The 121,896-nt window shown below is 32.8% G+C and overlaps 14 protein-coding genes and 1 long non-coding RNA gene across 23 annotated transcripts; 10 read left to right on the top strand and 5 right to left on the bottom strand.

Moving 5' to 3' along the window:
* Positions 1-4,406: 4,406 nt before the first annotated feature.
* On the bottom strand, positions 4,407-5,305 carry LOC123904517 (G-type lectin S-receptor-like serine/threonine-protein kinase At1g11300). Its single transcript, XM_045954174.1, has 4 exons — positions 5,272-5,305; positions 5,042-5,155; positions 4,905-4,996; positions 4,407-4,640 (listed from the first exon to the last, which is right to left on the bottom strand). The coding sequence occupies exons 1-4, from the start codon at positions 5,303-5,305 to the stop codon at positions 4,407-4,409; spliced, it is 474 nt and encodes a 157-aa protein (XP_045810130.1).
* A 448-nt stretch (positions 5,306-5,753) lies between these two features.
* Positions 5,754-10,520, top strand: LOC123907973 (receptor-like serine/threonine-protein kinase SD1-8). Its single transcript, XM_045958457.1, has 7 exons — positions 5,754-7,065; positions 7,442-7,555; positions 8,220-8,431; positions 8,774-8,984; positions 9,300-9,537; positions 9,660-9,810; positions 9,937-10,520. Exons 1-7 carry the CDS (start codon positions 5,754-5,756, stop codon positions 10,219-10,221), a joined length of 2,523 nt encoding a protein of 840 aa, XP_045814413.1. The 3' UTR covers positions 10,222-10,520.
* A 10,777-nt stretch (positions 10,521-21,297) lies between these two features.
* LOC123907969 (receptor-like serine/threonine-protein kinase SD1-8) lies at positions 21,298-31,781 on the top strand. The gene is made up of 7 exons (XM_045958451.1): positions 21,298-22,857; positions 29,176-29,319; positions 29,426-29,589; positions 29,672-29,882; positions 30,237-30,474; positions 30,596-30,746; positions 30,913-31,781. Exons 1-7 carry the CDS (start codon positions 21,567-21,569, stop codon positions 31,195-31,197), a joined length of 2,484 nt encoding a protein of 827 aa, XP_045814407.1. The 5' UTR covers positions 21,298-21,566; the 3' UTR covers positions 31,198-31,781.
* A 6,382-nt stretch (positions 31,782-38,163) lies between these two features.
* Positions 38,164-43,003, top strand: LOC123907971 (G-type lectin S-receptor-like serine/threonine-protein kinase At1g11330). The gene is given in 9 exon segments (XM_045958452.1): positions 38,164-38,685; positions 38,839-39,668; positions 39,670-39,712; positions 39,802-39,915; positions 41,349-41,512; positions 41,592-41,802; positions 41,906-42,143; positions 42,263-42,413; positions 42,558-43,003. Coding segments are annotated over 9 exon segments (2,469 nt in total). The 5' UTR covers positions 38,164-38,279; the 3' UTR covers positions 42,870-43,003.
* A 996-nt stretch (positions 43,004-43,999) lies between these two features.
* Positions 44,000-47,623, top strand: LOC123907972 (receptor-like serine/threonine-protein kinase SD1-8). 3 transcript variants are annotated; one of them, XM_045958453.1, is made up of 7 exons: positions 44,007-45,370; positions 45,522-45,653; positions 45,760-45,923; positions 46,046-46,256; positions 46,354-46,591; positions 46,702-46,852; positions 46,952-47,623. In XM_045958453.1, exons 1-7 carry the CDS (start codon positions 44,122-44,124, stop codon positions 47,258-47,260), a joined length of 2,454 nt encoding a protein of 817 aa, XP_045814409.1. In that variant the 5' UTR covers positions 44,007-44,121; the 3' UTR covers positions 47,261-47,623. The 3 variants fall into 3 exon arrangements, with proteins under 3 accessions (XP_045814411.1, XP_045814409.1, XP_045814410.1); XM_045958454.1 differs by having other exon boundaries at positions 45,525-45,653; XM_045958455.1 differs by lacking the exon at positions 46,952-47,623 and having other exon boundaries at positions 44,000-45,370; positions 46,719-46,799.
* A 3,519-nt stretch (positions 47,624-51,142) lies between these two features.
* On the top strand, positions 51,143-54,968 carry LOC123907966 (G-type lectin S-receptor-like serine/threonine-protein kinase B120). Its single transcript, XM_045958446.1, has 7 exons — positions 51,143-52,589; positions 52,862-52,978; positions 53,074-53,315; positions 53,410-53,620; positions 53,705-53,942; positions 54,036-54,183; positions 54,412-54,968. Exons 1-7 carry the CDS (start codon positions 51,269-51,271, stop codon positions 54,709-54,711), a joined length of 2,577 nt encoding a protein of 858 aa, XP_045814402.1. The 5' UTR covers positions 51,143-51,268; the 3' UTR covers positions 54,712-54,968.
* A 10,042-nt stretch (positions 54,969-65,010) lies between these two features.
* LOC123907974 (receptor-like serine/threonine-protein kinase SD1-8) lies at positions 65,011-69,375 on the top strand. 2 transcript variants are annotated; one of them, XM_045958459.1, is made up of 6 exons: positions 65,011-65,139; positions 67,298-67,456; positions 67,883-68,076; positions 68,174-68,384; positions 68,489-68,726; positions 68,816-69,009. In XM_045958459.1, exons 1-6 carry the CDS (start codon positions 65,055-65,057, stop codon positions 69,000-69,002), a joined length of 1,074 nt encoding a protein of 357 aa, XP_045814415.1. In that variant the 5' UTR covers positions 65,011-65,054; the 3' UTR covers positions 69,003-69,009. The 2 variants fall into 2 exon arrangements, with proteins under 2 accessions (XP_045814415.1, XP_045814414.1); XM_045958458.1 differs by lacking the exon at positions 65,011-65,139 and adding an exon at positions 69,055-69,375 and having other exon boundaries at positions 65,151-68,076; positions 68,816-68,966.
* On the bottom strand, positions 68,853-70,735 carry LOC123907976. The gene is made up of 3 exons (XR_006809527.1): positions 70,594-70,735; positions 70,343-70,484; positions 68,853-70,253 (listed from the first exon to the last, which is right to left on the bottom strand). It is a non-coding gene; the product is annotated as an uncharacterized LOC123907976 (long non-coding RNA).
* A 1,379-nt stretch (positions 70,736-72,114) lies between these two features.
* LOC123907967 (receptor-like serine/threonine-protein kinase SD1-8) lies at positions 72,115-85,849 on the top strand. 2 transcript variants are annotated; one of them, XM_045958448.1, is made up of 8 exons: positions 72,134-73,597; positions 76,085-76,222; positions 76,314-76,507; positions 76,597-76,807; positions 76,913-77,150; positions 77,246-77,396; positions 77,497-77,665; positions 85,696-85,849. In XM_045958448.1, the coding sequence occupies exons 1-8, from the start codon at positions 72,301-72,303 to the stop codon at positions 85,845-85,847; spliced, it is 2,550 nt and encodes an 849-aa protein (XP_045814404.1). In that variant the 5' UTR covers positions 72,134-72,300; the 3' UTR covers positions 85,848-85,849. The 2 variants fall into 2 exon arrangements, with proteins under 2 accessions (XP_045814403.1, XP_045814404.1); XM_045958447.1 differs by lacking the exon at positions 85,696-85,849 and having other exon boundaries at positions 72,115-73,597; positions 77,497-78,036.
* LOC123907975 (probable ubiquitin-like-specific protease 2A) lies at positions 79,680-83,880 on the bottom strand. Its single transcript, XM_045958460.1, has 8 exons — positions 83,739-83,880; positions 82,627-82,743; positions 80,976-81,222; positions 80,716-80,883; positions 80,491-80,622; positions 80,315-80,396; positions 80,124-80,234; positions 79,680-80,039 (listed from the first exon to the last, which is right to left on the bottom strand). Coding segments are annotated over exons 1-8 (921 nt in total). The 5' UTR covers positions 83,740-83,880; the 3' UTR covers positions 79,680-79,976.
* Positions 85,850-86,177: 328 nt separating the features above from the next.
* Positions 86,178-100,166, bottom strand: LOC123908265 (G-type lectin S-receptor-like serine/threonine-protein kinase At4g27290). Of its 4 annotated transcripts, XM_045958852.1 has the most exons (10): positions 100,038-100,156; positions 98,508-98,546; positions 96,343-96,455; positions 88,230-89,357; positions 88,001-88,141; positions 87,706-87,833; positions 87,407-87,617; positions 87,065-87,302; positions 86,831-86,981; positions 86,409-86,714 (listed from the first exon to the last, which is right to left on the bottom strand). In XM_045958852.1, the coding sequence occupies exons 4-10, from the start codon at positions 89,104-89,106 to the stop codon at positions 86,412-86,414; spliced, it is 2,049 nt and encodes a 682-aa protein (XP_045814808.1). In that variant the 5' UTR covers positions 89,107-89,357; positions 96,343-96,455; positions 98,508-98,546; positions 100,038-100,156; the 3' UTR covers positions 86,409-86,411. The 4 variants fall into 4 exon arrangements, with proteins under 4 accessions (XP_045814807.1, XP_045814806.1, XP_045814808.1 ...); XM_045958853.1 differs by lacking the exon at positions 98,508-98,546 and having other exon boundaries at positions 100,038-100,166; XM_045958851.1 differs by lacking the exons at positions 96,343-96,455; positions 98,508-98,546; positions 100,038-100,156 and having other exon boundaries at positions 86,178-86,714; positions 87,706-87,830; positions 88,230-89,649.
* Positions 94,159-98,273, top strand: LOC123908264 (G-type lectin S-receptor-like serine/threonine-protein kinase At4g27290). Of its 2 annotated transcripts, none has more exons than XM_045958848.1 (7): positions 94,159-95,557; positions 95,665-95,787; positions 95,895-96,043; positions 96,393-96,603; positions 96,697-96,934; positions 97,025-97,175; positions 97,439-98,273. In XM_045958848.1, the coding sequence occupies exons 1-7, from the start codon at positions 94,258-94,260 to the stop codon at positions 97,754-97,756; spliced, it is 2,490 nt and encodes an 829-aa protein (XP_045814804.1). In that variant the 5' UTR covers positions 94,159-94,257; the 3' UTR covers positions 97,757-98,273. The 2 variants fall into 2 exon arrangements, with proteins under 2 accessions (XP_045814804.1, XP_045814805.1); XM_045958849.1 differs by having other exon boundaries at positions 94,159-95,542; positions 97,439-98,272.
* On the top strand, positions 98,974-100,822 carry LOC123908266 (probable NAD(P)H dehydrogenase (quinone) FQR1-like 1). Its single transcript, XM_045958854.1, has 4 exons — positions 98,974-99,154; positions 99,429-99,522; positions 100,034-100,296; positions 100,413-100,822. The coding sequence occupies exons 1-4, from the start codon at positions 99,132-99,134 to the stop codon at positions 100,642-100,644; spliced, it is 612 nt and encodes a 203-aa protein (XP_045814810.1). The 5' UTR covers positions 98,974-99,131; the 3' UTR covers positions 100,645-100,822.
* Positions 100,823-103,143: 2,321 nt separating this feature from the next.
* Positions 103,144-105,526, top strand: LOC123908504 (NAD(P)H dehydrogenase (quinone) FQR1-like). Its single transcript, XM_045959160.1, has 4 exons — positions 103,144-103,282; positions 103,708-103,801; positions 104,123-104,385; positions 105,112-105,526. The coding sequence occupies exons 1-4, from the start codon at positions 103,257-103,259 to the stop codon at positions 105,341-105,343; spliced, it is 615 nt and encodes a 204-aa protein (XP_045815116.1). The 5' UTR covers positions 103,144-103,256; the 3' UTR covers positions 105,344-105,526.
* Positions 105,527-110,892: 5,366 nt separating this feature from the next.
* On the bottom strand, positions 110,893-114,314 carry LOC123909790 (transcription factor bHLH112-like). Its single transcript, XM_045960692.1, has 7 exons — positions 113,728-114,314; positions 112,995-113,481; positions 112,522-112,617; positions 112,263-112,328; positions 112,057-112,122; positions 111,851-111,901; positions 110,893-111,592 (listed from the first exon to the last, which is right to left on the bottom strand). Exons 1-7 carry the CDS (start codon positions 114,096-114,098, stop codon positions 111,437-111,439), a joined length of 1,293 nt encoding a protein of 430 aa, XP_045816648.1. The 5' UTR covers positions 114,099-114,314; the 3' UTR covers positions 110,893-111,436.
* Between the last annotated feature and the right edge of the window lie 7,582 nt (positions 114,315-121,896).

Here is a 121,896-nt window from a genome sequence, read left to right on the forward strand (position 1 = left end):
TGGAATTAATGAATATGGTGCGATTAATGAATTGATTATTTCATTTGGTAAGTTTCATTTCCAATTAATAAGAATCCTATTTCTTAGCCATATTTTGTTGATCTGCTATAGTTTTAATTTAGTGTAGTTAGCTAAATGATGACCGGTTCATGTTTATCACTATCATCATCCATCCATGTTTATCACTATCTTCTCCTTTCCTGAACATTTTTTAATTATTGTTTGTGTGCATCTGATTTGTTGTTAAGTGAAGAGTGGAAAGAATAAGAAAGGATTAGAATCAAAATAATGGATGCTTTATGCTCTGTTTTCATTACTTCACTATAGACATGGCAATAAAACCCATACCTGCGGGTACCCGCCCAAATCATACCCGCTTTGACGGGGAAAACCCGAGTTGACTGGGTTTGGGTTCGGGTTTGGATTTTCCCCGATTTCAAAAGATGGGTTTGGGGCGGGTAATGGGTACATTGATACCCACCCCGAACCCGTCTCGCTTATACTAAAAATTAGATTTCATCTTTTTAAATTAGAAACGTTTAAACAATCTCTTAAATTACATTCATATATTTAATTTTTATTTTTAATTTGAGTATTAAACAAACCATTTTCTCTATTTTTTTTCTTATTTAAAAAAATATTGTTGAGAGAAAATAATTTTGGACGTTTAACTTTTTTTTTAATAAAAAAATACTAAAATACAATCTAAATTCATGTGGAAAGAGGCGTAATGGGGATACCCGAAACCCGATTGGGATACCCGATCCCCGTTGGGTATGGGTTTGGGGTTATCATTTTTATCCCCGCTAGAATTTGGGACGGGTTTGGGAAAAACCGAACTTTATGGGTTTAGGTTTGGGGAGGGCAAAACCCGTCCCCGCCCCGCCCGATTGCCATGCCTACTTCACGATTCATAGTGGATGACTTATGCACATAGTGGTTGTGATTGTAGGCATTCTATGATTTCTATCTAATTAATGACATTTGAAGTCTAATGACTCAAGGACCAACCATGGATATAGTCACTACTTGGAGTTGGAGGTAGGCGTCTCCGGGTTTTAGGAGACCCTGCGCAAAATATAAAAGTGGTCCCTTAATATAAAAAATTTATTTTTTTTATAAAAAAAATTGTCGATTTAAATTGCGTATAATATAAAAAAATCATTTTTATTCTTGTAAACATATAGATTATCAATATTAAACCAATTGCATCAAATCAAATGGGATAAGAAATACAAAATAATTATCTTTGTATATAACGTCAAAAAGAAACCTTGAGATGATCTACGTCGATTCCAATAGATGCTAAAATCCGTACCAAAATCCGACTGATTACATAACTGACTGTGGTCATTAGAATGGCCATCATCATTTCTAGGGAAGGATTCCTGTAAATTAGGAATGTTCGACCGTCCGGCAACTTTATGTATTCATAGAAAGGGCCGGTCGAGTAAATCCAACCACCTACACCTTGCCATAGTTAATGTAATACTCCCTCCGGTCCTTTTTATAAGGAATACTTTGAAAAAATCACACAGACCAACAAAGCACATTTAACATAGTTATTTTCATTTAATACTCTTATAAATTTAAATTTATTCCATGTATATCCTTATTTAATTACTCTTTATTCAACTAACTTACTTATTTTTAAATTCTCTCTCATAATAAATAAGGGTATAAGTGAAATTGAACATTTAAAACATTTGAAAATTGGTCAAAGTTTCTTATAAAAAGGACCAAATTTTTTGTCCTAAGTGTTCCTTATAAAAAGGACAGGAGGGAGTAGTAAAATTACATTTTACTTCACTATCGAGACATTAATAAAAGAAAACCAGTGCAATCAGTCGATAGAAAATGATAAGATGGTAAAATTAGTAGGAGCGGGTTAGAATTGATTTCACATTTAACACACAACGTGGAAAGCAGCTAGGATTTCCAGCTTTGAATATGAATCACTTTCGAGGGCAGAATCCATTTGAGGTAAACAGTGACGGAGCCAGAAACTTTGAGAAGTAGGGGCAATATTTAAGTAAGTAAAAATATGATATTAAAAATATAACATATCATTTTCAATGTATATATACTGATATGTATCATAAATATTTTTTTGTAGTTTTATTATTCCAAACATTGCCAAAATCAAAAATATATTAACAAGAATTTTTTTAAAATTAATCTTCTAATTTTTTTAAAATTAATCTTCTAATTCACGGGAGAAGGAGTCATGGTAATATAGTGTTCGATTGTGATGTAACTAAAATCTGATCAATAATTGCTGTGCCAGAATTTGTTTTTGTTATTATTTAAAGGCAAATGATAATAAGTGCCATAAATATATTTATTAAGAAGCTAAATATAAATATATAAAAATCATTTAAGAAATTGTGTATTCTAAACACCTTAAAAGTAAAAAAATTGTTCTTTTCAAGAGAAAAATAAAAATCTCTTCTATTTTCTTTTTTAGTTTCTTAATAAGAGACACTTGTTAGCAAGACGATTATTTAAAATATAAAAAAAAAAAAAAAAAAACAATGCGCCAAACTATCAACTTAGATACTATTAAATTGTACACAAATACATTTGTTCTTGTGGTAATATATAGTTAATTAAATCTATCAATCGTTAGTTGGTTCAGTGGTGATTGACGTTGAACTTGGTAGGGAGGGTCGCGGTTCAATCCCCCGCAACTGCGATCGAAAGACGCTGAAACTACTTAATATCATAACTGAATCCCGAACCAAATTAAACTGGTAGTGAAAACAAAAAAAATTAAAAATTTATGCATTATAAGTGACATGCACATATACATATTACATAGTAGTACTAGTAGTAGCAAATTATAATTAAAGTGGGGGCACCAGCCCACACAGCCATATACATGGCTCCGTCCCTGGAGGTAAATGATAGTTACATTGCACCAAATAATTCACCTTTATTATGTTTGGTTACTTATATGAGATGTTAAAGAAGTTTCACATCGGTTTTAAGATGACCTGAATATGTACATAAAGTAGAGATAATTTTTACCTTACAAGTTGATTTTGTAGGGTTTAGTTAAGTCCAACTCTCAATTTCAAGATGGTATCTGAGCCTCCTCCATGATCCATTGGGTCGCCTGTTATCAGGTTTTTAATCGGTCCATCCATAATTTATATCCGCGCACCAAGTCCATAGTGATAGGCGCGAAGGGCAATTCTCACCTTACAAACTGATTTTGTAGGATTGAGTTAGACTAAGTCTCGATTCTAAAATCTTCACCGTATAAGTGATAAAAGTAAATTCGACAAAAATAAAATATAAAAATGAAAAAAAAAAAAAAAAGCCTAATCAGTGTTGTATTTAATCCAAGTGGCCTGCATACTTTCAATTCAATAATAAAACAACAATTTATATCAAAATCTCAATCCCTCTCCTTCCTCACTCTCATCACAAAATGGCACATCCACATGACCAAATATATGCTTTGGAGAAGATGTTGATTTTTAACTGCATCTTAACATTGATAACATTCGACTCTTCTACCAGCTTGTTGCTAAGAGCAACTTTATGCAACAATATCTGTATTGTGATGGTTTCATTAATGTGTTTCTTCTCCTCCGCCGTTCTCTCCTATGCCCTTATTCTATTACTCGACCACTTCCACCACAAGATCAACCGTCTCTTCGTCCGCATTGCAATGATTATCTGTGTCATCGGACATGTCTGGGGCGTTCGCTGTTTCATCATCCTTTTCTACTACCATTCCTTCGCTATCTGGAAACCCACCTCTTGTGCTCTCATGCTTATTCTGGATTTGATTTTTCTCTACAAGCACTTCATACCATACTTGTGAGTGATAGACTATGATAATGATCCATTAATTGGTGTTTAGTGTAAATGTAACTAGCATCTTCTATTAGTATTACTAGCTAGTTTGATTTTAGTTTCTTCTTAGTTCTGCTGCTAGCATCTTCTATTAGTATTATTAGTATTAATTAGTTGCCATTTTAATCAAATCCACCACTTCCATAACTGAGGCTTGCTTGTTTATAAAAATTGCATGGTTCCACACCCTTATCAATTTTTGGTCAGATTTTATTTACTTCGCAGACGAACTCCAGATTATCAGGATCTCCTTTCCCTAAGAACTAAATGATTAATACAACAATAAAAGTGAGGTAGGAGTATATTTTTTTTCGGTTAGGGGTGTAACTGAAGAGGTAGGAGTATTTTAAGTATTTTTTTCGGTCAGACTTAACATTATAACCAAACTCATATTCAAACATATAGTAGCTTAAACTCTTGAGGGTCAATAATTTCTTGGTGTGAGCTATAGGTAGTTATTTCAACCATGGCATCTTCATGACTGTTATCTGCCTTGCAAGTTTGTGATAGTGACACCATTCCTCGAATTCGAGTCATGACTATGTTGAGAGTTGAGACTGAGATGACTCTCCTTTATGCTCAGTCTGCCTTTGAATGAATGCATTGTTAAGCATTGAAACAACTGTTGCCATAGTAGGTCTCTCATTCGCAATTTCTTGCACACAAAGAAGTCCAATATGTATGCATCTCAAAATGTCATCTACATAATCTGGATTACATATTTCTGGATCAATCAAAGATATAATCTCCTCTTCATTCCACAGTTTCCATGCCTTAAAAAAACCAAACAAAGAAGAATAAATATCCAGTATATATGGACGTAAATTTGAAATATAGTACTATAATGTAGCAAACATAAAATAGAGCCTTAATATGAATCAACATGAAGATTAATTAATTTGGAATGACTGACATATCTTAGTTAATTTGGACCAAGCAGGATCACCATAACCTGAATAATTAACAAAATTTAGTTCAGAATTTGGTTTTTAATTGGACTAAAAGTTGAACAGGTATTATTCTTCAACACAGTAAACCTTGTCATACTTCTTGGATGTTCTATTAACTGAGATGCAATCTATGACTACTTGTGTAATAGAAATTTGAATGCATATATGTTTGGTTAGTTCTGAGATATAAGTTAAAATAATAAATGTTGTAGAAATACAAATACCTGAACGTTTAGACCAAAAGAAATAGGCACAAGAAACAACAATAATTGTTGCCACGATCACTATAGCTATAACTATTGCTGTAGTAACATTTCTTTTCCCATCTGTATCTATAGCTGTTTACATAATTTAGTTCAGAATCTAGTTATTGGACTAAAATTTGAAGATAAATTTTATACACATTATATTTATCATAGAAAAAATAAACAAAATTATAGCTATGCACACTCACCAAATTCTGAATAATCTAGGTATGTAAAGATCATAGTCACACGGTTCGCAATTCACTTCGGTACGCGGTACGAATTCGGGTACGCGGGGGTATACAGAGTCGGTACGCCATTTGGGTTCATGGTACGTTCAAATATAATATATTCCAAAAATAAACCCACAAAGTATCAGGCATACATTTAGTTATACATTTAGTTCAGAATAATTAACAAAAAAGGCTATGAATATTTAAGTAAAACGGAAAAAGTATAACCAAATGTTTGGGAGGACGACGCTCCGCAACTGCGATCGGGAGGGTGCTGAACCACTTGATGCGCGACTCCCAAATTAAACTGGTGGTAAAAAAAATAATAAAAAAAAAAAGTGAATAAGTAAAGTCTTTGGAATTCAAACTCTGATGTGTGTGGTGGTGTAAATGTCGACTCCATATATACATACATTTGATTCATCGCAAACAATTTACTCACGTTTCCTCTTTCAAACATGCAAGGTTTATTCTTCTTCTTGTTCATGAATTCACTATCTTTTCTCACCACAATCTCAACCTCTACGGATACCCTAACCTCGTCACAAATTCTGAGAACATCTCAGACCCTCGAATCGTCCAACGAAACTTTCGTTCTTGGTTTCATCCCCGGAATAAATCTCAACAACTTTTATTTAGCCATATGGTACAAAAACAGCCAAGACACAGTTGTTTGGGTTGCAAACAGAGACAACCCTCTTCAAAATAATTCAACCAATGATGGCTTTCTCAAAATTGGTGACAATGGAAACATAGTACTTCTCAATTCATCATCAAACAACAACCTCGTATGGTCTTCGAATCAAACAACAGTTACTAAAAACCAACTTGTTCTTCAGCTTTTGGATAATGGAAATTTAGTTCTAAGAGAAACAAACGTGAACGACCCAACAAAATATCTATGGCAAAGCTTTGATTTTCCCACAGATACTTTGTTACCATCCATGAACTTGGGTTGGAACTTCGAGAAAAACACCGAAAAACACTTAACTTCATGGAAGATCACAGGTCAAAACCCTTCAACAGGAGATTATTCATACAAAATTGATTTTCATGGCTTACCAGAAACTTTCCTGGTTGGTAGTGATAGATCATTAATGTATCGTGGTGGACCTTGGAATGGTGAAACATTCAGCGGTCTACCAGAAGCTAAGATGCAAGAAGATACAGATTCAATAGTTTTTAATTTTTCATGGAACGAACACGGTGTTTACTACTCATTTTCGACCATAAATGGGTCAATTTATTCGAGACTTGTTCTGAATTCGTACGGTCAACTTCAACATTTTACTTGGAATCAAAGCACAAAAACTTGGACTACGAAGTATTTGTATGTATTTTTATCAGATGATTGTGATCAGTACAGAAAATGTGGCCCTTATAGTATATGTGGCGCGCATGCTTCCCCTGTTTGTAAATGTATGAAAGGTTTTGTTCCTAAGAATGAACGAACATGGAATGTGAACGATTTTGAGTCTGATGGTTGTGTGAGGAAAACGAATTTGGATTGTAAGAGTGATGAGTTTTATCAAATGGTGAATGTGAAGTTGCCTGAGACAACCAAAACCCCTGTTTTTGTGAATACAACAATGGGGATTAAGGAATGTGGTGATTTGTGTCGTAGGAATTGTTCTTGTACTGGTTATGCTAACATTTTTGTGACGAATGGAGGAAGTGGTTGTGTTATGTGGTTTGGTGAACTTGTTGATATCATAAACTATACTAAAGGTGGACAAGATCTCTACATACGTCAAGCTTATTCAAAACTTGGTGAGTATGCACACCTCATAGTTATAATTTGTTTTTTTGTTTGTTTGGTTTTCACCCTCTGATTCCTAAGGGAAGAGACCCCTAGTAGTCCAGAGTTCGGTGCAAGTTCTGGGATCAAGTGATTTCAGTCTCCTCCCAATGCAGTTGCAGGGGATCGAACTGTGGTCCTCCCTACCAAGTTAAACGCCAATCACCACTGAATTTCAATCCAACAGTGAATTTCGTAAAATTAATATTCGATAGATCATTTGTTCACGGTGGACCACTTGTGAAGTGGTCCACCGTAGCATTAGTTTATGTTTTTGTAAAAAATTCTTCTTCTACTTTTAGTCCAATAACTAGATATCTCTATAAACTAATTAAATTTTGTTAACAGATATAGATACAGATGAGAAAACAAATGGAACAGCAATTACCATATCTATAGTGATAGTGGCAACGATTATTGTTGCTACTTGTACCTATTTCTTATGGTCATGGGCTTCTAAACGTTCAGGTAATTTCTATTTCTACAACTTATTGTTCATTAAATGCTTATGTTTGGCGCGACTTTTTTTTGGCTTTTCTTATTTGTTTAGGTAGCTTAATGGCTAGAAAATTTAGCTTGAAAGGTGAATAATTGGAGTGTTGGAGTTCGAACCCGGACTCCTACACATATAGTGTGATATCTCTACTAACTAGACTAAGCTCATACGGACTCTTTATTTTAAAGGAGAAATAGGGTAAAATAAACTCTACATAAAATTAAGTGACTTATTTTTATAAAAGAAAATAGCATAATAAGAAGATTTTTAAAAAGTTAAAAATATTAACTTAGTGTTACATGGAGCTTTTGGCCAGTTCGGTCTTCTAATCCCTGGGCCAACCTCTACCCCTTCATAGTTTAAGGGTATTTATCCTATCAACCGATGAAAACAAACCACATGAGTAAATTTGCATGTGAAATAAAAGTTTGTTACTAAATATTTTTGCCCCGTTCATGACAAGCTGCCAAGCATATGTCCACACCTTCGAAGGGACATGAAAGTTTCATCACTTGTAGTAAATGATACATTTTTCAACCACTTTGATTGAAAAACGCATCATTTACTAGTTATAATTGGTTGAGACTTCGATAATTAGTCACAAGCATTCATAATTAGGATAAGACATAGACTCAGAATTATCTAGCTTCCACTTTCAATTATTTGTGTTGACCACAGGGAAATCCCCTCAAGAAAATCAAACTGCAAGTCTAATTGGAGATGTGAAACAAGTTAAAATAGAGGACCTTCCTTTATTTGAGTTCAAAAACATATCAACAGCAACAAATAACTTTAGTTCAGCTAATAAGATTGGACAAGGTGGTTTTGGTTCAGTGTACAAGGTAAACTAAATCTTTGTAAAAAAATTATCTTTCAATTATAATGTTGTGTAACACTTTCTCCATCTTTATGTAGAACTTTTTTTTATAAAAATAAAAGTTTGTCCCTAAATGTAAGATCCGCTATAAATTTTTTGATGCATTTATTACTCTTTTTCAAATGTATTTATTAATATCTCAAATTTGCATTGGAATATGAAAAATCAACATTTAATACAAATGGTGATTTAGTACTATAGTCACAAATTTATTACTCGAACAATTTTTCTTAATATCCGTTATTTTTGGCAAAAGTTCCTAAGGGTCAGATAATATGTTTTCATTTTCTTGAAAAAAAAAATCTAGGGAGAATTGCCGGATGGATTAGAAATAGCAGTGAAAAGACTTTCAAGAGATTCAGGACAGGGGCTAGAAGAATTTATGAATGAAGTGATTGTGATTTCAAAGCTTCAACATCGCAATCTTGTAAGACTTTTAGGCTGCTGCATCGAAGAAGAAGAAAAGATGTTGGTTTATGAGTACATGCCTAATAACAGTTTAGATTTTTACCTATTTGGTTAGTGTACATCTAAACTTGTTCTTTTTATCAATTTCAATCATCATTAGAAAAGCATTAAATATAATGTGCTGCTACAATTGATCTTTTAATATTGTTCACCGTTGTTAAGAAATGTGGTTCATTTCTTATCCTTCATAGAAGAAGTTCATGACATTGTTTCTACTTTTAAGTTCAGTGCATGAAATGAAAAACAAGTCAGAAAATGTTCTAGCCTTTCATTTGAATACCTCAAAATCTTGTTAATAATGTGACCAAAAGTTGCATTTTGCAGCATCTTGCTCTGCTATACCTTACTTTCCATTGTTTCTGCAGACCCAATAAAAAAGAAGGTTTTAGATTGGCAAAAACGTTTATACGTAATCGAAGGAATCTCTCGAGGTCTACTTTATCTTCATAGAGATTCGAGGTTAAGAATAATACACAGAGACCTAAAACCAAGTAATATCTTGTTGGATGGAGAATTGAATCCAAAAATATCTGACTTTGGCATGGCCAGAATCTTTGGAGGTACCGAAAACGAGTGCAATACAAGAAGAATTGTGGGAACATAGTAAGCATGTTTTTTCTTTATAAATGTCCCCAAAATATGCAATTGCAGAACCTTAATGTTATTGTATTAGCATGCCAAGAGCTATAATATATAGTTGATTTGATAGTGAAATTAAAATGCAGTGGATACATGTCTCCAGAGTATGCAATGGAAGGACTATTTTCAGACAAATCAGATGTTTTTAGCTTTGGAGTTTTGCTCCTCGAGATAATAAGCGGTAGGAAAAACACAAGTTTATATAATCACGAGCAAACACTCAACCTCTTAGGATATGTAAGTCTTTTCAAATTCATTAATTATGCTTGTACATTCATAATACATCTCAATTTTCTGTTGTAATAATTTCAAGTTTATTTACATATACACTGGTCTTTATTATAATTTTTTTGGTTTTTTAAGGCATGGAAACTATGGAATGAAGATGAGGTTGTATCTTTGATAGATCCTCAAATATGTAATCCAGAATATTTGGATGACATTTTGAGATGCATACATATTGGACTTCTTTGTGTTCAAGAAATTGCGAAGGAGAGGCCTACTATGGCAACAGTTGTATCAATGCTTAATAGTGAGATTGTTAAATTTCCTCGTCCATTTCAACCTGGATTCATTCAAAGACAGATTGAGCGTAGAGGCGAGCCATCGCTAAACCGTGTCACTGTCACAAGCTTGCAAGGCAGATGATTAGCAGACATAACGATGCCCGTGCTGGATCCTCAAGACTTTAAACTAATAATCTCTGCATCTCATTTACAAATAGATCTCTTATGTTATATAAATTGTTTTTTCCAATAGTGATGATATCCAACAACTTTCCAAATTCCCAGATTACTTTAAATGTTCAATATTATTATTAGCATCATCAACTTAGCATCACAAGTATACACTCTCCACATTTTCAATGAAGGGTTGAAGATGATACCAAATCAAATATAATGACTAACATCATTACTTACCATATATTTCCCTTGCAGGCCACTCTCGTACCAATACCTCAGCCAGGGTTCCCTAAACAATACAGAAAACAAATCGTCATTCGTCAATGCAATGACATGTATACCAGCACAAAGCAACAGACTAGCCAAAAAACTTATTATAAATTGCGGTTGCAGTCGCGGATGCGGTAATGGTTGCGGTTGTTGCGAATGCGGTCATTGCGGTTGCTGCAACGTGCAATGCAACTGTTGCGGCGTGATGCAACGTGTAATGCGAGTGTTGCAGCGTGAAATCATTTTGAAATTGCACAAGCTATATAAAATGAAACTACTAAGTAACTACACTATTTATCCACTATTGCATAGTCTTAATTTATTCCATAAACACTAATTTGAATTTTCTTAAAATATACGGTTGAGAGATTGTTAAAAGTAAGATTTTTCATTGGATTTAACACAAATTAGGATTTGAAGTTCATAAATTTTATTTTTTGGTGAGAAAATTTGAACAAACATCTCCGAAAACGTCTAATGCGGCTCCTGATGCGGTTACGATGCGGCCGTACACGTGAATTAAGATCACACCGCAATTGCGGCGGAGGCTACCGCCTCAGCAATACTGCAGCCGCAATTACGGATGCGGACCGCAATTTAAAACCTTGGCTGTAACTAACAAGCTTCCCAAACTCAAATTGGCAAATCTCCACGAGTTAAACTTTCTGAGGATGCATGTAGAGCTCGGTGCTTGAATAATTGTAATTGCACAGCTTATGGATATGATGATGGAAATTAATTGACATGGTGAGGTTTACAAGTGGAGGCATTGATCTATACATACGCCAAGCTTATTCAGAACTTGGCGAGTCTATCTTAATCTTAATGACATACTAATTAGCATGACCCTTTTGTTTATTTTTTCCCCTGTGATAAATGTGTACAAAATTTATTATTCAACTTTTAATTAGTCCAATTAAAAACCAAATTCTGAACTAAATTTTGTTAATTATTCAGGTTATGGTGATCCTGCTTGGTCCAAATTAACTAAGATATGTCAGTCATTCCAAATTAATTAATCTTCATGTTGATTCATATTAAGGCTCTATTTTATGTTTGCTACATTATAGTACTATATTTCAAATTTACGTCCATATATACTGGATATTTATTCTTCTTTGTTTGGTTTTTTTAAGGCATGGAAACTGTGGAATGAAGAGGAGATTATATCTTTGATTGATCCAGAAATATGTAATCCAGATTATGTAGATGACATTTTGAGATGCATACATATTGGACTTCTTTGTGTGCAAGAAATTGCGAATGAGAGACCTACTATGGCAACAGTTGTTTCAATGCTTAACAATGCATTCATTCAAAGGCAGACTGAGCATAAAGGAGAGTCATCTCAGTCTCAACTCTCAACATAGTCATGACTCGAATTCGAGGAATGGTGTCACTATCACAAACTTGCAAGGCAGATAACAGTCATGAAGATGCCATGGTTGAAATAACTACCTATAGCTCACACCAAGAAATTATTGACCCTCAAGAGTTTAAGCTACTATATGTTTGAATATGAGTTTGGTTATAATGTTAAGTCTGACCGAAAAAAATACTTAAAATACTCCTACCTCTTCAGTTACACCCCTAACCGAAAAAAAATATACTCCTACCTCACTTTTATTGTTGTATTAATCATTTAGTTCTTAGGGAAAGGAGATCCTGATAATCTGGAGTTCGTCTGCGAAGTAAATAAAATCTGACCAAAAATTGATAAGGGTGTGGAACCATGCAATTTTTATAAACAAGCAAGCCTCAGTTATGGAAGTGGTGGATTTGATTAAAATGGCAACTAATTAATACTAATAATACTAATAGAAGATGCTAGCAGCAGAACTAAGAAGAAACTAAAATCAAACTAGCTAGTAATACTAATAGAAGATGCTAGTTACATTTACACTAAACACCAATTAATGGATCATTATCATAGTCTATCACTCACAAGTATGGTATGAAGTGCTTGTAGAGAAAAATCAAATCCAGAATAAGCATGAGAGCACAAGAGGTGGGTTTCCAGATAGCGAAGGAATGGTAGTAGAAAAGGATGATGAAACAGCGAACGCCCCAGACATGTCCGATGACACAGATAATCATTGCAATGCGGACGAAGAGACGGTTGATCTTGTGGTGGAAGTGGTCGAGTAATAGAATAAGGGCATAGGAGAGAACGGCGGAGGAGAAGAAACACATTAATGAAACCATCACAATACAGATATTGTTGCATAAAGTTGCTCTTAGCAACAAGCTGGTAGAAGAGTCGAATGTTATCAATGTTAAGATGCAGTTAAAAATCAACATCTTCTCCAAAGCATATATTTGGTCATGTGGATGTGCCATTTTGTGATGAGAGTGAGGAAGGAGAGGGATTGAGATTTTGATATAAATTGTTGTTTTATTATTGAATTGAAAGTATGCAGGCCACTTGGATTAAATACAACACTGATTAGGCTTTTTTTTTTTTTTTTTCATTTTTATATTTTATTTTTGTCGAATTTACTTTTATCACTTATACGGTGAAGATTTTAGAATCGAGACTTAGTCTAACTCAATCCTACAAAATCAGTTTGTAAGGTGAGAATTGCCCTTCGCGCCTATCACTATGGACTTGGTGCGCGGATATAAATTATGGATGGACCGATTAAAAACCTGATAACAGGCGACCCAATGGATCATGGAGGAGGCTCAGATACCATCTTGAAATTGAGAGTTGGACTTAACTAAACCCTACAAAATCAACTTGTAAGGTAAAAATTATCTCTACTTTATGTACATATTCAGGTCATCTTAAAACCGATGTGAAACTTCTTTAACATCTCATATAAGTAACCAAACATAATAAAGGTGAATTATTTGGTGCAATGTAACTATCATTTACCTCTAGGGACGGAGCCATGTATATGGCTGTGTGGGCTGGTGCCCCCACTTTAATTATAATTTGCTACTACTAGTACTACTATGTAATATGTATATGTGCATGTCACTTATAATGCATAAATTTTTAATTTTTTTTGTTTTCACTACCAGTTTAATTTGGTTCGGGATTCAGTTCTGATATTAAGTAGTTTCAGCGTCTTTCGATCGCAGTTGCGGGGGATTGAACCGCGACCCTCCCTACCAAGTTCAACGTCAATCACCACTGAACCAACTAACGATTGATAGATTTAATTAACTATATATTACCACAAGAACAAATGTATTTGTGTACAATTTAATAGTATCTAAGTTGATAGTTTGGCGCATTGTTTTTTTTTTTTTTTTTTTATATTTTAAATAATCGTCTTGCTAACAAGTGTCTCTTATTAAGAAACTAAAAAAGAAAATAGAAGAGATTTTTATTTTTCTCTTGAAAAGAACAATTTTTTTACTTTTAAGGTGTTTAGAATACACAATTTCTTAAATGATTTTTATATATTTATATTTAGCTTCTTAATAAATATATTTATGGCACTTATTATCATTTGCCTTTAAATAATAACAAAAACAAATTCTGGCACAGCAATTATTGATCAGATTTTAGTTACATCACAATCGAACACTATATTACCATGACTCCTTCTCCCGTGAATTAGAAGATTAATTTTAAAAAAATTAGAAGATTAATTTTAAAAAAATTCTTGTTAATATATTTTTGATTTTGGCAATGTTTGGAATAATAAAACTACAAAAAAATATTTATGATACATATCAGTATATATACATTGAAAATGATATGTTATATTTTTAATATCATATTTTTACTTACTTAAATATTGCCCCTACTTCTCAAAGTTTCTGGCTCCGTCACTGTTTACCTCAAATGGATTCTGCCCTCGAAAGTGATTCATATTCAAAGCTGGAAATCCTAGCTGCTTTCCACGTTGTGTGTTAAATGTGAAATCAATTCTAACCCGCTCCTACTAATTTTACCATCTTATCATTTTCTATCGACTGATTGCACTGGTTTTCTTTTATTAATGTCTCGATAGTGAAGTAAAATGTAATTTTACTACTCCCTCCTGTCCTTTTTATAAGGAACACTTAGGACAAAAAATTTGGTCCTTTTTATAAGAAACTTTGACCAATTTTCAAATGTTTTAAATGTTCAATTTCACTTATACCCTTATTTATTATGAGAGAGAATTTAAAAATAAGTAAGTTAGTTGAATAAAGAGTAATTAAATAAGGATATACATGGAATAAATTTAAATTTATAAGAGTATTAAATGAAAATAACTATGTTAAATGTGCTTTGTTGGTCTGTGTGATTTTTTCAAAGTATTCCTTATAAAAAGGACCGGAGGGAGTATTACATTAACTATGGCAAGGTGTAGGTGGTTGGATTTACTCGACCGGCCCTTTCTATGAATACATAAAGTTGCCGGACGGTCGAACATTCCTAATTTACAGGAATCCTTCCCTAGAAATGATGATGGCCATTCTAATGACCACAGTCAGTTATGTAATCAGTCGGATTTTGGTACGGATTTTAGCATCTATTGGAATCGACGTAGATCATCTCAAGGTATTCATTATTCTTCTGTTTCTATATATTCTATTTATATTATTGTGGATATTATATTGTGTATATAGATAAAACAGACTGTGACAAATACTTTTCATCTTGAATTAAAATTAGCAATCTATGAAAATAATATATCATCCATATCATTATAAATGCTAGCAGCTGTAACCAATTAAGGAATTTTTTTTTAAACCACTATATTTAGTCTAGTGACAAGGAATTTGAGTAGTATACATGTTTCGCATTCAATCCTTCATGCAAGTAAAGAAGGAATCTGCATTGGATTCTTAGAGTTAATTAATTGGTGTGGGGATAAAATAAAAAGAAGCACAATGGAATATGTGTTCAAATTTGTCAAGAAAAAAAAGTAAGTTGTAGTCATGGGCTCATGGCTCTCCCCTCTACCTATGATTAGAGCTTTTTCCAAATACAAACACTATATGATTATAATATTTTTTCAAAACATTCTATTTATATGAAAGAGTTCAAATAAATGATGTTGGAAAGTCTATCAATTTGAAGGTATAATCATGGCTTCAAATTTATTTATCAACATAATCCATGACTAACAAGGTTTAAATTGTTAATTTTGTTATTGTTAATGGACACTGTTTGGAGACTACCTTTTATATAGTTTACATTTTTAGTTAAAACTATACTTAATTCTCACATTGGCATAGATAAGTATAATGTATCCTCTAAGAAACTATTGCTCTCTTTCCCTCTCTTTAGTTCTGTGCGATTTTTTTCTGTTTCTGTTTTCCGCCTTAATAATTTTGAATTTCTTTATATTTTTTTAAGTTAAAAGTCTAAAATTGTTTCAAAATAAAAATAAAAATAGCAACTGTGAATTCCTTTAATGTTTGAGTTGCTAACTTTGACAGATGGAAATAAATTACATGGAATTAATGAATATGGTGCGATTAATGAATTGATTATTTCATTTGGTAAGTTTCATTTCCAATTAATAAGAATCCTATTTCTTAGCCATATTTTGTTGATCTGCTATAGTTTTAATTTAGTGTAGTTAGCTAAATGATGACCGGTTCATGTTTATCACTATCATCATCCATCCATGTTTATCACTATCTTCTCCTTTCCTGAACATTTTTTAATTATTGTTTGTGTGCATCTGATTTGTTGTTAAGTGAAGAGTGGAAAGAATAAGAAAGGATTAGAATCAAAATAATGGATGCTTTATGCTCTGTTTTCATTACTTCACTATAGACATGGCAATAAAACCCATACCTGCGGGTACCCGCCCAAATCATACCCGCTTTGACGGGGAAAACCCGAGTTGACTGGGTTTGGGTTCGGGTTTGGATTTTCCCCGATTTCAAAAGATGGGTTTGGGGCGGGTAATGGGTACATTGATACCCACCCCGAACCCGTCTCGCTTATACTAAAAATTAGATTTCATCTTTTTAAATTAGAAACGTTTAAACAATCTCTTAAATTACATTCATATATTTAATTTTTATTTTTAATTTGAGTATTAAACAAACCATTTTCTCTATTTTTTTTCTTATTTAAAAAAATATTGTTGAGAGAAAATAATTTTGGACGTTTAACTTTTTTTTTAATAAAAAAATACTAAAATACAATCTAAATTCATGTGGAAAGAGGCGTAATGGGGATACCCGAAACCCGATTGGGATACCCGATCCCCGTTGGGTATGGGTTTGGGGTTATCATTTTTATCCCCGCTAGAATTTGGGACGGGTTTGGGAAAAACCGAACTTTATGGGTTTAGGTTTGGGGAGGGCAAAACCCGTCCCCGCCCCGCCCGATTGCCATGCCTACTTCACGATTCATAGTGGATGACTTATGCACATAGTGGTTGTGATTGTAGGCATTCTATGATTTCTATCTAATTAATGACATTTGAAGTCTAATGACTCAAGGACCAACCATGGATATAGTCACTACTTGGAGTTGGAGGTAGGCGTCTCCGGGTTTTAGAAGACCCTGCGCAAAATATAAAAGTGGTCCCTTAATATAAAAAATTTATTTTTTTTATAAAAAAAATTGTCGATTTAAATTGCGTATAATATAAAAAAATCATTTTTATTCTTGTAAACATATAGATTATCAATATTAAACCAATTGCATCAAATCAAATGGGATAAGAAATACAAAATAATTATCTTTGTATATAACGTCAAAAAGAAACCTCTTAATCTGATTTTAAATTTTATGGAAAGATTAAAATGGACTAAAACTATATTTCCGAGTATAGATAACTAATCTATTGATACTCATATGATATTATATGAACATTAACAATATATAACTATTAGTTTATGGCCTAAAAATTAATCTATTAATATACATCTGATATTTTATAGGTATAAATAATATATAAGTAATATTTTGAGGCTCTATGCCGTCGCACACCTTGCACATGTGTGCAAGCCGCCACTGCTACTATCCATTGGTATGGTAGTTGGTATCATGATATCATACATTGAAGATCCATAGTACATAGGAGGCCTCCAACCTCTCCAAATTTAGAGGGGCCCTATGCGGTGGCACACCTTGCACACCCATAGGAGCTGAAGCTAAAAATAGTAGTGAAAATTGATTTCGTGGTAAAAAGCGGTGCTGAATAATAAATATATATTACGAACATGGATATATTAAAATGACATTTATTTTGTGACAAAATAAATTAAACATTTTTTATAAGACAAATAGTATATTCAATAGCAATTTATAAAATCCTTTCAAAAAAGAAAAACAATTTATAAAATGACTCGCATTTGTGACAAAAAGACGACCATATAAGTCACTCGTATATTCATTATGAATACTACATTTACATTGTGCTTGACTATATGGCGTTTGGAAAATTTAGACATTGAATTATTGAAACAGTATTAGTATTTCACACGTCTCCACCTCCTGGCGTTTGTTTTACACTTATTTGCTGCCTAATCATCGATGTGGAAAAAGATAACAAACTCCAACATTTGTCACTGTTGACTTTTACTTTTCTGGTGTTTTTTGGATGACCTGAGTAAATATATTCATATAATGAATCCAAACATATTGGGACTTAGTGTGCAAGGAAACATGTTACATATTTTACTCACCCTCTTAACCCTTTACATGATCAAAATTGGAGATGCTACTATATACACAATTACATCCTCTCAATTTATCACAGATTCTCAAACTATAAGCTCAAACGACAGTGCGTTCAAGTTTGGATTCTTCAGTCCGATAAACACAACAAATCCTTACGTAGGAATATGGTATCTCAATGAATCCGATATTGTATGGGTGGCCAATAGAGAAAAACCACTACAAGATTCTTCTAGTGTTGTCACCATTTCTGATGACAACACAAACCTTTTAGTACTGGATGGACAAAAACATGTTATGTGGTCATCCAATATCTCAAATTTTAAATCAAATTCTGATGTTACTGCTCATCTCGAAAATACTGGAAACCTCTGTTGGAAGGAAGCTTTAATAGGTGGAAAAAGTGTTTAAGTATTTGAGAGAGAATATGAAACTTGTTGGAAGGGAATGCTACTTATATTATTGAGTGTTTGTAATTTTTGGCTTGATACAAACTCAAGTTCATTACCTCTATTTATACTAGTGGCATCCCTAAATCAATGACTAGGATTTTGCCACCACAAAGTTGATCTAATGGCTATAAACTACTCTCTAGAATTTTCCCTACTATTCTACATAAATCTTAACTTATCCTTATTTTCTAGAGAGCTCCATGGATTTCTCTAGAATAAGCTTCTAGAAATTGGACTTACTACATTACAAATTTGGGCTTAAACTTCCTAAGGCCCAAAACTAACAAACCCAAAATCAATTTACATATTCAACACCCCCCCCTTAAACTTGATTTTGCTACTCCAAGTAAATATCTTAATTTGACAAAGTGTTCACGCTTGAGAGGTTTGGTGAAGATATTAGCTACTTGGTCATATGTCTTCACGTACTCCAACTTCACATCATTGTTAGAAACACACTCTCTAATATAGTGGTAGCGTGTGTCAATGTGCTTACTTCGATCATGGAAGACTGAGTTCTTTGCCAAAGCTATTGCTGACTTGTTGTCCACGAATATCTTGGTCGGCTCCTTTTGCGGCAGACTTAACTCCTTTAACAGGTTTCTCAACCAGATTGCATGACAAACACATGAAGTGGCCGCCACGTACTCTGCCTCACATGTGGAAAGAGTGACAATCGATTGTTTCTTTGACATCCATGTGAAAGCTGTGTTTCCAATGTAGAAAACAAAGCCACTTGTGCTTTTTCGGTCATCCACGTCTCCTCCCCAATCACTATCGCTATATCCAACGCGCTTATAATCATCAGAAACAGAGTAGTACAAGCCTGAGTTTGTTGTACCTTTGATGTAGCGAAGAATCCTCTTTGCTGCCTTCAGATGAGTTGTTGTTGGATGCTCCATGTATTGACTTACAACTCCGACCGCATACAAGATGTCAGGCCTCGTACATGTTAAATATCGTAAGCTTCCAACCAAGCTCTTAAAGAGTGATGGATCCACTGTTTCACCTTCCTCGTGCTTTGATAGCTTGATTCCACATTCCATTGGCGTGCTAACTGGGTTTGCATCATCCATCTTGAACTTCTTGAGTACCTCCTTAGCATAACCTTCCTGAGTGATTAGGATTCCATGATCCTCTTGTTTCACTTCAATGCCGAGATAGTAAGACATTAATCCAATGTCGGTCATCTCGAACTCCTTTGTCATCTCTTTCTTGAACTCTTCAAACATGGTTGGATTGTTCCCCGTGAAGATCAAGTCATCTACATATAAGCACACAATCAAAATATCTCCGCCTTGCACTTTGATATAGAGTGCGTTCTCATATGGGCATTTGATGAAGTTCTTATCTTGGAAATACTTGTCAATTCGAGCATTCCAAGCTCTTGGGGCTTGTTTCAACCCGTAGAGTTCCTTATTTAGCTTCAATACTTTTTCTTCTTCTCCCTTGACTTCGTAGCCTTGTGGTTGCTCAATGTAGACTTCTTCGTCAAGGACCCCATTTAAGAAGGCTGACTTGATATCCATTTGATGTATCTTCCACTTGTTTTGAGCTGCCAATGAAATGATTAGTCTAACAGTTTTTAATCGAGCAACTGGAGCGAATACCTCGTCATAGTCAATGTCGGCTCTTTGACTGTATCCTTTTGCCACCAATCTTGCCTTGTATCTTTCAACTTCTCCTTTGGAGTTCTTCTTTGCTTTATACACCCACTTCACACTGATCGCCTTGTGCCCTTTTGGAAGTGAGACCAACTCTCATGTTTCATTCTTCTTTATCGCCTTGATCTCTTCGTCCATGGCAGTTCTCCATGTCTTCTTCTCGAATGCTTCTTGGAAGTTCATGGGCTCGCAATCCACAAAAAGACAGAAAAGAGTAAGATTGTCTTGATTTTCGGTTACCTCGTAAATCTCTTGCAAACTTCTAAAGTGAGGAGTCTTTTCACTTGAGCTTTCTCCTTCTTCAGAACTCAGGGTTGGTGAAGCCGGCGGAGTAGCAAGATCTTCTCTTGATTCCTCTGGTTCCATGTCATCTTCTTCAAATTGTGGAAAGAAGTTGTAGTCCTCATTACTCATTTTCCAATCCCACTCTCCTTCTTCTTCAAAAACGACATTTCGACTAATTATAGTCTTCTCCGTATCAGGATTATAGAGCTTATAGCCTTTGGAGTTGGCGTCGTAACCAATGAAGATGTACTTTTCACTTTTGTCATCTAGTTTGCTTCTTTTCTCGTCCGGTATATGAGCGTGAGCTATGCTTCCAAAGACTCTTAGATGGGAAATTCCAGGCTTTCTTCCACTCCATGCTTCTTGTGGTGTTTTTCCCAACACGCTTCTTGTCGGAGAACGGTTTGATAGATAAACCGCGCACGCAACAGCTTCTGCCCACAATTCCTTTGGTAGTCTCTTGCTTTTTAGCATGCTCCTTGCCATCTCAAGGATTGTCCTGTTCTTTCTCTCTGCTACTCCATTTTGTTGGGGGGATCTTGGTACCGTCAGTTGTCGTCGAATGCCATTGTCTTCACAATACTTAAGGAATTCGTTTGAAGTAAACTCTCCTCCTCGGTCGGATCTTATGGCTTTAATCACGAAACTAAGGTACAAATCGTTAGTCTATATACTCTTATTGAAGATGCTCTCAAAATTTTTATATTTTATTTTTTATTATTACATATTCGGGCTAATTAGACTCATGCACCATGGGTCGAAGTTCTAGTTACTATGAATACTACATTGTGTTTGACTATATGCCATTTGGAAAATTAAGTCGTAGAATTACTCGCTATCTATATAATGAAAATTCAATCAGACTAATTGGTTCAACCAGTTGAACCGAAAAAACAGACCTGTTTCAGTCCAATTAACTCTTAAAACTATGCAATTCCAAATAAATAAACAAAAACTATGCAATTCACCTCAACAATTAATGAACAAAAAAGAAGAAAGAAACCATACTCATATACTCACATAATTCTATTACATTTCATCTTCAAACATGCAAGGGTTCTTTTTCATGTTCTTGTTCATCACTTCACTTTCTATTCTCATCACAATCTCAACCTCTACAGATACCTTAACCTCATCACAAATTCTCACAACAAACCAGACTCTTGAATCATCCTATGAAACATTCGTTCTTGGTTTCATCCCCGGAACAAATTCAAACATTTATTTAGCCATATGGTACAAAAACATCGACCCCAGAACAGTTGTTTGGGTCGCAAACAGAGACCACCCTCTTCAAAATAATTCAACCAATGATGGCTTTCTCAAAATTGGTGACAATGGAAACATAGTACTTCTCAATTCATCATCAAACAACAACCTCGTATGGTCTTCAAATCAAACAACAGTTACTAAAAACCAACTTGTTCTTCAGCTTTTGGATCATGGAAATTTAGTTCTAAGAGAAACAAACGTGAACGACCCAACAAAATATCTATGGCAAAGCTTTGATTTTCCCACAGATACTTTGTTACCATCCATGAACATGGGTTGGAACTTCGACAAAAACACCGAAAAGCATTTAACTTCATGGAAGATCACAGGTGAAGATCCTTCAACAGGTGATTATTCATTCAAAATTGATTTTCATGGTTTGCCAGAAATTTTCCTATGGAATGATGAAAATATTATATATCGAAGTGGACCTTGGAATGGTGAAAGATTTAGTGGTGTACCGGAGATGGAACAAGATACAGATTCATTAGTTTTCGATTTTTCATCGAATGAACACGGTGTTAACTACCTGTTTATGATCGGAAATCCATCAATTTTCTCGCTACTGGTGGTGGATTCGTCTGGTGTACTTCAACGTCGAACTTGGGTTGAAAGTAGTAAAACTTGGACAACTTTTTGGTATGCACCGAAAGATCAATGTGATGATTACAAAGAGTGTGGTCCATATAGTGTTTGTGACACTAATGCTAATCCGTTTTGTGTATGTGTGAAAGGTTTTAGTCCTAAGAATGAACAAGCATGGAAATTGAGAGATGGATCAGATGGGTGTGTGAGGAATATAAATTTGGATTGTGAGAGTGATAAATTTTATCATATGGAGAATGTGAAGTTACCTGAGACAAGTTCTGTGTTTGTGAACATGACAATGGGAATTGATGAATGTGGTGACTTGTGTCATAGGAATTGTTCATGTAGTGGTTATGCTAATGTTTATATTACTAATGGTGGAAGTGGTTGTGTTATGTGGTTTGGTGAACTTGTTGATATAAGAAGTTATTCTGATGTTGGACAAGATCTTTTTGTTAGATTAGCAGCTTCTGAGATAGGTATGTTTTTCTTTCTTTCTTTTAATTATAATTTAATTGTTTTTCTTATCTTATTATGGCTTTGATTTTCTGTTTATATAGTTTATGAGATAGGTATGATTGTTAGAAATTAGGCTATTATGAGTTAGAGGGTAATATGCATTTTGGTTGATTGAAAGTTTTTGTCTACTAGTGAAACACTCAATGGATACATGTACAATTCAAATCCTTGGAAAGATTATCAAAAGCAAAATAATAATAAGAAGAAGGAGAATGTTAACATGTGCAACTAAAGACACATGTTAAGAAGATAAATGTGGTAAACATTAAATATTAAGTTTGTAAATTCAACTCTTTAAACATTAAATATTTGTATCATTAAATGCTATATTTCCTTTTTAGGTAGCTTAACATGTGCCCTCGATGCACATGTTAACATGAATATTATATCACGTTGGAATTTTATATGCTTTTTAATATTTATATTTTTAGTAAAAAAAAAAATAATTATTTTTCTCTTTCTTTTTGGTAAAATTTTTATTTTTCTATTTATAAATATTTAAAATTTTAATAGTGCTTTATTAATCTAAACTAAAAACTAAACATAACATATAAATAAAATTACAAACATAATATCAATCGTTAGTTGGTCCCGTGATGATTGACGCTAGACTTGATAGGAAGAACCACAATTCGATAGCCTGCAACTGCAATCGAAAGAAGGTTGGTCTGATGTCAAAACTGATCCTGAACTAACCGGATACTGGTGGTGGAAAAAAAAATACTAACATTGTAAAAAAAAATAGCTCTACCATCATAAATTTTTATTTTAATTATTTGGGGCTGTCCGAATATATGACCTGGCTTGTATTCAATTATGACTGCGGGTGGGGTAGTCGTGTATGTAACTCGTGTTTGATTGAGTGGACCGACCTTATGAATTTTTCAACCATACTAATTAAGTGCTTTTCACAATCATATTTGGGCGCGTTCTACCGTGGGCATGCTATTCATATAGCTCACGGGTGCAACATTTATTAATCAATCCTAACCGTTTATTGGTATGATTATAAGATACACGTAAAGCACCTTAATATTGTCCATGCTCTTCTCATGTCATATCAAAACCAGCCTTTTAAATTTTCTAATTCAATGTTTTCTCATTATTCTTTTAAGCTTTTTTAATTCAACGTTTTCTCATTATTTTTTTAGGCTTAATTATACTTTTGGTTCTTTGGATTTATTTATTTTAAGTTTTAAATTGATCTCTTATCTTTAAAAGTTTCAAGTTAGTCCCTTATTTTTTATTTAAGTTTCAAGTTAAAAATTTCAAGTTTGTCCCTTAAGTTTGTCCAATCATGTTCCATGTCATTTTCTTTTAATTAAAAAAAAAACAAAATTAAAACATAAAGACTAACTTTAAACCTAAAATTAACATAAGGGGTCAACTTAAAACATAAAATAAACATAAGCGACCAACTTGAAATCTAAAATTTGACGGAACGACTAACTATGCAACAAAAGAAAATATAAGAGACCAACATGAAACTTTTAAAACATAAGGGATGAACTTGAAACCTAAAATAAAGATAAAGGATCAAAAGTGTAATTAAGACTTTCTTTTTATAATTCAACATTTTATTTTTACAACATAAATTTAGCAATAATAAATTTGATAAAAAAAAATTAAGCTCTGTTTGGGAAGGTCAATTATTGTCTTTTCTTCTATCTTTACTCTTATTATTTAATCTAAAATTTCTTTTAATCCTTTATTATTCTTCTGTGCACTCTTTAGTCTTTACACAGATGAATGACGCCCAGGCAAAGAAGGAGGACTAAGTGGACCCCTTAAGAAAATGCATATTTTAAAACATGGATCACTATTTATTTTTTGTTTGAACGAAGTGGAACTGGAACCTTAAGAAAATGCGTATTTTTTATGTGTTCTTCTATCCATTTATCATTTATGTGTAGTTGGTATAAAAACTATTTATGTTTAACTTTTTTATAAGGTATAAAAACTGAAATAGAATTTTATAAAAAAAAAAAAGAAATAGAAATAAGTTCAAAATAAAATTTTAAAAAATAAAATTAATTTTATAATCCCTCTTTTGTCAAAAAAAAAAGAGAGAGTATAATATTTAAAATTAATAGAAACACAATAAATAAATAAATATGACTCTATTGATTAAATCACGAGAATTAATAAAGTTGGTGATAATACTAATAAATTTATTGATAATTGAGGTTATTTTTATAAATGAGTTTTTTAGTATGTGCAATTTGGCACACGTTACGGAGTATAATTTTATATTAATTGCATAAACTTTTTACTAAATAATTGTTGTTTTTTAATAAAAATGTACTACTTTTAGTTATTTTAAAATGTGTACTTTTTATCAATCGTTAGTTAATTTGGTGAAGATTAATATTGAACTTGGTAGGGAGGATTTTTGTTCGATCTTTCGCGATTGGGAGGAGACTGCAACCACTTGATGTTAGAACTGACCCCCGAACCAGATTAAACTGATGGTGAAAACAAATGCAAAATGTGCACACTTTATAAATTTATCGTGTAAGAGAGAGTATTTATTTATGTTTATTTTTTTTGGATAGACGAAATGACAAAACCATTATAAACTCACACACTCAAGTAAAGGAGACGGGATTCGAACCACGATCATGACGTCTGACTTAACAATTTAGGCATTTTAACCGGTTGAGCTTGGAGTTGTGGACAAATTTATTTAGGTTTATCAAAACATTTATCGTAAAGTATAGAAAAAAAAAAGTAGTTAAAATAATTAGGATTATGTAGATAAAAAAAAATTGATTGAAAATAAAAAAATGATCTTATATTTAAAGATAGAAGTAAGTAGTACTATCTCTGTCTCTAATTATAAAACTCTGTTTGACAAAAATGTACTATTTATTTACCTTATTTTGACCGTATTTTTTTAATGATATATAAATGTAAATATTAACATATAAGATATTGTTTTGATGAGTATTTTGAAAATATTAAATTTTTATAGCTTTTCCTAATAGACAATTAAAGATATTAATGATCAAAATTGTACATTGATGTACATGTAGAGATTAAACAAGGTTTTATAATTAGGAACGCGGGTAGTATAGTATTAAAAATTAAAAGAATTACTTTTGTCAAAAAATGAAATTAAAAGAATTACTTGAAACGGAGAAAGTTAAAAAATCAAGGTTGAAAAAGTTAGAAGAAGACAAAAGGAAAAATATTCTGATATGGAAAGCTTAAAATAAACTCTATACACCCTTTAATCTAAAGGCCCTTAACAGCTGCCCATTGGTGAGAGACATGATAAACTCTCTCACCCTAGCCCGAGCCTCATAATTTGATAGCTATACTCACCTTTTTATTTTTATTTTTTTTATTTCTAATGTATATTCTAGAAGAAAATGAGCTTTCACATTCACATTATTTATCTTGAGATAAAAGCATAGACAAATGTCATTGTACAACTTAAGTAAAAAAAAATAAAAAAATTCATTGTACAACTATAAAGTCGTTATCATTGCATGGATTGAAAAATCTATTTTAGGTGTGTTCATTAAAAAACAACAACAATAGTAGCTACATATGCACATTTTTTTCATATTTGATTTTGAATTTAGAAAACAAAATTGAATTTTGGTATGATTAGGAAAGAAGATAATTAGTCCTTAATGAAAGTAGAGAAAGTATTCATTGATGTTATCGGAGACCTTGTTGATTTGCCAATGGTTGGTGGGATTTTGGCATTTTTGAAAAAGGAAAGAATTTGGCAAATAAGCATTAAGGTGGGGCCGGGGGGACCCAAAAAAGTTTTGTTTTTATACATTTTGGGTGGGAGTAGGTGCCTTCCCACAGTTGTATTTGATGGAATTTTTCGCAAGTAAACGAAATATCACGTAGTAATAAAATATCGATTCACAGGGATTGTGTGATCAAACTAGTCTAATAATGTTCATAAACATCATGCAAGAATAACACATAAATTGGGGGTTTGTTTGAGTGATTAATTGTTAGAAAACATGCTTTGTGATAAGTGGAAAAGCGAGGTAGAATCATCGGAATCACCTAGTCTATAGCTAAATCACATGCAATCTACCGTATCATACGAATTTACTCAAGTGTTCACAACTGGATCAACAAATTAGTGAATCGCAATCTCTTGTCAAAATCCACTCTATTCGTTGTCGATATTCCCCCGATCTCTCGGGCGGAAGCTACCTACAACGAATGATATGAAAGCGCGTCGATCGTTCGCTACACTCTATGTTTCAATCTCTCGACCGGAAACACTCGAGTGCTCAATGCAATTCAGTTCAGAAATTAAACCAATATTCTCATACGTGACTTAACTCAAAATCGTTATAACACTAATGAAGGATTATAAAGCATTAAGCGAAGAATTGCATTAAGTAAACACTATGAAACAGAGTAAATTCTTACAATAGAGCAGATTACATTAGATTCATCTACATCCTAGGCTATCCTAGATCCTACATCCACAAGGAGTTTAGCTCCTCATGTTGCTTCGATCGCGTCCTAGCTTCAACTTCATGACTTGAGAATCCATGCTATTGAGGAGCTTGAAGCTATCCTATGAAGGTCTGGATCCAACTGTGAAAGCTCCAAAACCAGAAAGTAGATGAAATGTAGCAGATTTTCCAACCTCCGAAACAGAAAATGAGGAATCCTTATATAATAATCGCAACCACGCCGCGCGCCAGATCTATCACGCCGCGCGTGGTTGCAATTTCTTCAACTACGCGGCGCGTGTAACGGTATCACGCGGCGCGTGATCAAATCTGAGGTCTCTGATCTTCAACTCTGCAATCTTCACGCCGCGCGTGATAGCTCCACGCCCCCGGCGCAGTTGTCCTTCCTTCCTTCACGCCGCACGTGGTCAGTGCTACGCCGCGCGTGATCAAGTCAGAGAGCAATCCAATTCTGATCAAAGCTTCACGCCGCGCGTGGTATGCATCACGCCGCGCGTGATCATGATGAAAAACTTGGCTCCCTGTGATCTCCATCACGCAGCGCGTGATGGGCTACGCCCCAGCGTAGTGAAAATCAGCAATTTCCTGCAATTTTCCTGTTTTCTTGCAAAACAAGTAATCATGCTTATGAATAGATTTCTCTTACATTTATTGCTTAAAACCTACTAAAATGCATCTAATGTTGCCAAAATAGGCATGGATTAGAGAGTGTGACGATCCGTCATCAGTATTCAATGTCCGTTGATATGTCAAACGGAAGTGTTTGAATTGAAATTCAAAACAAGCATAATTTTGTGATTGTAATTTTTTTTAGGTTGCTTTTAGGGTGGGGGACATGTCTCATATTGATCTAAGAGGGATTTAGATCATCTTCAGTTTGTTGTTTCCTGTTTTATATTTTGTGCAATCTCGGTTTTTTAATTAATTTATGATTGAGAATTATGTCAAATCATTTTTTGTCGGTCAATCATTAGATCAAATCCAATGATCGAGAATTGCACCGGAAACAAAACTGAAGAAGAATGATAGGAAAGGATCTTGATACATCTATGAGTGATGAAAATCGTTCAAAACATTAATAATAACAACGACTATGGTCTCTCTTGTGAGTAGAAGTTCATGGTAGTGTTATAATTTATCGTTCTTGTGACTTAAATATTGCGACTCACGAAAACAAACAATATGGAAAACATATGGACTTTTATTTAAAGACGGCGACTTCTATGTCGTCAAAATTTTGAGCAATTTTTAAGTACATCGGACACTCGGATCAATCTGGACCATACATATCACATTCCCATCCTAGTCCTACCAATTGCCTATTCTATGTATTTGATTTTTTTTGGGTACAAAAGAGGGGCAAAGCCCCATGTATTTGATTTTACTAGAAGGGAGTAAATGAATATAATTAAAATTGCCTGAGACAAGTTCTGTGTTTGTGAACACGACAAAGGGGACTGATGATGAATGTGGCAATTTGTGTCATAGGAATTGTTCTTGTACTGGTTATGCTTATTTTTATGTTGCTAATGGTGGAAGTGGTTGTGTTTTGTTGTTTGGTGAACTTGTTGATATAAGAAGCTATTCTTATTTATATTACGTTAGAAGTTATTATTCTCCTGTTGGACTAGATATTTACGTACGCCATGCTGATCAAAAACTTGGTGAGTATGCATAGCTCGTAGTCGTATCTATAATTTTGTTTAATTTTTAGGTGATAATCCGCTACCAGAATTTTGATAAATGTGTAAAACAATTATTCTTCATCTTTCAATCATATAATCAGATTCTAAATAAATTATACTCCAATCATCATAGCTACTGTTACACCAGCTATAGACACAAATGGGAAGAGAAATGTTACACCAATCATCATAGCTACTGTGATAGTAGCAACAATTATTATTGCTGCTTGTACCTATTTCTTATGGTCATGGGCTTCTAAACGTTCAGCCGGTTCAGGTATTTGTGTATTCCTATATCTTTCAGTATTCTTCATAATTAGGATAAGACATGAGCTTCTTAGAATTGTCTAGCTTCCACTTCCAATTATGTGTGTTGAAAACAGGGCAAACCCCTCAAGAAAACCAAAGTGCAAGTCTAATTAGAGATGTTAAACAAGTTAAAATAGAGGACCTTCCTTTATTTGAGTTCAAAAACATATCAACTGCAACAAATAACTTCAGTTCAGCTAATAAGATTGGACAAGGTGGTTTTGGTTCAGTGTACAAGGTAAACCAAGTCTTGTGAAGTTTTTATCTTTCATTAATGTTTATAGTATTATGTTTTAATTTTACTTAAAAAATGATTCTAGGGAGAGTTACCAGATGGATTAGAAATAGCAGTGAAAAGACTTTCAAGAGCTTCAGGACAAGGTCTAGAAGAATTTATGAATGAAGTGATCGTGATTTCAAAGCTTCAACATCGCAATCTTGTAAGACTTTTAGGCTGCTGCATTGAAGGAGAAGAAAAGATGTTGGTTTATGAGTACATGCCTAATAACAGTTTAGATTTTTATCTATTTGGTTAGTGTACATCTGCTAAACCTGTTCTTTTGTGTGTCTTGGTAGATTGAATTTCACTCATCATTAGACAAAGCAGCAGCTAGACTTTATAGTATTACATGGAATGTGTTGTTACCATTGATCTTTTAATATTGTTCACTTTATTAAGAAATGTGGTTCATTTCTTATCCTTCATAGAAGAGGTTCATGACATTCTTTCTACTTTTAAGTTTGGTGTATGAAGTGAAAAACAAGTCAGAGAATGTTCTTGGAGCCTTTCATTTGAATACCTTAAAATCTTTTTAATTATGTGACCAAAAGTTGCATTTTGCAGCATCTTGCTCTGCTATACCTTACTTTCCATTGTTTCTGCAGACCCAATAAAAAAGAAGGTTTTAGATTGGCAAAAACGTTTATACATAATCGAAGGAATCTCTCGAGGTCTGCTTTATCTTCATAGAGATTCAAGATTAAGAATAATACACAGAGACCTAAAACCAGGTAATATCTTGTTGGATGGAGAATTGAATCCAAAAATATCTGACTTTGGCATGGCCAGAATCTTTGGAGGTACCGAAAACGAGTGCAATACAAGAAGAATTGTGGGAACATAGTAAGCATGTTTTGTCTTTATAAATGTCCCCAAAATATGCAATTGCAGAACCTTAATATATTGGGTTAGCATGCCAAGAGCTATAATATATAGTTGATTTGACGGTGAAATTAAAATGCAGTGGATACATGTCTCCGGAGTATGTAATGGAAGGACTGTTTTCAGAGAAATCAGATGTTTTTAGCTTTGGAGTTTTGCTCCTCGAGATAATAAGTGGCAGGAAAAACACAAGTTTCTATAATCACGAGCAAGCACTCAGCCTCTTAGGATATGTAAGTATTTCCAAATTCATTAATTTTGCCCGCCCGTACAAATTCATAATACAGTACATCTCAATTTTCTTTCGTACTACTACTACTACTACTAATAATAATAAATATAATTTCAAGTTTATATGCATACACACTGGTATTTATTATAAATTTTTGGTTTTTTAAGGCATGGAAACTATGGAATGAAGATGAGGTTGTATCTTTGATAGATCCTCAAATATGTAATCCAGAATATTTGGATGACATTTTGAGATGCATACATATTGGACTTCTTTGTGTGCAAGAGATTGCGAAGGAGAGGCCTACTATGGCCACAGTTGTTTCAATGCTTAATAGTGAGATTGTTAAATTTCCTCGTCCATTTCAACCTGGATTCATTCAAAGACAGATTGAGCGTAGAGGCGAGCCATCGCTAAACCGTGTCACTGTCACAAGCTTGCAAGGCAGATGATTAGCAGACATAACGATGCCCGTGCTGGATCCTCAAGACTTTAAACTAATAATCTCTGCATCTCATTTACAAATAGATCTCTTATGTTATATAAATTGTTTTTTCCAATAGTGATGATATCCATCAACTTTCCAAATTCCAAGATTACTAAAAATGTTCAATATTATTATTAGCATCACAAGTATACACTCTCCACATTTTCAATGAAGGGTTGAAGATGATACCAAATCAAATATAATGACTAACATCATTACTTACCATATATTTCCCTTGCAGGCCACTCTCGTACCAATACCTCAGCTAGGGTTCCCTAAACAATACAGAAAACAAATCGTCATTCGTCAATGCAATGACATGTATACCAGCACAAAGCAACAGACTAGCCAAAAAACATATTTTAAATTGTGGTTGCAGTCGCGGATGCGGTAATGGTTGCGGTTGTTGCGAATGCGGTCATTGCGGTTGCTGCAACGTGCAATGCAACTGTTGCGGCGTGATGCAACGTGTAATGCGAGTGTTTCAGCGTGAAATCATTTTGAAATTTCACAAGCTATATAAAATGAAACTACTAAGTAACTACACTATTTATCCACTATTGCATAGTCTTAATTTATTCCATAAACACTAATTTGAATTTTCTTAAAATATACGGTTGAGAGATTGTTAAAAGTAAGATTTTTCATTGGATTTAACACAAATTAGGATTTGAAGTTCATAAATTTTATTTTTTGGTGAGAAAATTTGAACAAACATCTCCGAAAATGTCTAATGCGGCTCCTGATGCGGTTACGATGCGGCCGTACACGTGAATTAAGTGTAATAATTAACAATTTAGAGATCGATATATTATATGAGATTAGAACACACTTACTTGATAATCATAATCACAAAGCAACGTTACCGGAATTGCCAATATCGGAATCACCGATATACTAGACAAGGTCTTCCTTTGCCTGATCACATGCTCCAGTCTTTGAGGTCTTTGATGGGGAAGACAACAAATGAGCTTACTTTGTTTGTACGTGACGGCAAAGGGGACCTAGCCAATCTTATATAAGATCACAACCCTAGTACCACCCATCATGGACTCTAGAGTTGGGCCTACACTTTGTTTCTACACAAATCAGAATTAGTGTTCAAGCCCATTATTACTGATCACAATTATCGGGCTTAAGCATCATCAAATGGATCACAACAACATCAACCCGTTTTTATTAAAACCAAAACTCACAATTGATTGCAGCCCACAGAATATTAGAAAATATTCTAACATTAAGATCACACCGCAATTGCGGCGGAGGCTACCGCCTCAACAATACTGCAGCCGACCGCAATTTAAAACCTTGGCTGTAACTAACAAGCTTCCCAAACTCAAATTGGCAAATCTCCACGAGTTAAACTTTCTGAGGATGCATGTAGAGCTCGGTGCTTGAATAATTGTAATTGCACAGCTTATGGATATGATGATGGAAATTAATTGACATGGTGAGGTTTACAAGTGGAGGCATTGATCTATACATACGCCAAGCTTATTCAGAACTTGGCGAGTCTATCTTAATCTTAATGACATACTAATTAGCATGACCCTTTTGTTTATTTTTTCCCCTGTGATAAATGTGTACAAAATTTATTATTCAACTTTTAGTCCAATTAAAAACCAAATTCTGAACTAAATTTTGTTAATTATTCAGGTTATGGTGATCCTGCTTGGTCCAAATTAATTAAGATATGTCAGTCATTCCAAATTAATTAATCTTCATGTTGATTCATATTAAGGCTCTATTTTATGTTTGCTACATTATAGTACTATATTTCAAATTTACGTCCATATATACTGGATATTTATTCTTCTTTGTTTGGTTTTTTTTAAGGCATGGAAACTGTGGAATGAAGAGGAGATTATATCTTTGATTGATCCAGAAATATGTAATCCAGATTATGTAGATGAAATTTTGAGATGCATACATATTGGACTTCTTTGTGTGCAAGAAATTGCGAAGGAGAGATCTACTATGGCAACAGTTGTATCAATGCTTAACAGTGAGATTGTTAAATTTCCTCGTCCATCTCAACCTGCATTCATTCAAAGGCAGACTGAGCATAAAGGAGAGTCATCTCAGTCTCAACAGAGTCATGACTCGAATTCGAGGAATGGTGTCACTACTCACTATCACAAACTTGCAAGGCAGATAACAGTCGAAATAACTACCTATAGCTCACACCAAGAAATTCTGGACCCTCAAGACTTTAAGTACTATATGTTTGAATGAGTTTGGTTATAATGTTAAGTCTGGCCAATCATTGTTTATATTAAAATTGTAAAAAAAACAATAATAGTGATGATATAGTTGCATCAATCTATAAAATTACAAGAATACTTAAAATACTCCTACCTCTTCAGTTACACCCCTAACCGAAGAAAAAAAAAACTCCTATATATCTCACTTTTATTGGTGTATTAATCATTTAGTTCTTAGGGAAAGGAGATCCTGATAATCTGGAGTTCGTCTACGAAGTAAATAAAATCTAATCAAAAATTGATAAGGATTTGATTAAAAGTCTTTCATGGCCGTGGTTATAAGTGGTGACTCCTTGTACGTTTTATGAGTAGTTCTTGAACCCGATGAATTGTATGAATTTTTTTTTTGACGGAAGTTCAAATTCAAATGATTTTCAGGATCATCTTTATCTTAGTTTTAAAATTTTAATTAACGTTAGTAAACATTAATTTGAGATAAAATTCAAATTAATTAGAACATCAATAAACAAAGAAAAGAGTTGAGAAGAATTAAAATGGAAACTAATTAATACTAATAGAAGATGCTGGCAGCAGAACTAAGAAGAAACTAAAATAAAATCAAACTAGCTAGTAATACTAATAGAAGATGCTAGTTACATTTACATTACATTAAACACCAATTAATGGATCATTATCATAGTCTATCACTCACAAGTATGGTATGAAGTGCTTGTAGAGAAAAATCAAATCCAGAATAAGCATGAGAGCACAAGAGGTGGGTTTCCAGATAGCGAAGGAATGGTAGTAGAAAAGGATGATGAAACAGCGAACGCCCCAGACATGTCCGATGACACAGATAATCATTGCAATGCGGACGAAGAGACTGTTGATCTTGTCGTGGAAGTGGTCGAGTAATAGAATAAGGGCATAGGAGAGAACGGCGGAGGAGAAGAAACACATTAATGAAACCATCACAATACAGATATTGTTGCATAAAGTTGCTCTTAGCAACAAGCTGGTAGAAGAGTCGAATGTTATCAATGTTAAGATGCAGTTAAAAATCAACATCTTCTCCAAAGCATATATTTGGTCATGTGGATGTGCCATTTTGTGATGAGAGTGAGGAAGGAGAGGGATTGAGATTTTGATATAAATTGTTGTTTTACTATTGAATTGAAAGTATGCAGGCCACTTGGATTAAATACAACACTGATTAGGCTATTTTTTTTTTTTCATTTTTATATTTTTTTTTGTCGAATTTACTTTTATCACGGTGAAGATATGGTGAAGATTTTAGAATCGAGACTTAGTCTAACTCAATCCTACAAAACCAGTTTGTAATGTGAGAATTGACCTTCGCGCCTATCACAATGGACTTGGTGCGCGGATATAAATTGTGGATGGGCCGATTAAAAACCTGATAACAGGCGGCCCAATGGATCATGTAGGAGGCTCAAATACCATTTGAAATTGAGAGTTGGACTTAACTCAACCCTACAAAATTAACTTGTAAGGTGAAAATTACCTCTACTTTATGTACACATATTCAGGTCATCTTGAAATCGATGTGAAACTTCTTTAACATCTCATATAAGTAACCAAACATAATAAAGGTAAATTATTTGGTGCAATGTAACTATCATTTACCTCAAATGGATTCTGCCCTCAAAAGTGATTCATATTCAAAGCTGGAAATCCTAGCTGGTTTCCACGTTGTGTGTTAAATGTGAAATCAATTCTAACCTGCTCCTACTATTTTTACCATCTTATCATTTTCTATCGACTGATTGCACTGGTTTTCTTTTATTTAATGTATTGATAGTGAATTAAAATGTACTATTACATTAACTATGGCAAGGTGTGGACTGTGGACAATTAGAAGAAAGGATTGTTGTGTTCCGCAACAATTAAGGAAATTATCATTAAATTTACTCTTCATCTTAAAACCGCTATGTTTTGTTTAGTAACGAGAAATTTGAGTAGTATATATGTGAAATATGTGCAAAAATGGTGCGAAAATTGAGCATGTCTTCCTTAAGACAATTTCTAACAAAAAGATTATGGAGTCTCATTCCCAAAATCATGCAAACAAAGAAGGAATCTGCATTGGATTCTTAAGAGTTAAATTGGTGTGGGGATAAAATAAAAAGAAACACAATGGAATATGTGTTCAAATTTGTCAAGAAAAAAAAGTAAGTTGTAGTCATGGGCTCGTGGCTATCCCCTCTACCTATGATTAGAGCTTTTTCCAAATACAAACACTAAATAGTAATATTTTTTTCAAAACATTCTATTTATTGTTTTTATTGTAATAGTTAAAAGTTTCTGAGGTAATTTGGATATGATATTGTCGAACTTGAAAGTTAGTCAATAAATCAATAAATAATTACTCTCAATTGTGCTAAACTATGATTTACGGGTCTCCATTTTAAAGGAAGGAGATCCCGATTATTCAGAGTTGACCCACAAAATAAGTTTAGTCTGATAAAAAATCATTCTAAATATTTAAACATTATATATGCTGATGTAATTTCTTTTCATATTCCTCTCTTCCCCTTTTTCTTCCTCTCTTCCTTTGTCTCATTCTTCCTTCCATTTTCCTCTTCCTCTCATTTCCAAATTCAAACTCATTTTCTCTTACCAATGTTTAGTGTTCCACTGTTCCCTATTTTCTGCAATTTTCTGCGTCCAACTTTTTCCAATGTGGTATGTTCACATAAAATGAGTTCACATAAATGGACGTGGACTGAGTTCACATTTATACATCACCCAATTTTTTTTTAAAAAAATATGCATACGTAAATTAAATTAACTTAGCTGTACTTCTATCTCAGGTTCACTCACATGTACACCACAAAGGTATATTAGTGAGAAAAAATAAAAGATATCACATTGATATTTTAAAATGACATTTATTTTGTGACAAAATATATATAAAATGACTCGCGATGTCACACAACAAGACCATTATGAAATATGAATAATACTATACATTGTGCTTGACTATATGCTGTTTGGAAAATTTAGACATAGAATTATATATAATAATAAATTAAAAAAGATAGTATCAGATAAATATAAGTCATGATGAAATAAAATAAAATACAAAAAACTTAACGAATTTTGGACCAATTTATTGTTTGGTGAAATTAATTAAATATTAAATTTCAATGCACCGGTACAATAGATCACTAAATTACTAGGCAAATGAATATTTTTTTCGAAAGAAATCATTTTTCTATTATTTAAAATATCATAATAACTAAATACAATTTATCAAAATTGTAAAAAAATAAAATTTCATATTTTGTTTTAATTTTTTATCACTCATAATAGTTATTATTGAATTTTTTTATGAATAAATGTAAAAAAGTTAGCATAATGCTTATAAAACATTGAACTCGTATTTATTCTTATGAAATTTTTATTTATGAAATACAATAATCGATAAATAGTATTTTAATTCATAAAATAATCGTTAATTTGATAATTATTTAATTTAATATACTTATACGTTAAAATTTGATAGATGTACCGTAGAAGCTCCCTAATATTAATTATAAAAACTTAAGGAATGAAACATCCTAATTAAATATTAGTAGTAAAAAATAAACACCTTGCAAACTAGATCTACATTTCGTCAACAAAAAAAAAATCTACATGAAATCAACCAAAATCATAACTTGAAACCCGAAAATTAACCTCTTTTTCTTTCTTTCCTTCTTGTCACCACTTCTACATGGGGTGTCTTGTTGTGATGTTATTGCTACTGCATGGGTTTTAGGGCCGTTCGTTTTCTTCTTGTTTTTAGGGGTTGTTTTCTCTACTCAATGGTGTTGTTTTTGAATTGTTGTTTTTTCTCTTCCTGTTTGTTGTGTAGCTCATATGGATCAAAACCAATGAATGAGATTTTTTTTTTTTTATAGCTTTGGTTGAAGGTTAATGATGAAAAATTAAAAAACTTTATGATTTTTTCATAAATGGGTCAGCAACAATAAACCATGATAGAGAGAGGAGAAGCAAGAGTTGAAGTTTCATAAAGAAGGTCAAATCAGATTTCTGGAATTGAAGCCCGATTTTCCCCCAAAAATAAAGAATTTCCATAACATGTTCATAGGATTGTCAAACCCAGAAACTGAAAATGAAGAACACTTAATTTTGTTAATTTGAGAATTTTGTTATTTTAATTAAAAAAATTTTTAAATAAATTATTATTTATAATTCTACGTGTCCTTACCATCTCAGCATTCTTAATACACATCAGCGTCTTTTAAATAAAAATTAGAAAAAAAGACAACTTTGTGCATGTTTCAATAGATAAAGAACCTAAACGTAAACGTGACAAAAAAATAAATAAAAGAATTAAAGTGTTACAAATAAATAAGATAAAATATGTAATTTTGCAAAAAAAATTATTCAAATATGAGTATTTGACACGTTTCCATCTCCTGGCTTTTGTTTACACTTACTTGCTGTCTAATCAACGTGGAAAAAGATAACAAACTCCAAAAATTTGTCACTGCTGACTATTACTTTTCTGGTGTTTTTCTGGATGATTTTTTTATTTTGAGTTCTTATTTTTTTGTATTAACTTTTTTATTGTCAAGGGAAGGGATTCCAGTAATCTAAAATTTAACTGTAAAGTAAATAAAATATAATCAAAAATTATTTCCACTAAAAATCGAACTCAAAAAAACAAATCGATAGTATATGGTTCCTGCTACAAAAGTCAAAGAGAAAAAAAGGACTTGTTAACTTTAGTGCCCTCCCTCTGTGCTTATAATATTAATAACACAAGGTAATACTGAATCCAAACATATTGGGACTTAGTGTGCAAGGAAACATGTTACATATTTTATTCACCCTCTCAACCCTTTACATGATCAAAATTGGAGATGCTACTATGTACACAATTACATCCTCTCAATTCATCACAGATTCTCAAACTATAAGCTCAAACGACAGCACGTTCAAGTTTGGATTCTTTAGTCCCATAAACACAACAAATCGTTACGTAGGAATATGGTATCTCAATGAATCTGATATTGTATGGGTGGCCAACAGAGGAAAACCACTACAAGATTCTTCTGGTGTTGTCACCATTTCTGATGACAACACAAACCTTTTAGTACTGGATGGACAAAAACATGTTATGTGGTCATCCAATATATCAAATTTTAAATCAAATTCTAATGTTACTGCTCATCTCGAAAATACCGGAAACCTCGTCTTACAGGATGACAATACAGGTATTAGTTAATAGTTTGTTATTAGTTAGACACCGACTTACATTTTAAAATTTCAGATAGACGTCGTACATAATGAGAACGTATGTTTATATCGGAGGATTATATCGCTTATTAATTTAATTAACTAGTAACTAATTATATCTCTAATGACAGGCGCGATAATATGGGAGAGTTTCAAACATCCATCTAATGCATTCCTTCCAAGTTTGATAATTAGCAACGATCAAATAACAGGGGAAAGAATAAATGTTACTTCATGGAAAACTCCTTCTGATCCAGCTACTGGAAACTTCTCTGGTAGCGTTGAGCGTCTCCGTGTTCCTGAAATTTTCATATGGAACGAAACAAAGCCTTATTGGCGCTCAGGTCCATGGAATGGTCAAGTATTTATTGGTTTACCAAACAATTTGTTATATATTGCATATCTAGATGGATTCAGCGTTACAAGAGAAGATAGTGGAAGTCTTGTTAAGATCACATTTGCAATGCCAAATAGTTCTTACTTTGGAACTATTGTGGTGAGTTCCGACGGAAAAATTGTGTATACTGCATGGATGAATAGGATTCAAGTTGGGAAGCATGTTGTTCAACAAAATAAATGTGATGTTTATGGTATTTGTGGTCCTAATGGAAGCTGTGATTTTAAAAATTCGCCGATATGTACATGCTTGACAGGTTTTGAGCCAAAAAATGTGGACGAATGGAATCGACAAAATTGGACAAATGGGTGTGTGAGAAAGGCTTCACTACAGTGTGAGAGGGTGAAGAATAACGAGAGTGCGTTACCTGGTGAAGAAGATGGGTTTTTAAAACTACAGACGTCGAAACCACCAGATTTTGTAGAGCAATCATATATTACTGTTGATGCATGTAGAACTCAGTGTTTGAATAATTGTTCTTGTACTGCTTATGCATTTGATGCAGGAATTCAATGCTTGACTTGGAGTGGTAATTTAATTGACATAGTTAGATTGTCGAGTGAATTAAGGCATTGATCTTTACATACGCCTAGCTTATTCAGAACTTGGTGAGTATGCATAGTTCATAGCTACAAAATTTATCTTCAAATTTTAGTCCAATCAATAACTAGATTTCTGAACTAAATTTTGTCAACAGCTATAGATTCAGATGGGGAAAGAAATGTTACTACAGCAATAGTTATAGCTATAGTGATCGTGGCAACAATTATTGTTGTTTCTTGTGCCTATTTCTTTTGGTCTAAACGTTCAGGTATTTGTATTTCTACAACTTTGATGTTTTCTTCATTACTTGCATACTTAAAAGGAGGATTAGTTCTTAACAAGTAAACATTTATTATTTTAACTTAAACTAATACTGTATTAGATTACACATAAGGACAATTTTTTTTTTACTAACCATCTGGGTCTTAGGGGAAGGGGCTCCCGTAATCTAAGGTTCGGCCGTGAGGAAAGTAAAGGTTGACAAAAAATTGTTCTCACAAGAAATCGAACTCGGGTTCTTTCAAGCAATTCGTTCTAGGGGAAGCTCGTGAACCACTTGAGCCCAATATTTTAGTTTATGTAAATTTAATTTATTAAAATCAGAAAATTAAAGTATCATTTACTAGTTACAATTGGACCTTGGTTGAGACTTTGATAAGCAGCCAGTAGCATTCAGAATTAGGATGAGACATATACTCCATAGAAGGATCTGGATTCCTTGTTAGTTACTTTACACCGTTACACGTAGGGATGGACATAAAAACCAAAAATCCAAACCAAAATTGTAAACTGAAAACCAACCATTTAAAACTGAACCAATTTTTAAAAAAACCAAAACCAAACTGTTAACTGTTAACTGAACCAATAAACCAAAATCACTTAAACTCTAAAACTAAATTTTATAAACCATAACTTATGGCTTTCTCGTTTTCGTTCTTCCAAATACTTCTTCCACCGCACTCTCCATACTATCACTGCCACACCTCACAAAACCGCACCAACTTCAAATCTCATCAATCCATCAAATTGGATTTAATCAAAAAGCAGTGAGAAATAGGAAATAGAAAAAAAAAATAATAAAAAAAATGGTGCAAGTGAATCTTTGATGAACTTCCATGACAGAATTTCTTCATTATTGATTTTGAATCTTTGATGGTTTTTGGTGTCAATGATTATTATGTTGTGATTTTATTTGAATTAAATTTTGATGGGTTGTGAAAATGATTGTTATTTTGATGCAAAGTGATTAGTTTGTGGTGTATGAAATTGCCGAACCACGTAGATTTTTTAATGTTGATTTGAATGTTGAATGGGTTCAGTTTTTTTATGCAGAACCAGTTAACTGGTTAACTGAACCATTCGGTTCAGTTCTTCTTCTACTATTGCGGTTTAGTTGGGTTTTTCCGAACTGAAAAAACAGTTCGGTTCGGTTTTCATGCAGTTTTGGTTTTAAACCAAACTTTGCCCACCCCTAGTTACACGTAGTGGACAATCTTGGCCCTAGATTATGATCGGACGGTTTAATGATATACCAACACATCATGTATGATATTTAAAAACACATTATGTGTCACGTCCAATAAATGATGTGGCAACACATCATTGGATGTATGTGTAAAGAATCTTTACACCGACAGTGCACAACAATTAAACTCTATCAAGGTGATTTCTTAGTATGTACTATATTTGTGTTGAACGCAGGGAAAACACATCAAGAAAACCAAAGTGCAAGTCTAATCGGAGATGTAAACCAAGTTAAATTAGAGGACCTTCCCTTATTTGAGTTCAAGAACATTTCAACTGCAACAAATAACTTTGATTCAACTAATAAGATTGGCCAGGGTGGTTTTGGTTCTGTGTACAAGGTAAACTGGTAAACTAAGTTTTTTGAAGGTTTTATCTTTCATTACTATATGTTTTCATTTTTCTTGAAAACATTTCTAGGGAGAGTTGCCAAATGGATTAGAAATAGCAGTGAAAAGACTTTCAAGAGCTTCAGGACAAGGTCTAGAAGAATTTATGAATGAAGTGATTGTGATATCAAAGCTTCAACATCGCAATCTTGTAAGACTTTTAGGTTGCTGCATTGAAGGGGAAGAAAAGATGTTGATCTATGAGTACATGCCTAATAACAGTTTAGATTTTTATCTATTTGGTTAGTTACATCTGCTCAACTTGTTCTTTCTTTGTTATACAGTGACAAAAAGTTGCAATTTGATAAGCTATGATTATATTACTTTTCGATGTTTCTACTACAGACCCAGTAAAAAAGAAGCTTTTAGATTGGCAAAAACGGTTATGCATAATTGAAGGAATTTCTCGAGGACTACTTTATCTTCATAGAGATTCGAGATTAAGAATAATACACAGAGACCTAAAGCCGAGTAATATCTTGTTGGATGGAGAACTAAATCCCAAAATATCTGACTTTGGCATGGCTAGAATCTTTGGAGGTACCGAAAACGAGGGCAATACAAGAAGAATTGTGGGAACATAGTAAGCATGTTTTATCTTTGTAAATATCCCCAGAATATGCAATTGAAGAGCCTTGATTGATGTATCGTATTATGATGCCTATAATATATAGTTAATTTGATAGTGAAACTAAAATGCAGCGGATACATGTCTCCAGAATATGCAATGGAAGGATTGTTTTCTGAGAAATCAGATGTTTTTAGCTTTGGAGTTTTGCTCCTCGAGATAATAAGTGGCAGGAAAAACACAAGTTTCCATAATCACGATCAAGCACTAAGCCTCTTAGGATATGTAAGTCTTTCCAAATTAATTCATCTTCATGTAGATTCATAATAAGGCTCTATTTTATGTTTGCTACATTATAGTCATATATTTCAAATTTATATCCATGTATACTGGTATTTATTAATTTTTCTGTGTTTGGGTTTTTTTAAGGCATGGAAACTATGGAATGAAGAGGAGATTATATCTTTGATTGATCCAGAAATATGTAATCCAGATTATGTAGATGACATTTTGAGATGCATACATATTGGACTTCTTTGTGTTCAAGAGATTGCAAAGGAGAGGCCTACTATGGCCACTGTTGTTTCAATGCTTAACAGCGAGATTGTTAAATTTCCTCGTCCGTGTCAACCTGCATTCATTCAAAGACAGACTGAGCATAAAGGAGAATCGTCGACTCAACAGAGTCGTGACTCGAATTCCACGAATGGTGTCACCATCACAAACTTGCAAGGAAGATAGTAGTGATGATGTTATGTTTGAATATTTCGTTATAATGTTAAGTAAAGTCTGACCGACCATTGTTTTTATTAAATTATACTTTCATATAATAAAAAAAAACAAGAATAGTGATGATATCCATCAATCTATTAAATTACAAGAGTACTTAAAAATGTTTATATACTATATAAAGAAAAACAAATAAAACACCCGTTTATCTTCTAGGATGAGAAAACATCTATAAATAGTAGTCATGAATCATGATCATGAATAGCAACTTTGCAAAATTCATTGTATGTGTGCAAGTGTGCAATCATTGACCATAACTCTAAGATGTGTAAGTTAAATTAACGTTGAAGTTTGGTTTAGTGACGAGGTGTTTGAATAGTAAGCTAAAGATTTTAGGATCGATGCTCAGCTCCATTATAAATAAAAAAATAATCGTAAGTGTACTTATACTATAAAGTTCTTGTAGCGTGTAATTCAAATAACTAATTTTATGTATATTAAGTCATATAAGGCAACTAATTTCACGTAAAATATGAAGAAAAAAAAATTCCTCATATTTTTAAACATTATGCTGATGTAATATCTTTTCATATTCCTCTCTCTTCTCTTTCTTCCTCCTCTTCCTTTGTCTCACTTCCTTTCATTTTCCTCTTACTTTGGCTCTCCTCTCATTTTCAAATTCAAACTCATTTTCTCTTCCCCATTTTTTGTGTTCCCTATTTTCCACAAGTTTTCCGCGTCCAACTTTTTCCAATGTTGTATGTTGACATAAAATGAGTTCACATAAATGGATGTGAACCGAGTTCACATATACATAAGTGAAACAATTTTTTATAAAACGGGTAGAGCATTCGTTAACAATTTATTGAATGATTCTGAATGGTACATATCACGACCACATGAATGATAACGTGGTCTTTGTAATAGAAGAGACATTAAAAAAAAAAAAAAAAAAAAATGAATGATAACGTGTCATTAGACATTATTATGAATACTACATTGTGTTTGACTATATGCCAATGCCATTTGGAAAATTAAGTCGTAGAAAATTCAACTCAGACTGAATGGTTCAACCAGTTGAACCGAAAAAACAGACCTGTTTCAGTCCAATTAACTCTTAAAACTATGCAGTTCCAAATAAATATAATTCCAAATAAATAAATAAAAACTATGCAATTCACCTCAACAATTAATGAACAAAAAAGAAGAAAGAAACCATACTCATATACTCACATAATTCTATTATTACATTTCATCTTCAAACATGCAAGGGTTCTTTTTCATGTTCTTGTTCATCACTTCACTTTCTATTCTCATCACAATCTCAACCTCTACAGATACCTTAACCTCATCACAAATTCTCACAACAAACCAGACTCTTGAATCATCCAATGAAACATTCGTTCTTGGTTTCATCCCCGGAACAAATTCAAACATTTATTTAGCCATATGGTACAAAAACATCGACCCCAGAACAGTTGTTTGGGTCGCAAACAGAGACCACCCTCTTCAAAATAATTCAACCAATGATGGCTTTCTCAAAATTGGTGACAATGGAAACATAGTACTTCTCAATTCATCATCAAACAACAACCTCGTATGGTCTTCGAATCAAACGACAGTTACTAAAAACCAACTTGTTCTTCAGCTTTTGGATAATGGAAATTTAGTTCTTAGAGAAACAAACATGAATGATCCTACAAAATATCTATGGCAAAGCTTCGATTACCCAACAGATACTTTGTTACCATCCATGAGCATCGGTTGGAACTTTGACAAAAACACGGAAAAACACTTAACTTCGTGGAAGATCACAGGTGAAGACCCTTCAACAGGAGATTATTCATACAAAATTGATTTTCATGGTTTACCAGAAATTTACCTACTGAATGGTGAAAAGATTATATATCGAAGTAGACATTGGAATGATGGCATATCTGGCAGTTTCGAGTTCTCATGGAATGAACACGGCATAAACTACCAGCTTTTAAACGAAAATCCATCAACTTTTTCCCGACTCGTTGTGAGTTCGGATGGTGTTCTTGAATATCTTATTTATAGTCAAAGTACTAAAACTTGGACAATTTATGGGGATGAACCGAACAATCAATGTGATCATTACAAAGCGTGTGGTCCATATAGTTTTTGTGACATTGATGCTTCTCCTGTTTGTCAATGTGTGGAAGGTTTCAGTCCTAAGAATGATCAAGCTAGGAAATTGAGAGATGGGTGTACGAGGAAAACGAATTTGGATTGTGAGAGTGATGAGTTTTATGAAATGGAGAATGTGAAGTTGCCTGATACAACCTCTGTGTTTGTGAACAACACAATGGAGATTAAAGAATGTGGTAATTTGTGTCTTAGGAATTGTTCTTGTACGGCTTATTCTAATGTTAATATATCTTATAAAGGAGGACGTGGTTGTGTTATGTGGTTTGGTGAACTTGTTGATATCATAAAGTATCGTGCAGACGGACAAGAACTTTACATACGCCGTGCTTATCAAAAACTTGGTGAGTATGCATAGCTCGTAGTCGGAGCTATAATTTTGTTTAATTTTTAGGTGACAATCCGCTACCCGAATTTTGAATAATGAGTAAAAAAATTATTCTTCAACTTTCAATCTAATAATCAGATTCTAAATAAATTCAATTTTGTTAACAGCAGCTGTAGACACAAATGGGAAAATAAATGTTACAGCAATCACCATACCTACAGTGATAGTGGCAACAATTATTATTGCTGCTTGTACCTATTTTTTATGGTCATTGGCTTCTAAACGTTCAGCTGGTTCAGGTATTTGTGTATTCCTATATCTTTCAGTATTCTTCATAATTAGGATAAGCCATGTGCACTTTAGAATTGTCTAGCTTCCACTTCCAATTATTTGTGCTGAAAACAGGGCATACCCCTCAAGAAAACCAAAGTGCAAGTCTAATTAGAGATATTAAACAAGTTAAAATAGAGGACCTTCCTTTATTTGAGTTCAAAAACATTTCCACTGCAACAAATAACTTTAGTTCAGCTAATAAGATTGGACAAGGTGGTTTTGGTTCGGTGTACAAGGTAAACCAAGTCTTGTGAAGTTTTTATCTTTCATTAATGTTTATAGTATATATCATATATGTTTACATTTTACTTTTTTTTTTTGAATGAATGTTTTCATTCTACTTGAAAAACGATTCTAGGGAGAGTTGCCAGATGGATTAGAAATAGCAGTGAAAAGACTTTCAAGAGCTTCAGGACAAGGTCTAGAAGAATTTATGAATGAAGTGATCGTGATATCAAAGCTTCAACATCGCAATCTTGTAAGACTTTTAGGCTGCTGCATTGAAGGAGAAGAAAAGATGTTGGTTTATGAGTACATGCCTAATAACAGTTTAGATTTTTATCTTTTTGGTTAGTGTAAATCTAAACTTCTTTTTTCTTGTTATATAGTGACAAAAGGTTGTTATTTGATAAGCTATGATTACCTTAATTTTTAATGTTTCTACAGACCCAAAAAAAAAGAAGGTTTTAGATTGGCAAAAACGGTTATGCATAATTGAAGGAATTTCTCGAGGGCTGCTTTATCTTCATAGAGATTCAAGATTAAGAATAATACACAGAGACCTAAAACCGAGTAATATCTTGTTGGATGGTGAGCTGAATCCAAAAATATCTGACTTTGGCATGGCTAAAATCTTTGGAAGTAGCGAAAATGAGGGAAATACAAGAAGGATTATGGGAACATAGTAAGTAAGCTTATTTCGCAAGAATATGCAATTCAATAACCATAATTTATTCTATTACCATGAAATGAGTCATAATATATTGTTGATTTGACAATGAAATTTTAATACAGTGGATACATGTCGCCAGAATATGCAATGGAAGGATTGTTTTCAGAGAAATCAGATGTTTTTAGCTTTGGCGTTTTGCTCCTCGAGATAATAAGCGGCAGGAAAAACACAAGTTTCCATAATCACGAGCAAGCACTCAGCCTCTTGGGATATGTAAGTCTTTCAAAATTCATCAATTATGACCGTGTATTTTCTGTTGTAATAATAATAATATATACTGGTGTTTATTATATTTTCTATTTATTTTTGAAGGCATGGAAACTATGGAATGAAGAGGAGATTGTAACTTTGATAGATCCAGAAATATGTAATCCAGATTATGTAGATGACATTTTGAGATGCATACATATTGGACTTCTTTGTGTTCAAGAGATTGCAAAGGAGAGGCCTACTATGGCCACTGTTGTTTTAATGCTTAGTAGTGAGATTGTTAAATTTCCTTGCCCATGTCAACCAGCATTCATTCAAAGACAGATTGAGCATAGAGGAGAGTTACCTGAACAGAGTGAAAACTCGAATTCCACGAACGGTGTCACTATCACAAGCTTGCAAGGCAGATAATTAGCAGACACGGCGATGCCATGGTTGAAATAACTACATTATTCACACAATGACAATCCTGAACATCCAGACCCTTAAGCTAGAGTACCCTAAACAACACAGAAAACAAATCGTCAATGAAAATTGCAATGACATGTATGCCAGAACCTGTACTAAAGCAACACTGCAACAGGACTAGCCAAAAAACTAAGAATAAGTCCCTCCTGTCATGTATCTATCTACCAAAACAGCATAATTAACACATGGCCATAGAAGTATTATTGCTGCTATTGGAGTACGGTGAATGATTGTAAACTGATAAGTTATCATTTTTGGACCAATATACTCACATGTGTCCCCAATAAATCATAATTTTTTATTTTATTTTTTAAAGAGAAAACTAGAAGAATCTACCAAAAACAATGAAAGCAACAGATTTGAAATCTCAAATAGGAACATAGCAACAATATAAAAATGAAACGTAAGAGAATCTTACCAAATCTAAGAATCGTGAAATGATGAAGAAATGTAAAAAGTTTGGAAATTGAGGGACGGTGTAGAAGCTTCCCAGTGCGCCGCAGGGTTGTTCTTGTGTGTGGGCGGGACCATTAAAGTCAATCAATCCAAGTTATCATAAATTTATTTAACTACTATTTTTGGATTTTGCCTTTTTTATTTTTATTAATTTGAAAAGTTAAAAGCAATAATAAGGGTTCAACTTCAACTCTCTCCAAATATGTCTTCAATTTTTAATTTTGTAAATAAAATATTTAGATAGGTTGGTCAGACTTTACTTACCTCGCAGTTGAATTCTGGACTACTAGGGTCCCTTTTCCCTAAGAACCAGAGGGTTATAAACAAAAAAAAAAATTAGATAGGTTAAGGACAAATATAAACAAGATTTGGATGTCTCACGTTCAATTTTAGAGTATCTTCGGTATCTACGGGAGTTTCATAGATTAATGATACGGTAACTTATTTTTTTTATCGTTGGAGTTTCATGACGCGGCACATAGGGTATCAAAATTGATGATACCGGTACCTTAAATAAGATATCGTATCATCAATTTAATATGATTATTAGCTTCCATGTATGTCAAAATATTACCGTTGACATTCAATAATCAGATCTTCTTTTTCTTTTTTTACTATAGGAAGGTTTTATTTCTTTGTTGTCTTACCTTTCATTTCATAAGTTTTCATTCAATTTTGTTTCTTCAACAACAGTGCAGAAAATATTTTTTTCTTTTTATAGTTGGATGTTAATTTGATGATATTTCATATTATTCTATATATTACACAATTTTTATTTGTTTTCTACTCAAGTCATATTTTATTTGTTTTCTATCAAATGGATCCTAATATGTCATATAAATCTATTAATTTATTTATCTACGTATTTATTAAATTAAATTATTTTTATTTTTATTTAAACAAAATAAAAAAAATATAGAATGGACCATTTGTTATTAATATATCATACTAAAAAAATGGTATTACCATTAGGGATTGTAACGGGCGCTCATGGGTGCGGGTTTGACACTTACCAAACCCACACCCGAAATCATCACTCAAACCCAAACCCAAACCCAAAACCAAAGGTTTTTCGGGTGACAAAACAACACTCACGCCCACACTCATTGGGTTCGGGTTTTTTCCACCTAAACCCGCATCACATTTGAAAATAATTTGCAAATTTAAGAAATTAAATTTCAACATAGACTTTGAATTAAATTACAACTAAAATTAAGGTCTTCCAAGAAAATTCAAACATAGACTTTCAAGAAATTACAACATAGACTTTCAAGAAATTAAATTACAACTAAAATTAAGGTCTTCCAAGGAAATTGAGGGAGACTATGAGGGGTAATTAGGTTATAAAATATTTCGGGTGTGTGTATGAGTTTCGGATGTGAGTTTGACTGATACCAAACTCACACTCATATTATCGGGTGTCACCCGAACCCAAACTCAAACTCAGTTAAATCAGATTTCGCCCGTTGACTTGGGTTTGAGTTCGGGTGGGTTTCTCGGGTTTGAGTTTTTTTGTCATCCCTAATTATCATTGGAGCAAAATATATATGAGTTGCATAAATATTACATGACATTGTAGAGACCACTTGTTAGTAGTAATGTAAGATACCAAAAAGTGGTATCATCATTTTCTTAAATTAACCGTTAAAATTGTGTTAAACTTTTTTTATTATGCAATTTGATTGTCTAAATATCTATGAAGGTTGAGATAAAAAAAATTGCGTGAAAATGAGTGTTCTTTTTCCCACGACACGGGAATTTAGATCCAAAACTATTAACTATGACTAGAATTTACAATGAAGTTATGTAGTATTTAATTATATCAATTCCATAATTTTAAACTTAAAAAGCTAAACTTATATTCATTTCTATTGAAAACAGAAATTCTAAACTTAAAAAAGCAAAAAATTTATATTGAAAACAGAAATTCTAAACTTCTAAAATGATAAATATGATTTTTTTTTTAAATTGAATGTTTAAAGAGTATCCCGCAAACACTGTTTAGCATATTGCAACATAACATTTTTGAGTTCAGATCAACTCCATTACATTATCCTCTATTTCCCTCCAGTGTTCCTCTGATGAATCACATGTGGCAATTAAAATTTTTAATGGATGAGATTAAACTTCAGTATAGGTTCAATTTTTATGGTTACTTCTCTGTACGCTTCCTCTTCTCCGTTTGCATTCAACAGTTTTGCAGTGCCACCGTCGACAGCCACCACCATGCCAAAGCTCCGCCACCACTATGTTTACTGCAGTGCCACCGTCTACACTTTGATTAAATGAAATCTGATTTTGCATTAACAAAGTAGAATTTTTTTTGCAAGCTCAACATCAACATAAATTGCAGTGTTTTGGAATCAATAATAGCATAACCAACAACAATAGCGGTGGCCTTGGGGTGGTTTGGTGGCCTTGGGGTGGTTTGTGACAGTGGGATAGAGATGGACGGCGGGAGATGAATGGCGGCGCTACGGCGACAGCGGCTAGAAGATAAAGAGATTGATGGTGAAGCAACAAAAACGGGGTGGATGTTTGTTGGTTCACGTTGTTGTCTCGGTATCTTTCGTTGTTGTTGTTGAGAAGAGGAAGGGTACAGAGAGTAACCATAAAAATTGAACCTATACTGAAGTTTAATCTCATCCATTAAAAAATTCAATTGCCACATGTCATTCATCCGGAGGAAAACTGGAGGGAAATGGAGGATAAAATAATGGAGTGGATCTAGACTCAACATTTCTACATTCATTTTCTTAATCAATGTCTTAAGGAAAATCATTAGTATCTTCCTTTAAATAAATGATAAAATTTATGTTCATTTCATTAAGTATTTTTTCTATGATTCTTAATTTAAGTACATATGATTTCCAATTTCCACAAATTTTGTTATTAAAAAAATAAATTGTATGTTTCGTGAGCTTAACTCAGTTGGTAGGGACATCGCACTATATGTACAGGAGCCTTGATTCGAATCCGGGACACTACAAGTTTTGAATCACACAAAAAATATCAAAAGAAATGCACTTATGTTTTGTCTTTATAAGAGTGAAAAACATATACATTTTCTAATAATATTTTGTAAAATTCGTCAAAAAAAATTTATTTTGTAAAAAACAAATCTACTAATACAAGTTAAATTTTAAAAATATTCTTAGAATGATCAAATTAATTTTTGAAAATATAATTAGGAGGGAAAAAACTAAAAAATAGCGATATAGTATGAATTTATGAGCAATAATTAGTTATTATTGTGGTATTTGACTAAGAAATTATTCTGCATGGAAAATGTTGTCTTATAAAGTCAACTATGTTTCACCAATCTCAAAACGTGTCTTTTAACAACCAAAAAAAAAAACATCACACTACATAAACAAACGTGTCTTCTCACAATCTTAAACTCGTCAAAGTCATCACCGCAATTACCAACTCCACTTGCTTTTCACCTTCTCTTCATTTTTTCTCATCATCAAAAAAATTCACAAAACAACATTAATGATGATGTTCAAAACATACCAACAACAACAACAATGTTTACTTTTTTTGTTTTTGTTCTGTTTCCTCTGTTTCTGTTCTGTTTCCACACGTGCTGCTTCATCTTCAAGATTCAGTATCAAACATGGTGATTTCATTAGAGACAAAGAAGGTGAAGTTTTAGTCTCAGATGGTTTCAACTTTGTAATGGGTTTTTTCGGTTTTGAAAATTCTTCTTCTCGTTACGTTGGAATTTGGTACTATAACATTCCTGATTCTCAAGCTATTTGGGTTGCAAATAGAAACAAACCCATTAATGGAAAAGGTGGTTCTTTCACTATATCAACAAATGGTAATTTAGTTATCATAGATGGAAACAAAAAACAAATCTGGTCTACAAATGTTTCTGTTACTCACAACAATAAGAATAACTCTGAAGCTGTTCTTGGAGATGATGGTAATCTTGTTCTTTCAAATGGGAATGATGTTTTGTGGCAAAGTTTTGAGAATCCAACTGATACTTATGTTCCTGGTATGAAAGTTCCTGTGAATGGTAAAAAGAAAAGTTTTTTCTTTACTTCATGGAAATCAAGTACAGATCCTTCAGAAGGTAATCATACTATGGGAGTTGATCCAGAAGGGTTACCACCACAGATAGTAGTTTGGGAAGGAGAGAGAAGAATATGGAGAAGTGGTTATTGGGATGGTAGAATTTTCAATGGTGTTGATATGACAGGTAGTTTTCTTCATGGTTTTGTGCTTAATTGGGATAGTAATGGTAGGTCTTTTGTTTATAATGATAATGAGTTTAAGATAAATGGGACTAGTACAGTTAGGTTTCAGATTGGTTGGGATGGTATTGAAAGAGAGTTTATATGGAATCAAAATGAGAAACGTTGGAGTCAGATACAACAAGGGCCTCATAATCAGTGTGAGGTTTATAACTATTGTGGCGATTTTGCAGCTTGTGAATTGTCGGTTTCTGGTTCGGCTATTTGTAATTGTTTACAAGGGTTTGAACAAAAGGATAAGAAACACTGGTCAAGTGGGTGTGAGAGGATAACCGCGTTGAAGGGTGATCAGAGAAATGGGAATGATACTCGGGCGAATAATGTTGGCGAGGACAGTTTCTTCGACAGTAGAAGTATGAAGTTACCCGATTTCGCAAGTGTGGTAGATACTGAGGATTGTAAAGGTACTTGTTTGGGGAATGCTTCTTGTACTGCTTATGCACAAGTTATTGGTATTGGTTGTATGATTTGGTATAGAGATTTGGTTGACATTCAACACTTTAAACGCGGTGGAAGTACATTGCACATTCGTCTTGCTCATTCTGATTTAGGTAAGGTAGTCTATTAGTCGGTTAGTCCCTTTAGCTTTGTTCCTATGTATATGGTTCTTTCATTTTGATTTTCATTTATCAGTACAATATTTTCATGTATGCTTCTTAACTTGAGTAACTCTTTCAATTGGCCTCGCTTTAGTTAACTAATAGACTAATATTACATATAGCTAATTAGCCGAATAGCTATCAGTTGAAGCGTAATTGTTGTTAGCCAAAGTTTAGTGATAATTGATAAATAACATGATTATAACTTCTGTCTCAAAATACAGGCGATGGAGGGAAAAACAACAGGATTATGATTGTAATAATATCAACTGTTCTAGCAGGACTAATCTGTCTAGGAATCATGGTATGCTTGGTATGGAGATACAAGAGAAAACTCAAAGGTGAAATATTCATATTGATCAAACAATTTTTTTTCCCTCTATTAGATGATTGAAACATGATACTAACTTGTGTAATTTTCTTCCTTTCTTTATAGTTTTGCCTATAGTTTCTTCAGCTTCATGTTGCAATGATAGTGACGTACTACCAGTCTTAGATGCACGTAAGAGCACAGAGATGTCGGCAGAAATATCAGGACCAGTTGAACTTGGTTTGGAAGGAAATCAACTAAGCGGAGCAGAGCTTCCATTTTACAATTTCAGCTGCATGTCAGTAGCCACCAACAATTTTTCTGAAGAAAATAAGCTCGGACAAGGCGGTTTCGGTCCTGTGTACAAGGTGAAAAGAAAATGCTTCTATAATTAAGCTTATCTTTCATGAAAATAAGTCCTAATAAAATGATCTAATAAAAATTACATTTCCTCTATATTAGGGAAAGCTTCCGTCCGGAGAAGAAATAGCTGTCAAGAGGCTTTCTAGACGCTCCGGCCAAGGTTTAGAGGAGTTTAAAAATGAAATGATGTTGATTGCAAAACTGCAACATAGAAATCTGGTTAGACTAATGGGATGTTCTATTCAAGGGGATGAAAAGTTGCTTGTATACGAATTTATGCCGAACAAAAGCTTGGATTGCTTTATATTTGGTGTGTTTCTTGCATTAACCCTGCCCATTTATTTTCCGAATTTACGCCGAACATATTTTTAACTAATTTGAGTTTTTCGCGCAGATCCTATCAGGCAAACACAATTAGATTGGGCGAGACGATATGAAATCATTGAAGGTGTTGCAAGAGGACTACTTTATCTGCATCGCGATTCAAGACTCAGAATAATTCATCGAGACCTAAAAGCAAGCAACATTTTGTTGGATGAAAACATGAACCCGAAAATATCAGACTTTGGCTTGGCCCGAATATTCGGTGGAAACCAGAGTGAGGCCAATACAGCTAGAGTTGTTGGTACATAGTAAGTATACATACTTTGCTTTTGTTTTTATGCTTATTCTGCGACTTGTTCATTCTTAATTGGAGTTGCTAATCTCGAATAACTCTACTGCAGTGGTTATATGTCTCCTGAATATGCCATGGAAGGTCTATTTTCAGTCAAATCAGATGTATATAGTTTTGGCGTATTGCTACTAGAGATTTTGAGCGGCCGCAGAAACACTAGCTTTCGTCATTCAGATGATTCAAGTCTCATAGGATATGTGAGTATCACCTCTAAAGTACATCAATTTGTTAATTTAATTCAACTTGCATAAATGTTTTTCTTCTCATAAACAATATATCAACAATAATTTATACGAGTAAATCACCAATTGAGTCTATGAAATTTTAGTCGTAAGATGTTTTGATCTCGAAATTGGCTTAGAGTGACTAATACTAAGCTAATTGAAATGCGAAAAGCTAATATTTTTATGATGGAATGGATGTAGGCGTGGAATCTTTGGAACGACCGTAGAGCAATGGAACTTGTAGATCCTTGCATTCGTGATTCGAGTCCTAAAAACAAAATATTGAGATGCATACAAATAGGGATGTTATGTGTACAAGATTCAGCAGCTCAAAGACCAAACATGGCCAACGTTGTGTTGATGCTTGAGAGTGAAGCAAAAACTCTTCCCATCCCTACGCAGCCTTTGATTACTTCGATGAGATACGAGGATAGAGTGTTTAACATGGATGGTCTTGATGTTTCAAATGATCTCACAGTAACAGTATTGGTAGGGAGATAGATAGAATCAGTGTCCTTTATGAGTCATTTTTGTTTGTAGACTCATAGTTTTTTTTTGTTTTTTTTTATTTTATTTTTTATTGAAACTATAACCTTCAAATTGAATACATTGTACATATCAATTTGATTTTTTTTTTACATTATATTAATTATTAATTTGTAATTTGAGACTTTTTTTTTTTGGATACTGTAATTTGAGACTTTAGAAAAGTGCTTTGTATACTTGACTTAATATGGGTTAGGATGCATCCTATGAAACCTCATGTTCTCCCATCATTTACTATTCTCGTGTTTCTTCTTCATTGTTGTCCATAATTTTGGCTTCAATGACATTGCAGATGAGAGAAAATTGCAAAATTGACTAACCGTTAGTTGGTTCAGTGGTTATTGACGCTGAATTTGGTAGGAATGACCATGGTTCGATCCTCGCAATTGCAATCGGGAGGGGCTGAAACCACTTGATGTCAGAACTAACCCCTGAACCAGAATAAATTTGTGGTGAAAACAAAAATAAAAAATAAAAAATTTGCAAAACTGAGTTGCACTTTATTTAATTTAATGGAAGGCAGAGGATGATTTTTTTAGTTGGCGTAAACCAATTATTCTCTATGTGTAATTTTTTTTGAGTGACATTCTTTACATGTAACTGTATAGATTAATCTTTCGAGTCTAATGAGACTCAAATGGACGGTAAATTTTCCCTAAGAATTTAACGGTGTTGTATATCTCAATCATGGATCGAATCAAGGATCTTAGTTAAATTAAAAGAAACACGTGTCATCTCATCTAAATTTTCTCGGGTGGTAGAGGACGCATTTAATTAAATAGTAAAAAGTGTGCTTAAAACTAAGCTGGTAGTATAATAATTCCATAGATAAATTATAAACTATAGCAAATGAAAGGAATATGATGACGGTGGTAGTTTTGCTAGGAGGAGGTGTCGTTTCTTTGGTGGTGATGATGAACAAACCAAGTTCCTTGATGATGGTGTGTGGTATTTGCTGTAATGCTTTTATGCTCCTCATGTTGTTGGTGATGTTTATTCTCCACCATCTCAAGGTTGGTGTTGCGTTTTCACCGGTGTTTTTTGTCACCGGTAAGGTGGTGGTTTTTGCCTAGGTGCTCGCGACGGTTCTAAGTTGGGATGGTTGTGGTTGCGCCAGATTTGAGAGGGATGGTGTTGCGGCGGCTGCGACGGTTCTAAGTTGGAGGTGTTGCGAGGGTGTGGTGTTGAGGTGTTGACGTGGAGGTGTTGGATTCGGCATCACCGGTGGGAGGTTAATGTCGTGTGTGACTGGTTTTTCTCGATATGGGATTCTCTGACTACTTACAAATCTATTGAGATTTGCATGACTGTTTTTGAGTCTCTGATGGTTTCCAAATCTGCTGAGATTTGCAGGTTTCTTTGTATCTGGTCGACCTTTTTCGCATCGGTGTTGACTGTTTGGAGCGGACTGCGAGTTGGGGACTTAGCTGCCTATGTTTTCATTCTACCGTTGCCCATTAATTTTGGCTCGCAAGGCTGCTTTTTGTATTCTGATGGGCCGATCACTTTTGATTCGAGATCGGGAGTTAGAGTCTTAGGGCATCTTTTTGAGTCTGGTTGATGGTCTGTCGACTATGGAGTGTGTACTAGGTGGTGTCTGTTTTTAGCTTTTTCATTGGTGTTCCAAATATATACGACGCCTTTATTTTATAGTTCCGTTTATCCCGCATATGTTCGTCTTGTGCAGAAACCGATTATTATTAATAATATTTTACCGTTAAAAAAAACTCAAAATTCAACAATTTATTTGTCACAAGAATCTAGAAAACCTGTTCCTAATAAGTAACAAAATTAGTTGTTGCACAACAAAATATTTTGCCTTTTTTTTCTTGCAAAGGTAAAATAAAATATATTGCCAATTAGTGTGTCATAGTATTGTTTAATGAAATGGAATTACGTAATCATAGCAATTGTTCATTAGTAAATAATAGCTTGATTTCTTGAAAGAATCAAATCAGTTTAACATTATAACTTGCCGGTCGTAACCACTTACTAGTGACTATAATAAGCTAAATATAGATATTCAACTGTTTCAATAAAATAAAAATTCTTATGCAAGATTTTCAATTAAAAAACAATTTGGCAAAAACATCTGCAACAATTTCAATTAAAAAACAAAAACCATCTACATCAATATCTGACAAATTCTTATGAAAAAACATAACATTAAAATTTATGCAAGATTTTGCACCAAAAAAATAAAAATTTATGCAAGATTTTTATAATTTATTGTTATCATTTCAACATATTCGTATCAAAATAAAAATTAAAAATATCGTTGGAGCCTTAGGCATATTATTTACAACATTTAAGAATTTTGGTATATGCATGAACCCGTTTGGATTAACTTATTTTTGAGCTTATTCAAAATAATTTATGCAAATAAATAATGTTTTATATTTATAAGTTCTCACTAACAACAACTGTATTTTTATGAGCTATTTTGTCGTAAACTATCTTCACAAAATTATAATACATAAAAAAATTATTTATTTGCATTAGTTATTTTACATAAGTTCAAAAGTTATTTTTAACATTTGCGTAAAAAAAAAAGAAGTTATTTTTAACATATATAATATTAATATACCCCTAAAAAAATTAATTTAGGGCCCTAAATTTTAAAAACCTAAAACAGTCGCCCTTTTCATCCTCTCTCACATACGACCGTGTCGAGTGCATTCAATCTAGATCCCTACTTTATGCAAGCAATTATCCTACTATCGACCTAGCAAAACCAGACCCTATTCAAACAATAAAAGAAAGACATGATGAAAGCTAACAACGATAGTTTCTCTTTTCAAGTGGAGAAAAAGCCATATATTCAAACAAAGAAACAACTTATAGACCAAACAACATTACAAAATAAAAAACAGAGTGAGGTAACAACAACAACAATAATAATTCTAATTTCTAAATATAATAAATCAAAACTATGGAATTCTCTTCCAAATGAACAAACACACAAGAGAAGAAAGAAACCATACACAAACAATTTTCTCTTCAAACATGAGAGGTTTTCTTGTTCATAACTTCATTTTCTTTACTCATCACAATCTCAACCTCTACAGATACCTTAACCTCATCACAAATTTTCAGAACAAACCAGACCCTTGAATCATCCAACGGAACATTCGTTCTTGGTTTCATCCCCGGAACAAATTCAAACATATATTTAGCCATATGGTACAAAAATATAAACCCAAGAACAATTTGTTAGAATCAAATTGATTCATAAACCCTAGAGCTTATCATGTTAATCATTAAGAAAATACTTTAGCCATAAGCGGAAGCGTACCTGAGTTTGAGTTCGCCATATGTGATGATCAAAGGTCACGGGTATGTGTGATCTTCCAACCGCAGAATTCCTTATTGGCTCCTGAAACCTCTTCTGATGGGGATGAAGAGAGAACTTTTTGACTGAGCGCCGTTTTCACGTTATTCTGCAATTGGGGACCATAACCCCTATAAATAACCTTAGGGTTATTTCCTATTTTTTCAATTTTCTAATTTGGCCCCTCATCAAATTAGATATTGACTTATGGTATCTACGCAATAAATTGTCTTTCATGATATTTATGCTTTTAGCCATAGACTTATATATTATTAATTAGACCACTGATGCTTTGGCTAATTACATAATGGCCCTAACACATGTAATATTACTATTGTGACCCAAAAATCCTAACAATCTCCCACTGGTCACATATGTAATTATACACATGTGTTAGACTTTATGAGCTCAAAATTCGCCATTATATTCCTTAAGCATATCCAAATTATCTCGTCCATTAGTCATGCCAATATATAGAACCAAGGTGATTTTCGTTACATTAATCATAACTAAACCCATCAATGATCACCAATAGTGACACAACTAAATGACATAGATCCATCATGAAATGTGTAGCATGAAAATCACATGAAATTGGTCTGTATATGTCGATTTTCAACTGGTCCTCTTTAATCCTTAGTGAGATCAAACCTTAACCAAAGTTAGAGTGTAAAAATACCAAAACTTTATTTCTGCAGAAAATATTCTTAAGCCTTATTTGAACTGAAGTGTGTCTATATTATAAAAGCATTAAAAATAACAAACTCCCACTAAAACTTAATATCACTTAATGACTTGACACCCATACGAGAAATATGCTCATAGAGCCTTTTTGGGTGAAAAACTTTAGTAAGCGGATCCGCAAATATGGAGTTTGTACCGATATGCTTTATAGACAACCGTTCACTCTGAACTTAATCTTTAATAACAAGAACTTGATCTCTATATTCTTGAATTTGTCGAGTTCCTTGTTATTGAAAATAGAACTAATAATTTATTGTCACAAATAACTTTAGTGGTGTTTCAATTCCTTATCCACTAAGTGCAGCCCCGTGACAAAGTTCTATAATCAGATGCCTCATGATATGTTATCTTTGCATCCAACAAAATCGGTGTCAGTACACCAAATGATCTCAAAAAAAAAAAAAAAATCTGACCTCCAATACATGAGCATGTAGTCTTTTGTTCTCTTTAAATACTGTATGACCCATTTGGCTGCTTCAAATGGTCTAATCTTAAATTTCTTAAATATCTGCCCAACATCCCAAAAATTGTACGCAATACCTGAACGCATACAAAACTGAATATACATTAGACTCCCTACTACTTATCATAAGGAATCTTCTGCATTTACTTTTCTTTAAAGTTATTCATAGGGCACTGTTTGAGACTAAACTTGTCTCCCTTAGCCACATGGTTCACCGTCTTGTCATTGACAAACAAAACCAAGAAAATATATTTGCTCCCACACAACTCATGATATATACAATCATCAACCAAATTCACCTCCAAACCGAATGAGATGATCACTTGATGAATTTTGAAATACCATAATTGAGATGCTTGCTTGAGTTCATATATGGATTTCTTAAATTTGCAAACCATATATTTTGAATCTTTTGAAACAAAATTTTCCGGCTGCACCATATACATTGTTTCATTAATGTTACCATTTAGAAACATTGTCTTTATATCCACCAGATGTAACTCAAGTTCTAAATGTGTCACCAATGTCATTATGGTCCTAAAAGAGTCTTTCGAAAAAACCGAAAAGAAAGACTCTTTATAATCAATGCCTTCTTTATATGTAAATCCTTTTGTGACAAGACGAGCTTTTTACCTCTCCACATCGCCTATCGAATTCCTCTTGGTCTTAAATTTTTATTTAAGACCAATGAGTTTCGCACCTTATGGCAATGAGAAAATCCCAAATGTCATTGTCATTTATGGAATTTATCACTTTATTTAGGGCACCGATCTACCTTTGAGAGTTAGAACTTTCCATTGCTTGATGAAATCTGATTAGATCATCATCCATCATTCCAATGTTAACCTTATGTCCCTGGATAAATACAATATAATCATCTATTGTATTTCTATTTTCTCTCGTGGATCTCCTGAATGACATATGTTCTTGAGGTGTAAGAGTTTGTTCATATGGAACAATTTCTTGTATGGAGAGTTAAACACCTGTGGAAATATCAATATATTCCTCCATAACCATATCTCCCCCTGCAAACTCGACATCCTCAAAGAACTCCTGATAAAAAAATGAAATTTAATTGTGGGATCATCAAACATGTACATTCTTCTCATTTGTATTATAAGGTCTTGCTTTAACCGGACATTAAGGGCATATGCTGCAGTTTTAATTGAATAAATTATTGGACGTTGTTCACCTGAATTGTTAAATCTACCATAGTATTTACCACCACGGTTAAACTTAACTCTTTTTGATTCTTTAGTCGAGTTGATTCACAACTCCAGCCTAAATAAAAATTGAATATGTCCAATGACTTTCTTGTTTCATGAATGAGACAAATGATGCCATATACAAAATCGTCTTTGAACATTATAAATATTGTTTACCATTCCAAACAGCCGGAAAGAATGACACACAAATATCAATATTTATAAGTTCAAAGACATCCAAAGTCTCATTGGCCTCATATCTCCTTTATTGGTTTATTTTCCCTTTTCTGGAAAAACTGAGTCTGAGATTTCACTTGACATAAGTCTCTTTATTCTCCATTTGGAGATGTCACCCAATATCTTGTGTCAAATGTACCTGAATTCTCATTGGTTAATTAAATGAAGCAATTGTGTTAAATTGAATAGAGATTATTGTAACCTGACAAAGAACCAAAACCAACTAATTTTAAATTTTGAAATAATTTAAGTTTTCATTCCCAAATAAACAAGAAAAACCAAATAGGTTCAAAATAAAAATAGAACTTAATTTTTGTTTGAAAGACAGTGCAAAAATAGTTTCATCAAAATCCAAATACAATTTAGTCTTTATCAATAATCTAAATTTTTTTTCAATTGCCTCAACTTGAACTGTTTTGTCGTCAACCACATATAGATGTATCTTTCACCATCACTTAGTTGCCGACAATTCATAAAACCTTACATAGGCACACTGTTGTTAGTTGTGACACCCGAATCTATCCAACATGTGTGTCTACATACCAAAGTTAAATCAACCTTAAAACAAACCAGATAAGAAATATACCTTCCCTTAACATGTCATGTTTGACAGTTAAAGTAATATTTCTTTTCCCTTTAGTTCCACAAAAAGAACCAACTATCGTTACCTGATTTAAATTATTTATGTTGTTGTTCCTTTTGAGACACTTTATCTGCAGTTTATCCTTATACTTTATTAAATTAAGGTTTCCCAAAAAAAAAAACATAGGTATATCAAACTTTTCGTTATTGAAAAACCTCTTTTCAAATTTCCTTAATGAAAACTGTTACCGTATTTATCTTTTCAGATAGTCTGCCCTAGAATGTTCCCATAGTGGCATTCCTTATGATCATCGAACATATGCAATTTGACCTCTCCCACCTTCCAATTTTCCTCTTTTGTTTAGAGGTACTCTCATCCGTACGAGGTGAGGGAGAATCAATCCTTAACGCAACGTCGAGATCCATACTTCAAGAACTATCAAAAGATTTACTTTCTAGAACTTGAAGTTTGAGCCATTTAACTAAATTGACGTTGAAAGTAAACTTCAACATGTTATTCATAACTGAAGAGAGAACAAAAAAAACAAGCAAAATATGCTCAAATAAACTTTAAAATAAAAGTAATTTTAAATTCAAATAAAGATAAATCCCATTACAAGATATCGGGAATCCATTAACATTCTATCTTTGGACAAAATATTAACTTTTCAGTGATACCTTGGCGTAGTAATCAAACACTGATAATAAAAAAAAACATGTCAAATAACAAATTTTCCTTTGGGCCAATTTATTATTCACACGTAAAACCGAATAATTATCACACGTTTATCACCACAGTTGCACTTATAATTCTGTAAAATAGTTACCTTCCTTTGGGCCGGTTAAATATTCACATAAGTTACAAGCACACAACCTTTTGTATTTCAAAATAAATTAATCTCCACAAAAGAGGTTACTTTGGCAACGTTATGTTTCAATCAACTTATTTTAAAATACATATCCTTAAACTGTCCAATATTTGAATTTAAAATACTTACCAAAATGATAACCAAATTTGCAAGTATAAGAACACAACTTGCAATTTCCATAACTGTACTTGAGTCTTGTTCCAATTTCTTTACATATTTGAAAAAGAATAGAACAAGATTTCTGTATGGCACTAGAAGAAAAATTGAAACCCATAAAAGTTATAGAAAACCGAAATCAATTCTTAATGAATAAAACCAAATGACATAATATATGGGATCAATTTGAACCAAAAGAAAATTGCAGCATAAATGAAACAAAACAAAAGATTACCTTAACCTAAACTCTATTTGTTTCATTCTGCAAAACTAAGAAAACGATGAGTGCATACCATATATATATCAATAGACCGGCAGTGCCGTACCGTACATAACCGAATCATTATTAAAAAAAAAACAAAAAAAAAAAACAAAAAAAAAAAACAAAAAAAAAACTTGAGTTCACTCATGCTTGAAACCAAAATGGCAGCCCACGACTAGACTTGAATCCTCATCATAAATAAGGAACCGAAAATCATAACAATTGAAATCAAAAGTTAAACCAAACCCAATTTGAGACCGAATGGCTGGCATACACAGAAAAGGAAAAGAAACCGAAAAACAAATTGCCAAACGACAGCATAAATCTATTAGTAATTTTAAACCGAAACATGGGTGTATAACACAACCAATATCAATATAAACCTGAGATAGGATCCCCAAGATATGGTCACAAATTTTCACCACATAAAATTATATATATATGCTTCAAAAGAACCACCGGAAACCATAATCGCATTAAAATAGGTAAGTACTTAAGTGAGCAAAAGTTATAAAAATATGCATAAGATATTACCATATTAATTGACAGAGATTTGTCTAATTCTCAATAACTTTAACCTGAGTTCATAAGGGGAGAAACTAACCGAAAATAATAAGGATGGCAACTCAATTGCTACAGAAAAAAAATAAATAAACAAACCCTTCATACGATGCACACACAGTGTATAATGAAAATTAAAACCATTGAATTCATTATACTCATATACGATTGAAATCGAAACTGAACCCGAAAAACAACATCAACATGCATCGTAATTGCCAAATAATAAAAATTGAAACTGAAACTCAAATCAACAAAATCATAATTATGTCATGAACGTTGATTGAAAAATTTAGACCAAACCCTGAATATAGATACCGAACCAAAAAAAAAGCATGCCGATAAAACCAAATAGGCATGAAAACGTTATTTTCTTAATGATCAAACATGAGTGGCTCTGATACCACTTGTTAGAATCAAATTGATTCATAAACCCTAGAGCTTATCATGTTAATCATTAAGAAAATACTTTAGCCATAAGCGGAAGCGTACCTGAGTTTGAGTTCGCCATATGTGATGATCAAAGGTCACGGGTATGTGTGATCTTCCAACCGCAGAATTCCTTATTGGCTCCTGAAACCTCTTCTGATGGGGATGAAGAGAGAACTTTTTGACTGAGCGCCGTTTTCACGTTATTCTGCAATTGGGGACCATAACCCCTATAAATAACCTTAGGGTTATTTCCTATTTTTTCAATTTTCTAATTTGGCCCCTCATCAAATTAGATATTGACTTATGGTATCTACACAATAAATTGTCTTTCATGATATTTATGCTTTTAGCCATAGACTTATATATTATTAATTAGACCACTGATGCTTTGGCTAATTACATAATGGCCCTAACACATGTAATATTACTATTGTGACCCAAAAATCCTAACACAATTGTCTGGGTTGCAAACAGAGACAACCCTCTTCAAAATAATTCAACCAATGATGGCTTTCTCAAAATCAGTGACGATGGAAACATAGTACTACTTCTCAATTCATCAACACAATCAGACAACAACAGAAACCTCGTATGGTCTTCGAATCAAACAACAGTTACTAAAAACCAAGTTGTTCTTCAGCTTTTAGATAATGGAAATTTAGTTCTAAGAGAAAAAAATGTGAATGACCCAACAAAATATCTATGGCAAAGTTTCGATTTTCCAACAGATACTTTGTTACCATCCATGAACATGGGTTGGAATTTCGATAAAAAAACCGAACAATATTTAACTTCATGGAAGATCACAGGTGAAGATCCTTCAACAGGTGATTATTCATTCAAAATTGATTATCATGGTTTGCCAGAGATTTTCCTACGGAATGATGAAACCATAATCTATCGAAGTGGACCTTGGAATGGTGAAAGATTTAGTGGTGTACCGAAGATGGAACCCGGAACAGATTCGATAGTTTTCAATTTTTCATTGAATGAACATGGCGTTAACTACTCATTTTATATTGAAAATCGATCAATTTTCTCGCGACTGGTGGTGGATTCGTCTGGTGTACTTCAACGTCGAACTTGGGTTGAAAGTAGTAAAACTTGGACAACTTTTTGGTATGCACCGAAAGATCAATGCGATTTTTACAAAGCGTGTGGTCCATATAGTGTTTGTGACACTAATGCTAATCCGGTTTGTCTATGTGTGAAAGGTTTTAGTCCTAAGAATGAACAAGCATGGAAATTGAGAGATGGATCAGATGGGTGTGTGAGGAATACGAATTTGGATTGTGAGAGTGATAAATTTTATCATATGGAAAATGTGAAGTTGCCTGAGACAAGTTATGTGTTTGTGAATATGACAATGGGGATTGATGAATGTGGTGATTTGTGTCATAGGAATTGTTCTTGTACTGGTTATGCTTATGTTACTACTGATGGAAGTGGTTGTGTTATGTGGTTTGGTGTACTTTTTGATATAAGAAGTTATTCTGATGGTGGACAAGATCTTTTTGTTAGATTAGCAGCTTCTGATATAGGTATGTTTTTGTTTCTTTCTTTTAACTATAATTTAATTATGTTTTTGTTTTTGTTTCTGTTTCTTGTTGGTATGTCTTAGAATTGAGTTTTTGGTCTAACTGATCCTTACAAAACCGGCTTGCAAGGTGATGATTGTCTCTACTTTATAAACACAAATCCAGGCAACCTCGCAACCGATGTCGGACTTCTTAGTACACCTCCTCGGGCCCAACGCTATTGGGCTTGGGGTGCAGATATAAATGGTAAATGACCCGATTAGAAACTTGATAGCAGGCGGTCCAACGGATCGTGAAGAGACTCTGATACCATCTTAGAATTGAGTTTTGGGCCTATCTCATCCTTACAAAATCGGTTTGTAAGGTGATGATTGCCTCTACTTTATAAACACAAATTCAGACCATCTCGTAACCAATGTAGGACTTCTTAACTTAGAAGTTAGGCTATGAGTTAGAGGATAATATGCATTTTGGTTGATTGAATGTGATCAAGATAGATGAATATGCAATTCAAACTTGAAGAGAGCAGTCATTTTTCACTAAGACACTTTTTTAGATGATTTTATAATGGAATTTTTGGCTCTTTAATTTTAGTCTTTTTTGCAAAAGGCCGACTTCCTATTAATTTTGACCATGTCAACACATATATAGATAGTGACTCATATGTCATGTCAGCAAGTCAAGGCATATGTGGACATTGACTCACATGTCATGCTGACGTGACACTTGAGTCATTGTTCACGTGCGTTGACTTTGTCAAAACTAGTGGCGTCCATCTTTTGCAAGTTAGAGAGCCACAAGTGCTATTATGAAAATTAAGGGACAAAAATCACAAATTTGAGAAAGTTAGAAGCCAAAAATGCAATTTAACCTTGAACGACTAATAGTTTAAACTAAAACTAAAAATAACATAATAAAAGAAAAACTTTTTACTATTTTATTTTTTGGGCTGTAGTCTAAATATATGACCTGGCTTTGTATCTTCACATGATTCATATGATATATAAGTGAATGTGAAAGCTCATTTTCGTCTAGAACACATTTGAAATCAAAAAATAAAGGTGAGCATAGCTATCAAAATATGATTGTGAAAAGCACGTAGCAGTATGTATGGTTCAAGAAAGTCAAAAGGTTGGTCCAAGTCAGAAAGTTAGCGGGCCAACAAATTAATTATTGAAAAAGGTCCACTAATTTTGTAATTTACTCTTTTTTTTTTGTTGTAAAACAGCGACCAAGTATTTCTATCGTAAATATAGAAACTAATTTCTCAAATTTTATGAGATTAATCATAGATATATTAAAATATTTTTAAGAGTTTAATGATGTTGCATGGCCAAATTGAAGTTCAAACTCATAACCAAATGAAAATAAATGGAGAAATGATTTAAATGTAAAACAAAAAAAAATTTTAAAATAAATTCTAGAAGCCTATACTTTTTATTGTGAGGTTAGCCTTGAGATAAAAGCTTATACAACTAAACCAAAAAAAATATATACAACTATTGCGCATGCATTTTAAGTGTGTTCATAAAAAAATTAATAATAAGATTATGCTATAGCTAAATATGTATCTTTTCATTTTAAGTGTGTTCAGAAAACATCAACTTCATCTTCATCTTTAATCAATGGTAGTGTTATAATTATTCGTTCTGATGCCTTAAAGAAAACGAATATTACTATTAGTGTTTCAAAATTCAACTAATGTATATACTTTCTCTTGTTTTTGTATCAAAATAGTTATATATTAACAACTAATTACTAACATTTTTCTAACAAAAAGAAAAAACCACGATCGAGATATAGTAATATGTGTTTGATTTACAAGAAGAAAGTAAATGAATATAATTAAAATTTAAGCTTATTTGATTGGTTTCCTTCTTTAGGTCCTTGAACTGAAATAAAACTCTATTGCTAATTAGGAACATACTAATCTTTTGAGCATAAATTCCATGCAAATTGCAATCACAATGAAAATTCTCATGTACACTAAAATTAATGTCTGCACATTTTTGTTTTGAGCTTGAAGGTTCCTTTTCTGATTGTTTAAAGTGTAACTGTGACATATTTTTCTGTCTTGATTATTTTAATTTCTTATGTTAAGTCATCATTGATTTTATAATTATTAGTCTCAATCTAAAAAAAAAATATCATTTTTTCTCAGATAACTCGGGATCAACAAGTGGCTCTCAGAAGAAAAATCATAAAGCTGAGATTATAGGAATTACAATTTCTGCAGTTGTTATAATCTTGGGATTGGGTTTCATTTTTTGTAAGAGGAGGAAATTCCTAAGTAAATTGAACAGGAATACAGACAACAGAGGTAATAAATAATTACTATGTTTCTCTTTAAAAATAAATACATGCATTATGACAAGGGTATGCATAGGCGGAGTCAAGGCCCAGCAAGCCTGGGCGGTTTCCCGGACTTCGGTAATTTGTTTTGGTATTTTTAGGGTAAAACTATGATTTTTTAGCGGTTAGTTTAAGGTAAAACTACAATTTTTTGTGCAAAACTGAGATTATTAGGGCAAAACTTAGATTTTTAAGAGTTAGTTTAGGGTAAAACTGCGATTATTTAGGGGTTAGTTTAGGTCAAAACTGCGATTTTTTTGCAAAACTGAGATTTTTTGTTCAAATCTGAAATTTTGCCTAAGAATCTAAGTTTTTGGTTCCGCCATTGATGGTATGCATGTATATGATATTGTTCTACATGATTAAAGTGTGTTGATTTTTGTCACTAAACTAGGTTCTCTCCAAAGAAGTAGAGATTTGTTAATGAATGAGGTAGTAGTTACAAGTAAAAGAGGTGGTAGCTCAGGAAAAAGGGACATGGATGACTTAGAGTTACCAATGTTTGATTTTAAAATCATAACAATGGCTACAAACAACTTCATTGAAGCAAATAAACTTGGAGAAGGAGGTTTTGGTATTGTTTATAGGGTAGGTTTTTTTTGTTTTTGTATCTGCCATCATATATATAACTCAAAATCTCATGTACAAACACTAACATGAATTTTTGTGGTTTTAATGATACCAGGGAAGGTTGATTGAAGGCCAAGAAATTGCTGTCAAGAGGTTATCAAAAACATCAGGACAAGGACTTGAAGAATTTAAGAATGAGGTAAAGTTAATTGCCAGGCTTCAACATAGAAATCTCGTTCGGCTATTAGGTTGCTGCATCGACAAGGATGAGAAGCTTCTAGTGTATGAGTACATGGAAAATAGAAGCCTTGATTCCATTTTGTTTCGTAAGTTGTTTTAACATTTTGCATCTTAAATCATTTTGTTTTTGGTGTATATGGACATGTTTTTTATTCAAATACTTGATTACAAATAAATAACAATGTTGCAGACAAAGCTAGAAAACCCTTATTAGACTGGAACACGCGATACGACATTATATGTGGAATAGCTAGAGGACTTCATTATCTGCATCATGATTCAAGACTCAGGATTATCCATAGGGATCTCAAGACAAGCAACATACTACTTGACAGTGAAATGAATCCGAAAATATCAGACTTTGGGATAGCTAGAATATTTGGACAAAATCAAACAGAAGCAAATACATTGAGAGTTGTCGGAACATAGTGAGTACCATAATTTTGCATTATAGTACTCTAAAATAAAAGACCAAATATAAGAGACCTTATCTTTTTGTATGTTTTTCTATGTGCAGTGGCTATATGTCTCCTGAATATGCTATGGACGGAAACTTCTCAGTAAAATCAGATGTATTTAGCTTTGGAGTTCTTGTGCTAGAGATTATAAGTGGAAAGAAAAATAGAGGATTCTGTTACACAAATGATGATATGAATCTTCTAAAAAATGTACGCGAGAGCGATTCTTCAATTAGAATACTATGATATAATTTTCTACTAAATAATAAGTACTAAGATTTTTTTTTTCTTGATGTAGGCATGGACGCAGTGGAGAGAAGGCACTGCATTGAAACTCATTGATTCATCGATTGGCGATTCATATGCACAATCTGAAGTTCTTAGATGCATACATGTTGGACTATTGTGTGTCCAAGAACGTGCAGAAGATAGGCCAACAATGCCTTCAGTGCTCTTGATGCTTAGCAGTGAAACTGCACTAATGCCAGAACCTAGAAGCCCAGGGTTTTCCCTCGGAGGAAGGTCAATGAATCCTCCTGAAACTGATTCCTCTTCAAGTAAACAAGATGAAACATGGAGTGTGAACCAAGTCACTGTCACATTGCTAGATGCTAGGTAGTACAAGAAGCATCAAGCATGACATCATCCAACATATTTGTATAGTCTCAGAAACATGAAGAAATGTTTCCGTAAATAGAGTTTATTACCAGTTGCAGAGAACTGAGCCAGCAGGTTCATAATCGAATATGATGTTAATGTATCTAATTATAGGGAAACTTGCATAAGTCATAAGCTCTATGTTATCATTATTTCATCCTAAAAATTGATGTTGAAATGGTGTGTGAACATGTTTAATAATCTAGGACCATTATCGTACGAGTCGGGAGTCGTCCGGGCCTTAAAAGAACAGAATTTTCCCATTTTACACAGGGCCAATCGATTGAGACAACAGGGATTATGTCTCAATCAATTGAGACAGTCAAAAATCAGTTTTTCTTGTGCTTTGTAAGGCTGTCAATCGATTGGGGCAGAAGTGGTCATGTTTTAATCGATTGATACTGCATAAAATGGGGTTTTTCATGAAAACCAAGTTCTTAAACCAACTTCTAACGATGCCCGTTAACTCTTAACTTATACCTCATGAAACTATGATTATTCAACACATTCACAACACATTTGAGTATGGGGAAGGGAAAATACTCAAGCATTTCAAATTATAGCAATTCTAAACTATATCATCAATGTTACTAACTTTGCAAATATAATTTTCCTATGCTTTGGTCTTATGGCTGTCATGTCTTTACTTAAACAAACCCACCTGAGATTTCCAGTGTCACCGAGCTTCTCCGTACGTTCTCAAGCATCCGTTCATGTAGTCGTGCGCGTAAAAAACCAGAAATTGACAACATCAGTACCTCAGCTTCAGAAGCGTCCCCATACTTCAATATTGATCCAAATTATATGAGATTGATGCCCAAACGACAGGAATTTCGTCGGCTTTCCAGACATGTAAATACCATTTAAAACGGAGTTATGAGCTCAATTACTGGATATAGATCTATACGAAATTATGCAGAATTTCTTACCTTAAAATGCTAGTGAACACCCAAAGAGGCTTAAGGGCTAGTTATGAGCTCTTCCAATTCTTCAAACCCATTATGAACCTTCTTCTCCTTCTTGTTCCATCCATTCTTTAATTCCCATACTCAATCAATTGGTTTGCTTTAGCTAAACATGCATGCATCCAAAATAGAAGTGGTTGAGTTCCATGAACTTGAATTCTTTTAAAGGGTGGGTACGGCCAAAGGAAGAGAGAAATGGGTCAAGTAATGCTTACCTTAATTTTCTGTTCATTCAACATCTTTATCTCCAATTAGATTTCCAACATGAATTGATTTTGGGTAAGGTTGTTTGGATGGTGGTGGCTCACGCTTCAATCCAGATTCGGTCACCTAAAGTAAAAGGGCAAGGGACCGGACAAAAAGGGACCGGACAAAAAATTTTGTCCATTAAATCGGATGACAACTTTTTATCTTCCGCATAAATTATCTAAAATACCAAAAATAACATTTTGTCCACCAAATATCGTACAAAGACAAAATTTGTTCAACACCGTCAAATTTTGTCCTATATTATTTTGTCTTGTACTGTCTTGTAGTGTTCTGTGCTGTACTTATATTTTGCAGATCAAAGTCAAATGGTCATAATCTAATTAAACAACATAATATATAGTGCATACAAGTGCTAGATATTTGAGTCTTTTAATTATTCGATCTTGGATAAGATTCCAGTCATATATGGTGCAATCAAAACTACAATAAGTGGATCAAAGTTGTGTAATCAAAACCAAATAACTCAAATTTTAATACAATTTTAATTCTTTTTAGGTTTAAATGCAGTTTTACCCCCGTTTTGAAAAATGCGGAATTTTACCCCCTATTTTAAAATGTGGAATTTTACCCCCTATTTTATAATTTGTTGGATTTTTCCCCCCCCCCCCCCCCCCCCACCACATGTATGGAAAGCTAACGAAATTACCCTTGTTGGCATTTCAATTTCGTCGAATTTGGAGTTACGATGCATTCGGTAGACGATGGTGAATTTGAAGATCACAAGTATATTTCTGCAGAATTAGTAATTGGATAGACCTTCACTAAAACGATAATTAATCTCTCTCTATAACTCCAACTTTAGTGGTGTTTGATTATGTGGAAAGCTAACTCGATTACGGTCGTTTCGATATCAGTTTTGTGAATTATTGATCCAAATTGAGTTCTGTGCGATGCTTTGACCTTGAGGCTCAGAAGCAGATTTTGTGCAGAATTTTGGTGGGGGGCAAAATCCAACAAATTATAAAATAGGGGGGATAAAATTCCGTATTTTAAAATAGGAGGGGTAAAATTCCGCATTTTTCAAAACATGGGGGTAAAACTGCATTTAAGCCTTTTTTAAATATAAAAATTATAATCTTATTATTCGAACATTCAGTTTCAATTAAACCATCTCAATTTCGTTATAAGTATGAATTCATGGGTGCTGACTGCATGTAGCGATAGATGTCGACTACATTCAATCTAGATCTCTATTTTTTTTTTGTCAAGTAGTCTAATGACTAAAAATTTCACTGTTAAGGTAGATAAGTTGGAGGACTGGAGTTCGACACTTAATCCCTATATAAATAATACAATGTCCTGAGCTCACGGGATATCTAGATCCCTACTTTATGCAAGCAATTATCCTACTATTGACCTAGCAAAACAAGCCCCAATTCACACATAAAAGAAAGACATTTCATGAAAGCTAACAGTGACAGTTTCTCTTTTCAAAGTGGAGAAAAAAAAAAGCCTTTTATTCAAACAAAGAAACAACTTAGACCAAACAACAACAATTAAAAAACAGAGTGAGGTAACAACAACCAGTGCCGGGGTCAACTAGTTCTTCTTTTTTCTAAATACAATAAATCAAAACTATACAATTCTCTTCTAAATGAACAAAAACACAAGACAAAGAAAGAAACCATACACAAACAATTTTCTCTTCAAACATGCGAGGTTTCTTTCTCTTGTTCTTGTTCATCACTTCATCTTCTTTTCTCATCACAATCTCAACCTCTACAGATACCTTAACCTCATCACAAATTCTCACAACAAATCAAACCCTTGTATCATCTAACCAAACATTCATTCTTGGTTTCATCTCCGAAACAAATTCAAACATATATTTAGCCATATGGTACAAAAACATCAACCCAAGAACAATTGTTTGGGTTGCAAACAGAGACAACCCTCTTCAAAATAATTCAACCAATGGTGGCTTTCTCAAAATTGGTGACAATGGAAACATAGTACTTCTCAATTCATCATTAGATTCCGACAACAACCTCGTATGGTCTTCGAATCAAACAATACTTACTAAAAACCAAGTTGTTCTTCAGCTTTTAGATAATGGAAATTTAGTTCTAAGAGAAAAAAATGTGAATGACCCAACAAAATATCTATGGCAAAGTTTCGATTTTCCAACAGATACTTTGTTACCGTCCATGAAAATGGGTTGGAACTTCGACAAAAAAACCGAAAAGCATTTAACTTCATGGAAGATCACAGGTGAAGATCCTTCAACAGGTGATTATTCATTCAAAATTGATTTTCATGGTTTGCCAGAAATTTTCCTATGGAATGATGAAAATATTATATATCGAAGTGGACCTTGGAATGGTGAAAGATTTAGTGGTGTACCGGAGATGGAACCCAATACAGATTCAATAGTTTTCGATTTTTCATCGAATGAACATGGTGTTAATTACTCGTTTACAATCGGAAATCCATCAATTTTTTCGCGACTGGTGGTGGATTCGTCTGGTGTACTTCAACGTCGAACTTGGGTTGAAAGTAGTAAAACTTGGACAAATTTTTGGTATGCACCGAAAGATCAATGTGATAATTACAAAGCGTGTGGTCCATATAGTGTTTGTGATTCGAATGCTTCACCGGTTTGTGTATGTGTGAAAGGTTTTAGTCCTAAGAATGAACAAGCATGGAAATTGAGAGATGGATCAGATGGGTGTGTGAGGAATATAAATTTGGATTGTGAGAGTGATAAATTTTATCATATGGAGAATGTGAAGTTACCTGAGACAAGTTCTGTGTTTGTGAACATGACAATGGGAATTGATGAATGTGGTGATTTGTGTCATAGGAATTGTTCATGTAGTGGTTATGCTAATGTTTATGTTACTAATGGTGGAAGTGGTTGTGTTATGTGGTTTGGTGAACTTGTTGATATAAGAAGTTATTCTGATGGTGGACAAGATCTTTTTGTTAGATTAGCAGCTTCTGAGATAGGTATGTTTTTCTTTCTTTTAATTATAATTTAATTGTTTTTCTTATCTTATTATGGCTTTTATTTTCTGTTTTTATAGTTTCTGAGATTGGTATGATTGTTAGAAATTAGGCTATTATGAGTTAGAGGGTAATATGCATTTTGGTTGATTGAAAGTTTTTGTCTAGTGAAACACTCAATGGATACATGTACAATTCAAATCCTTGGAAAGATTATCAAAAGCAAAATAATAATAAGAAGAATATAGATATGATGTGATTTTAAAAGTTTGGGGTATTCATTTCACAAATATTGTCTAACTTGTAATTGTATTTAAGAAAGTGAGAGTATCAAAATTTCTTTTGGAGTTACGGTATCAAAATTATGTCGGCAGAGCTGTGTTCATATATCAGAGCTCTTAATTATACAAAAATGTTTATAAACACTATTTGTATGCCACATTTGATCATCTCATAAAAAAATGTGATTAATTTTGTCTATTAGATGATTAATTTATGTTAAAAAATTGTTGCTAATTTATGTTAAAAAATGTTTATAACTATATTTTTAAACGTGATTAACTAGGTGTAGGCGTTACACATCTGTGCAAAAAAAAAGGGGTGTCCATATTTCATTATTGTTAATTATTTGAAAATGTATCTCACAAAGAAAAGAAATTTTAGTGCTAATAGACATTAAAGTGAAAATGAATATTATTTCACATTGGAATTTTATATGCTTTTTAATATTTATTTTTCTCTTTTTTTTGGGTTAAATTTTTATTTTTTCTATTTATAAATATTTAAAATTTTAATAGTACTTTATTTATCTAAACTAAAAACTAAACATAACATATAAATAAAATTACTAACATTGTAAAAAAATAGTTCTACCATCATAAATTTTTTATTTTAATTATTTGGGGCTGTCCGAATATATGACCTGGCTTGTATTCATACATGACTGCGGGTGGGTAGTCGTGTATGTAACTCGTGTTTGATTGCGTGGACCGACCTTTTGACTTTTTCAACCATACTCACCTTTTTAATTTATTTTTTTTATTTCTAATGTCATTGTTTATCTTGAGATAAAAGCATAGACAAATGTCATTGTACAACTATATAGTCGTTATCATTGCATGCATTGAAAAATCTATTTTAGGTGTGTTCATTAAAAAACAACAACAATAATAAGATTATATATGGTAGCTACATACATATGCACATTTTTTTCATATTTGATTTTGAATTTGGTCATTTGGAAAACAAAAATAGGATTTTGGTTGGAGTAGGAAAGAAGTTTAAGCAGTCCTTAATGAAAAGTAGAGAAAGTAGTATTCATTGATGTTATGGGAGACCTTGTTGATTTGCCTATGGTTGGTGGGAAAAAAATTTGCTGCAGTTACAGCAGGGTGCTGTAATTGATTTGGGTCATCTCATCTCTAATCGACGGCTGATTGATTAAATAAATCTGAACCGTTTGATATCAAATAAACGATCGTGATTGATTACCGCGTGGAACTGTGCCATTGTTTGACAGTAGCAAATCCAGGTCTGTGTTGGTGGGATTTTGGTATGTTTGAAAAAGGAAAGAATTTGGCAAATGAGCATTAAGGTGAGGGGACCCAAAAAAGTTTTGTTTTTATACATTTTGGGTGGGAGTAGGTGCCTTCCCATAGTTGTATTGTATTCAATGTCCGTTGATATGTCAAACGGAAGTGTTTGAATTGAAATTCAAAACAAGCATAATTTTCTCAATTTTTCCATGGCCATTTTGTTATTGTAATTTTGTTTAGGTGGCTTTTAGGGTGGGGGACATGCCTCATATTGATCTACGAGGGATTTAGATCCTCTTCAGTTTGTTGTCTTCTGTTTTATATTTTGTGCAATCTCGGTTTTTCAATTAATTTATGATTGAGAATTATGCCAAATCATTTTTGTCAGTCAATCATTGGATCAAATTCAATGACCGAGAATTGCACCGGAGACAAAAATGAAGAAAAAGGATAGGAGAGGATCCTGATACATCTATGAGTGATGAAAATCATTCAAAACATTAACAATAACAACGACTATGGTCTCTCTTGTGAGTAGAAGTTCATGGTAGTGTTATAATTGATCGTTCTTGTGACTTACATAGTGCGACTCACGAAAACAAACAATATGGAAAACATATGGACTTTTATTTAAAGACGGCGACTTCTATCGTCGTGAAAGTTTTGAGCAATTTTTAAGTACATTAGATACTCGGATCACTCTGGACCATACATGTCGCATTTCTCTCTCAAAAAGAAAAAGTGACGATCGAGATATAGCAAATATGTGTTTGATTTTACAAGGAAGTAAATGAATATGATTAAAATTTAAGCTTATTTGATTTGTTTCCTTCTTTAGGTCCTTGAACTGAATCAAAACTCTATTGCTAATTAGGAACATAAACTTTTGAGCATAAATTAGAGCAAATATTAAGTGAATATTATTTCTATTAACAAAAAAAAACTTTTTTCTCAGGTAACTCTCACAAGGCAAATAATAAAGCTGAGATTATAGGAATTACAATTTCTGCAGCTGTTATAATTTTGGGACTTGGTTTCATATGTAAGAAGAGGAAATTGCTAAGTAAATTTAATGGAAACACAGACAACAGAGGTAATACATAAGTACTATGTCTCTCCTTAAAAACAAATGCATGATGTTATGCTAGATGATAAAAATGTGTTGATTTTTGTCACTAAACTAGGTTCTGTCCAAAGAAGTAGAGATTTGTTAATGAATGAGGTGGTAGTTTCAAGTAAAAGAGGTGGTAGCTCAGGAGAAAGGGACATGGATGACTTAGAGTTACCAATGTTTGATTTTAATACCATAACAATGGCTACAAACTATTTCGTTGAAGCAAATAAACTCGGAGAAGGAGGCTTTGGTATTGTTTATAGGGTATGCTGTTTTTGTAATCGTATCATATATGTAACGATAATTCACATGAACGTTACTAACATGAATTTTTGTGGTTTTAATGATACTAGGGAAGGTTGATTGAAGGCCAGGAAATTGCTGTCAAGAGGTTATCAAAAACTTCAGGACAAGGAGTTGAAGAATTTAAGAATGAGGTAAAGTTAATTGCCAGGCTTCAACATAGAAATCTCGTTCGGCTATTAGGTTGCTGCATCGACAAGGATGAGAAGCTTCTAGTGTATGAGTACATGGAAAATAGAAGCCTTGATTCCATTTTGTTTCGTAAGTTGTTTTAACATTTTGCATCTTAAATCATTTTGGTTTTGGAGTATGTGGACATGTTTCTGCCTTCTGGATTGTCTTATTAATGTTTAATAATTGTTGCAGACAAAACTAGAAAATTCTTATTAGACTGGAAAAGGCGATACGAGATTATATGTGGAATAGCTAGAGGACTTCTTTATCTGCATCATGATTCAAGACTCAGGATTATCCATAGGGATCTCAAGGCAAGCAACATATTACTTGACAGTGAAATGAATCCAAAAATATCAGACTTTGGGATGGCTAGAATATTTGGCCAAAATCAAACCGAAGCAAATACATTGAGAGTTGTTGGAACATAGTGAGTACTAGAACCACAATTTTGCATTATAGTACTCTCTAATAAAAGACCAAATATAAGTGACCTTATCATTTTGTATGTTTTTTTATGTGCAGCGGCTATATGTCTCCTGAATATGCTATGGACGGAAACTTCTCAGTGAAATCAGATGTATTTAGCTTCGGAGTTCTTGTGCTTGAGATCATAAGTGGAAAGAAAAATAGAGGATTCTACTACGCAAATGATGATATGAATCTTCTAAAAAATGTACGCGCGAGTGATTCTTCAATTAGAATACTGTGATATAATTTTCTACTAAATAGTAAGTAGTAAGTACTAAGAAAGAATGTACGTTGTCTTGTTGTAGGCATGGACGCAGTGGAGAGAAGGCACTGCTTTGGAACTTGTTGATTCGTCAATTGGGGAATCATATACACCATCTGAAGTTCTTAGATGCATACATGTTGGACTATTGTGTGTCCAGGAACGCGCAGAAGATAGGCCAACAATGCCTTCAGTGCTCTTGATGCTTGGCAGTGAAACTGCACTAATGCCAGAACCTAGAAGCCCCGGGTTTTCCCTTGGGGGAAGGTCAAAGAATCCTCCTGAAACTGATTCCTCTTCAAGTAAGCAAGATGAAACATGGAGTGTGAACCAAGTCACTGTCACATTGCTAGATGCTAGGTAGTACAAGAATCATGACATCATCCAACATATTTGTATAGTCTCAGAAACATGAAAATAAGTTTCTGTAAATAGAGTTTATAAACAGTTGCAAAGAATTGAGCCAGCAGGTTCATAATCGAATTGAATTCGATTATATATAGAGTTTAATTTTGACACGGTTAACATTCATCGAATCTTATCTTGATACCTTAATGAAATTTTCAAGTTAACAAGTGTTGAAGTCCTTGGAGTATTGTTAATGATTCTTCTCTAATATTTACTGTGTAAGTTGGCTAATGTGGAAAGAGGAATTTTTCTCCTTTGATCAAATGAATATAAGAAATACAAGAGACCTACTTGTAGGCACCTTAGTATTTCATATGGGATGCTTGTAAGGTCCATATTTGCATCGATGAATTCCAATGCTCGACCTTCTTTCCATAGTATCCATGCCTAGGTAGTTTAACAAAGATTAATAATAGTAAACAAGATAGTTAAATCATGAATTTGCTTTTGATGTAAAGTTAGTGTTACATTGCATGTGAGATGGTGATGAACTTATGGTTACCTGTCCCAAGAGATTATGGGGATGATCTTGATTCTTGAAGTGATTATTTCTGATGCCACTCAATATCTCTAACACGATAACTCCGAAGCTAAACACATCAGACTTGAGGGAAAGGAGCCCATTTACCGCATACTCGGGAGACATATAACCACTGCACATTATCAACAAACATCATGATTCCTATTTATATTATCTTAAATAATCTCAAAAATTCATCATATCATGTAACTTACATTGTCCCGACACGTTGTTACAGCTGAACTATCTCCTTCCAAGATGTGTGACACACCAAAATCTGAAATCTTGGGGTTCAAGTCACTGTCAAGTAGAATATTACCAGTTTTCAGATCCCTGTGAATGATTGTTAGTTTTGAATCTTGATGAATGAAACAATACCCAAGTCTTTTTGGTTTTCTAGAGTCGTTTGTTCAGAAAGTCTTGTTGACGGCAAACTCGCATTTGGAGTTGTTCAACGCCAAACCAAACAGACGCTAAAAGTATCAATTTTTTGCAAAAAGTTTTCAAAATAGAAACTTCAATATTTTGGAAGACTAAAATTACCATTAAAATTTAATAGAGACTAATCTTGAAAGCACGTGATTTTGTGACTAAAAACATATTTAACTATTTTTAAAATAAAATAAAATAGTTTATCAACAAAAAAAAAAAAAACGACGATTATACCTATTGCTAACTGTTTTGAGAGCAATGGGTTTTTGGATATTCCAAAAATTAAAAATCAAATTGTCATTTGTTTGAAATGACCTTTTTAAAAATAATAACTTGCTAACATCTTTTTAAGAACGACTTTCTGAACAACTAAAATTTTGAGTTTTTAATACAAATTATGTTTTTGATAACTTGTTTGCCCCATACATTTTCTTATTTCTATTTCAAAATAAAAGCTTTTTATCACATTCTATTAAGTCTTGTTTTGTCTAACATGCACAAGCTCCTAATGTTGTGCATGGTGAACAAGTAATTATTTGATATGTTATCGAGACTCATTAAATTAACGGTTTATGAAAATCATTTGATATGTTATTGAGACTCATCAAAATTAACGGTTTATGATTTTTCAAAATTTTCAAAATTTTTATGAATGATCTATATGATATAAACTTTCAATCCAAACGGTAGATTTTATAAAATTGGTATTCGTTATAATATAAATGATTACTTGTTCACCATGCACAACATTAGGAGCTTGTGCATGGTAGACTTGGCCATAGAGACAGGTATGATAACCAGGATGAAAATATTTTGTCCACATTTCAGTGAAATATACACAGGAATAAATCATGTTCAGAATGATAAAACTCAAATTCATATTTCATTATATTGTCAATGAACACACAAACACAATATGTCAATTTAGACCTATTTTTATCAACAAAGTTATATATATACTGCTCCTATCAATCTGAACAAAACCTAAAGTTGAACTGCATATTTATGATAGTTGTACTCTCTAGTCTCTTCCGGATAATGAACCGGATATGTCTGCCTTCTATATGAACAAATTCCCCCTTACCATGTATGCGCGCAAAAAAAAAAAAAAATCAACAATGAAGTATGTTTGCCCAGTCTACTCAAATTGGGGGACATCCCTTTCAACGAACCAAGTTCTCACAAAAACTATCCAATTCTTCGAAGCTGAACCAATCTTTTTTCATCTGGAGCACGTCAGTGGCATTCAAAATTATATCAAAATGTACAATTTAATGAACAATTATCAAGAACAGCAAGAGGAAACTTACAAAGTAAGGGTACCCCTCCATGCTAAAATTATCAGGTGCGAGTTCCAAAAACAGTTTAATGAAATAGAGGACAAAGTTCCCACAATCCGTATCATTTTTTTGTTGTGGCACCTACAATATAATTAGTTTTCTTTTTACCATCAGTGATTGGGTTCCACAGGAATGAAAATCATAAAAGGGGTCATTATCACCTTGGGCACTAAAAATGGAATTTGAGATATAAGATGCTTAGTCTCTGGCCTGTCCCCTGCTTTGTAAATGTCTTGTACAAATCTGAAAACGAAAGATAAAAGCTGGTAAACTGTAAATACTTGTCAGGACAAAAATGTCTGATCAAAATAAGTAGATATTGTTGAACAAAGCACACCTTCTTATCTCTGGTTCAATCCTTCTTGGATCCGCCATTTCAAGAGAATCCAACAATAACATGCAACGTGATCCACTAAAGGATTGCAAGTTCTCGCCAAAATGGCAGAAGATCAGAAGACTCCAATGACCCCTACAAAATTGTGATTTCAAAAGATAAACTCTCTGGATTGACATTTAACAAATAAAAGGCTCCTTGTTATTAAAGTAAATTGAATGTGTTTACCAGCAGACTATAGGAACAAAAACGTATTCCTTTGTGAAAATATGTTTTTTATTAATCCAACTCAGCACCTTATCTTTACATTTCGCATTCCTATAAAGGCCAAACCATAAGCTGTCCAAGTATGTAAACGACCTCTTCCTATCTTCGGAGAAACTCCTCCATATTTTCCTGTCAGATAAATTATATTTATATTTAGAAACGAGTCCATGATTTTGATGTTGCTCCTTTTCCATCACAAATCATTGAACTGTGTAACTCACGCTAAGTAGAAATCAAAGTCTCCACTATTTAGCTTTTCCTTGGATCTAGAGAGAGCTACATTGCCTTTGAATTTTCTCTTGATTTTTGTTCGCGGTCGCCGAGGAATACTATTCAAATCAAAAGGAAAAATTGAACTAACACTTCCTATCGCATATTTTACAGTCTCGGTTTTGATTTTATGATGAGCATCAGCAATCTTGGTTTCATGTCTTGAGTCAAATTCTCCTTCCTGATTCTCAAAATCGACTGATAAGAACAATGACAGACATAATCAACTTCTTTGATAGGCCCCCAATATAATGAACATCTAAAAATAAACACTTGTGAAAAAGAAATTATCAAATAATCTTACAATAACCATTAATTTTTTAAACAATAGTTTGCCGCATAAGTTGAAATTAGTTCATGTATCTCTACTTTTTCACAAGCAATCTGTTATGTATCAAGAGGAGGAGCAAATAGCAAATGAGGAGGAGATAGATGCTCAAGTGAATTTGGAAGTGGACCAAGAGGAAGCTATTCCTCCACCAAAGATAAAGAGGAATAGGACTAGCTTTAATTGTCCTATCCCTAGCGGTGGCAATCGTCCACTTTTAGCCTATATATATATATATATATATATATATATATATATAGAGTCAGGATCCGTTGACACCAACTAGTTTGACACCAAATGTTACACCTCTCAATAACGTTTTAACCGATATAAATTTTATAAAATCCACCGTTGGATTGAAAGTTTACATCATATAGATCATTTGTGTAAAATTTCAGACAAATCCAAAATCATTTGATATGCTATTGAGACACATAAAGATTAACAGCATTTAAAAAAATACAAAAACCGTTAATTTTGATGTATCTCAATAACATATCAAATGATTTTGGATTTATTTGAAATTTTACACAAATGATCTATATGATGTAAACTTTCAATCCAACGGTGGATTTTATAAAATTTATATCGGTTAAAACGTTATTGAGAGGTGTAACATTTGGTGTCAAACTAGTTGGTGTCAACGGATCCTGACTCATATATATATATATATATATATATATATATATATATATATATATATATTGAACAGTGGAAATAAAAGAATATCGGAGAATTTCAGTCTTTTATTTGTTAAGGAGGTGCTCCCCTCGAAGGAGAATATTTTCTTTATATTGTTCTTAGCATTGCGAAGCCTTTCACAATCTCAACTAACTTTACATAAACACCTACTATAATCTTATAACTATTTTTTGCAAGTGGAAAACCGAAAACTTATTTTAATTGGGAAGCTCCACCGAAGTCTCAAAACACCATGCTCTAGCTGTCAAATCTCAATATCCATGTGAACGAAAATAATGCAACCACCACCACCAAAATGCAAAAAAAGCAGGAACCCCGGAAAATTACCCAACAAAACTACAATTTTACTAATTAGAACTATGATGTTTGTAGACCCAATATCAGTTTTTACACAAATTTCAGGTAAAAAGATGGAGACAGAACTTGATTTACTTTTTTACACACAAAGCAAATTTCTAGTATGTAGGCATTATATACTCCACAAATTATCATCATCACACAAACAACAATGGATTCTATCGTAAAATGAAAAGTTGAAGGTGTAAGTAACGGTACAATGATATAACACTAACCTTCAGGGTCAATTTCTATCACCTCTATTATGGTCTCAGTTTTCTTTCTTTGACAAGAATAAAAAAACTTGGGTACACGTCCTGAGTCAGTTTCTCTTTTTTGATTCCTAAGATCCACTGATAAGATCAAGGATAAATATAATCAACAACAATAATGTCCAGCTTGTATGAACTTCTCACGAAACACTAATGAAAAATGAAATATTCAAAAAATCTTACAGTAACTGCGAGTTTTAAAAACAATACTAGTTTTTTGTATAATTTCAAATTAGTTTTTGTATCTCAATTTTTTCACAATTTCTATCAATAAACTTTGCATAAACACCTAGAAGTCTATAACCTTATAACATTTTCTAAAGTGGAAAACCATCAAACCATTAGAATTTGATTCATATACACACCGTCGGTGTTAAGATTTTTTAGAATGCCAATCAAGCATATAACCATAAAATCATAAAGATTGTTTGAATTTAATTACAACTATTTCTAAATTCAGACATATGGATGGTTCTGATTTTCTGATAGTGTAAAACTTTTTACACCGACAGTGTTACACTGATAGTGTATAAAAATTAAACATTAACTCATTTTAATCAGGAAACTCTCACAGTCTCACAAATTAAAAGTAGACACAAACTAACCAATCGTTAGTTGGTCCAGTGGTGATTGGCGCCGGACTTAGTAGAGAGAACCACGGTTCGATCCCCGCAATTGCCATAGGGAGGGGGTTGGAACCAACCTACCCCGAACCACCAGATTAGGCTGTCTAGTGAACCGGATACTGTGGTGAAACAGAAAAGAAAAAAAAAATAGACACAAAACTCCACCTAAGTCACAAATGACCATGCCCTAGCAGTAGAACCTCAATATTATGAATGTGAAAGAAGCATGGAACCCTAAAAAATTAGACTTCTATGTCCTGCAACAATCAATCCAGCCACAGCATACCCAACAAAATTACAATTTCACAATGTTTTTTTACACGAATTTCAGAGGACAAATTGAAAGTAAAATTGTAGTGTTGCGTAAACATGAGATTGAATGAAGGAAAAAATAAACAAAACAAGCAGAGAAATAAAAAACAATAGAAGTATGAATGTGGGAGGTGTTACTGTGTTGTGAATGAATCGGGGAATCGCTGTGCGGAGTGAGTGGATATCTGCTGGGACGGAATTCTCTGCTGCGGTGGTCAGTTGAGTTCAGCCACTCCAATTTGCTTGCTTTCAATCCTGATAATACCACGACAGATTGGTTCGGTTTGGTTCGGTTCGATTCGGTTTAGTGAGTCGACAAACAGGCTTATTACTTGTTTCTAGGTTTCAGTTTTCTTGTCATCCCCAATTAACTCTCCATTGGTTCAATTTGGTTTGGTTTTTTTGTATTCTAAAAAAATTATAATTGAACCAAGGTTTGGTTCGGATATTTTAAAAGGATATTTTTTGATGTATTTTCTGCTATTATTTGTTTTCTAATGAATTTCCTATCGTAATCACATGTGATGTAACATTTGATGTAATCAAATAATCATTAAACCTAAAAAAAAAGACAATGATATGGTTTTAAAATACTCGTTTCAATTCAAACAAAGCTGATAATAATAAATCCATAGATTTTCAAATACAAATACAATTCTTAGGTGGAGTTCACCATCAAATTCAAAGTACATCCATATATGAAATTAAGTTCATAAATTCAACATCAAATAACAAAATACAACTAAAATAAAATTTTATCAAAAAATAAAATAAAATAAAATTTCAATTTTTTCACACTTGAATCACCGATCCACCATCTTTAATAAATATAAATATATACCTAGTTAAAATGGTGAATTCTAGTGTGAGGGCTCTATCAAGTCCCTCACCGGGTACCACTTAATTTCACCGTTAGATTGAATTAGTCTACCTGATCTAATATTTCATCACCACACTAAATCCAATTTTTTCTCTTTTCGGTTAGATCTCACTCTCTATCCCTTGAAATTTTTTTCATTCTCTTTGTTTCTTTCTCCATTGCCGCCGCACAGTACTCTTAGATGAGTTTTTGATCATGTGAAATTGAGATTTAGTGCCTATGACCAACTTGCTACAAATTTTTAAGAAAAAAATATACTACAATTGCTTTGAATTGAATTGACAGTTTAATGTTTGGTTCCTAAATTACTACGATTGCTGTAAGTTTGAAGGGTAATAAGTAACATTTCTTATCAAATTTTCTTTCAACTGATGTTGCTTTTTAAAAACATCAACTTTCTTTTCATTTTTCTTTTAAAGGAAGGTTTTGATGTCTTTTTTCCTTTCAATTTTCTGGAATGCAACAAAATTAAGTCTTCTCCATCTCCAAACGGTTATGTATAGGTGGAGAGAGAACAAAAATGTAAGAGAGAAAAAAAATTGATCTAGTGTGGTGATGAAATATTACATCAAGTGAAATTAAATAGTACACCGGTGAGGGACTTGATAGAGCCCTCACCCTAGAATCCACCGGTTAAAATAGTTAGAATATAGAACATTGGATTTGTTTTCAATTTGAAAAGGAAGAAAAGTAAAACTAACAAAAAGAAATGGTTGGGCTACTGTTAGGTGTGAGCTTACTTGATGGCCTAAACTCAATAAATGATGGTTAATAATATAACCATTGGTTTGGTTCGTCAGTTGTTCGTTTTCTAAAAACTAAATTGCTGAATTGAACCTCATCGTTTTATCCGAAGCATAAAAATCAATTGTTTCGGTTTGAATTGTTTGGATGGTTGTTTTAATCGATTTTTTCTAATCTACTTACACCCCATATGAGAGTACTCGATCATTGATTCATTAGTCAAATCATTGGGTCACTATTTGAACCGTATGACTAAACCAGGTAAACTCGGTTGTGAACCGAGTGCTCGTATAAGAATGTTCTTATGGTGAATGTGAATTTGTCAGATCTGTACTCATGGTGAATGGTGTGATCTTCAGCTATCAATGGGGAAAAGGTACCTACAAAAATGTTAGCACTTCAACGCTCCGGGTGAATGGTGAATGGGGAAAAGGTATCAGTGGTGAATGGTGTGATCTTCAGGTATCAATGGTGAAACTGCACTAATGCCAGAACCTAGAAGCCCCGGGTTTTCCCTCGGAGGAAGGTCAAAGAATCCTCCTGAAACTGATTCCTCTTCAAGTAAGCAAGATGAAACATGGAGTGTGAACCAAGTCACTGTCACATTGCTAGATGCTAGGTAGTACAAGAAGCATCAGATCATCCAACATTTTTTTTTTGGACTTATCATCCAACATATTTGTATAGTCTCAGAAACATGAAAAAATGTTTCTGTAAATAGTTTATTAGCAGTTGCAGAGAACTCAGCCAGCTGGTTCATAATCGAACTGAATTCGATTATATATAGAGTTTAATTTTGACACGGTTAACATTCATCGAATCTTATCTTGATACCTTAATGAAATTTTCAAGTTAACAAGTGTTGAACTTAATAAATAATGTAAGAACATATCATTAGAAAGTGTGAATGTAAAATCTTTGACCAAAGAATTTATACTTATTAAAGAGTTTCCTTGGAGCATTGTTAATGATTCTTTAATATTTACTGTTTAAGTTAACTAATGTGAAAAGAGGAATTGTTCTCCTTTGATCAATGAATATAAATACAAGTTTTTTCCACAACTTTATGTGGATGGGACATATCAAATTGTTTCATAATATAAGGACATGTTACATATAAAATGCTACAAAATTTGCTAATACATTTAACACCAGTTATGTTTAGAGAAGATGCGACTAATCGGAAACTAATTTCGTGCTTCCAATAAGGTAATAGTCATAGCATTGTTGCTAAAGGAGTCCTTCTCACTATAATCATGAAACTCTATCTCATCTGAAAAGAAGCCAGGCTTGTTTGGTTGTGCAAGTGCAATACTTTCATTGCCTAACATAAAAACCACAGAAGACATATCTGGTCTATCTCCGGGGAACTTTTGAACACACAAGAGACCAACTTGTAGGCACCTTAGTATTTCATATGGGATGCTTGTAAGGTCCATATTCGCATCGATGAATTCCAATGCTCGCCCTTCTTTCCATAACATCCATGCCTAGGTAGTTTAAGTTTAAGAAAGATTAATAATAGTAAACAAGATAGTTAAATCATGAATATGCTTTTGATGATGTAAAGTTACTGTTACATTGCATGTGAGATGGTTATGGTTACCTGTCCTAAGAGATTATGGGGATGATCTTGATTCTTGAAGTGATTATTTCTCATGCCACTCAATATCTCTAACACTATAACTCCAAAGCTAAATACATCGGACTTGAGGGAAAGGAGCCCATTTACCGCATACTCGGGAGACATATAACCACTGCACATTATCAGCAAACATCATGATTCCTATTTATATTATCTTAAATAAATCTCAACAATTCATCATATCATGTAACTTACATTGTTCCGACAATTTTATTCGTTGTTACAGCTGAACTATCTCCTTCCAAGATGTGTGACACACCAAAATCAGAAATCTTGGGGTTTAATTCACTGTCAAGTAGAATATTACTAGTTTTCAGATCCCTATGAATGATGGTTAGTTTTGAATCTTGATGAAGATAAAGTAGTCCTCGAGCAACTCCAGTAATAATATCATAACGTTTCCTCCACTGCAAAATTTTCCCTTGTGTAGGATCTAAATAAGGACAGTGATAGTTTCACTTAGCCATTACAGTTCATGTTATCTGAATGAGGAAAAAGCACAAAGTAGGTACAAAATACCAAAAATGGTGACCTTACCGAAAATGAAGTGGTTCAAACTACCATTAGGCATGTATTCATAGACCAACATTCTTTCATTTCCATAAGTACATCCTCCCAAAACACTCACAAGATTGCGGTGTTGTAGCTTGGAGACCAATCCAACTTCATTCATGAACTCTGTGACTCCTTGTTTTGAAGTTTTTGATAGCCTTTTCACAGCTATTTCTTGTCCTTGAGACAATATACCCTGATATTTAATCGAAACAGTTAAATTGATAAAGGAAATAAAAATAGGTTCGCGCTCCTTAACGGAAAAGAATAAGAGGAATTAGTACCTTGTACACTGGGCCAAAACCTCCTTCTCCAATCTTGTTCTCAATAGAAAAACTGTTTGTAGCAGCTAGAATGATATCTATATCAAAAAGAGGCGACGCTTGCTCTTCATTCTGGTTTCTTTTTACTGCTACCAGAAAAAACAATTTTCACATGGCTTGAGCCAACAAAGATATAAAAAAGCTTTTGGATGATAACAATTTTTTTCTCGTTCGTTAACAGGATTAACTGAACAAATTAGTTGATAAAAATTCATATTATCAATATATAAATAACTGAATTGCTGAAGAATCTTACCTAAATCAGCAGTGGTCTTCCGTTTTCTTACTGTAGCATACTTTTTGCAAAGGTAGAAAATGATACACAAAATAAACACTGCCATGGATGCAGAAATAATCAATGCTATCTTTCTCCTTTTACTAGCACTAGTGGTGGAATCTTCACAAGAATCAAGCAAACACAATAACTTATACAAAACATAAAGCTCAAAACATGCCATATTTAAGCAGAAGATCGCAGTGCATACCTATTTCTGAAGCAGCTAACCTTACATAAAGCTCAAGTTGTGCACTATCTTCAGTTATAAGCAACCTAATATCAATCAAGTCACCAAACCAAATCAAGCAACCATGAGGTCCTTCATTTATGACAGAGTTTGCATATGCAGTGCAAGAACAATTCTTCAAGCACTCGACCTCACATTCCTCGAGACTCATGCTACTATTTGTCCAAAACTGCAACAACATAGGCAATTTCACCCTGCTAAATTTCTGAAACCTATCAGCTTGTGTGCAGTTCAAAGGTATTTTCCTAATACACCCACCGGAACGATTAAACAAATCCCATTCGTCTTGCGATCGAGGTTTGAAGCCTTTCAAACAGTCACAATAAACAGGAACATCATCAATATTACAAACACCATTCATCCCACATGCTCCGTAGTTATCACAAAAATCTTTTCTTGCCTCATACATTTTAGTCCACTTAACAATGTTATTGTCCCATATATATCTTTCCAACAATCCATCATCCCTCATCGTAAACCTCGACAATCTATCTCCAGGTTCATCCCAATACACTACCTCATTCTTTGTTACCGAAAGTTGTGGCTTGAAAGCCGTAACTCCTCTAAACGATGTCCAATCATCGGAATTAAAACGAACGCCATTCCAAATCCCACTTCTGAATGTGATATTCTTTCCTTGACGAATCACCAACTCCGGAAACTCTTTGTAATCAAAGTTGTAAGTAAAACTTCCATAAGAAGGATCATCACCGTCACTCTTCCACGACGTCAAATATCTATCAATCCCCGAGCTCTTATCCCAACCTAACTTCATGCCAGGTAACATTGTGTCTGTTGGATAATCAAAGCTTTGCCATATGTAACTCTCTTCATCCATCAAGACCAAGTTTCCAGAATCTAACAACTTTACAAGTGGCTTTTGAATTGATCTTGATGAATTTGTAAACCATAGCTTGTTACCTACTCCATCAACAAGTACGATATTGCCATCAGCACCAATGGTTAATTTTCCACTTGAGTTATTAAGTGGTTTTTCTCTGTTTGCAACCCAAACAACTGTTTGAGGTGTGATATTCTTGTACCATATCCCTAAGTAGTATTTATTTGAGCTTCCTGGACTAAAGAAACCTAGAGAAAAAATTTGTCTAGCAGAAATGAGTTCTTGGCCATCTATGATTGAAGAATTTTGAGTCAAGGTATCAGCTGCAAATGATATTTTATGAAGGATTGATAGACAAGAACAAACAAAGATAACATTTAGCACTTTCATACTCAAGAGAAAGATTTAAGATTTCTAATGGTATAAACAAGTCTTGTTAATACCTCTTATTATAAAATCTATTGTGCATGACAAATAAGGAGGATAATTGAGAAATGGAATTTGGTCATACACATGTTTGATAAAAGATAAAAAAAAAAATAATTAAATAATATGTTTTTTTTAAATAATTAAATGATATGTAATTTTATGTGAATGTGACGAATGAGGTGATTAATATTTTTCCTACACACAAATACTTGCAAGAAAATTTTATATGTCGAGAGACTAAAAGGTGGATTTACCAGTCTATTAGGATGTGACATCTGAAAACCTAATCAATTTAAAAAATGAAAGTGTTCTTCTCAGAAATTTCTTGTGGAATAAATTAATGGTTGCAATTTGAAAAAACCCATCTTTTTACACCATCATTCAAAGTCAAACCCATTGATTTCCTTTATTAGTTAACTGATAAAGTGGTTTTCTAGAGTCTTTTTTGTTGTCATATGTGATAGGCGTTGAGACTTGAGAGTATAAAGGGAGGGAAATGCATGCCAATTCTAACATGAATAAGTTCATTAAGTTGTGTATGGTGCACAAGTAGCGATTTATATTATAATCGATACGGATTTTACAAAATTCACCGTTGGATTGAAAGTTTATATCATATAGATCATCTATAAAAATTTTGAATTTTTTTGAAAATCATTTCCTATATTACTGAGACTCATCAAAATTAACGGTATTCAATAAAAATCCATAAACCGTTAATTTTGATGGGTCTCAATAACATATCTATATGATATACACTTTCAATCCAACGGTAGATTTTGTAAAATTCGTATTCGTTATAATATAAATAGCTAGCCGGAAATACATGTAGGGATAAAGCCGTTTGGTTTGGTTCAGTTTTTACAAATTTAACTTGTTTCGGGTCAAAGTGACTGAGAGGATCGAGATGGATCAAATTAAGGTCACTGTTAGTGCGGCTCGCTGTGTGAATGTGTTCTTAAGTATTTTCATGTCATCTTAGTTGGTGTTTCAAAATAGGAAAGATCTTAGAAATTAAAGAACACTTACAATTATATTTACCTTCCTTCAAAAGCATCGGCGAGATTCCTGAATTCAAAACCTTTTTTTTTTTTATCACTAGACTAGATTTTTGGAGTTCGTATGAAATATAACACTCATAACACGCAAGAAAATAAAAAAGTTTCATTTTTTTTCCTTTAAAAATGTCTTTGGCCTCCATAGTCCATGAAGTTGTATCCACAAAGCAATTTTTTAACAAAATGGGTTTTGACCAACCAACCATTGAAGGACGGTTCATAGTTGTTGTTTGACGTGGTGAGATCATCAGTGATGATAAAATCATTATTATTAATTCAATTAATTACTAAGATCATATCAATCCAAAGGCCAAAAGAAAATCCAGAATAGTGACATAACATTCTTTATTATTCACTATTCTGGAAAAATATATGCATATCTAGGCCACGACATCGAAGTCTTTGATGTTGCGACTATGATTATATATAGGACCGGAGGGAGTAGTTGTGAACTTGATCACAATATCAAGATCGCGATGCGACCACGTGACTTAAAATCTTTTTTTTTTTTAACATGACTCTTTTTAAATAATAGGAAATGCAAAGTCTCTCAAAAATATTAATCATGAGGATGGCATAACTTCAACAGGCTTCACGATCTCTTTGTTTTCATCTACCCATGTATTCCAACCAATCCAAGATCTAACGCTTGCCATTCATTCATGAATCGTGATACGTCTGTTCACGAGAAATAGTATTACTCTAAATGATAATTCAAATAAACTAGGCTTTTTAGCTTACATGTCCAAGAAGATTTAGATCATCTGATATATGAAATCCTCTATTCTTCATGCCACTTATGATCTCTAACACGAGAACACCAAAACTGAATTCATCTGGACATAGCTTGAAAGTTTGAATCAAATGAAATTATTGTAAGAGTTAGATGAAAATTTGAACTTTGATTTATCTTATTTGGGTATTTAAGTTTGATAATGATTTATGTTTACAATTTTGTTTTCATGATTTTTAATTGAATTTCTGCAAGTAATATTTCTGTTGGAGTGGGGTGGGCGACAAGAAGGAAAAAAAAGTGATATAGTGTAGGGGATGTATGGTAAGATTTAATAGGATTGCAAAATCCAACCAATAATTCAAAGTGCTCTAGCCTCTAGGCAGTCCCATATTTGAAGCAAACCAACAAGACTCTCTTTTCAACTCAAGTAAAATATTGCCTTGCCAATTTTCTGATGTGTTGGTCCCCACTCCCCAATCTTTTTAAACATAGCTAATGGAAAATTTACATACCACATGCACAAAAATAGGGGAACAGGATAGAAAGGAGTGTAGAACATGTGATACACCATAACCTAAGACTTTCAACATTCTATTATTTAGAGAAACCAATCCATGATTACCATTATTTTCCTTACCTTACTATTCATAGTTTGGTAAAAAAAGTCTTTGGTTGCCACTATCATGTATCAACATCAATCTTCTTAGCACTCATTAGACACACATGACATTAAAATAGTGTACTATTTGTGTTATGGACATTGTTTATAAAAATATCAAAACCTCGAATAAGATGAATATGTGGTGACTAATTTCAAACTTATGTTCCCTTCTTTCCTCTTCATTGCTTAGCTTCAATGGCTGTTTGTTGATTAATTAATCATCATGGAATGCAAGTGTCATTGTTGTGTCAACAATATAGGTCAATGTTAATATTCAGCCTGATCACCTAATGTCCTTTTATGTGACTTTCCAAAAAGAGATTAACAGGACCCTCAAGGCACACCTACTCCCATTTAAATCATTATTTTTCTTAAGCAATGATATTCGCACGAAATAGGATTACATGCAGTAACTGTGTTAATGCGGCAATTATATCAGCCATCTGATCTAAATCAATGGTTGAGATTTATTGGTATCAGATTAATCACAATTGTCCGATCTAAAATCAATGGGTGTAATTTAAAACAGTGGAAAGTTGTGTCAAATGTTACTGCAGCAGATTTGAATCCATATTCACACACCCATTTTTTCTATACATGCAACATCTAATCACAACTTGACCATGTAAGAATATCTCTTAATCATATTCAATTCAAAACAGAAAAGATATTTGAACAAAAAATTTAGAAAAAATATGATAACAATACAGCCTACCTACCTTTTTACCATTTTTTAATATTTCTCACATGTCTCTCGCTGCGTGCAGAAACTCATAAGGTGTACGGTGTCTATACGTTGTTTGGAAAAAAGTTGTTCGGAAAGCAGCTCTCTATTAAAAAATATAGTTAATTTGGTTGAATAGCCGGTTAATTCAACTACTTGATTAACAACAATTTTGCATGTGATTAAACATGTGTAGAGAATAGGGGTGTGCAAAAAATCCAAGTATCCTTAACCAAACCATTAACCAAACCATATCCAAAATTAATAACCAAATCCATTTTAGAAAAAAATCACACCAATCCAATACAAAAAAACCAATTATAAACCATATCCAATTTTTTATAATTGGTTTAAAATTGGTTTTTAAATTGAGGCCCAATAAGGAAAAAGCCCAATAATTTTTTGTTAAAAAAAACCAATTTTTCAAATTCAATTAATTATATAATTTAATAAATAAATAATTAACAAGGTGGTGGTGGGAGGTGGTCAACGCGATGGTCAATGCCGGACCACCGGCGGCCGGCACGGCGGCAGACGATGATTTTCCGGCGACCGACGGTGGACTTCTGATGGCCGGCATGGTGGTTGGCGGCGGCACTCCGGCAAATGACCACCGTTGACCACCCTTTAATATTTAATTAATTTTTTATTTAACGATATTTATTTATTTTTAAAATAATTATAAAAAACAGATTTTTGATGCTTTTATTCTTAATAAAAATCTATATTTTAATTATTTTGGGCTTAAAAAAATCTGATTTTTTGGGCTTAGTTTGAAATATGTTTGGGCTTAGAAAAAAAACTTTTATGAGTTGATTATAAACCAATAATTCATAAAATTAAAGAAAAATTATGTTTTTTTTTCTATAAACAATAATTATTAAATATTTTCTTTTAATCAATTAAACAAAAAAAAATTATCTGATTTTTTGGGCTTAGTTTGAAATATGTTTGGGCTTAGAAAAAAAACTTTTATGAGTTGATTATAAACCAATAATTCATAAAATTAAAGAAAAATTATGTTTTTTTTTCTATAAACAATAATTATTAAATATTTTCTTTTAATCAATTAAACAAAAAAAAATTGGCTTAATTATTGTAAAAAAAAGTTTAAATATATATGAATTAAAAGTTATAATAATGCATTTTTTAAAAAAATAAAAAATAAAATAAAATTTAAGATAAACCGGATATAAATAAGTAACCTAATTTTTATTATTAACCGGTTATAAATTGGTTCTGAACTGATTATAAACCATATCCAAATTAGTTTTGCAAAATAACCAATTTTTCATTAAAATGGTTTTGGATCTAAACCAAAACCATAAATATGATTTGGTTTGGTGTGGTTTTTAAACCATGCACACCCCTAGTAGAGAAAATTGGGTGTAGATGAAACATATTTGCAACATATAAACCAGTCAATTCAACTCTTAGTCTTGAAAACAAGATTTGTTAGGAACAGTATGATTAAATAATTGAGTTTTTCTTTATAAGTACTTGTAATAAATAAATAACATGAAGGATCTAAATAATCATCATGGAGAAACCAGAGTTCAGCCTTCTATTTCTTGCTAGTTGTTTTTTCCATTTAACAATTATGTTTCAAACACCTTCAAAAGCAGAAAATACCATAACTCCACCACAAATTATCACTTGCAACCAAACACTAATTTCACCTTCACAGAATTTTGAACTTGGTTTCTTCACTCCTAACAATTCCACTTACACATATCTTGGAATATGGTATAAGCAAATTCACAAAAAGACTATTGTTTGGGTTGCAAATAGAGACAAACCACTTTTTAACCATAATGGTTCATTAACATTCAACAATGATGGAAAACTTATTATTCTCAACCACAAAGGAAGTGTATTATGGTCCTCAAATTCATCTGGGCCAGCAAAAAATCCAGTAGCACAGCTTCTAGATTCTGGAAACTTTGTTTTGAAGAACTTTGTAGATGAAAACTCTGAAGAATTTTTATGGCAAAGTTTTGATTACCCTTCTGATAAACTGTTACCAGGAATGAAAATTGGTTGGAACTTTAAAACTGGTTTGAACATTCATTTGAGTTCTTGGAGAAACAGCGATGATCCTTCTTCAGGTGAATATAGTTATAGCGTTGATCCGCGAGGACTTCCTCAGCTTTTTCTTAAAAAGGGTAAGAAGAAAATTTTCAGAAGTGGACCATGGTATGTGGAACAATACAAAGATGATCCAGTTCTAAGAGAAAATCCAGTTTTCAAACCGGTTTTCGTATTTGATTCTGATGAAGTGTATTACTCTTATGAGACAAAAGAAAACATTGTTTCAATGTTTGTTCTTAGTGAATCTGGTTTGATTCAGCATTTCACATGGAACGATCATCGTTCGAGTTGGTTTTCTGAGTTTAATATTCAAGGTGATCAATGTGATGATTATGGTCTTTGTGGTGCTTATGGAACTTGTAACATCAAAAGCTCTCCTATTTGTAAGTGTTTGGAGGGTTTTGAACCAAGGAATATGCATGAGTGGAAAATGCTTGATTGGTCTAATGGATGTGTTAGAAAGAATTCAAAAGTTTGTAGAAATGGAGATATATTTAAAAAGTTCACAGGAATGAAACTACCAGATTCTGTTGAGTTTCATGTAAACTATAGCATTAACATTAATCAATGTGAAGTAGAATGCTCTAAGAACTGTTCCTGTGTTGCTTATGCAAAACTTGATATAAATGCTAGTGGTAATGGTTGTATTGCTTGGTTTGGAGATTTATTTGACATAAGGGAAGATTCTGTGAATGGACAAGATTTCTATGTGAGAGTTTCAGCTTCCGAACTAGGTACGAATATTCGAGGTATATGGCACCAATTATAGTACATTTATCACATTAAGTAACTAAAGTAATTTATATACATTTTATGTAAGAGTTTCTTTCTTTTATTTTTACTTTTGTGGAGTTAGATTCAAATGTTGACAGAAACAAAAGGAAGAAACTCATAATACTTCCTGTGAGTATATCAGTAGCCTCAGCTATCATCGTCTCAGCATTGTGGTTGATAATTAAGAAATGGAGAAGAAATAAAGGTAAACAATGCTGGTTTAGTTGTAAAAGATTCCATGTTCTTTTAATTTGCATCATAGTTTCCTTTGATTAGTATCACTAATTAATCATTGACACTTTGCCTATGTAGCTGAAGAGACAGATATTCAATTTAGTGTTGGAAGAACTAAGAGTGAGTTTGAACTTCCATTTTTTGAGATTGATATTATTGAAGATGCAACAAGGAATTTCTCTTTTAACAATAAGATTGGAGAAGGTGGATTTGGTTCTGTATACAAAGTAAATTTCTATCTCTCTTTGTGGTTAATTATGGAATATGTTATCTCATAGAATGCTACAAACATTATTAGTCTATAACAACTGTCTTCCATAATGCATGGTAGGAAAATATTCAACAACTACCATTAATTTAATCTAATTATTTTACCTTATATTTATATTTATTACCAACATCTTTCAGTAGTTGTAATTAGTTGATCCAAATCTAATTAATTATTCAAAGTGAAAGTGAAGATTTTCACACTGTAAAACAAGTTTACAAGGAAAGTAATTCTAGTTCAAAAGATACTGATACTTACAAGAAAAGTAATTCTGGCTTATTTCTCTTTGGATCTGTTGTAACTTGTAGGGCCAGCTTCCATCAGGACGCGAAATAGCGGTGAAAAGACTCTCAGAGAATTCTGGACAAGGCCTGCAAGAATTCAAGAATGAGGTTATTTTCATCTCTCAACTTCAACATCGAAATCTCGTCAAACTTCTTGGTTGTTGCATTCAAGGAGAAGATAAAATGTTGGTCTATGAATACATGCCAAATAGAAGCTTGGACTCGTTATTATTCGGTTGGTCCTCTCAACTATAAACAATGTTTTAACAAACATGTAATTTAATTTAATCATAGTATACAGTATAACTCAAGCAATATTCTAAATCAGATGAAACGAAGCGCTCAGCTCTTAGTTGGGAAAAGAGGCTAGACATTATTAACGGCATTGCTAGGGGACTTGTCTACCTTCACAGAGATTCGAGACTAAGAATAATTCATAGAGACCTAAAAGCAAGCAATGTTCTTTTAGACAGTGACATGAATCCAAAAATTTCCGACTTTGGAATGGCAAGAATGTTTGGTGGAGATCAAACCGAAGAAAAGACCAAAAGGGCAGTTGGAACATAGTAAGCACAAATACATATCACTTAACTTACCAAAAAAAACTTATGAACTTATACCGCTAAATTTATTTTATGTTTGTGAAATTGTTACAGTGGATATATTCCTCCAGAGTATGCAATGGATGGACATTTCTCTTTCAAATCTGATGTATATAGCTTCGGAGTTTTACTTTTAGAGTTGCTAAGTGGCAAGAAAAACAAAGGTTTTTTTCACCCTGATCACAAATTGAATCTCCTAGGCCATGTGAGTATAATAGTGAATATGCATGTATCTAAAATAATCAAGAGTTTAAGAACTATGCACCAGCAGTGTAACAATCATATCCAATCAAACTTCACAATGTAAACAAAGTGGTGTCGAGGAGAAATCTGATTGGACAATTATATAAAAAATTACACTGTCAGTGCATAATCCTCAAACTCGTGATTAAATTACAATATTATAATATGGTTAATTGAGTAACCTTAATTTTCATGAATTGATAATGTACAATGAAAATGTGTTAGGCATGGAAGCTTTGGAATGAAGATAGGGCCATTGAGTTAATTGATCCATTACTTGAGGAACAAGTTACTACCCTTGAATCAATTATAAAGTGTATTCAAATTGGTCTTTTATGTGTTCAACAACAACCAGAAGAAAGACCAACAATGTCATCAGTGGTTTTGATGTTGGATGGTGAAAGTATGTTGGTCCCTAAACCTAGAAGACCAGGTTTGTATTCAGAGAGATGTTTCTTAGACACAGATTCATCATCACGTGGTATGCTCAATTCTGGTTCCAATGACATAACTGTTACCACTACTTTAGTAGAAGGTCGTTAATTAGGTACCTGCCTCTGCATACTTGTACTATAAAAGACCTCTAATTTAATAATACTGAATTTGTTTTTTCAAGAAAAAAATATTGTACACACTAGATACATAGCGATGATAATGTTGCTAAATGTTTTATGATTACTATGTTATCAATATTTTTTATGTAATAGAAAAATTCATTTTCAAGACGAAGCATTTGCCTAAGTGGCAGATCTTGCCCGAAATGTTAATGAGAGTGGCTAATAGACACATATGTAGTATTGTATTTTACGGATTGCAGAAAACAGTGGTTTGTTCAAATTCTGCTTAGCAAGCCTATAGGTGATATTTCACAATATTTGGTATACAAAATAGTGTATCATGGAACAATAACGACTTGTTCAAATTCCGGAGCAATAGCGCTATAGTGCCGCTAATTAATTAACGACGCTGATATAACTTTACCAAAGATACAAAATAACATCAACACAAAACAAAAATGCAGTTACTAAAAGGAGAGATGCACCTAGAATTACAGTATACTTTTATACTTTCCAGAATTACCAACCAATTCGCTATAAATTAGTAAAGTACCTACCATCAATCTATTCCTAAGCTAAAAGCACAAAATCAAGGGGCAATAAATTGAACTAGCAAGATTTTTTTTTCTTCTTCTTTCAATTGGACATTTCTTCAAACAGATAAAGGGCAGCAAAACAAAGAAACAGTGTTTAACTTAACATAGGTTATTAAAGGGTATTGCAAAAGCAAATCTTACCTTAAAAATGTGATGGTAGTGTTGAAGTTGAAACTTCGGCTACAAAATAAGTAAAATTTAACAACAAATTATTTCCACCAGAAATCAAACTCGAATTCTCCCACTAGAGTTCAATTAACTATCTATTTAACTGAATTAATCATATTTTTTAATATGAATAATTAGATGTTACATATGCAGTGGACCACTAATTGGCTATGTTAGCAATCTATGAGCCTAATTCAGTTTGGTTTTACACCTCCCCTCCTTTTTTTTTTTGTGGAAGACACCTCCCCTCCTTGTATTATTGTTTCTCACGTCATTCAAGATATGGGTTTGCTCTAGTTTCAATATATTCGTGTTTTGATTCAAAAGTAATAATAAATTAATAATAAAAAAGTTTATCCGGCAAAAAGTACTAGCATTATAAAAATGGAATTGATTTATAAAAATAAGCCGTAGAACAATCTTTTAGCAAGATTTTATTTATTTTACGGCCGAATTCGGAATTACTAAGGCCCTTCATGTAAAAATCGGATGGGTAAAAAAATAAAAATAAATAAGCTGTGCAAATTTGATACTCACCAGCACCTTTTGGTTTATACATAGACAGAGAGAACAGAGCAGTTCAAGTTAGTACTATCAATGGCTACTAAAGTTTACATTGTGTAAGCCATTCTTCCTCTCTCTATTTTCTCACTTTTCCTATTTTTCTTGTTGCATGATTTGGTTATGTTTTGAACAAGGCTACAATTTTACCAATCTTAAGATCTTAGTGATGAATGATGATGCGTCAAAAAAAAAAAAAGATCTTAGTGATGATTAGTATATGAGAAATATCTTAAGATCTTATATATCCTTTTTCAGAAGTTATAGTTAATGTAAATGAAATAATGAAAATGCTCTATATGAATCTGATTGAAATTTACTTTGCATGTTTAGTTACTATTCTATGTATGGACATGTTGAGAAGCTAGCTCAAGAGATTAAAAAAGGGGCTGAATCCATTGAAGGTGTAGAAGCAAAACTCTGGCAGGTTTGTAAATCCATTATTAGAACTTATAAAGTTTGTATCATTCTTTTAAGAAAATCCGTTGTATCTTTAAATAAGGCCGGCCAAGCAGTGCTGAAAAACCTGCTTGTCCGACCATTATTAGAACTTATAGATTTTTACGGTTGTATTTAATTTTTCATCCAAACCGGACGGTAGACACCAACATGTGATTTAGAACACATATGGTGCGTTTGATCCGTTAAAAACAGAGATTGGACTGAACAATTTTTGTTGTGTCCTGTTTAATTTAGAAAATAATTATGAGACTAGATAAAATAGATAGTAAGGGACATTGGGACGAGACAAAAACGCAATGAACCACGAGACAACTTTTTGTTCATAGTACAACTATAAAAAATATGAAATTTTTGAATATAAAAGATATTATCTCTATCTCTCTCGTACATGTATGTCCAGTAGTTACTATTTTACGAATCAAACGCATCCGTAGGGTTGTTTTTTCCGAGCGTTAAATATTTTATACATGTACTAGGTACCTGAAATATTGTCGGAAGAGGTCCTTGGAAAGATGAAAGCACCTCCAAAGAGTGATGTTCCAATTATTACACCAAATGAACTTACTGAGGCTGATGGTTTTTTGTTTGGTTTTCCAACAAGATTTGGAATGATGGCTGGTCAATTCAAAGTATTTATGGATGCAACTGGAGACCTATGGTGCACACAGAAACTTGCTGGTAAACCTGCAGGAATCTTTTACAGCACTGCTTGTCAAGGAGGTGGCCAAGAGACTACGGCGTAAGTACTCAGTTTCTCATTCTAATGTTTCCATGCCCCCAGAGCATAACTCATAGCTCAGTTGGTAGGAACATTGTATTTTTAATTAATGACTAAAATGTCCTTCGATTCTGCAGGTTGACATCTATAACACAACTTGCACACCATGGAATGATTTATGTGCCAGTTGGGTACACATTTGGGCTTGGGATGCTTGAGATGGAAAAGGTTAAAGGTGGGTCACCATATGGTTCAGGAACTTTGGCAGGGGATGGGTCAAGACAGCCAAGTGAGTTAGAATTGGCTCAAGCTTTCCATCAGGGGAAATACTTTGCTGGTATTGCAAAGAAACTCAAAGGGTCACACTGAATTTTATCTTAACATATTTTCACTTGTCATGTATCCTTTCATATGTTAAACAAAGAAAAATTACATATTGCATATGTTAAACACAATTATTGTCACTTGTTATAATTAATGTATCCAGCATCCTCCAATAATTCTATTAGATAGGAATTTTTTAGTTGAAGCAAAGGGATATTTCTAACCGTAGTGTTAACTTCTAGTTTGTTTTCTTTTCTAAGCTTTGTGCCTTTGGCCCCTCCATTTACAAAAAAATGAATGCATGATATAACATACTAGGTCATTGCCTAGGTCATTGCTTAGCTACTATGTGTAAAGAATATTCGGTCGGAAGGAAAAACTCGCATTGTATTTCTGTTCTATATTGATTTATTGATCAAGATTAATGACCATTAACAGCGGTAGAAATATTTCGTACATATACTATAGTTATCCAAAACAAAACAAAAAAAATCATAAAATTATAAGAATTTAGAAAATTATTTAGCCTGTAATTTATTCCATTTAATCTTTAATGTGACTTTAATCATTTTAAATTCTACTCACCGATGTCATGGCACGCCAAGCATATTTTATAAGTATGATAAATTGATAATACATTAATAAGGATCTTGCGTATATTCAATTTATATAGGCAGAATGTAGGTAAAGTTCTTCACAAAATTTATTCATAGGGGGCAGCCAGGTCCCAGGACTGCATAGTGTAAATCTCTGCTTGCTTGTGCAAACAAATATCCAACAAATGTACATATTTTGCTTTTTTATATATATATATATATATATTTTGCAAATCTCATGTTCTATATGTTGCGAGTAGAGAGAGGGCCTCAGATTCTATGTTGAAATATAATAGGTCTTAAAATTTGTGTTTACATATCATTATTTAAGTACTACTCTCTGGTCTAAACCTATTCTTTTTTTTTTTTTGAAGAATAAACCTATTAAATATAAGTAAAAAGTTATTTTTGTAGATTTATTGAAAAAAATGGATGAATTTAGTATATATGCTTAAGTTATAGGTTTTGACTAACATGAAACACTGGAACAAGTGTTTTATATATGGTGCACCACTTGTCAATAACTCTATAACGAATACGAATTTTATAAAATTCGTCGTTAGATTAAAAGTTCATATCATAAAGATCCTCCACATAAATTTTTAAAAAACTGAAAATCATTTTATATGTTATTGTAAAATTCGTATTTATTATGGTGTTTTATTATGGTGTTATTGACAAGTGGTGCACCACTTTGTCCCACCGTTTCATGTTAAAAGCCGCCATCAAAGAATATTTACTTAAGCTCCTCCTATGTATGATTGTACCAATGTTTGCAATTGCCTAATAGACTAATAGTAGTATAAAGTATAAACTTTAGTAGTTAAACTTTTACTACAAGACAAATTATCTTTTGAAGGTTCGACTTAACAATTAATTACAAAAACATGATCAAATGCAGAGTTTATTTGTTTTTGGCTATCAAAGTTTTACCAAAAAAATAATAATCATAATGCTTTGCAAATATTTAAATGTATGGGAAGACAAATTCGCTTAGTCACGGATGACATCAACTTATCCGAGGTTTTTTTTTCTTGGCAGAAAATTGATCCAAATTTTTGTATCTTATATCATTTTCAATATTTTTTTTTGAAGAAGCTAAAATGAGATATATATATTAACTAAAAAATAGTCACCTCAGCACAAGGTGTGCTAAAATGGACTACCAGAGTTTACAAAGATAGACAGAAAAAAAAAATATAAAGATCAAAATCATACAAGCTGGCCCAAACATAACAAAGGACTAGACCACTAACTATGGTAGTTTAAAGTCAAAGTAATATTCTTCGACTTTAACCACCTATAAGAAAATAACTTGATCTTGTCCAATAACTGATGTGAAGTGCTAGTTGAGCCTCTGAACAATCTGTGGTTTCTTTCCGTCCATATAACATTTTCAATATGATATCATACATTAGTAACATTACTAATAAGTGGTTCTTACTATACCATGTAATATTTATCCAACTCATATACATTTTTCTACAATGATAATATCATTTGAGTATCATACATTATTAACAAGTGGTTTTTTTTATATATTTTTTTAACTGAAGTTAATAATATTAAATTGATGATACGGTACCTTAAATAAGGTATTGTATCATCAATTTGATACCTCTATGCCACGTCATGGAACTTCAATGATAAAAAAATTAAGATACGGATCATTAACCGATGATACTTTCTTTTATACTCTTATTGGATGTGATATCTAGCCCATTGAATTATAAATAAAAAATATTTAAATTATAAAAAAAATGGAGAAAAGTTAATCAATGGTTGTGATATGAGAATTGACGAAAAATAAATTGAGAGAATCCATTCTCGCAAAATTTTAAATTTAAATTTCAATCCAAGAATGAGTACTCTTGTTTGAGATTTTTTTAAAATTTATAATAGTAAACAAATGGAGAATAACTTTAAATTTTTAAAGATGGCTACTTACTTTGAATTTGGTTTCTTTAAGAAGAGTGTGCCCTTGGACTTTCTTTTCATTCGGATTCACCAACCTTTTCTATAGAGACAGAGAGAGGAGAACACTGGAAATTAATTGCATCAATGGCTACTACTAAAGTTTACATTATGTAAGCTATTCTTCCTCTCTTCATTTTTTTTGGGTGTTTTTCTATATATGATGTTCTTTGGGAAATAGCATCCTCTTTCTTCTTTTTTTTTTTTAAAAAAAAAAATCTTTCTAATTAATCTAACAGTAAAAGTCACACACACTAAATACTTAAAAGAGGCAAAATTCTCTTTTTAATTGATGGTTACTTGAGTTTTGAACATGACTCCATTATACCATGAAATCAGTATAGTTATTGGTACTCAAAAGTATATGCGATATGCTCACGGGACATACTTCTAAATTCTAATTCTAATAGTAGTAGTTATTATAACAATGAAATAAACAAATTTTATAGGTTTCTTGGTTAATTTAAAAATTAAAAAAGTACCTCAAGATCAATAAAAGTATATCATATGATATCCTAAATTTGCATTTCATTTTTAGTTACCATTCTTTGTACGGACATGTTGAGAAGCTAGCTGAAGAGATTCTAAAGGGAGCTACATCTGTAGAAGGAGTAGAAGCAAAACTATGGCAGGTATAATAGACTTTTTCTAATTGGGATCTTAAGTAGATTTAGTGCTTTTTTAATATCTCGATGATTTTGAAGTGTGTTGTAGTCATATTGCGAAAAATTACACTTCGTAACTTCCACAAAAAACACAGACTCCTGTAATTTTGTCTAATTCATCTTCAAACATGTAAGAAGGAGTTTCGATAATTCAGAAGTCTGGCGCGATAGCCTATTTCATTTTATTTTAGTAATAATAATTGCTAAATAAAAGCTTGAATATATAAAATTAAGAATTTATAAAATGATTTAGCCAAGTTTGACTTTTCATTGTAATGATATATTAAGGTACCTGAAATATTGTCTGAAGAGATCCTTAAGAAGATGAAAGCACCTCCAAGGAGTGAAGTTCCAGACATTTCACCAAAACAGCTTACTGAAGCTGATGGTTTTTTGTTTGGTTTTCCAGCAAGATATGGAAATATGTCTGCTCAATTTAGAGCATTTTTAGATGCAACTGGAAGTTTATGGAACAAACAAGCACTTGCAGGAAAGCCTGCAAGCTTCTTTTTCGCCACTGCCTCTCAAGGAAGTGGCCAAGAGGAAGTGGCGTAAGTCGCTCTTCATTTTTATCTTACAAATTGATTTTAAATAAATATACTACGTTCAATTCAATTTATTGATTATGTCTCAAATTAGAACGCGATGAACTTCTGAAAAGAATTTATTAAGAATCAACACATTTTATAAAATGAAACATTTTTAAATACAAAAAAAAAAAAAATTAAAAAAATGAAACGGTTTTCTAATGATGAATTAAATCTAATTCAAAATTAGGAGTTTTCATCTTATTTGAAACACTACTATATATTGAAAATTGAAAATATAGATATATGACTTATCTATTTTTTGGGTATAAAACCATTACATAAACCTGAGCCATATAATTGATAAATAGATATAAGAAGTTTGCATATAATAACTCAGTTGGCAGAAATATTGTATTTAATATGTATGAACCGAGATTCGAACTCTGGTATATTTATTCATCTTATCGGATGAAATTTTAGTCATTAAACTATTTGATAAAAAAAATATAAGAAAAAAGTGTTCGGTAAATGTTGTTTAAAAGATAAAAGATTGCAGAGACATTTGATATGTTGAGACACGAGTTCGAATCTGATACTCATCTTATTCTCACTTAGTAGCAGCTACTTATTTTAAAGTCAAAAGAGATCAACTAAAATTCAGATGAACAAGTAAATTGACCTAGTAGCAGCATGGTAGATGTTAGTGCTAAAAGAAGTGAACACAAGCAATGTTACTTGGTTTTTCAGGTTTACATCTATTCCTCAGCTTGTTCACCATGGAATGCTTTATGTGCCAATTGGTTACACATTTGGTGCTGGAATGTTTGAAATGGAGAAAGTGAAAGGTGGCTCTCCTTATGGTTCAGGAACTTTTGGTGAACATGGAATTGGAGAACCAAGTGAGTTAGAATTGGCTCAAGCTTTCCATCAGGGGAAGTACTTAGCTGGAATTGCAAAGAAACTCAAAGGGTCACAATGATTTTAATCTTCCACTGCTTATTTTGTATCCACTTAAATATATTACATTGTCTAATCAAATAATGTTTGTTATAATATATAAAGGGGAAAACAGTGGGAGAATAAATTAATATTATGTAGTATCATGCAATTATGTGCTTAATTATTGTCAGAACAACAATTTGGGTGTTGCTATTGCTACAAATTATAATGAGTTCAATTTTTTTTGTGTTTAGACACTATACATAATGAGTTTGTTCCCTAACTCCTCGTAAGTATGGAGAAAATTCGGTTGAAGAAAATAATACACCCACTTCGTGTATCCTACAGATTTTTCAACGGAAATTGGTTATCGCCAACAGCGATGAGAACTTCGTACTAATATCATGAGGTAACAAAAAAAACTAATAATGTTCTTGTTGATATGAACAAATGGGCCAACTCTGCGGAAATTAATTGGGCTTTAATAAAACTATAAAAACAAACGGGCCTAACTAAACTTCAAGTGCGCATGATACATTTTGTGTAAATTTCAAGAGAATCAATATAGAGATATTTTGTGTGCATTATATGATTGAAAGGTGTAATTAATATACATTGTTGTGTATAGTAAAAGAGTATTTTCGTCAAAAATGATATAATAAATACAGAGGTGCAGTCCTAATTATTAAGGTATAACTTAATAATTCCTAAATCTAAAAAACCCACTTGGGGTTGGTCGAGTGGTGTTGGCTTGGGCCCTTGGAGTATGCTCCTCTCAAGGTCTCAGGTTCGATTCCCACCAGTGCCAATTTCGGTGGGCTAAGTCCATACAGAGCAAAAAAACTCTGGCTTTAAATGGGGCCCCCGCAAGTGGGCGGTGGGATTGGTCCCCTTGGATTAGTCGGTCCTAAGGCCGGATACCAAGTTTTCAAAAAAAAAAAAAAATTCCTAAATCTAAAAGGGTCAACCCAAAACCCAATATCTCATGTTCTAAACATAACAATAGCTCATGTTTAAGACGCAAAGCCCTTCAACCAAAAATAAGCTACGTAAACTTGATGGGAACAATTTTTTGTCAGACTTACTTACCTCGCGGTTGAATTCTAGATTATCGAGGCCGTATTCCATTAGAAATCGGAGGATTAATATAAAAAAAATTACGCAAAGCCTACTCTTCCTGTACATTGACATGAATATGTGGTTGAACCATATAATAGGGTTGATTTATTAGGTTGCTATTTCATAAATTGATATTGATGTATGGCAAGTGTTAACATGAACCATATAAATAGGTGATTCATTGTTAACCAGTGTAAAAAATAAAATCATAAATTTTAATAATTGTCGACGATACTCTTAATAAATAAAAACTCATGATCCTCATATTCTTTACGGGGTTAAACAGTAGCTAGGTGATGGTTCAATGTCATATGTATATTTGTTTTTTTGTTGTTTTAATCAAATTTGTATCGATTAAGTCATTTTTTCAATTATAAAAATTATGAAAACAATTAACCACTAAACCTATAAAAGAAGACATTTCTCACAAATTCTTCGCGAACTCTTCTTTTTTAATGGCAAATTATAAAAATTATGAAAACAATTAACCACTAAACCTATATTTATTTTTTTAGCTTTTTTTTACATCTTGAAATGACTTAAACCCTGAACATCTAACTCTTTTAACACTTATCTCAACTAGTTCAAACAATTAAGTTACCCCTTTGCAAATTCATATCAATTGATTTGAATACAAACCCTAATAGTCAAATGATAACATTTTTCTAGTGTCAAATGTCAAATGATAACTTAATTAACTATTAATCAAAAGAATAATTGTACAATATTTCCTCCGGTCCTTAATATAAGAAAAAGTTCACTTTTTAAATACATTAACATATTAATGTATCTAGATAAAAATATAGTCTAGATACATCACTATTTCAATGTATCTAAAAAGTAAATTTTTTCTTATAATATTAAGGATCGTATATTCAGTACAGTAGAAGTCCTCTTGTTTTTATTGAAAAATACAAGAAGGATGAGCAGTTGAGCACATAAAAAGAAGTCACGTATTTATTTCAAATTCTTCTTCTTATACACGTTCATAATTTAAGAATATAATGATATATTAATTAATGGTATACTATAGCCTATAGGTAGTATCTAAATGTGTTGCACACTTATGTCCTCGTGTCATTTCAAATGAGAACATTTCATATAGGTCATGCAAAGCATGTATAGTGTATACAACTTTTCTTTGACAAATCAAGCATGCATAAATGGAACTTGACAACACTAAAAAGTGTAAAAAAGTACATTCAATTCAAGGGAGAGCCTGTCAGCCCAGGTATGGAATAATCTGACACTGGCCAATGTGACTTATGTCAATGCAACTTGATAATTGATATATATATTTTGAACGGTACTTTACTATGTGAATAAAGAGATTTGCTTTTTGTAGGTTTATCTGTTTCTCGTACGTCCTACACATTTTTATTTTTATTCTTCTGTTATTTAAGTAGTGAACGTTATAAAAGTATGATATTTTTGGAAAATGTCCGCTATCTAAATATAGCGAATAAGAGTATTTTGATAAATTCATAGGCACGTGAAAACAAAAATAGGACGGCAAAAATAAATCTCGCGAATAAATTGCAAAATCATAAAATAAAGTACCCTTTTCAAGCTTTGCATAAAAACTTATCTTACAAGATTGAAAACATAGGCTTTGTAATTGATTTGCCAAAACAACAAAAAGAAAAGTTTTATTTGTATAGTCATAACTCATATATACTTTAATTATTAACATCACAATGATGCTTCATGTCTTTTACTTTCCACACATTTTTGCTTTATGAAATTCCTTTCAAGTATATTCTTTACATGAAGTAACTTAACGTTTTTAAAAGGAAAAAAAAATGAAGATTTGATCATATCAATGGATTAGTACAAATATATACAGAAACTAGAAATGATGTGTAGACAGATGCTTGAATTAAAGGTATGGTATGATGCAATTGTTATCGTTCGATTAAAAAGTGTGATGAATAAAAATGTTAAGCTTATGCCAAGAGATACTAACCATTTATTAGATTTTTTTTATTTCCTAAAGTAGCACTTTTCATGATTAGTCGTTTTTCATAAATGGATTCTTTAGCTTTAAGTTTATTTCACTTTTGATTATTTGATTCATTGTCTAACCCTCCAACGGTCCACCTCTTATATCATGTAAACACAGCACAAAATAAGCTTTTGGACGTACAATTTATTTATTTTAATTTGAATTTTGTTCATTGAGATTACATATATTCTTACTAGCCAAGACTTTATAGACAAACACTAGTACAATCAATAAGTTTTAAAACAATATATAAGTTCTTCTGTCAAATATATATATATATATATATATATAAAAGTTTTTTTGTCAAGTAATTTAATGATTAGACTTACATAATTTAAGTTTGAATAATAAATGTCTTAAAAAGAAGTGTGAAGCAGTGAAGTATTACGAATTCAAACTCAAGCCTCTATATTTATGGAAATTGTTATTCAAACACACTTTTTTAACAAAAATACAATAAAATTACACATTTTGCTTTTTTTAATATTTATTACACGTTTCGATATCCGTGTTGTGAGTGAATAAAATACAATGTTGTATTTTTGTCCAACTTTTTGTGTTTATATAACACATATCATATATTAGTGTTCTTTCAACTACCGACTTAGTTGTATACATTGTGTTACTTATTATAAAATGTTTTGGCCATCTTATAAATTTGACTGACATCATATTTTATATGATCAAGTTGTTTTTAGTGTGAAATTTAGTCAATAGCTACCTAATAAAAAAAATAATTGTTTCAGTCTTTGCTTCGAATATATTTCATTTCTTCCACGTGTTTTTCTCTATGTGGGAGGTAAAAAGAAAAAGGTTTGGGGGTTATGCTTTGGTACCCAGCTTCAGTGTGTCGAATGTGTATCTTCTTCTTCTTTTTGAGGAACGGCCCAACAAACTTGTGGGCTTAATCCTAATGTAAATGTTAATAAGAAATTTAAGTATAATTATCAGTTTTTTTTTAATTATTATTCATCTTCTTCCTGGTAGATATGAAGTTTTCACAATTATTTAATAATGATTAATTTCTACAGAAAAATTGTAGGGTACAAAATAACATGAATAATATAGATTCTTCCTTCTAACTGAATTTTCTCTATAAATATAAGATTCAAACCAATAACCTTTAATTAAGATTAGGGGTCTTAACTATTAAGCATAAATATTGGTTTTTTTTTATTATAAGCATAATTGTTGGTTCATGAATCCAACATTGAGATTATATGTGTATAGGTATGTTTTCCTAACTGTTTAAGTTCAATTGAATGTAAGTTGCTTATGGTAAAAGTAAGTTGGTTGCGATAAAAACTGAACATAAAATAATTTATATTTAGATAGATTAATTCTATAAAATTAATTATGGCTAAAACTAAATTTCAAATTTAAACCACAAAAATTTATACACAACTATAAAATTTTAAATTTTAATTTAAATAAAGATGTTCAATCTAACAATATCGGTTCAACTAATACTAAATAATCCTATCCATTGGGTTGTTATTAAAAAAAAAAAAAAAAATCAATTGGGGATGATCAAAATGTACACGGTTGGAACATGGAGCATATATAATGATTCATTTAGGGGTGATCGCGGTGCGGTTTGGTTCGGTTTTGAGCATAAAAGTCATCCTAACCGCGAGATAAAAATGCATGTGGTTCGGTTTGGTTCGGTTGATTTTAAAAAAGTCATCCAAACCAAACCATACCAAACCAATGCGGTTTGGATCGGTTCGGTTGGTGCGGTTTAAAACATAACGATTGTACCGAACAATTTTAAGCATAAAAAAAAATAAAAAATTGAAGTTCCAAAATAACATTGTAGTACCAACAAAAATTATTTATCCAAAATAACATTATAGTAACTTACAATTTTAAATATATAAAAAAATTGAATTTTCAAAATAACATCACGGTACCGATAAAATTTGTTTATTTAAAATAACATTACAACACCAAAATAAAATTTCAGTACAAAAAATAAAAACAACTTGAAGTTCGATTAATTTGGTCGACTGACTTGGTAATTGGGCATGTATATTGGAATATAAATATATTTTCTTTTACGATATTGGAATATAAATATATAATAGTAACTTAATGCGGTTTTTGCGGTTATCCGCGGTTTTTGCGGTTTGCGGTTCAGTAAGAAAGCCATCCAAATACATCCAAATCAAATGCGGTTTTTGCGGTTTTCGGTTTGGTTTGGTTCGATTTGCGGTTTTACTTTTAGATTGATTCGGATACGATCACCCCTAGATTCATTAATGCCAAAGAAAACTACTATTTGATACGTGCTAGAAAAGCTATTGTCGCATGCCCTAATTTTAAAACACATTCTTTGAGAGAAGTAAACGAAGTAATTCTAAAATGGATGTGACAAAAGCCACCACACTATCCCATTCCAAGTAAATAAACTATATATAATCCACTTTATAATTTTGCACATTTTTCATTTTCTCTAAATAAAAGTAATAAAATAAAAGTGGGTGCATCCCCTTTAATTAAAAAAATTAATGATGATTAAAAAAGATATACTATTCAAATACATCAACTAGCTAGCAGGAACAAAAGGCGTTTTAGGTAGTTAGCCTCATCTGCTAAATTCAGCCATAAAACAAGAACATGAAAACTATAATCTAATGTCAAATGCTGCTGAATTTAGCACTTGTTCCTACCCCCCTCATCAACTTTAGATTACTATAACCTAATTGGAGCTATTATAATCTTAAACAACTTATCTCTAATCTCTAATTTATATATAATGCACTTCCACCTGGCCCAAGCCATCTTTGAAAGTGTTACTTAATTTCCTTTTTATTTATTTTCATTCTCTTCCTTTTCCTTCTTTTGTTTCTTCATGCTTTTCTCTTTTTGGATACAAATAATGTCTTCTTCTTCCCTTTTAGTTTACAAATTTAAAATATGAAAATGGATTCTCTATTACACCGTGTAGCGCGGTAGAAGATTCAAATCCCATAAAATATATAGTTAATTTTGTCCTTAATTAGTTCTCTATTGGCCAAAAAGTGGGCCTCCAAACGTAGGCGTCCAGAAATCAACGGGAGTTTCATTAGCCATCGGAAATGTGCTTGAAATTGGCACCAAACAAAGCCCTTGACTTCTTAAGTCTTGTTTTTTCTCTTGTGAGTCCTTCACATTATCACAAACCTTCATACAAAAAGATGTGAAAATTAATATTTCAAAATCCAAATATTAAATAAATATTTACATCTTTTTTTAATTAAAATAAATCGTATATCTTGCATATCATGAACATAACTAACGATCTTATGCAAAATTGTACAAAATATGATGTGAAAATTAAATATTTTTCTTAGAATAAAAATTGTACAAAATATGATGGGAATAATATTTTTCTTAGAATAAATAGAAGATAAATTATTATAGCATAGTATTAATTAGTACCTGTTGGTGTTGAATGGGAGATCCATTTTTCATATATGGAGTGCTCAAAACCTGAAATTAATAATAAACAAGATTTATAATAATAATTATTATTAATAATAAACATAATAAAACTAGCTAGCCTCTCATGTTAAGACTTATGCTAGCCAAATAATTAGGATTTTCTTTAAAAAAAAAAAGTTATTATAAGAAAAATGGAAACATACATTGACTTGATCATGAAGGAACTTGATGTACTCAATGGCTTCATGAAGAACAGATGCTGTATCCGTCTGTATATATATTAAGATCAAAGTAATTAGTAAGTATAATTAACTTAATTACCCTTCAATATATCTTAAAAAAAAAAAGTATATATCACTTTCAAAGTAGAAGAAAAAGTGAAAAAGAAGCCATCTGAAAAGAAATTCACCTTTCCGAAAGGTGAAACCAATTGCTGAAGAGCTGTGATACGGTCCCCTAACTTCTCTTTCCTAACCTGCATGTCCATACCATACATACACATCATCAACTTTATCAAATCTACAAATTATAGAGCAATATAGTAATTATAATTAAGATTAACAAAAATCTTAATAATTAACAAAGGATGGGAGCAAAGTCTGCTTTCCTCTGATGATGTTTAGATGTTCTTCGCCTTATAAAAAAAACATAATTTTATAGTAAAGTACCTTAAAAGTTGGTAATGGAGATGGAGTCTCAATTCTTGGCCTCTTAATTGCAGCTTCAGATGAGTTTTTTGTTTCTGGAGATTTTTCTCTCTTTAGCTGAAATTAGATAAATTTTATATTTATGTTAATACCCTTAACCAAAAAAAACCCTAGTTTTAGGTCATATATTTTTTTATATTTACATATAAACTAGCATATGGGACCCATGGTCGGCACGCATGCGAAAAAATTAGTTGGCACGAAGAAGTTTCTTTATACATCGATTTATTATATTTATATAAAAAGATAGATGAAAACGCTGTCACTTGACGCATTAACATGGATAAACGTTCTGTAATTTTATTAGTAAAATGAAAGATAGATAGAAATGCTGACATGTGGCATAACATGACTAATTGAATTATGTTTTATTAATAGTATGATAATAACATGATAATGGTTAGAAGGTAATTAAGCAATAAATAATTATATACCTTGTTTAATAGAGCATTTGAGGAATTGAATTTGTTATCTTGATCAAAATTAGGAGATTGATATTGTGGTTGTGATGAAGCCAAAACTCCAGCTCTGATGTCATTAAGTGCCTCAGCTGAAGCATTCCAAAAAGGGGTATTATTGGAAAATTGCAATCCACTACTAAGTTGTTGTTTTGGCATTGAAGGTTTCATAAGAGAAGATACATTAGACCATGTTGGTGAAAGTTCATTGGAAGATGAATAAGACATAGAAGAAGGGTTGGTATAAAGTGAGTTATGTGATTGAGGTTGAGGATCATTATCAAATAAACTTTGTATCAAATTTGAAGGGTAACCATAGGAATCTATGGAAAATTGTTGATCCATCGGCTTGATGAAAGTATCAACTGTTGAAACTTGGATTTGTGAATCATTAGATGAATCTAAACATGTTTCTTCTTGAATCATAGAGTGAAAATTGCTCTCTTGCCTTCCATTACAATTACTGCACAAAAAGAAATTACAACATATGTATTAGACATCAACATGAACACTAGACACGACCCTGACACATCACACCTGTAAAAAATTGTAAAATTGAATGTAATCACGTTTATCAGATAAGCAGACTAAAACATGTCAGACACCAGAAGTCTTTCATTAAAAGTATCGGTGCTAACTTCGGAAAATTTTAAAAAAAAAAACGAAAAGAAAAAAAAAACTTCGAAATTATGAGAAGTTTTGAACTTACAATAGAGAGTGATTCCAATTAGATGAAGTTGGAGATGAGAGATCAAAACCCATAATTTGTAAGGTGGAATCAATCAACATGCTACCACTTCCATTAGCTAATGATTCACTCTGTTGTGGTGGCTTTTGAGGATCAAGAAAACTCAAAGCACAATCAGAAAAATCAAAGTTATTAGTTTCATCAATAGAACAAGTCCTTGTTTCTTTCAAACCCAAAAGTTCATTTTGCCAAGTACTATAGTTCCCTACATCATTAGCTGCAACAGAACATGTTGATGATGAATTCATCATAATAGGAAATACACTTCTTGTTGAATTATTAATACTCCGCCATGTTTCACCACAAATTCCAGCTTGAAACTCCTCTGCCATGTTAAAGATTTGTTTATGTCTTATTAGAATTAGAACTCTTTTTCTTTGAGGTAACAATGATATCACACTCAAAAACACAACTATGTTTATGAGCTCATATGTGATAATATTTATATATGGAATGGTTAGAAGGGTAAGGACTAGAATTTGGTTGACATTACAAGGGGTTGATGATTTGACAAATGAGAGAATTTTGAATCCAATTCTAATTCTCTTTCTTTATTTTTTTAATATAATATAATAACAAATATAATTAGTATATGTTCCTATGATTAAATATTAATTGTTTTGGGTTTGTTTTCTATTTGTCTTACTTTATGGAATAAAATATAATAGTATATGAAGAAATGTAGTACATGCCGTGTGGACAATTTTGTTCCTTGTGTATAAAGTTTTGTGAGTATGATGATACTAGATTGACCATAATGGAGATGGTGATGTTGATGGTCTTTTTTCTTCAATAAAAATTTGATCATATGGTTGAAATTAATCCTATGGTTTCCTAATTGTGGTTGAAAATTTATATACTCTCATTTGTGAACGATTTTGAAAAATAAAACAAGTCAATAAAGTGAAAATATATAATTGGCCAAAATTCAATGAATGATAATAAATCAAATCATAAAACTATTTTCTTTTTTAAAAAAACATTTTCTTATTTATCGATCGATTCTATAAGACCGAGAGTATGTAGGTTGACCCGTCTCTTTTAACCTTACTCCGCATAAATTCACACGCTAAACTAATCAGACTTGTTTGCACAAGATTATCGAGTTTTGATATATTGGTTGAGTTTGCTCCACGTTAGTTCACGAATAGTGTTTATTAATTTCTGAGCCTATCAGAATTCTCGATTTCAACAGTGTATTAATATATATTCAAATAAGATATGTATAGGTATTCACATATATTTGTAAAAGGTTTATTATAGCGAGATTACTCTTATCTCATTTTCCACCCTTGACATTTCATTCATTTAGCTTCATATATATGTGATCCACACAATTTTCTTTCATAAATTATAGACGTGGTGCACAATTTTAATAATTCAAAAAGGTGTTCTTCATGATAAACTTGAGGACCATTTGATGGTCCAAATAATAGAGTAATAATATTTCTCAATATCGACATCTTAGCACTACTGCCACGGGAGGTGTATAAACAGAACCAATATTTGGTGGTAATAACTAATAGTAATGTACTATCCAAAAGAAAATCGTTCTATGACCATAGTTCAATTAACATCAACATTAAATATAATATAAATGGATCAGAGTTTGAATTACTAATAATGTTGTATTAGCATAATAAGTTTAACTTTTTTTAAAACAACATTTTTATTTTTAATAAGTGGCCAAATTGCAGCCAATAATAAGCGTGTGTATGGACTAGAATTGGGTGCGTTAGTGACATACTGTCCAATTAAGATTATAAAGTTTTGGTTTAAACACAATATTTAATTTAGTATTAATCCTTTGATTCTTAGATAAAGGGATCTTAATAATTCAGAGTTTAGCTGTAAGGTAAATAAAATCTGATAAAAAATTACTCCCGTGAGAAACACAACTCAAGTTCAACCGAATAATTCGTCATAAGATAAGCTATTTAACCACTTAAATTCACTATATGGATTGATTTAAGCACAATGTTTTTGAACTATTAAATAAAAATAATATATAAACATTTTTTAGATCATCTGTTCTTAATCAAATAATAACGAATTACATGATTACACGACTGCACATAAAAAATTAGTGCATCTAATCCATTTTCTCGTATGTATATATATATCATGCAAGTTGGTGAAAAACTGAAACACAACAACTTACGCCACAATGTAACTAAAACTAGTATTTGACCAAACATAACATAACATAACATAACTGTAGCATGGACCAAATTCGTATATATGTGTCTTTTGTTTTGTTCCCAAAACTGCTCCTCTCCTTATTTAGCTGAGAGAGATATATAATACTCGACTCTGAATATAGTATGGCATTAGGTAATCAAATATACTAGCAATTGTATTGTTGTTGTAGATTGTAGATGTTAGTTTTCAACTACTACACGATATACTTGTGTTTAATGTCAAATACTAATTAATTGTAGTAGCTTTCCTTTTTCAGAAGAAACAAATTGAAACCCCACCTAATTAAGTCAATGTCAACCCTAATATTTTCAGTTTTGTTCAATTAATTATTTCGGATTAGATATTGCCATAATCTCATCATCTTGATTCTTGACTAAGGTCTATAATTTGGGTTGAGACTTTTGTGTAGTAGTATTTTATAAATCAGATTAATTAATAAATTATATGATTTTTTCCAGCACCATTAATTTGATTAAATAAATTTATTTTAATACACCTTGTACTTTGAAGTGTTTAGTAATAAATTATTTGCTGATAAAAAAAAATTATTTTAATAAATTAATTTGATTTTTTTCCTCTACATGTCTATTTCATTTTAATTTTTTTAGAATTTCATTATTTTAATTTTTTATATTTTTAAATCATATTGGTTTTAGTCTTAAGTTTTAATAATTTTTATATTTTATTGGAATCCATATCTTTTGTATAAATTTTGGAAATAATTTTAAAAATCTCATCCTGTAAATATTTAACATTGCTCGCCATATTGTTAATTGGGAGCAAATAAGGATTATTCATTTTTTATACAACAATGGAGGAAAATGTTGTAACAAAAGGATATGAAAAATATTTTAATTAATAAAGGAAAATCTGAGTGTATTTGGATCCAATAAAAGAAGTTAGGTCAGATCCATACTATACATGCATTTCAGTATTCTTTGAATTTGCGAGGAAATTGACTTAAGATAAACTTTATGGTTATTACAATAAGAATGGTTATTAAAATAAGAACTTTGAATGCTTCAAAAAAAATTAAATAAGAACTTTGAAATTTATTATTAATTATTTTCACATCAGTCTCTTTTTTTTTTTTTGATAAGCAAAAAAATGAATTATAAGGAGTACAAGGGGTACTCAACCCTTACAATTCAGAATAGATCACTTTAGATGCGTTGAAAACAATCTAAAGGATTATTACGCCATTCAGAAAAAACTAAATTAACATTGTTCCCTGTTCGGCCTATAAACCAAAACCAAGAAAAATAAACAATTTGCTCCACTAAAGATGATATGTTGACACAGTCTCCTCTAAAAATAATGTTATTACGCGTGCGCCAAATACTCCATGTCGTCGCCAGCCAAATTATATGACGAATTCGCTTGCTATGGTTGCCTTTTGCTAATTCACCAAACAAAGTGAAATGGCTTGTGACGTCCTCAAAAGAGATCACATTAGTGCCCAACCAAACAAATATTTTCTGCCAAATTTGTGAAGTAATGCAGCAAGTGAAAAAGATGTGTTGTATGTCCTCTACCTCTTTGAAGCAAAATACGCAACTTCTCTCATGATTATTCGTGATAATACCTTTGCAAAATAAAGCCTCCCGGGTTGGTAATTTTTCAAGTAACAACCGCCAACCGAAAACGCTAACTTTTGATGGAACATTGTTCTTCCATAATCTTTTCAATGCTGCCACTGTATTTGTATCAAGAGTAGTACCTACACGTTTGTCCTGCAAAACCATGTACGTTGATCGAACCGAAAAAGAACCATCAGAATTTGATGACCATCTTCGCCTGTCGCTAGAAGCTCTGTTAGGCCGAACTTGTTCAAGCAATTGATGCAATTCATTGAGGGATTCAATATCTGCATCATCAAGTGCTTCCATCCAATTAAGTTTCCAAGACCACATGTTGTTATTCCATATCCCCATATTTGAAATGCAAGCATCTTTATGAGTAGATTTTTGGAACAAAGATGGATACAGTTCACTTAACGGTTCCATTCCTAACCATTTTTCCTTCCAAAAAGCTATATTGTTACCGTCGCCGAGAATGCTACTAATATTATTAACAAACCAACCCCCTTCCTCCGCTCCTCCTGTTTTCCACATATCCCGCCACCAAATTGAAGCATGTTTGAGACTCTCCCTCCCTTCCCCATATAAGAAATTAGCGGCAAAAGAACCATAACGAAAATGCAAAAGATTGAACCAAGAAGCAGACAAATCATTCAGACACCGCCACTTCCATTTACATAAGAGTGAATCATTAAATGACTCCAAATTTTTTATGCCTAACCCTCCTTTATCCTTTGGTTGGCAAATATTATCCCAACTAACCCAACATATTTTTGATCTATCCATTCCTCCACCCCATAAAAAATTCCTTTGAATGCTCACCATTTCCTTCAACACACAAACCGGTGCTTTAAAAAAAGAGAAGAAATAGAGAGGTAAACTAGAAAGAACTGAATTTATGAGAGTGACTCTCCCTCCAATAGATAAAAGACGACTATTCCAAACACCAAGTCTCTTTTTCATGGAATCAATAATAGGTAGCCAAGTAGCCTTTCTTCTCGGATTAGCACCTACCGGTATGCCAAGAAAGCGAAAAGGGATAGAATCCACACCACAATGCAAAAAAGACGAAGATGCGCGCAAAAAACTATCATCCAAATTAATACCATAAAGCTTACTTTTGAAAAAATTTACCTTTAATCCAGAAACTAATTCGAAGCTTCTCAACACAGTTTTAATAGTCCAAAGGTTGTCCCAATTGCCTTCGCCTACTATAATGGTATCATCCGCGAATTGCAGAGTATGAAACATTAAATTATTGTTTACCTTGTAACCATGAAAAGAGCCGCTTCCAACCGCTTTATTCATAAGTCCCGAAAGACCTTCAGCAACAATCAAGAAGAGGAACGGTGACATTGGGTCACCCTGCCTCAATCCTTTACCAACACTGAACTCCTCCGTAGGACTGCCATTGACCAGTACGGACATAGAACTCTGACAAACGCAAGCACGTATCCATCGCCTCCAACCTTCTGCAAAACTCATTCTAACCATCATATAATCCAAAAAATGCCAGTTCACCGTATCATAGGCTCTTTCAAAGTCTACTTTAAACATCAAGCATTTATCTTTCTTTCTTTTTGCCAAATCTATCAATTCATTCACAACCAACACACCATCTAATATCTGCCTATTGGGCAGAAAAGCCGATTGGACGGTCGAGATTACCTTTCCCAAAACTTTCTTCAATCTTGCCGCTAAGACCTTTGACAAAATCTTGTACAAACTAGAAACCAAACAAATAGGTCGATAATCCGATAAAGTTTGCGGATGATCCTTCTTGGGAATGAGAGACAGAAAAGATGCAGTAATGGCTTTAGGAAGTATTGCACTATTATAAAATTCATGAAGAAAGTCTATAATATCACCTTTAATAATATCCCAACAAGCCTTCAAGAAAGTGAAATTGAAACCGTCTGGTCCTGGACATTTGTTACCGTCACTACTCCAAATCGCCTCTTTAACTTCTTCGCTTGAAAAAGGTGCCAATAGAAGAAGATTGTCTTCATCGGAAAGAGTTTGAAACTGTAAACCATTAAGATTCGGTCGGTTTAGCCATTTCTCTTGAAAATAATCCGCATAAAAATTCTTTACACAACCTTTCACCTCATCCACTCCCTCAACCCATTGATCACCATCTTTTAAGGCCACCAATTGGTTCTTCCTTCGTCTACTTTTGATAGATTCATGAAAAAATCTAGAATTTGAGTCACCCTCTCTTACCCACCGTAATCTAGATTTTTGTTTTAAAAGACTCTCTTTTAGATGAAGTTGTTTCCAAAAATCTTTATTTAACCCTTCTCTTCTTGTTAACTCTACATCCCTAACATCTCCATCCATCATGTTTTCGATATCGTTTAAATCTTTCACCGTCTTCTCAATGTTGAGGTCAAGAAAACCAAATACTTCCTTATTCCACTTTTTCAAGCAGTCCTTCAATAACTTAAATTTCTCTTTCAACACATAAGCCTTCTTACCATGTACCGCGAAACTCTTCCAAGAAGTCTCCACAAACGACAAAAAATCCGGATGCTCCAACCAACCATTGATCACTCTGAAAGGCTTAGGACCCCAATTAACGGGAGAAACAATCAGCCAAACTGGACAATGGTCAGATATATCGCGATCCCCTATCCACTGTCCAGAGATACCATGCTTGACAATGAAACCGTCGGACAATAAAAATCTATCAATCCGACTCATAGATTTTCCATCGGCGCTAAACCAAGAAAATTTTTTGCCTAACACCGGGACATCTACTACCTCCATCTCTTCTACGAAGCGATTAAATAACAATTTTTCACCTCGTCTATTGACAGCACTACTTCCTTTTCTTTCCGAAGAGTGTAGAATTGCGTTAAAATCTCCTCCCACACACCACTCCCCTACACTGTTTTGTTGCTTGAGTGCCAACAAATCTTCCCAAAGCTTTTTCTTACCTGAAGCACTACAAGGAGAATAAACATTAACAATATGCATCACCTCACCTTCTTTCTCAACACTAATGCCCAAAAAACCTTCGCCAGAAAAGTTGTTAAGTAAATTGAAAGTGACAGAGTTCCAAATTACTAACAATCCACCTGAGAGACCCACTGGATCTTTTGCCACCCATCCAACATCCTGATGCCCCCATAAATTATGAATGAGAAAATCATCTATTGAAGTTTTCTTTGTCTCTTGAAGCAAACAAACATCAAAAGCTCCTTTTTGTAGAAACAAACTCAACCTTCTCCTTTTTGCACTCCCTCCCCACCCTCTCATATTCAAAGAGACGATTTTCATTTATGTAAATGTTGTTGTTGCTCCCTTCTGATTCTTTCTTCCGAATCTCTTTTTTCATTATCCTGTATTTCTTGAAGACATACCTCTTCCATCTCTCCCATAGCCCCTGCCTCCTGATTGTCCTGCCGAATATTCGATGTCACTTCGACTCCCAATTCTAAAGCTCCACGCCAAACTTTAGACACCACTTTCTTATCATAATTCTTTAAGAATTTTTTGTTGCAGTTACGAATATCAGACGAATTAATTGAACTGCAACACAAAATTTCACCGGCCGAAGAAACCGAATGCGACGAAATTTTCCGGGCATCTTTACCATTCGGTAACGATCGAGTAACCCCCTCACACACCTGTTCTGCACGATGTTTAGTCTCTGATGAATCAGACTTGTTCGCGGCTGATTTAGAAGAAAAAGATTGGGAGTTCCGTGAATGTAAGCTGCGTGCTAGTTGTTGTTGTTTTCTTAAAGCAGCTGAAGGAAGAACAGTTGAATTAACAAACTTCCCTTTCTGATGTTGCATTCTCTTTTTTTTTCTGTGGAGTTTTGGGCATCGAAGGGCCACTATTTAATTTATTATACACCTCTCTTGGTCCATCGCTATAAACACCTCCCCTTAAATCTCCTGCATCGCCACTAACACAACCCAACTGATTGTTGGAACTATGGAGTTGACCCAAATCCACAGATGTAGAACCTCTTCTACCAGTAACCCGCATGACATTTTGTTTTGGAAGGACAGAAAACGTAGGCTCACCTACACCTTCCTCCCGGCCCATCAATTTTCCATCCTTCACAATCAAACTGTCCACCAACTCCTCGCCTCCCTCCAAAACCGCATAACCCCTTTTAGAATTCAAATTTTCAGAAATGACTCTGCATGAATTTAGATTAGTATCTAAATTAATTGAGTGATTTGAACTCTCCTCTCCCGTCTCCCTTAAAAAATTAGTGACAATGGCATGATCAACCTCCATGAGTGTAGTATTATTAGGATCAACCGAAGAATTTAACGCCAATAAATTTTCTCCTTCCCCCTCTGATTCTCTCTCCAATCCGTCCGCCACC

Source organism: Trifolium pratense, linkage group LG2 (assembly GCF_020283565.1).
Source record: "Trifolium pratense cultivar HEN17-A07 linkage group LG2, ARS_RC_1.1, whole genome shotgun sequence".
NCBI lineage: Eukaryota > Viridiplantae > Streptophyta > Magnoliopsida > Fabales > Fabaceae > Trifolium > Trifolium pratense.

Coding starts and splice junctions, on each gene's coding strand:
- LOC123904517 (XM_045954174.1), bottom strand. CDS start 5,305: ATGATCTTTACATACCTAGATTATTCAGAATTTG. Junction 5,156..5,271: donor CCTAGATTATTCAGAATTTG/GTGAGTGTGCAT, acceptor TTATGTAAACAG/CTATAGATACAGATGGGAAA. Junction 4,641..4,904: donor CATCCAAGAAGTATGACAAG/GTTTACTGTGTT, acceptor GGTTTTTTTAAG/GCATGGAAACTGTGGAATGA.
- LOC123908504 (XM_045959160.1), top strand. CDS start 103,257: ATGGCTACTACTAAAGTTTACATTAT. Junction 103,802..104,122: donor TAGAAGCAAAACTATGGCAG/GTATAATAGACT, acceptor TGATATATTAAG/GTACCTGAAATATTGTCTGA. Junction 104,386..105,111: donor AGTGGCCAAGAGGAAGTGGC/GTAAGTCGCTCT, acceptor TTGGTTTTTCAG/GTTTACATCTATTCCTCAGC.
- LOC123907969 (XM_045958451.1), top strand. CDS start 21,567: ATGCAAGGGTTCTTTTTCATGTTCTTGTTCATCACTTCACTTTCTATT. Junction 29,590..29,671: donor GTTTTGGTTCAGTGTACAAG/GTAAACCAAGTC, acceptor AAATGATTCTAG/GGAGAGTTACCAGATGGATT. Junction 29,883..30,236: donor TTTAGATTTTTATCTATTTG/GTTAGTGTACAT, acceptor TTGTTTCTGCAG/ACCCAATAAAAAAGAAGGTT.
- LOC123908265 (XM_045958850.1), bottom strand. CDS start 89,499: ATGAAAGTGCTAAATGTTATCTTTGTTTGTTCTTGTCTATCAATCCTT. Junction 87,303..87,406: donor TTTGAACCACTTCATTTTCG/GTAAGGTCACCA, acceptor GTCCTTATTTAG/ATCCTACACAAGGGAAAATT. Junction 86,982..87,064: donor AATAAAATTGTCGGAACAAT/GTAAGTTACATG, acceptor GATAATGTGCAG/TGGTTATATGTCTCCCGAGT.
- LOC123907967 (XM_045958447.1), top strand. CDS start 72,301: ATGCGAGGTTTCTTTCTCTTGTTCTTGTTCATCACTTCATCTTCTTTT. Junction 76,808..76,912: donor CCTTGATTCCATTTTGTTTC/GTAAGTTGTTTT, acceptor TAATTGTTGCAG/ACAAAACTAGAAAATTCTTA. Junction 77,151..77,245: donor TTGAGAGTTGTTGGAACATA/GTGAGTACTAGA, acceptor TTTTATGTGCAG/CGGCTATATGTCTCCTGAAT.
- LOC123907973 (XM_045958457.1), top strand. CDS start 5,754: ATGCAAGGTTTATTCTTCTTCTTGTTCATGAATTCACTATCTTTTCTC. Junction 8,985..9,299: donor TTTAGATTTTTACCTATTTG/GTTAGTGTACAT, acceptor TTGTTTCTGCAG/ACCCAATAAAAAAGAAGGTT. Junction 9,538..9,659: donor AGAAGAATTGTGGGAACATA/GTAAGCATGTTT, acceptor ATTAAAATGCAG/TGGATACATGTCTCCAGAGT.
- LOC123907974 (XM_045958458.1), top strand. CDS start 67,912: ATGAATGAGGTAGTAGTTACAAGTAAAAGAGGTGGTAGCTCAGGAAAA. Junction 68,077..68,173: donor GTTTTGGTATTGTTTATAGG/GTAGGTTTTTTT, acceptor TAATGATACCAG/GGAAGGTTGATTGAAGGCCA. Junction 68,967..69,054: donor ATATGAATCTTCTAAAAAAT/GTACGCGAGAGC, acceptor TTCTTGATGTAG/GCATGGACGCAGTGGAGAGA.
- LOC123908266 (XM_045958854.1), top strand. CDS start 99,132: ATGGCTACTAAAGTTTACATTGT. Junction 99,155..99,428: donor GCTACTAAAGTTTACATTGT/GTAAGCCATTCT, acceptor TTGCATGTTTAG/TTACTATTCTATGTATGGAC. Junction 100,297..100,412: donor GGTGGCCAAGAGACTACGGC/GTAAGTACTCAG, acceptor TCGATTCTGCAG/GTTGACATCTATAACACAAC.
- LOC123908264 (XM_045958848.1), top strand. CDS start 94,258: ATGGAGAAACCAGAGTTCAGCCTTCTATTTCTTGCTAGTTGTTTTTTC. Junction 95,788..95,894: donor GAAATGGAGAAGAAATAAAG/GTAAACAATGCT, acceptor TTGCCTATGTAG/CTGAAGAGACAGATATTCAA. Junction 96,935..97,024: donor AAAAGGGCAGTTGGAACATA/GTAAGCACAAAT, acceptor AAATTGTTACAG/TGGATATATTCCTCCAGAGT.
- LOC123907966 (XM_045958446.1), top strand. CDS start 51,269: ATGATGATGTTCAAAACATACCAACAACAACAACAATGTTTACTTTTT. Junction 52,979..53,073: donor ATACAAGAGAAAACTCAAAG/GTGAAATATTCA, acceptor CTTTCTTTATAG/TTTTGCCTATAGTTTCTTCA. Junction 53,316..53,409: donor GTTTCGGTCCTGTGTACAAG/GTGAAAAGAAAA, acceptor CCTCTATATTAG/GGAAAGCTTCCGTCCGGAGA.
- LOC123907975 (XM_045958460.1), bottom strand. Junction 81,223..82,626: donor GATAGAAATTGACCCTGAAG/GTTAGTGTTATA, acceptor TGTTCTTATCAG/TCGATTTTGAGAATCAGGAA. Junction 80,397..80,490: donor ATTGAACCAGAGATAAGAAG/GTGTGCTTTGTT, acceptor TTTCGTTTTCAG/ATTTGTACAAGACATTTACA.
- LOC123909790 (XM_045960692.1), bottom strand. CDS start 114,098: ATGGCAGAGGAGTTTCAAGCTGGAATTTGTGGTGAAACATGGCGGAGT. Junction 113,482..113,727: donor AATTGGAATCACTCTCTATT/GTAAGTTCAAAA, acceptor CTTTTTGTGCAG/TAATTGTAATGGAAGGCAAG. Junction 112,329..112,521: donor CTCCATTACCAACTTTTAAG/GTACTTTACTAT, acceptor ATGGACATGCAG/GTTAGGAAAGAGAAGTTAGG.
- LOC123907972 (XM_045958453.1), top strand. CDS start 44,122: ATGCAAGGGTTCTTTTTCATGTTCTTGTTCATCACTTCACTTTCTATT. Junction 45,654..45,759: donor TAAACGTTCAGCTGGTTCAG/GTATTTGTGTAT, acceptor TGCTGAAAACAG/GGCATACCCCTCAAGAAAAC. Junction 45,924..46,045: donor GTTTTGGTTCGGTGTACAAG/GTAAACCAAGTC, acceptor AAACGATTCTAG/GGAGAGTTGCCAGATGGATT.